This window comes from Struthio camelus, chromosome 3 (genome assembly GCF_040807025.1).
Source record: "Struthio camelus isolate bStrCam1 chromosome 3, bStrCam1.hap1, whole genome shotgun sequence".
NCBI lineage: Eukaryota > Metazoa > Chordata > Aves > Struthioniformes > Struthionidae > Struthio > Struthio camelus.
The window spans coordinates 81999619-82123828 of NC_090944.1; the positions used below are offsets into that span (position 1 = coordinate 81999619).

The following is a 124210-nucleotide window of genomic DNA, read 5'->3' on the forward strand; positions in this document are numbered from 1 at the left end:
GCTTCCCATCCGGGCCAGCTCGGGAAACAGGTCTCTGCGAAATAAGCCTTGCGGTCCGCCGGCGTGTGTCAGGTACACAGCGTGTTTCTGGGGAATTTTACGTTAGCTACGGAACTACTCCGACAGGCGGCCTTCATTTTGCGCTGTGCTCAGGTCACAAGAAGGATAGAGGGAAAAAAAATGCAGGAATCAGTTTAAACTAATCTGACATCACCTCGTCACTGCACGATTACTGCACAGTGTCGCTGGAGGGTGGGAGGAAAGTTGCTGGGGTGCCCTGCTTGAGCACTGCTTTCTGTGATGGGGTGGGATTTTTTTTTTTTTGCGTTATATTCTGAACTTTCAGGAATCCTAATACTTGTCTGAGGATTTCCTTACAGCATTCTCGTAGGCTTTTTTAATGCTTTTAATGCTAATTATACTAAAAAAATTGAACGTTTTTAATGTTCCTCTTTTAACAGAGTTGTGTAAAATCGAACAACTGACAATCACTGTGTGTGGGGGGGTGAAATGATTACAAACAGCTAGGAAAAAGAAAACGTCATTGAAAACCTGGAAAATAATGCTGAAAATGAGAAGGGATAGAGTGTTATGGGAGTTTGCACCTGCATTTATGGCTAAGTACCATCTTGTGTGACTATCAAAGATCTCTTAATAGTGTAGTATTGTTTATAAATAACAAAGTATAATTTTCATCGGTTTTATTAGGTATTGAAATAAGATGCTTATCATCAGAATTAAGGTGGGTTATTTTTAACAGAATTTACTAAAAGCTAATGTAGAACAATGTACACTTTCCCTTTGTAAATTATGTACTAAAATTTCTTTTAAAAGGAGTCTGGATCACAAGATCAGTGACTCAGAAATTAATAAATGCCAAACTGACAGTTTGTATACAGCCTTTACTCTGTCCCAATGTGTGCACACAATGAGGCAGTAATTTTAAGGGGAAAGGTAGTACCTCCATGTCTTCCTACTGCCTGTATCGTAATGCAGAAAATAATCTCATACAGTCAGGTGGGCATTCCTGGGTATTCCTAAACCCTTTGATGCTTAATTTTGCCTCTAGTTTTTATTTTAGCTAATTATTTAAATGTGATTTTATTGGTCTTAAGGGAAAGGGGAAAAATCCGCTTTTACAGACAATTGCAGAGACTACTGTCAATGCTGGAACTCTCACATTTATGCCCCCTTCTGGTCTCTGTGAGTGAACTTTCTCAGGCAGTCACACACCGGAGACTGCAATTTTGCCGTGCTCTGAACCAGGTGCAACACTATAGTTGCATCATCTACCTATTACCAGACAACAGTTTCCAGTCTACCCTCTTGAAACATGAGAATAGTGATGTGTAACTATAAAAACTCTGGCCATGTCAATAATATGTAGTATGAAACATTAGAGAAAAGTAGTATTTCAAGCTACCTATGTGCATACTTAGACTTGTCCTGTGCTTTTTAGGGAGATTTCCAGTCGACTTCTTTCCTGACTTACTGTACAAGAAAAATCCATTGATACTGTCATAGTGAGCCCCCAGGCTTTCAGTGTTCATTCAGTTTATCTTCTGAAGAATGTTTTCCCCTTCTCAAGAAAATTCTCTTTTGGAATCACTTTCTGTATTCAGTACAATTACTGCACAGTTACAGCTATAACTGTGATAACTTCATGTCTTGGGTAAGATCTTCAGCCAAACTCTAGAACTCTCCTGAAAAATAAGAAATGAGTTAAGGTACCTGCCCAGGCCACCTGAACTCTTTCCCCAGTGACTCACAGTAGCCAAACCAATTGCAGTGCTCCAAGCACATGTAGCTGGTATCGAGGGTGAGTGTTTCAGCTGAAACAGCTTGGTAGAGCTGTAATAGAGATTTGCAGCAATCTGGGAAGGCAAATGCAAGGCATTTTAAGCATAAAAGATGAGCTTCTCCACTTGATACTGGTGTGAAAGGAGGGCCAGGGTAGCTTGTAAAATCCGAAATAGCAAATGTCTAAACTACACTTGCATAAGTTATCTGAGCAATAAGGTAAAGGGGTCCTCTTACCAAAGAGATTGTAAGAGGGAGTGGTATATTATCTTTAGGATTACTGATGAGCAAAATCCTAGAATACAGATGATATAATGTGCTGATGTGGAAAATTATCATCAAATTAAATATTGTATATAGGGGTTCATTAACAGCTAGAAAGCTATGCACTTAATATGCTGTCATGGCCAGATAAAAATAACGCAGCTTATATCCTTTCAGTGAAGGAGAGTGAGAACAACATATCCTCCGACAGATATAAATTCAAAGATTGTATTGTTCCTTAAAGACATTCCTGAGGGCTGCTGTAATGCAGATGTCTTCCTTGGTACAAGTCCAGCTATGATCTTCAGGGCAACTGCAGCTTCCTCAGATGTATCCAAATGATCTCAGGCTTAGGATGCTCCCTGCAGTAGGTATGTCCTTTGAGATCCCAAAAGTCTCTTGGCCCTATAATACTCTCTTTGGCCTTACCCCAGCTGCACATGTACAGCCCTGTTACCTGCCACAAGGCAGATAATGGATTCCAAGAGCTCAATCACAAACTCTTTTTGCCACTAAAAGAGTCTACCGCTTAGTGGTAAATTTGCCGCTAAGGAGAGCAAGCAGCACAATGGTCTCAGCAGGGCTGGTCAGCCACCTTGTTTGGGGAATCATGGTTCCAACGTCACAGGCGGTAAGAGATACGTCTCAGCAACCCGTGGATGTATTAAAGTGTAACCATGTTTCTGGAGGTCGCCATCCTGTCACAGCGGCTTCTGAAAACAGCTGTGCGCCTAGTAATGGGACTACATCTTTCTGCAGAAGACTAAGAGCAGCTAAATTCAACATCAAAGGACACATGCAGCCTGTATGGAAGATACAGATAATATCTTCTGTGAGAGAATCCATCCTGGGAGAGATAAGCCTCTTCCAACTGCTCACCACACACATGCTTCATCTCATGATTGTTAGTCGCAGTGAAGGGAATAAGGCGGAGGTGGGAATCTGCTTTTCCAGCTAGGACCTTATCTAGAGCAAATCTGGCAGTTGTCCCATATACACACCAGCTCCCATCCACAGACTTCCCAGACCTCTTCCATCTGGTTCTTCTAATCGTGGAGACTGATCCCCTGCTTCATTCTGTATTCTCTATCCATTTTCTCCCAAGCATGATTTGGGGGCTACTCTATGTTCCATGCGAGATTCCCAGCCTGTCCCACCATACATAGAGGTCTTTCCTCTGGTATCTAGGGGGCCAGGAGAGAAGGAAGGAAGTCATGGAGTTAAAGGAATTCCCAAAGGCCAGCAAGCACAGAGAATAAGCAGACATTGTAAAAACACACAAAAATACTTAATAGTTTTAAATGCAAAAGACATCTTCTGTTGTCAGATGCAAGCAAACTGCATTACTCCCACATAGAGAGGCTGCTGGCAATAAATGAGTTGGCCTATACTTAAAAGCATTCCAGGGATACTTACCCATTGGGAGACCAAAACACAAGAGAAAACATTTACATACAAACTGACTCTTCTTACCAGGACCAGCTCAAATTAGAATGAAGCCTGTCACAGAGCACAGAGAAAAAGCCCACCTTTGTTTGCTAGGAACATGCAGAATTGCGCAAAAGCTTTCAAACCAGTTGTGCCACTGGCTGCCTATTGGCTATGTTCTTGGCATGACTGTTCAGAGAGAGAGAAGAACACAAGCATGGGCCATCCAAAATGAAATCTGGGGTAGCTTGGATGGTTACCAGGCACCTGTGAAATAAATGGTGTTTGGCTCTGCTGGTTCCTAGGAGCTTTAAGACAAGTCAATTTGCCGTAAAGGCACCTGAGAAACTGAAGCACACCAATAGCATCAGGATGCACCCATCTGTGCAATAAACAAACATGAAGGTCACTAACTCTTTCTGCTCTATGACCCTAGGCCGTGAGTCCCCTTTTTAACTTATTAAAAACATCTGTAGTAAGATAATCCTCTGAAAAAACCACAAACATTCTGTGCTATGTTGGAAGACAAACTTTAAAAAGAGATGTTTTTTAGATACGTTTAGTTCCGTGAAACCTCTCTATCTGCTCTTACACCCAGCATTTCTTTATCTTCTTCCCCTCACCTGTGCAAGCCAGTTTGAGTGCCTTGGTTCCCGAGGCCCGCTGCCAATTGCAGGTACCTCCATCTTGTGTAAGTACAGCCGTCTTCATAGATTCTCCAGTACTGTGGATGTTGGTCACAAAGAGCTGGTGTGTGGACTGGCCAGTAAGGGAAGAGGCATGGGAATGCTAACAGCCAAAGCAGACAATCACTTAATTGTTTTAATGTGGTGATTCCAGTAATTTTAAGTACACAGCAGATCTCAGCTCTCTCTCTTTTTCTACACATTCACCCACATCTGAATCCCTTAGCTGTATTTATATACATTTATATGTAAACCCCTCCCTGCTACTGTTTCTGTTTAATGCTTCCCTCCCACCCCCTGAACCCATTAGAATTTTAAAATTCTTTTAATTTAAAAAGCATATGAAACTCTGGTCATCACTGCCTGATCCCATCTGCTTCTGCATATACTTTTCACAAGCAGAAATGTCCTCGTGCACTGAGCATTTCCACAGTTATGTCCCAAAGTACACACTAACCATCTTCTACACCTACACTCACTCCTCTCTGTGCCTCTGTTCTGTTTTTAACTTAATCACTCCCCTTCATTTCATCTCTTTTCCTGCAATCTCAAGCCAGCCTGGTGTGTACCTTCATTTTGTACTTCCATTTCAGAAGTTTACATCTAGGATTTTCTGAAGTCTGCATCCCCCTCTCCGCAGCTCCAGCTCCAGTGGGAGGTGAAAAGGACTCAGGCACATCAGAGTCTCTCAGTGCCAGGGAGCAGCAGGAGTGGGGCTGCTCCATGGGGGAAGAGGATGCTAGAGCCAGGGAGGATGACACCCCACCACAGGGTGCAGTCCCACAGCATCTGAGCAAGGCAAGGAGAGCCAGGGTTGAGGACAATCATGGTTCTGCCAGCACACAAAAGCAAAGTGACGAGTCAGGCCCCAAATCAAGCCAGTCACCAAGTCATGGGCACAGGTCCACAGGCCCTCCTGCAACATCACTCAGTGCAGGAGTGGGTGCCACAGGTCAGGTGGGGGTCCCAGATAGGGCTGGTCAGGGCAAGGAGCGGGTACACTCATGGCCCTGGCACTCGGCTTTTGTGTCAGCCCTGCAGCATCCTGCATATCAGCTGTGCTTGCTCAACAGACTGAACTGAGCACAACACTAGGAGTTGTGACCAGCGATAAATACAGTGTCTCCAAATAGCTTTCTTAAAGTATTGCTGAATGATAATTGGAGCAAAGTATATTAGAAGTAAACAGCATCTTCAGAAGATGCATAATTAGGTTTATCCTGCCCTTGTACAGCCACTAATCCAATAAGTCCATTCATTCCCAGGCTCTCTAACCTCTGGCAGAGAAGGGTGTTTTCCTCCCTTCCACTCACTCTCATAACTTAAGTCACATTTAAGGATAACCCTTAGAAGCTTCTTCTTGTTTCAGCTAATATATTTGGATCTAATGCCCACAGTTAGCTTTGTCTAGACTTTAAATCCCCTTTTGGCAACCTTAGAAATATTTGGTGAGTTATACTTTCTCCTCAGGCTTTGTTTCCTCCTTTTGTTTATTTAAATCTGCTATTACACTGAAACAACATATCAACACAATACATATCTTTCACAATGATCAAATATAGAGAACATAAGATATTGAAAGGTATTATAGAGCAGTCCTAAATCCATCATAGCTCCCAACTCCATCACATAGCATGCTGCCAAAATACTTCTTAAAAAGGTAAGACAGGAAAGAAAACTCAGGATTTTCTTGCCCTAACGAAAATGGCCTGTATGGCCAGCCTACTCTCCTTCATACTTTCCAAATGCTTTTGATAAATCAACCCTGTTCAAAGAATGAAACTGCCCCAGAGCAAAGGAGAAAAAATACACACAGTAAGATTATAAATTTATTTTCTTGCAGAGTAATCAGCAAACACATGTGCCTAATAAAACATTTCAGTAATTCCAAAGCGTTGTCCTGGCTCTTCCACTTTTGGTTATTTGGTCTGTAGCAGTATTCGGAGGTCACCTATTGACCCTTCTCACACCTATTACAAGAATTAGCTCAAAATATTTACCTTAGAGTTCATTGTGACTTGCACAATTGCTGCTAGTGGCTTAATACAGGGTGGCGGAGGTACTGGTTACTGTAGAATAACAATGTTACATACAGCACAGCGTAACAAAGCTGTTCTGAGGCTTACAGTATGGTAGAACACAATAGCACTCAGCCTCTTGAATAAGTTCGGTGTTGGATTCTGCAGTGCATAATTCTGAAAAAAAAGCGTTCCTCACAGTTGAGGTTCAAATGATGCATAAAGCATATAAAATAATATGACTGATTTGGTATCACATCTAAAGGTTTGCAACACTGCACGGCAGGCTTGATGAGGAACTGACAAATGCTATATAACAAGAACAGAAGACTCTGGCAGGCAAACTGCAACAATACAGGTGAATGTTCAACCATGACACTGCTGCTAATGCTAATAAGTACCCCTGACAAAACCTTGGACAGCTGATAGTAGCTTTTAAAAGATGTTGCAAAAAATAGGTTGAAAAAGAAGAAAGCTATCTATGAAAAAGTCCTTTACTTTGGAGTAGTGGTTAAATGGATAGTCCAGTCCTCTGAAATGACCTCCCTCTACAACTAACCTCTACTAACCTTTTTTTTTTTTTTTCCACACAGTCATTTAGGTCTGAAGTGAAATAGATAAAGGAAATAGGACAATATACCTGTGTTTATGCTTATTAAAGTAATATTTGGGACGAGAAGGATTTTTGCAGTTCACCACCACTAGGGATTTCACAGAGGGAAAAGAAGAGCATCACCAGTAGTGATTTAAAAACAAATCTAGAGAACAGATGATTAGTTCATATAAAAGCCATTGATACTGCTTAGTGCATTTTGAGAAAATAAATGTTGGTGATCTTGCAAAGGTTTAATGTTATGTGCTGAAGCCAGGCTGGCTGAGCCTACAAAGTACATTTGCAGACTCACTTTTCATTTTATTTCTTCTTCCAGACCCAATTTTGTAAATAATGTTTGTGCGATATATGTACCTTGACCCAATTATTGTCAGTTTTCCTGACATGAGAGTTTGTAAGAGTGAAATGTGAAAGGAAAAACAGTAAGATGCTTTTTTTCTGAGCTGGGAACATCATCAGTAGGTTGGAGGAAACACAGCATCTCTGAGGCAGGTCAATGACATTACCTGTGAGGTATAGGCAGTTCTTGGCAATGTATTTTTGGAAATGTGGAAGAAGGAGCGTGGAGACAGTGCAATTGGTGGAAGGGCGAAGGAAAGAAAGCATTCCTTGCCGAGCCGGGCCCGCTTACTGGAGGGACCTCAGGAGCGAAGAGATGGTTGTTAAGGTCACTGCCCTCGCTGGGGGATGTTTTCCTCCCTTTCTCCGTCACAGCCCAAGAGGTGGCCGCGCCGCACCGGAGCGTTTGGTTCCCGTTTTCTCAAAACGCAGAGATGCAACTCCCGCAGGCAGCTGCATAGCGCAACGAGACTCGGGCCTGGGCCGCACCCAGGTGCCTCTTTTGGGGAAGTCAGTAGCAGAGTTAAGAAACCGTTATTTCCTTCACTGTCGCTTAGTAAAGCGAAGAGAAAGGCGTCCCAGGCGCACCCGCTCCCCTTTAGCGTCCGTTAGAGCAGGCGGCCGTTACCCGTGCCGGTAACGCGACGCAACGCACCTGCGCCGCCCTGCCAGTACAAACGGCCGCGGGCCGCCCCTCCCCGCCTACTATGGCGAGCCCTGCCCCGCCTGGGCGCGCTCGCCGCCCCTCGGCAATCCTGTCCCTCCTCGCTCGCCGTCGCCGCGCGGCCACAGCCAATCAGCAGTGGCGGCGCCAGGCGCGCGGCGGGAGCCGGCGTGCGGCGGCGGCGCCGGCCATGGAGGACGTGTGTGCCAAGTTCGTGTCGCAGAAGGTCAGCAAGGCCCGCTGGCGGCCCCTGCCCGCCGCCGCGCTGCAGCCGCCCGACATCTTCGCCACCGGCTCCTGGGACAACGAGGTACCGGGCGGGCCGGGGAGCGGCGCCCCGCGCCCGGGGGCGTGGCGCGTCCTTTCCGCCGGGGCGCCGCGCCGCCCCCGCCGCAGCCCCGTTAAGCCTCTGCCGTTTGGAACGGGAGAGCGGGGCCGAGCGGGCTCCTTCGCGGCTGTGAGCGCCGAGAGCGGCGGCGGTGGGGCCGGGCTACGGGGAGGGAGGTCTGTAGGGCTGTAGGATCGCCCAGGCCGGGCGCCAGCGCAGCTCCGGGCCGCTGCGGAGACGGCCCTGCGTGTTAGGGGAGGGCGCAGCCCGAGGGGCTTGCCTCTGCTCTCTCTTACTGATGTTTGCCAGGCTTTGTTTGAAAACGGGCGTCTGCCCAAGTTTGTAGTCGAAGCTCTCTTTCCTAAGAGCTTCTGTATGTGTTTGTTTCTGCTTTATTCTTTTTCCTTAAGACTAGATGGCCTGATTTATTTTTGAAGAGAACTTATTTATTCGATGCAGCTAGTGTGCTGTGAGCGTTTGCTTTTTTTCATGTGGTAACTCCTTGAAGAGAGTGTATCAAATACATACACATATATATATATATAAAATATATATAGAATATATATATATGCACACATCTGTTAAGCCTTTTCTTTTCCCAGGCTGCAGAGAGAAGGCCATGAAATCCAAGCTAACTAAATGTCAAATACCTTTGTAAACACTTTCAAGTGAAAGTGATGGTGTCATTTCTGTACAGGATAACAGGATTTCCATTTGGTCTGTTGGAGATCTTGGAAATGTGGGCCTCAATGGAGAATATCAAGGAGAACCTCAGCTATTATGTGACATCAGGCACAATGGTGATGTTATGGACATGCAGGTAAAATAGCTTTGGTTAGTAGGCGTGTACTCTTATTAAAGGTTTGTCACTCATGAGAACTTAAGTAAGAAAGAGCTGTCAAAATATTGAGATTTAAAAAATGAAGGGGGGAACTAATCAATACAAGTTTGTGCTTTTTATTTTATAGATAGCAATAGTTTAAGCTACTCTAAATTCAAAACGATCATCTCTGTATTGATGTCAACTCATAAACATGCTTCTTATCTCTCTTTAGTTTTTGGATCAAGAGAGAATTGTGGTTGCTTCATCAACAGGAAGTGTAACTGTATTCCGTCATCACCAAAATAATCAGGTAGGTCGCTTGGACTGACTTTAGGTTGCCCTTCTGTGTAATGCAAGTCACTGATCCTGGCATAAGATTTCTCAGAGCTACTAGAGCAGGAAATGTGTATACCAAAATCAAATTTTCTTGATATCTGTTAGGAAGAGCTTCAGTTATATACATATAAGGAAGGAGAAAAAAACACTTTATACACCTATCAAATAAATCAGATTCCAGAGCCAGATAGGTTGGCTATGTATATATTTGTAACCAAAAAATCCATTCACTGAAAATTATAACTTAAGAGATTAGATTCAGTTAGTTATGAAAGAATAATCTGAGGGTGGGGGGGAAAGAGGCCATTAATGAACCTGTGCCTGCTTTATTAGTTTTATGCATTCTTGGACCAAAAAAGTAATTGACTCTTGTTGAATTTCTTCTCACAAATGTGAAGGATGTGTGATGTGTGTGAAGGAAGATACATATTTAAACTCTGTAATTTTATTCATTTGTTCAGGTTATTCATTTTCAGTGATGTATGTGTAGTAATTCTAGTTTATCCACAATGACACCATAAAGAGTAATATCTCTTAATAGTTTGACCTGGTACCTAAAATAAACTGATTTCCTTGTGATCAGAATCTAAATCTGACTTTAGATTTTTGTAAAGGATTAATTAGGGTCTTTTCCCTTTGGCCTGGGGAAAGACAAGTCATGTGAAAAGCACATCACAGTTCATGAACAGATAATTTTGGTTTTCTCTCTTGTCTTAGCTTGTGTAGGAAAAGAGGTTTTGGGGAAGACACGGTAACCAGAAATACCTGGTTACGCTCAGGAGTAGAAGGGAAACTGCAGATCCTCTGATTCCTAGTTGTATAGAAGATTCTCATTCCTGTAGGGTAGTGTGACTTTACTCACAAAGCCAGTAGCTGGTTCCAGTAATCTGGATGCTTCACTCTGTCAGAATCATTACTTACCAGGAGAATTTCATGTCTGGTTACTACTTAGACTTTATCTGCCAACCAGCGGTGGGAGAAAGCTCATTATCATGTGGATCGAGATGCATCTTGTGGTGGTGCAGCATGTACTGGAGTAATCTGCAACAATCCAGAAATTGTCACTGTTGGAGAAGATGGCAGAATAAATCTCTTTAGAGCTGACCAAAAGGATGCAGTGAGAACCATAGGTATGTCAAATATATAGGTATGTCAAATAAGTCTTAAACTAGTTGGGTTTGGAGCTGTGTGGTTTTTTTAGCTTCTCAAAGGGTAACCCAAAAGAGGAAATCTGAGAATTGAAGTAAATATTTCAAGCTGAATGTTTCTGTCAAATTTCAGATATTTTAGACATATTCCTATATTTCTCCAAACTTCAGATGTTTTTAGGTTAATGTTTTAATTGATGGACAAATTTCAAGCTGAAAACTGTCTGTAGGCTTCTGCTTCATGTAGAACTGCTAAATGCTGTGGTGCTTATGTGTATGAAATAGCGTTATATTGCAAAAGGTATCAGTTCCAGAGTTCTTTGTAACTGGGAGTTGGTGATGGTGGTCACTTAGATTTGTTTATGTGTCGGAAGACTAATCTATGTGCCAACCGCATTCAAAAATATCTTTTTACTTTTGCCTGTCTAAAGGGATGCTAAGAACTTAGATTACAGATCCAGAAACCACTCTTTGTACCCTGTTCTACCAGATTCCATGGCTTGTGGTGATTTTCACAGTGGAAAAAGATCCATATTTGCAAGAGTAACAGATTCTTTTGACATATTTCATAGACTTAGTTATTTTTCTTGCCATGATAGTCCCATGGAAATAAAATTCAAGTTTGTAGCAGCTCTTGGGAATGAAATCACTTCTGATTGAAAGTTTGTTTGATGGGCAACAATGCTATGCTCGATAATGGTCTTATCAAGCTGGAACTTTCTCCATGAAACTCCAGTTTGACTCAGCTCCTGTATTTCTCCTCAGGCAAAATCTCACCTCTAGTAGATGAAGGAATTTACACTGATAAGCCAATAAAGGAAGAAGGAACTTTGGGATTTCTAGAGAGAGTTACTTATCTGTGGAAGCATGGCTGTATACATGCACTCACAAGATTAAATCCTATTAATTACATCTATCCCTTTCCTGGGCACAGGGCAGAAGATTTTTATTAGTACGTACCCACAAAACGCAGAGTAACTCCCCCTTTTTGCAGGGGGAAGGGAGGGACTAGCCTAACTACCTGAAAAGGATTATTCTAATCTTAAATTTGTATGTTTATACAGGTATTAATGCAGAGCGTTCTGGTACAGGTTTAATAGTGTTTTGTTGACGCGAAGAAAGAGATGTCCACAAAAATCTGTGTGTAGGTTGTTTTTTGTTTTGTTTGGGAAGGGTCCTCCTGAGCAATTGCTCAGCTGATTACATTTAATTTTAGTAATGTGCAGGATGCAAGTTGTTTTCTTGGTGCTCGTTTGATAGTACAATGTAAAATAGCTATATTGGAAGCAATCCTTAGTACAGACTCCTAATACAATGGCATCTTAACATTCCGCAGAAGCTGAGCTCTCTACATGTTTTGCTAAAACTTTTATGACTCTTTCTGTAGCTAAAATGAATGCCTTTTTTCTGTTGATATATTTACAATCAATCCTAGCAGAAAATGTCTGAAATTAGAGGATGTAAAAGTATTCTGGAGCCATCAATATACTGTGTTGCTAAATAAATTCCTTACTATTCTGTCACGTTAACACTTTTAAAATCCATTAGAACTTTCGTGGTCAATAATCTAACCTTTCTTTCTAAGGGTGGCACACCCTCACACGCCTACTTTTAAAAGTAGGCAGAAAAGATAACTCATAAAGATGTCTGTAGCCTGGAAGCAATGTAACTTTGTCTAAATACCAGGAAAAGTTTGCTTCCTATACAGGGGGGAAAAAAAAAACCTTTTCAGTGTGAACTTTAACAAAGGATCTAAAAATGCTTTAGGTAAAAGTAGACTTAATGATGTGACCCCATCATAATTAAGATGAGAGATATATAAGTAATAAAAAAAAAAAAAAAAAAGAATATGGTATCCATGTCATGCTTTCGTAAGTCCTTGAAAGATTTACCTCAATGCTCTGAAGTGTTGTTTGACATTTGATTGTAAATCACGCTGATCAGAAGTAGTACTGTAGGAAAAGGACCTGATAAAAAGTCTGTACTATTAGTTAGTTACGAAGATTAACAAGCAAAGCAAAATTTTGGTTTGACTTTTAAGAACAGTCACTAGTGGCGTTCCCCCAGGGATGGATACTGGGGCCAGTACTGTTTAACATATTCATTAATGACCTGGGTAATGGGACCAACAGTTCAGCAAGTCCACGGGTGACCCAAAAGTGGGAGGAGTGGCTGAAACATGATGGTTGCCCTGCTATTCAGAAGGGACCTTGACAGGTTGGAGAAATGGGCAGAGGGGAACCTCCTGAAGTTCAGCAGAGGGAAATGCAGGGGTCCTGCACTTGAGGAGCAATGACCCCATGCACCAGTACAGGCTGGGCAAAGAAAGCCAACAGCGTCCTGGGCAGCGTTAGGCAGGCTGTTGCCACAGATCAAGGGAGGTGATCCTTTCCCTCTCTTTCTCAGTGGTGGAAACCACATCTGGAGTGCTGTGTTCAATTCTAGGCTTCCCAGTACAACACAGATATAGATTTACTGGGGCAAGTCCAGCAACAGGCCACAGGGATGTTTAGGGGAGCATCTCTCATGTGAGGAGAGGCTGAGAGAGCTGGGACTGTTCAGCCTGGGGAAGAGAAGGCTTGGGGGAGGGAGTCATCAATGTGTATGAATACCTAATCAATGTGTATAAACCTTATCAGTGTGTATATAAAGACCTAATGGGAAGGTGTAAAAGAAGATGGAGCCATACTCCTTTCAGTGGTATCCTGTGACAGGACAAGAGGCAATAGACAAATTGAAACACAGGAAATCTACTTAAAATAATTTTTTTTGCTCTGGGGGTGATTGAGCACAGAAACAGGTTGCCCGGAGACTCTGGAGTCTCCATCCTTGGGGGATGTTCAAAACTTGACTGAACATGGTCCTGGGCAACCTGTTCTAGCCAGCCGTGCTTGAGCAGGGAGGTTAGCCTAGATGATCTCCAGAGATCCCTTCCAACCCCAGTACTCTAATTTCTCTTCCCCCCCCCCCCCCCCACCATGATTGTATGAGTGGATAATCATACTGCTGATGCTTTTTGGAAAATATGTAAAAGTGTGGTTTTGATGCTTTATGAAGTAAGGACTTCTGTAGACACCTGCTTAATGTTCTTAGGTAGAGTTAACTGTTCTTGCTTTCAAAAGGAGAATTGCATTATGAAAAGTTCCATAGCCTGCTTTATTGTGTCAGTAGATGCAGAGTGTATAAAGACTGCCTCTTACGAAAGCCATAGACTTTAACTAAATGTTTCCTGATCCTAGCAACCATAGGAAGAAGTCTTGCAGAACAGAAAGTAGATTTGTAAGCCCTGGAACTATTCAGTGTAACTTCTTATGGATTTGTGTCTCAGGGCTGTGTGACACAGGAAGCAAGGACTCTTTTTTTTCTCCCCCCCCCCCCAGCAGGGCGCCCCTGCAACACTTAAAGTATCACATGACAACGGGCTGTGTCTGCCCCTGGAAAGGCAGAGAGGTTGTAGCTGTATAAGCAGCTGTAGTCTGTTTTAGAAAACAGTTATTTCCTGACAATTAAGTGGAGGCTAGCATTGAGTGTGTTTACCTGAATTTTTACTTCAGTGGTTTCCTAATCTCTCTTGCAGACAATGCGGACAGCAGCACACTCCATGCAGTGACTTTCCTTCGCACAACTGAGATCTTGACGGTAAACTCAATTGGACAGTTGAAAATATGGGACCTCAGACAGCAAAGAAATGAGCCATCTCAAATATTTTCTTTGTAAGCCCTCTATTTTTTGATATATTTACCAAGAAGCACATGCTACTTATTTAATCTATTGTAATCTCTGGGTAACCTTCTTACCTTATTGACAACAGGATGATAAGTAACTATGATTTTTTTTTAAAAGGCTTTTTAACTTTTTTCAGGTATGTAAACATCAAATTCAGGCTCTGTTTAATGGCTTTTTTTATTAATACATCTTCCTTTCCCCAATCAAATGTACTGTTTGCCCCCCCCCCCAAGCTTGGTGTAAACTTTGACATTCAAAATGTTTTTGAATATTAACTTTGTGTCATAAAGACACAAACGCAGAAGCTTAGAGCTAGATTCCAATCCTGTTGTCAGTGAAATAATTCCCATAGTGTTAACATGCTGTGGATTAGGTACCTGATTTTGGTGGTGACCAGTTTCCCTTTGTTACCCTTAGTTGAAACTGAATTCTTATGTTGAAACTGAAATTACAACATGAAATTCAGAGTAACATTCTTATTGCTGTTGGTATAATGGCTGTATGCAAAGCCTTCTCGTTCCGGTAGAGCTGCCAGATAACGTGTATACCCTTGTATACCGTGCCTGTATCCCATAGGGCACTGAACCTGAGACTTGTCTAGTTGTAGCTTCATGTTACTGTTATACCTCTGAATTCCAGCAGGTGTCACATGGTTCCAATCTGTAGTGACCAGATAAGACAGGCACTTAACTTGCAGTTGGTATGGTTATATTGCTGGTCAAAACCCCTAGGGATTAAGAAGGAGAAAATACAGGCTGAATGGAGAGTTGACGTTATTTCTTTCTTCTCCTGTCAGGACAGGTGACAGAGTTCCACTGCACTGTGTGGACAGGCATCCTAATCAGCAGCACATTGTGGCCACAGGGGGCCAGGATGGGATGCTGAGTATATGGGACATCAGGCAGGGTACGATGCCAGTGTCCCTGCTAAATGCTCATGAAGCAGAAAGTAAGTATCTGGATCTTAAGTGCTGGGCAAAATTTAAATACTATAGGAACAGCAGAGTTATCTTTTGTTATAGCTCCTTAATGTGTCTTCATCCAGTTGGGTTTGGTTTATTGTTTGTCTGTTTGTGAGACCGTTGCCGTCCAAAAGCCAATTCTTCTTGTTCTTCTTGAGCTAAAATTAGTAAGCAGTTTAATGAGTCATCAGATGCATTTAATCAGAATGTGTTTTGTTTTTAGAGCATAGATGTGTTAATAGTGTATTAATAGTCTCAGTGCAAAAATTCATGCTGTAGTATTCTGGCATAGTAAAGCAGGAATGCAGCTACTGACAAGCTTGAAAATGTGAGGTTGAGGAAGGAGACTGAAGATAGTACAGTTCCGTTTCATGCCTCCACCATGCTGAAACAGTTCACTTTCCTGGTACCGTTATATGAACAAGAAGGTAGCGACTCTTTCTGTTCTGGCAATTTATTGATTCAATACTAGAGTTATATTTAGGGAGTACATTGTTTCTTGAGATAAGAACTTTTACTGACTTAACTGTTTTGACAATTGTGGTATTTAGACACAAAATGACTGTTCTGGGAAGGAATGCTTGATGTGTGCAAATTTTAAACTTAATAGTAGGGAAGAAAGCATGAGAAAGCTATTGAGAATGTCTGAATTCAGACAAGCTTTTAACTTCTAACAACTCTCACAGTGTTGAAAGTACAGCAAAATGAGTGATCTGCTTTTTCAGGGGAGGGAAGATTGCAGCAAATAACTGATGGTAGTTCCCCCCTACCCCTTAAGAATGCAAGGTTTTGGTGAGGCCTGGATTCTTGTATGATATAGAATGTACTTACTAGCCACAGTGCAGAGCTGGGTATTTGATGTTTGTGAAATGGTTTTTTTCCTCTTCAGAGCCTGAGGTCTAGATTCATTAATCCGTAAAAGTAAGGAAAACCTGTTTCAACTTCCAACAGAAAGCAGTATTCTTCTTTATTAGAAGCTCTTTTCTCTCACTGGAGCTGATTAGTCTGTCTTCCTTCCCTTTTCCTTAGTGTAACTGGAAGGCATTGGCTATGTAGCTTCTTTCTGCATATGGCCAAGAGTGTGGTTTGTTTGTTTTTAAAATACCTGTAGTAGCGTTATTTTACTGTTATATGTGTGATTCCTTTTTACATGTGCATGAATTGCAGTTTTAGATTCTGTACTTTGCAATACCAGGACCTTGGTGGCCTTTGTGAGGCACCTACTGCACTACTTAGCTGGATAAATGAGCGTGTTTGAAATACCAGGAAGTGAGACGATGGCTTTGTATCTTGACAGCTGTCCCCATTGAAAGAAGCCATCCTAGCTGATACTTGAAAAGTTACCTTTATACTGTCATAAATAAACTTCAGTAGTTTCAGTAGCCTGAAGTAGGCTCATAGTTTTATAGTAACTAAACATATTTGCTGTTGGATTGAATAACCTGTGTAATTGAGGTATCAAACCCCTTTTAGTATCACAGCAGTGTAGAAATCACGAGGAGCATGGTTTGCATGCCAATAAGTATGTGTGTTTTATTGTTGTTAGTGTTTGGGTTTTTTTTTCCTTCTCTTGTTACTTCTAGTGTGGGAAGTTCACTTCCATCCCTCCAACCCAGATCACTTATTTACATGTTCTGAAGACGGATCTCTTTGGCACTGGGATACGTCCACAAGCGTTTCTGAAAAACCATCTTTCCTTCATCAAGGTAAGGATGTTTGAAGTCAGCTTGCATTGAATTTGTCATCTGGCAACTTAGGTAAAGCACTTGATCTTATATTCTCTATTACTAACTCAATACAGAAAACAAAAATCCAACTTCTTTTCTTAGACACGGGTAGGCACTCTAGGACAACTAAGTACTTACGGGGATAAGCAGTGTTTTTTATCTATCCTCACTGTGCTCTGTCTAGTGTGTGAAGGGGCGCATAAAGAATTTCAGGGATAAATTTAGTTCACTTAAATCACATCCGTGCGGACCAGACATGAAAGAGGCCTAAATGACACATTGCTACCTGAATCTCAGAGGGAGATATATAAAATTCGGTAACACCAATATAGTTTATAAGTTAACGGGATAGTGGAATTATGAATTTAATCTTTAGGCAGTTTTTCCAAGTCATAAGTGGAAGATTGTCAGTGAGTGAAACTGTATGCCTTTGTGTCATGGTAGGATTTCAAAGACATGAAACTGATGTAAAAATGCCTTTTTGCTTTCTAATCTCAGACTGCTTAATTGCTTGCAACTTCAGAGGGGAAACTCTGAAGTGGGGGAAGTGGAGAACTTTCAAATATCTTCTGCCTCTGGCCTCAAAGCTGCCATTCAAAGTTGAGTTCTGTACAGGGGAATAATAGTATAACTGAGAGTCAAATCGCACTCTGCATGTTCTCAGGTATACTGCATAACCCCTTAAGTGCACCATTTTAAACCATTGTAAGCTTTATACTGGCTGATAGTTCTCAAACTGCAAAACTTCAGTTTGGATTTGAATTTTTTTGTGGAAAAAGCTTGAAGTCAAATCCAGGTATATCACTTTCTCCAGATTAGGTAGAGAGAAGGTACAGTGGGGAGTAAATGTTATTACAGCAAAGCTGATGCCTCAAATATAGCAAGGCCACTGCGTAAGTGGACTTTGGTTCATAGGTCCATTGCTTTAGTCTTCAGCTAGAAAAACTTGTAGTTGCTCATACTATTTGCTCAATGAGATGGGTTCTTAGTTGTACTGACTTATTTGCCCTCTTAACTGAGGAGAGAGCTGGTAGCAGGCTTCTGTAAACATTTGAAGTACTTGGCTTTTAGCTATTTTGTTGTTGTTTACCAGGAAGACTAGTACATCATTTAGCTAATCTGAAAACTGATTTAAATTTAAAATGCTTTTCCCGTTATGTCTCTCCTTTAGTTGCTATGTTTCTCCAAATTCTGAGACTAAACTAAATTGGAACTAATTTTTTTTCCCTTTCCCTCACTTTCAGGAGGAAGAAGTACTACATATTTTTCCCACAATACCGTTAACCAATCTGTAGTAAGTGCCTGGCTAAGCAACGATCCTACCAAAGACCGCATGGAGATTACCAACTTAATTCCACATCAGACTTTGTCTGTGAACAGTTTAGATATTTTAGGACCATGTCTAGTGTATGGTACTGATGCAGAGGCTATTTATGTTAACAGACACCTTTTTGCATGAAACTACTTCAGTGTCACTCTGAATCACCTTGAACTACTGGGAAACGCATCAGGTTCATGAGGGTTTCCAACTAAACTGTTATGAGCATGTGGGAGAGAGGCCTACAGCTTAGTTCTGCTATTGCAAAAGGAATGCAAGTTACCTCAGACTCTTAAAGTTGCCCCTTATTATTCATGCTCTACCATGGGTAATTAAACCAGCTTTTGTGTAAGCTTGATCTCACTTCTTCCCCGTTGCCTGCTTCATTTTGGCAAGCAGGAAGCTAGCTGTAAGTGCAAGATGTTTGTTCTTAGCTGATGTCCATAATGCACAAGGTGAAGAAAAACTAAACCCCTGATTATTCATGTATATGTAGAGACATTCCACATGTTAAGGCCAAATCATAAGGTTCTTTGATGTTCTTTTTATGTCGGCTGAGAGAGACTGCTTTTTATTTGAGATTTTTATATATATATATTTTTTGGAAGCATAGCTTTTTACGCTGGTGCATGAGAACTGGAAAGGAAACCTGTAAAAGCTGTAAAATATGAAAGGTCCTATAAGACTTTTAGCATTTTAGTAGCATTATTTTGGATTACTACAACTTCATCACGGATACAACGTGTTAAAACTCCATCTGGATAATGTGCCTATAACTCTCTCATCAGAAAAGTGTTTTTATAGCTCAGTGGCCATAAGTGATGGACATGTTGGCTGTTTTAAAATATGTGATGGAGACACATCTGTGACAAAGACCATCTGTGACAAAGACCATGACTGACGCTATCAGTTTTCCATCTAGTCTTGTTTTGCAATCTTTGAAAAATTAATTTTAGGATGACTGCTGTACCTACCTTTTGTTGCAGAGAACCCTTTCTCTTTTTAATAAAGTATTTTGCACAAGAGTACTGGCCTGACTTACTAGATTAGTTTAGTAGATGTGCTTTTTAGTTTGTTGTTGCAGGAGGGTAAATAACCCTAAGAGCTCTCTGGACTGGGTTTGAGAATGGGATTTGGCACTTTGAGGGAAATCTTAGGATCTGGGCAGCAGCAGATGGAGTTATAAGGCTTTAAAAATCACTCGTCAGCGAAACAGCTTTAGAGTATTTCACTCTCGAGGCGGTGAGAAGAGTGTTCTTCATCTTTTCTCACAATGACTTGCCTGATTTGAATTTCCTGTGTGTCTAGCTGAAGAACGTGGGTTGTACCTTAGTTAAGGGGTATTCTTCAGAAAAGAACTTGAGTTGCTAGGAGGCTTACTAGTTTTAAATTTTAGTTTTTAAATTTCCCTATTTGTTTGAAATGGGACACTTTGCTTGAGTAGGGAAGTGATCATTCTTCTTGGGGAACTTATAGATGGGGGTCTGTAAGAAGTCTTTTATTCAGTCGTGTCGGCGATCTTTCCCCTTGGAAAACCGAAGTTTATTGATCAGCATGCTCGCAGCCGTGGTGAGCATCTATTGCAGTCGATAATACCATGCGAGCTCAGCTGTGGTGATTAACCGGGTTTTGAGCTCAGCTTCACTAGACTCCTAGCGCTTGACGAGGCTCCAGGTTGACGAGGTTTTTGTGCCATTAAAAGGAGGAGAGGAAAAAAAAAAAAAAAGCGATGCCTGAAACCTCTTTCCCCCTTGCGGGGGGCTCCGTGTGGAGCAGCTCCCGTTACCGCTACAAGGTAGTGGCGCCGGGCGGGGGAGGGGGCAAACGGCCGTTTACCATGGCGGGGGGGGGGGGGGGGGGACGCACCGCCCTGCCCGCGTGGGGCGCTCGCGGCTGGGCCGCGCCGGCCGCTGCATTCCATACCGGGTTGGGGGGGGGGGGGGCGCAAAGGAGGCTGGGAGCTGCCTATATCCGGGAAACCTTCCGCGGCGGAGGCACCGACAAAATGGCGGCGCCGAACTGAGGGACCCGTGGCGGCGGTGGCGGGAGGGGGGGGCGCTGGCGGAGCGACCGAGGAGCCGCTGCCGGCGGCGTTGAGGGCCGCGGAGGTCGTTGCCGTCGTCGCAGGGGCGTGGCCGAGCGCCCTACGCACACGCCCGGGCCCGGGGCGCTGCTGCTGCTACCGCCGCCGCTGCCTTTTCGCTGCAGGTAGGTCCGGCGTGCCGCGGCGGCGAGGAGAGGGCGCTGGCGGGGCTCGAGAGCGGCTCGGCCAGGGCGTGGGGGCCATAACGGGCCCTTCCCGGGCCCCTCCTGCCGCGGCGGCGGCGGCGGCGGCGGCGGAGCGGCAGAGCCCGGGCCCCTTGCTCCCTGCCGGCAGCGAGCGGGACGCGGCCGGAGGTAGGCGGCGTTGCCTCCCGCCGCCCGGGCCGGGGGTTGTGCGTCTGAAAGCGGCTTCGCGGTCACCGAGGAGCGGCTCCTCCGCGGAGGCGAGGCGGTGTCCGCGCCGCCCGGGCCCCGCGGCTGCGGCTGGGGTGGTGGTGGTGGCGGCGGCGGGCCGGCGGCCGCCGGTTGGGCCGCGGTGCCGCCGCCTCACGAGGGTTTCGCCGCTGCAGTGGTGGTGCTTGATGGTGTTAGTTCCCCCTTATCTCCCCCGGGGAACGCTGAAGGTTCGGAGGAAAGCCGCACTTCAGCAGACCGGATTCAAACGTTTCTTCCAGATGGACGTATACGGTAGCACGTGCATCTCTGCTTTACCTCGGGTCGTGGTCTCGTACTTGCTGTGCAACAAAAATGCAATTAACACAGTGGATAGACTTGAGATACTCATGACTGTTATATCCTGAAAATTCTCACGCCAGTGTTGTACTTCTACTCTGGGTGGTCCTTGACATGTTGGATCCTTCTGTGCTATTAGAATTACCTTAGTACCTGTCTGTGCCAACGCTACTTACGCTTTGGTTTTAAATGGCTGCCCTGTCGGTAGCAATGAAGATTACTCTTACGTGCTCAAGAAATAAGCAATAATAAGAACTGAGAATGCGTTTGTACATAAGAGCTATATCCTATTAAAAGGAGATAGCAGAGTACGAGAATGGAAAGGAGCAGCAGAAGCAAGCGTACAGCGCTCCTTGTGTTCAGCTAGCCTCCAGTCACTTTCAACTCAGAGTCTTCCTTGAATGTATGTAGTCATAATTATTTACAAATTTTCCGTGCCCGGTTTTCTGCTCATCCTATGTAAATTTTTAGTGCTGAAAACATCGTTTGACAAAAGAGCTTTTCAGCCCAACCACCTGTTACCCAAAGAACTGCTTCCTTTGATTCAAGCCAAGCCCCTACAAAGTTAATCTGATGCCTCCCAAGTTCTTGTTTTAAATCTTTTCTAAAAAGAAAGAGTTGATTGAGATCCTGTGTAAGCTAAGTTAATAGAATAGGGATATGGGAGAGGAAATCAAAATAGATTGTTTTTACTTTCAGCTGAATATTGAGCACTGTGTAGTATTTAAATGTATGTTCAAAATTTTTTAATATTAAATGTTACAAAGCTACTAAAAAGCTGTATATTTTCCTTCCCAGAAATGCTTAAAAGGCATTGACAGAGCAGTTGCGTGTTACTGTCGCCTTCTGAAACCGTTAAGTGTTTTCATTCAAACGCCTATTTTTTATTGTCCAGTCTTTTGTGGTACACTCTAAACAGACTGTTTTTTTTCTCCTTACAGTTTGACCTGTAGAAGAAAATAGTTTATCCTTATGTTTTGAAAAGGAAGAAAAAATGATTTAACTGCTTTAGGGAAATGGAGAATGTCACCAGTGGAAGTATTTGCATTAACAAACAGATGCATCAAGGGCATTTAACCATACAGAACTGCAAGGGAGAATACACGGCCGTTCCCTCAGGTTCAGTTAGTGTTTGCTAGTTAGATATACATGATTGAGAAAGGTTACTTACTGATCTGGTCAAAACTTTATTGTTTTAAAATGTGTGTAAATGTCTGTAAGAGGAGATGACTTCACGGTCCCTGAATTTTGAAGTCCTCCAAAGCAAGGTGAGCTATGGTCAATAATACTTGCCGCTTTGTACTTCATTACAGTGGAGGACTGTTTTAATTGGGTTTCTGAGCAATTAAGACTGTAGTTTCACAGACCCATGAAATTGTTAGCCAATACTGCTGCTGAAAGAAATAAACCCCTAGGAAAAAAAATTACTTTTTATCTGGATAGGTTCCCTGGCTTGATTCACTCTATGTGGCCTTACAAACTACTTAATGCTGGCACGGAATAAGTGGACTGGCTGTTTTACACTGGTATAAACCCCTGCTTCTGCTAAAAACTTATGTGAAAGGATGACTTTATTTTCTAAGGCTGGTCAGTCCATATACTGTATGCTGCAGTTGCCAACCAAATAATAGTTACCACATACTTAAAACATCCCTTGTATTAAAATTCTCAAAGCATTTTAAAAAGAAATATAATTATCTCTTTTTTTTTTTTTTTTTTTTACATAAAGAAGTCAGTGTACAAGGTGATTTTTTTTTTTTTTCCCCCCTAGGCCATATGATTGAATTGGTGGTAGACTCTAGGTCTCCTGATTTACAGATTAAGTATCATCTTAATTTGACCTGGAGTTCTCCTGTGGGTGTTATATTTGTTTATCTCAGCTACCTGCAGGGTGATTGTAAAGTGAATTTGGTGAAACACCAAATAAAATTATGGTTAAAACATATAGGTGAAAAACAAGTGTTTTCTCTTGGATTAAAGTCCTGTGGAAAGTGTTAAGAGAAAGAACTTACATATGGACATTTTTTTTACTACTCTCATTTGATACTTGTCTGACACAGGATGGATACTAACTATTTTATCTAGATTACCTGCCAGTGGTGAGCTAGTGATTAGTCCTAATTTTGACTGAATTTGAACAAGTAATCTAAATCACTAAGCCTCTAAGCTATTCAGCCTTATTGTTATGTGCTGTGGGGTGAACTTATGATAATGTTTTGCTTCTCTGGGGGTGGTAATTCTTTTCAGTGTTATTAGTATGTATACTCACACACTTTTGTGTACTCAACACATGTGTTTTTCAAAACAGATGCCTTGAAAAGAAAGGAAACTTCCCTAGCAAAGCTAAATTCCAGTGAAATGTTCTAAACAAAGCTTTCTTTCCTCCCTTTTCTTTGGGGAAAAATGTTTTTAACCAAATATTGTCCATGTTGTTTTAAATTTTGCATGTGTTTAAGTGCTCTTGAAAGTGGCCAGGGTTAAATTACATTTTAATTTATCTCATGGCATGCTTTCTGCAGCGTCTAGACTAGTTACTCCTTTGAGCAAAACTCCACTGCTTATTACTAAATCTCACTTAGGTGCCTGATGGTCTTTTCCTTAGTCAGTGAACATTAAAGAAATGTGTTACTGGACAGCAGAAAAAGTTCTAATATCACTATAAAATGACATTCTTTTAAAGTTTCAGGCTTACCACAGGTCAAAGAAAGCTTGTGGGTGCAGTCCCAGCACTTGAGATTTAGGGAATTCCATTAGAGAAACTGAATTATTTCTTAAGTGATTGGCCAAGGAGAAGGGGGTTAGGTTGCTATACCTTGTGTTCCTTTTTCTCCCTCCTTATTTATGTACTGTCCTTCTAAGCGCTCAAGTTTCACTCATTTATGGGTAGCGTGTTTATTTTATTCATATAATTTGCATGTGGATTAGAGGGTTCTTTTTCCTATTAACTTTTTGTCATATTCTTCCTCAATCACTGAATCAGTAGTAGGTTTATGACACTGCAAATATCATAAAAGTGAAACTTGGATGGAGGGATAGTGGCTTTTCTGTAGACTGTTAAAAGCTTTTTAGGCGCCTGTTCAATTCAGACGTCCAATATGAGAAACACCGTTGTCTACACACTACCTCTTTAAGAGAGAAGTGGTGCTTATAAACATCCAAGTCCTCAAAAAGACTCTTTCAGAAAACCAGGAATGCAAAATTTTAACACTTCTAGAAACAGAAACAAGAAAAAGCGTTTTTGCATTGTTACTTATTATACTGAAGGAACAGTATAAGTTAAGTTTTACCATTCTTTTAATTGCCATTGAAGAAAGGACAATGCTAGAATATGTAATTTTTGTATCTTGCACTGTCTTCCTCTATGGAAATGCAAAAAGTTTTATTTCATGGTACTCTGAAAGAGGCAAGGCTCTAACTTCTTCAGTATTTCATCTTAGTTGCTCTGTCCTTTATCATACCAATTACAGTACAAGCTAGCTGCATGGCACAAATGCTAAGGTTTTATTTTGCTGCAGAGCACAGCGTTGGACCTGATGAGTCAGCCCCTTCAAAACACAAACGTTATTTATTTGTTTTTGGCAGAATGTTCTCTTTCCCTTACCAAATGTCACACTTGTGCTCTCAGTGAATTTGATGCTTGAACGGTTAAACAATTTTATGGTGATGAAGTTTAAGATTAAAATTTTTAAGCTTTCTTTTTTTTTTCTTCGCTCCACCCATCTCCCCTTATGTGAAAAATAACTGAATTATTGACAACTGTGTCATGAAGACTTGAGCTGTGAGACTGTGACAGCTATAGAAAGCTGAGCCCTTAAACAAAATTAAATGGAAAATGTTACAGAAAATCATGAACTTGCATGAGCTTGGCTGGTGTTTGTTTTTTAAATATGTGACTAGTAAGCGGTGGATAAAATTGTTACAAATATATACACTCTGCATTTCTAACTTCCACCTGTTTGTGGAGCTTGATAACAGGTTATTTAGTCTCTGTCCTAGCTAAATGATCCATCAAGGGAAGAGTCAACACCTTCAGCTTTAGAGAGTGGACAGAGAGAATGGGGTGATGGGAGAGAGGCAGCAACCAGCAGAGAGGGAAGGCAAAGAAGCAGTGAACAGGGGCGCGGGGGAAGCACGTGCAGCGTTTCCCATCTGCTCTTGAAGGCTTTGTGTACCACCTTAAGTTCCTCTTTACTCCAGATCCTTTGTAATTTAAGACTGTTCATGCTTGAGGTACCTAAAACGTTGCTTATTAATGGAATGTTAGAAGGCCAATGCAATTTGTAATTTAGGTTGACTGAAGTGCCTTAGCATGTGTTCAGTACCACAGAGGCAATGCTACATGTGAATGTTTGACCACCACCAGTGCTACGTTGTGAATTTTTTCATTACTTTTATGTGTAACAGGATTTTGTTTTGTTTTGTTTCAGAATAGCTATTTTGGGGTGTGAGGAATTTCAGCACTACGGGAACCACAACTTGGCAGTGAATAATAGTCACTGTTTTCACAAGTTCTGAGACTACCAGCTAATCTTTGTTGAATTCTGTGTGCGCAAGTCCTTGGTGAAGGTTGCGTATATACATGTTTTCATGAAGAGAAGTGAGAAGCCAGAAGGTTATAGACAAATGAGGCCTAAGACTTTTCCTGCCAGTAACTACACTGGCAGTAGCCAGCAGATGTTACAGGAAATACGAGAGAGCCTCAGGAATTTGCCTAAACCCTCGGATGCTGCTAAAGCTGATCACAGCATGGGCAAAATGTCAACGTCATCTGAAGATCCTAGACAAGGCCGAAATCCCCCCAAATTTGTAACATACCATAAAGTTTTGCAGGAGATACGAAACTCACTTCTGCCTTTTGCGAACGAAACCACCTCAGCAGTGAAAGGAACATCAGAAGTTAATCGACAAATGCTACAAGATTTACAGGCTGCTGGCTTTGATGAGGTGAAATATTTTATTTTCGAGATTTGTTTTTGTGCTAGCTGTAAACTATTAGTGCACGTTTGGGGTGAGGAACTGATCATAAACTATTTAAACAGCAAACGGTAAGCAGGACGTTTCCTTAAGCAGGACGTTCTTATGTGGTTGGAGTAAGCCGTTTTAATTATTTATATCATTTTTAGACAGATAGAAATGAACTCTTTAGAACGTGAGTTTTGCCTCATATATTCAACAGAATTTTGAATTGTGCTTTGTTAAAATATGTTGTTAAAATATGGCCATTCTGAATTGAAAGGCAGTACCAAATCTATTAGAAAGTAATTTTAATGCACTTCTCACATCTGCAGTTTTGTCTGTCCTTGCATTATGTACACTGTCAGGTAGAGACAAAATAACAGGACACGTAACAAAAACAGGTATTGGGGTATCTTCTCTGAAGTGTATCCTCAACTGAAAAACACGGAGATTATATCTCCTGGAAATCTTGTATACGTGTGCTTGCTCTGGTATTGTTGTCATTATAAGAACGGAAAACTAGATAATTGCACAGTCTGCATTTTGAAATTATTGACTAAACTTATTTCCACTCATTCCCTTTAGTCAGTGGAAGAATCTGAGTTCTATTGATGGAGAATCTGGTTTCCAGGAATTAAAAATTAATATACTTACAGCTCCTGTGTTTCTATTGGGGTGTGCACATCAAACTAAATTACTCCCATTTTCATATATTTTCTGTAAAACTGAGTACAAAAACAGGTTCAAGAAAAGCTAGCAAACCACTAATCTTTCAAAGGAAAAAGGCACCGTACCAGAACAAGGATTGCCCTGTCAGGAGTGCACTGATCGAAGTAATGACCAGCTCAAAAGTTCTGCCTGATGTGATGCTTCAAGGCTTACGGAGAGCTGTACCTCTAATAAGATTGAACTTCTCCAAAGCTATAAACTGGCATTCCCTATATCACATTCCTTTATCAGGTGCTGATAGTGTGTATTTGGGTACGCTATGAAAAGACGATCCAGACCGCGTTTTCATTAAGAATGAAAAGGATTTTATAATGATAAATGATTTTTATAATGATTTGTTGCTGTGTGTGGTGTGTTGCTGAGGGTTTGTTTTCATTTTTGTTTTTTATAGTAGATCAGTTCTCAAATCCATTTTTACAGAATGAGCCGACAGTCACTTGCACAAACTGAAGGGTGGTATGTGGCCAGAGAATAAACTAGAGAAGTATCTTGAGTTAGTAATTTTGGTTGGATGCTTTGTATCTTGAAATCTTTTACTTCTACTATTTGATCTGGGATACAACTGAGAGTTCCCTGGACGCTCCTTTGCAATTATATGGATCACTTTTTTCAGGCAGGGTGTCAGGGTAAGCAGTTTCTGCTGTGTTTTTTAACCCAGAGTTGTGTTTCCACAGTTGTCCATGTTGGACTGGCCTCTGAACACGCAGGGAACAGATACAGCTAAAACAGGAAAGCATTTTTCTTGGAGGGGCTGAGAAAGCAAGTAGGAATAAAATGGGAGTATGTTTTGAGCTGGGATTGTTTGGTTTGTTTTTTTTTTTTTTTTTTTAATGGATCATAGCTGGGGTGCACGTTAGCTACTTAAAATTGGTCAGTCTGTTTCCCACATCCATTGGGTGCGTTCACGATTTAACAGATTAAATAAATATAGAGCTTTTACTTTCACGATCTTTGGTGTACAGCTGGCTTTTTGTAGAGATCAATATGATACCTAATGGTCAGCAAGGCCATTATTTGTTTTAATTTTCTCTGATCTGGATGTACCTATGTGAGCAATGTTTCCTCATCTCAGCTTTAAATGAGATTTCATTGAGGTATTGAAAATGGATTTAAAGTTGTTCAAAGTAGTAAGTTTTTTTGTTTGTTTTGTTTTTTAAGACATCTTAAATAGCTCACAGGAAAACTCTCGCCTGTTGAGCCTCAAGTTTAGTCCTCGTGTATTCTGTGTTAGGTGATACACTTCAAGACATTTAATACTTCGCCACATAGGTGACCAAGGTGGTTTTTATTCTTCAGCCAGAGGAGAAATAAGTCCTTTGATTCTTCCTCAGGTCCTCACCTTAGTGAAGAGAGAAAACTAAGGATAAATTGCAGCTTTATCTTTTAAGTATTGCTGGTTGTATACTTTAAGATTGTATGTACCTTTATGGCTAGGTTAAGGAAACGCATTATTTTTAGGTTTATATATTGCAGACTTATTTTGCTGAAAAGCTATTACATTTGGTTTTGAAACTTTGATTGACAAGTAAATTAAGGATGATAGGTAGAAATGAGTGATGAGTCCTATAAAAGCACATTCAGAGTGGAAATGAAACACTATGGACAACTTAAACCTTCTGTTTGCACAATGATCAAGTAGCATACCGGTACTGAAAACGTAATGCTTTGCAACCAATCCGTCTTGCCTATAGCAATAGAAGTATTGCAGGCATAACCATCTGATGAAGGAGCTATGTGATCAAAAGCTACATTTGCCTTTTCCAACTATGACAGCTGGTCTGTAAACCTTACTGCAAGCTTATTCTATTTTTTGTTTGCTTGTTTTAAGACCCCTTTTCAAGGTTCTGTTTTGCCCACTAAATTCAGTTGTTGTTTTTGAAGGCTGTGTGTAATTATGCGCACTTGTAATGTCAAAAACGTGCACAAGCATGGTGAAATTATGAATGTGGATTTGAATTGGAAACATACTGGCTCCTTCCCTTCTGAGTCCTCCCTGAATTCCCATTGATTTTAGTAGTAGGTAAATCATGTCTTACGTAGGTAACCTGTTCAGACAGTGTGAACTGAAATGATTGCTTTGCCATGACAAAATACAGCTATAACAGATCATGAGAAAGCAGTGTGCTTAATTATAAAGAGTTAGGCTGTGGATTTTTTTCAAACTCTGAGTTAACTGCACAAATCCCATTCAATGTAAGTGGGAGAGCAGTGTCTGACTTTTAACCTCCTCTGAAATTCTGCGTCTCTTGCTTGACTTTGATCTCGTTAAAGTCGATGGGGGGGAAAAAAAGCACTGATCCGTAATACTTTTAACAGGGCTTTTCTCTTTTAAAAAAAAAAAAAAAAAATGGAGGCTAAGTCCGCTCAAAAGTGATGAAATTTCTACCAATGCTGTTGTCTTCATGCACAAGTAGTAATTCTTTGGGAGAAAGTAGTGGAATGTTTGTTGATAAAAGTCATTCTGAGTTGAAGGAAAATGAGCAAAAAAAACAAGCTTTTGTATTTCACATTAGGGTATTTGTCATAAAATAACTTAGGTTGGAAGAGACCTCTGGTCATCATATAAGCTAGCTGTAACCTGAGTTAGGTATATCAGTATCAGTATGCCTGTATGAACAAACTATATAAGAATGGCGAGATGATGCAGAATTTACATCAAAATATGGTGCTTCAGCAAGCTTACCTTTTTTCATGAAGATCCAGACTATTTAAGTGTGTTTGAGGATCTGTTATGGAGAAAAGGTTTTTAGATTATTTTTAAATTCATTGAGAGAAGTTAGTCATGTACCTTGCTAAAATTGTGGAGGGATATTTGGCCAAAACCCCATGATTTTTGCTGTTGTTGCCTTTTTTTGTAACTTTTTTTTGTATATAATTTTCCCTTTAGGATATGGTTGTACAAGCTCTTAGGCAAACTAACAACCGTAGTATAGAAGCAGCAATTGAATTTATTAGTAAAATGAGCTACCAGGATCCGCGTCGGGAACAGATGGTTGCAGCAGCAGCAAGACCTGTTAATGCAGGTATGAAACCACCAGGTAGGTGTATCTAGGGTAATTCAGTAACTCTGAAGTGTTTTCTTACAGGTGGAAAACGTAAAATAGCGAATTCCTCCTTCATGTGCTCACAACAGAAAAGAATGAGATGTTGACTTAGTTTCTTGTCCTTTAAAAATAATATCTAAAGTATGTAATATGTTTCTTCTAAAAGTTAGGTGTATTTGACGGGAGTCTCTCATGGGAACGTGAGTTTTCTGACTGCATGTTTTTTAGTACTGTATCTAAGTATTTTATCTAAAGGATGGCATTCAGCCCTCATTCAGATCTCATTTTGGTCGTTTTGCCCGTAGTTGGTGTGATGCCCATGTTTAATTGTTAATGTCAATTGCCATATAGAAGTTGATGGTGAGCACTGCAGTTCAGACTGGGAAGGCCACGTGAAGTAAATTCTTATTTTAAGGTTTTTTTTTTTTTTTTTGTCTTCACACACTTTCCCATGGAGCTGCACAACGTATATATATGTTGCACCTGGTTCCCGTATTTGTATTTTAGGATGATATCCTATTTCAGGATCTGCTCTGTGATTACTTTTCTGTTTGGTTCTAGATTTTGTTTGTATAGTTTTTAAACTTGATGGTTTTGTGGATTTTAGGAGACGGGTTAGGGCATTAGTAGCAACTGAATTGCGAGTTTGACACTATTACTACTCTGTTAAAACATGTAAACACGTTTTGAATGCATCTTGATGTTTTCTTTTTTATCAGGTCTTAGGAGCATATGTTTAGAATGTACTTTGCAAATGCAGCAGAAATACTGAACTTCTGTTCAGCTAAAGTCAGGTGCTGACTGTTGGTTCTGTAAAGTTACACTTAAATTGGTGATATAGGTATGAGAAAAATGGGTAATCAAGACTAGCAAAGCACAGCATTAATTTTCATTTGGCTTGTGAAATAGGGTTAGCTGGTTAGCTAAATACTAGCTTTCACCCATGATTTTCACTATTACTTGAAAAGTTATGCCAATTGACACTTTTTTTTTTTGAGATACAGTGGCTTTCAGCAGCTGTAGTGCTGCATGTATTTACAGGTATCTCAGAAATAATACTGTTAAAAGCACAAAAAGACTGCATGCGCTATCAATTCCTTGCATAGTATTTTGTTTATGATATGCAAAATAATGTATGTAAAATAAATGTATTGTAGAGTTGGTTCTGTAGGTTTTGCTTTCATACAGTTTTATTTCTTGCCTCCACACAACACTTTTATCCACAAACATATAATTGTTAAAATGAAAGCAACTGACTCACATTTTGCATGTGAAGGATTTGATAAGCTTGCATGAACTGTGTTGTGTAGGGGTTTTAAGTGTGCTGCTTGCTTTTTTCAGAATTTCAGTTAAAATTTTAGTTGAAGAGCAGTTCATCTATTGTAAGTGTTAAACTGGAAGGAATAGCAACTTGACTAAACTTATTTTTCCGTACCGTTATTTTTGTGCATTTGTACTGAAGAGCTTGTTGGACTGTTGCTTGCATGTATAATTAAAGTACATAGTGTGCCTAATAATTTTCCAAATTACTGTTTCTTCTTGATTAAAAATTGCAGGTACATCAGCAATTTAAACAAGTTGCATCTTCAGAAGACTGATTTGTAATGTCTGTAAATTTCCTATAACGTAGTTTCTTTGCATTTGTTTGATCATATAATGTGTACTGTGCGTATTACCATGCCATGCTGTGTATTACCAGATAAAGATGAATCTTTGGTGTAAAATACAGTGGATTGTGCTAAATCTGAAAGTTTCCATCATATTGTTGTAGTAATTAATGCAGAAAAATAAAATACTCAAAGCAGTACATGGAAATAATTTCTAGTAATATTATTGTTACATTTCTTTCTTTATGAAAGGAGGGACGGTGCAGCAATCGGTTCACCGCAGACAGAGCTGGAAAGGTTCTAAGGAGTCCTTGGTTCCTCAGAGACACGGCCCTTCCCTGGGAGATGGTGTGGTCTATCGCTCAGAGAGTCCCAGTTCTCAGCCCGATGTAGGAAGGCCATTATCTGGATCTGGCATAGCAGCATTTGCTCAGGCTCATCCTGGCAACGGACAAAGAGTGAATCCACCACCTCTACCACAGATAAGGAGCGTCACTCCTCCTCCTCCACCTCCCCGAGGACAGACCCCCCCTCCAAGAGGAACAACTCCTCCCCCTCCTTCCTGGGAACCAAACTCGCAAACAAAGCGTTACTCTGGAAGCATGGAATATATGATCTCTCGCATTTCTCCAGTGCCACCAGGAGCGTGGCAGGATGGTTATCCACCTCCGCCGATGAATCCTCCGCCCATAAATTCTTCTGCACAGGCTCAGAGGGGCATGAGTGCTGTCCCCATTGGCAGGCAACCAATAATCATGCAGAGTTCTGCCAACAGCAAATTTAACTTTCCCTCGGGAAGAGCTGGAATGCAAAATGGCAATTGCCAGGCAGAATTCATAGTTCATCAGAATGTTGTGTCTGGAAACTCAGTGAGTCGCCAGCCACCCCCGTACCCAATAAATCCAACTAATAGGCAAAGTCCTACAGCGCTACAGATGCAGGCAGGAGGATCTGCTCCGCCTTCAGTATACACCAACGGAAATCTTCCTCAGACAATGATGGTGCCAAATAGGAGTAGCCACAACATGGAACTCTATAATACAAATGTAGCTGGAATACCTGCATCCTGGTCACAGCCTCCACCTGCACAACCGCAGTCATCACCTGGCAATGGGCATGAAATCCCTACGTGGCAACCCAATGTTCCAGTAAGATCAAATTCATTCAATAACCATCATGGAAATAGGCAGAGTCACTCTAGCAGTTCTCAGCCTTCAGCTACAACGGTAACAGCTATAACACCAGCTCCCATTCAGCAACCAGTAAAAAGTATGCGTGTGTTAAAGCCAGAGCTACAGACTGCTTTAGCACCAACTCACCCTTCCTGGATGCCACAACCAGTGCAAACTGTTCAGACCATTCCATTCTCTGAGAGTCCATCTACAAATATGGCAGTTATGTCACCTGTTGCGGAGGCTCCAAATTACCAGGGTCCCCCACCACCTTACCCAAAACACTTGTTACACCAGAATCCATCTGTCAATCCGTATGAGACAGGGCCCAAGCTCAGCAAAGAGGAGCCACCTGTTTTATCCAAGGAGGAAGAGAGTGACAAGAGTTACGAATGTGTTGATTCAACAGATAAAGAAAAGAAACAAATAACAACGTCACCTGTTCCTGTTAGAAAAAACAAGAAAGATGAAGAACGAAGAGAGTCTCGCATCCAAAGCTACTCCCCTCAGGCGTTTAAGTTCTTCATGGAGCAGCACGTGGAAAATATACTCAAGTCACATCAGCAGCGTTTGCATCGGAAAAAGCAACTAGAGAATGAAATGATGCGGGTAAAATCTTTCTTTCTAAGTCTTTGACTGGAATTGTTTCAGTATTAATTTTAAGAAATATGCATTAATAGTAGAGATTAAATGATACAGATAAACAGAACATTGCAGTATACATGGTATACTTAAAAGTTTAGTTTTCGTTTTTGTGTTTGAAATGCGGCAAATTCTGTGTTGCTTTGATTAAGTACTTCATTGTTGTCTTAAAAATTAATTTTCTTAAGTAAGTCATTGTGTGTCTAAACATAAGCCATCTGACTCATGTATGATAAGGTGGAGGAAAGAAAATCATTGTTTGCATGAATTGAGATTTAGCAACGTGGCTCATAGCTTTCTGTTACGGATTATATTTAATCCTGATTTTTGAGAGCGTTATTTGCAATGTTTTTAATAATCTTCTAAAACAGTGGTAGGCTGGTCAACGCCTTTATACTGTCACCCAAACTGTGGTGCTTGCTTTTACTTTCAGCAGTTTGTTGCTACTAGTGAGTTTGGTTTGGTTTTTGTTTGTTTGTTTTTTGGAAGTTCACAACAAAAAAGTCAGTATTAAAAAGTTACAATTTTTAGAATGGAAGAGACATGGTATCTTTTGCTTAAGTATTTTATAATCCAGGTGGTAGCGATATCTGTTTAAACGAGGTATAATTGAATGAGATGATGAAAAACAGATATCAATAACAACAAGTAACATGAATTTCTTCATGCCCAGGCAAAATCAGTGCTCCGTTCCTGGGATTTCATGTTCTACGAAATCAAATTGAAAGGGTACACATTGGAGCTTATGTATACATGTGTCATTTCAAAAGCGAAACCAGTGAGAAGTAGCAAAACTAAGATTTGGAAAAATGGAGATTTGAGGTGTATTTACAAAACTTTTCTTAATAATTGTAGTTGAAGATTTGAGAGAAATATGATGTACCTTTTAATTGAGTCTGTGGGGAAAAAAATGTGTTTGGCTTATGGCACTTTATTGAAATGCCGGTTTTTAAATGCGTTTTCCTATTCTCTGAAAGTTCTTAATGTAAGCTGTAGTGTTTTACAAGTGTATGCTTAATCACAGCATATGTAAATGTTAGCAAGATTTCTTCCTGGAACTCTTTCTAGATCTTTATTCTTAGTCTTCTTTCTTTCCTTTTCACTTCCACTAACAGCTGATTTAAACTATTAAGGTGTGGGAAGCTTTCCTGAACTCTGTAGCCTCCATCACTGTGTAGGCAAGTAAGATTTTGGAGCAACAGTATTTAAGAATAGCATGATCCCTTTTTAAAGGATTTTGCATGCATACCTGCATCAAAATTGAGCATGAATTTATTTTGATCATTTGAGTACTTAAATGTAAGATTATAATTACTGTTGATTTGCAGACCTCACTTTCCCTTCTTATTGTGTTGATTGTCTTCCATAGTATCCCAAGCATAAGTATTACTGATATGCAGGTGCTGATACAACTGTCCTTGATCCTTTCCTTGTGCGTTTAAAGCAGCCTAGTAAAAATGTATTAGAAATAAATAAATTAAAAAAAAAAAAACACCCACCCAGATTTATGGTATTCGTACTAGATTTAAAGCTGAGGTGTTTGATGATAGGCTGAAGGGTGGAAAATGGAGTATTATGCTGCAGTAAGCCTCTCATTTTTTTTATCAGGGTAAAGGATAGAAATCCAACAGCAGCAAAGTATATTGCAGATCTTCATGAGAAGGAGAAGGGGAAACTAGCTCATTACTTATTTTAAGGAAGTTCGAAAGGATTAAGCAAGTATTGAATCCCCTCATTTCTTCCCTTTGGTTGGAATTTTGAAAGAAGAAAATTATCAGGATGTGTCTGTAGTAGCACTTATATCCGGTATCCTAGGGAAAAGCGTGGAGGTATCTCAAAAATATGTAATTTATATGTGTGAATTTACTTCTGTTACCCTCCTGCCCAAATATTATACTGGATAGCTTTGAAAATATCTTTACCTGAAAGAACAAAGAATTACGCCATAAGACACAGCAAGACTAGAAGGAATCACAATAAGAACAAATGGTGTGACGTGACATAGCAATTCAGTAAGCTCTTTTGTCTGGCATTGAATGGAAATTATTGGAGGTATGAGTGTGAGCATTTATGTGGTTGATAAGGTTGGTTAATCTTTGGTAGATGCTGTAGCTGAGGAGAGTTCTAGGGAAAATACTTCAATGCAAAGGAGAGTGATCAGTTTGGGATGAATATTTATGCTTTAATGAGTGACACAGGAAAAAACTGAAGACTGGGTTGGGAGGAGAAGGTAACAGATTAGGGTACTTGGGCTATTTCTAACAAGTTGTTAGGGTGCAACAGCTAGAGAGAAGGAACTAGAAGGTAAAGCTGTGAGCTTCTTGGAGACTATATTTACATGACTTGCAGTGATTAATTACTGTACTGGGTCTCCCACCTTCCAGTGTTTTGTTGCTACTGAGGTCCCGTTCGCAAGAATAACAGAATGGTTGAGGTTGGAAGGGACCTCCGGAGATCTAGTCCAACGCCCCTGTTCAAGCACAATCACCTGGAGCACGTTACCCAGGATCGTGTCCAGATGGCTTTTGAATATCTCTAGGGAGGGAGACTCCACAACCTCTCTGGGCAAGGTGTGCTGGTGCTTTGTCACCCTCACAGTAAAGAAGTTCTTCCTCATGTTCGGACAGAACTGCCTGTGTTTCAGTTTGCGCAGGTTGCCTTTTATCCTGTCGCTGGGCGACAGGGAAGCGTCTGGCCCCATCTTCTTGACGCTCTCCCTTCAGATACTTACACACATTGATTAGATTCCCCCTGAGCCTTCTCTTGTCCAGGCTGAACAGTCCCAGCTCCTACAGCCTTTCCTCGTATGAGAGAGACTCCAGTCCCTTAATCATTTTAGTAGCCCTTCGCTGGGCTTGCTCCAGTAGTTCTGTGCCTCTCTTGTATTGGCAAGCCCAGCATTGGGCACAGTGCTCGAGATGTGGCCTTGCCAGGGCTGAGTAGAGGGGGAGGATCACTTCTCTCGACCTGCTGGCAACACTCTTCCTAATGCAGCCCAGGATCCCGTCGGCCTTCTTGGCCACAAGGGCACGTTGCTGGACCACAAGGGCACGTTCTTTCCCAGTTTTCTACACGTCAGTGGGGTTTGGTTTGTGTTCAGGTGGGGCTGCACTGAAGCAGGCTTCATGATTCAGGTGGGAGGTAAGCAGCTGACCCACCATTGCCTGAATTTTAACAGGGCGAGGTCTTCAAATGTCTTTGTTTAAAGTTTACAAAAATCCCTCCTTCTGCTTTGAAGTATACCTTAAGCATGTTTATTCCCAGAAAACTTGAGATGCCTTCCACTATATCTTTGTCCTGAAAGAGCAGAGCCCTGGGTAGTGCTACAGTAATCTGTTGTGGAAAACATAACTTTACAAATCTGTTGTCCTCAGTTTGGACTAAGGAGTTGAAACTATTTCCCGTATCCAGTCCTAACTGCTGAAATGTTGGTTTGGGCTAGGAATTTTTCTTTGATTTTTTTTTTTTTTTAAACAAACATTTTGTCTCAGATTTGAGACAACCATCCCCACTTAATCTTATTGAATGGATATTCCTTGTGAAGTTTGTTTGGATAGATAAACATTTTTGTAAACATTTTCCTAATTGCATCTCCTTTGGATCCAGTTTTGCTATGATGCCTGTAAGAAATTTTCTGTGATTTTTTTTTTAAGAGATTTTTTTTGGAATAGGTGATGTATAGTGCCCTGAAAGTATTTAACATTCTGAATGATATCTGTATAACTGATCTTTTATTGTTTGTTTTTTTCTCAGTCAAGCCTGTTATATTTTGTCTCAAGTTATATTTTAAGTTAGGCAAAACAGGAGTCATCTGTTATTAACATATTGTTTATACGAGTTCAGACTAGCGGTTACCTAATCCTGATGATGATTCTGAATACTATACTGTAAATAGTGTCTTCAGCATTAGGAAGACAGAAGTGGCAAGGTTTGATACCACAATAATTGATAAGATGATGTGAAAGAAAGAAATTGGGAAAGCTTCTAGAATAGCGGTTGAATAGAGTGGTTGAAAATGTCCAGGGGAAAATGAAAAGAGAAAATATAGTGTAGGTTGAACTAGAAAATCATATCTGTAGGATGGTGACTTCAAAGCCAAAAGGCACATAAAATAATTGAGGTGCTATAAAAGGAGCATATAAAATTTTGAAAATGCTGACGGAAAGAAAGCGAAAGAAGAAATGAACATAACGTAAGGCTATGTGAGGGTAGTGTCACAGAGAAAAGAACATAAACACATGAAGGAAGGTTCTGCTCGGGTTAAAACTAAAAAGAAGGGATATTTTGATTCCAGGGCCTGAAACTTGCCCAGAAAGATGGCACTGGCATGCTTTAAATGAATTGAAGCCAGCAAAGGTATACTAGAAGGAACCCAGGTTGGAGTATGACAAAAACGCTAAGGGTGGATACTGTAGATAGGGGTTGCCACGCTTTAGCTGATGAGTTACATGTGGCCTGTGAGTATTTTGGCTGTCAGTATATTAGTATTGTTGACCAGAACACCAGGGGTATTTATATTCATTCAAGATAGGGGCGCACACACAGACGGAAGTCAAGAACTGATACTGTGAAGAGGAATGAGCCACTTCAAAGAAGTTGCCCTGTCCGACTTACTGGAACGTAGAATGGAAAGCAGTAAAGAGCGTGGCTGAAGTCCAGCTATATGTGGATTTTATGATAGGAGGGAAGATCAGGTCAGCTTGTGGCAGAAAGTTGGGTGGTGGGAGACGTGTGCTTGGGTTGTGTTTAGCAATGGAAATAGTGCCACAGGTTAAGGTTCTGGTTTGTGTAGGTATACGAGGAAGCACGAGAGAGTCACATACTCGCTCCTTCCTGTAATTGAAATTCTGCTGGCATTGTCGGATGTTTAGTGCTTTTGCTCTAGCTAGTACGGAGCGTGGAAGTCTTTCCTACTGCAGCTCCTTAGTTAGCTGTCAAAAACTTATTGTACCCTCAGCTACATTTCCATAGTTATCATGGAATTAGCAAAGTAAGCTGAATTATTTAGCCAAATCAAAAAGATTTTTGAAGGACTGTGTCCTTTTACTGCAAAGGAAAGCTTGAAAAGCTTTCCCTCCCCCTCCCCCCCTTCAGCAGTGATATGTGGGGAGAGTGGAAAAGCATCAAATATATTTGCTTCTGTTTTTTACCTTGGTTTTCTTGAGTCTTCTGGATTGTTTGTAAAGTCTGATCACATATCTTTAAGAAGGGTTTGGATTCTTCGACAGAAAACTCCTAAATACTACTGATTTAAGTTGGATAAGCATTGAGCAATTGTAAGAATGCAAACTGTTTGACTTCTACCATCTGATTTTTTTTAATATCCGTTTACTAGATGGGCAGATGCAGTGTTGTCTTCCAAGATGGATAAGAGCTCAATTTTAACATAAGCATAATCAGAAAAAAATAATCAGAAAACTTTTCAGGCTTTCTTTTGTTTTTTCCAAGAAGCAGAAAAAGGCAGAATCCTTGACAGGTGGTCTTCAGTTAAGAGAATAAGTGAAAACAATTTTATTTAAAAAAGCTTGCAGGGGAACAGTTTTCACATGTAGTTATAAAATCTTCAGGCCAATACATTCAAATAGTTAGGTAAAGAATCAGTTTAGCAATGACACTGTTAATCCAGGGAATCCATGAAAAACTGAGCATGTAGAGCACTTTATGGTCTAATTTAATGATCCCCAAACCAAGACTGTAGACCGCTGGCTGTCTGAAGCCATAGTAGTCTTTCAAACGGTGTTAAGCTGGAAAATTTACCAACTTCTAAACTGCATGTCTATGCTGGTAATCCACAAAAAAATCTGATGGCTGACTTCTTCCAAACTTTGGGAGCCACTTGACTAATAAGTTGACAATTTAATATGAAAAAGAAGTATCTGAGAGGGAGCAAGTGCTAATGGCCTCCCTCCTGCACCGCAGTCTTGTTGCCTAAGGGGAGGGTAGTTTTCTGCTTTCTCACCCTCTTATCTCCTTGAGAAATATTCCCTTCTCAAGAACCCACTGGTGCATGGCACCTTGTGCATTTTGCTGTTTAAAGTGTCCCTTAGATCACACGTTTTGTTTTGTATCACTCCTATGTGTTTTCATAGAATCCTAATATGTAAATTTAGGAAATAGTTTTTTAAAGTATTTTTCCTCATTTTAGATATAAGTATTTGGTTTACTTTGCCTAAGTCATCTAATTATATGAAGACCGAAAACTAAGAGTACTATTCACTCATCAGATGTAATTGTGTTTGCTGCACAGGTTGGATTGTCACCAGAAGCCCGAGATCAAATGAGGAAAATGTTGTGCCAGAAAGAGTCTAATTACATTCGTCTAAGAAGAGCTAAAATGGACAAGTCAATGTTTGTAAAAATTAAAACCCTGGGAGTTGGGGCATTTGGAGAAGTTTGCCTAGCAAGAAAAGTGGATACTAATGCTTTATATGCAACAAAAACTCTGAGAAAGAAAGATGTATTGCTTAGGAATCAAGTTGCTCACGTTAAAGCTGAGCGGGATATCCTTGCAGAAGCTGATAATGAATGGGTGGTTCGTCTGTACTATTCATTCCAAGATAAGGACAATTTGTACTTTGTAATGGACTACATTCCAGGCGGTGATATGATGAGTCTCTTAATTAGAATGGGTGTCTTTCCAGAAAATCTGGCGCAGTTCTACACAGCAGAACTGACCTGTGCAGTTGAAAGTGTTCATAAAATGGGCTTCATTCACAGAGATATTAAACCTGATAATATTTTGATAGACCGTGATGGTCACATTAAATTGACGGACTTTGGGCTCTGTACAGGTTTTCGATGGACCCATGATTCAAAATACTACCAGAGTGGTAAGAGTTTCGTTCTTATTTTGTTGAAGCATCATTCTTTACCAGGGCTGAAATAATAATTTAGTAGACAAGTGACTGTGACGTTTCTTTTCTGAAGAACAAAGCATCTAGCAATGTATCTGCACGCCGTTCAAATTACAGAAAGCAACGTTTAGTTAGATTTTTCTAAGTGTAGGCCTTGATTCCTTAAGGGAGAAGGAATAAGCTGTGTTGCTCTAAGTTTGTCCCATTAGTGGTTTCTGAAAGTTGAAGAGAGCAAATCTCAGCTGTAGCCAGGTTGTTATGTAGTTGCAGCCCTAGCTCAGTTTTGAAGAGAGGCTTTTAAAGTTTAAAATTTAAGTATTCGTGAAAATCGTGCCTAAGTTCTAAGCGTCTCCTCTTCTTCCTTTCAGTGCAACCTACTGATTTACAAGAAATGTTTCAGTAGGCTTTTAAAAAGCCCACTGTATACTTTTTTTAAAAAAAAAAAAGGTTGAAACAAGCTTGAGCAAAGAAATTTTCATAGTACCGAGTGACAAAATACAGATTTCATAATAACCGATTTGATTTTTTTTTTGCTTTGCAGAAAGAAAAATATACCTTCAAAAACTACTTAAAAATGACTTTTGGCTTTTTTTCTATTAAAATATGATGCCTCTTTAGGCCAGACTATTACATAGTCACTAGACAGGAAGAAGTAGTGTCAACATTATTCAAGAGAAGAGAATAAAACAGAATAATCACAATATGTGGAAGATTTTTAATATGATTGGTTTTTTTTTTATTAGCATCAGTTGATTCTATAATACTTTAAATGTTTCCTCTATTTATATAAGAGCAAGAAAAATCTACATCCTGTATATTCAATGTATTTTGTGTGTGTTGTTTTTTTTTTTTTTTCCAGGAAAAACTAACAAAAGATCAGACCTGATAATTTTTGGCATAATGACGGCAAAGTAACTTTAAAAAAACCCCAGCTTTTGAGGCTTTTATATCATAAGCAAAAAGTTCAAAATTCTGATATTCTAAGATGTTTTTAGTGCTCCTTTTTCTATTTTTGAATATTGAATTCAAATAGGTTCTGCCTTAAAACAAGGACTGTTAACAAATGGAGAAAATTTCGTCTTGGTTAAGAACTAAAGTAATCTTCCTCCTTTTTGGCAACTGTCTCACTCAATTGTAGGTGATCATGCACGTCAAGACAGTATGGATTTCAGCAACGAGTGGGGTGACCCAGCAAACTGCAGATGTGGAGATCGGCTGAAGCCACTCGAACGCAGGGCTGCACGTCAGCATCAGCGCTGTCTGGCCCATTCCCTTGTTGGCACGCCTAATTATATTGCGCCAGAAGTACTGTTACGAACGGGTAAAGAGTTTTTACTTTAATCTCACTGCAAAGTAACTGATATCCAGGTAGTGTGCTTCAGCTTTCTTAAACGAGCACTTTTGCCAAGTATGTGATGTTTGACAAAAAATAAATATTAAGTGATTGTTAATATGGAAGTCTTAAGTACTGAATATAATTCTCTAGCAAAGCCTTTTTATTCTTATAAATAAAAGATTTAAAGTATACTAAGGCTTTGATTACTTGGTTTTGACTTTATTTCAGGTTACACGCAATTGTGTGACTGGTGGAGTGTTGGAGTAATTCTCTTTGAAATGTTAGTGGGGCAGCCTCCTTTCCTGGCACAAACACCCCTGGAAACACAAATGAAGGTAACTTTAAAAATCTCATGTTAACAGTCTGAACAAGCCAAAAAAGCGTGCTTGAAATTTACATAATCTTTCTAATTTGTGATGGAATCGAAGGTGATTTTTTGAGAGTGTTACTATATACGAGTATGTTATAAAGTAACAGGATTACATTACAATATAACACTACTGTGGTAATGCCCTTACTTTGTAAGGGGTCTTTAAGCATCAAGAGCATATCTTTTATCCACTCATACAGTAAATACGCCAACTAATAATCACACTTCAAATCTCAGCCATCCCTTTTTACTTCCTGCATTCATTTCCAGGTCCTCACTATTTTTCTTTTCTTCTTCCAGCATCTGGGTGTTCTTTTCCCACCGTTTGCCTTTCCTGTCCTCCTGCTGTCACCTGCAGAGGATTTCCTTTGGTGAAGTATCTGCTGCTGTTCAACATGCAAAGGTGGAGGAACAGTGGCTGAGAGTGGCTGCCCAGGGTTACTGGTCCCACTCAGAACTGTTGGTCCTTCCCTTTCTGAGCCTCAGCCATTCAAGTCAATCCACCAGGGAAATCTTCTGCAGGTGTCACTTTTGCAAAGCTGTGTTTGGCTTGCAAGATATTAGTTGGCCCATATATAGTGCAATATTGATTTTTTTTTTTTAAGCTTTAAAGCTGTTATCTTTCTAACGCATCAAGCAATTCAAAATGCATTTGCCTTACTCTCTTTTTACGATTGTAAACGGGGTGCCTAGTTTCAGGTTCCAGATACAGGCTTTTATGATGTCTTTGCTGCATTACGGGAGAGGTACTATCTGCCAGACTGCAGCTTAGACCTGGAACGTGGATAAATTTTATCTAGATTTTGTCAAATTCCCAGACAAAATATTCCCTGCCTTTCTGAAAAAGCAGCTTCAAGTTTTCCATCTGTACTGTGGAAACACTCTGTCAAATCATTATATATTTTTATTTTCATTGAGGTTTTTTATTTTTATGAAATAATAAGTAGAATAACACCTCTTTTTGCTTTTAAGGTTATCAACTGGCAAACTGCTCTTCATATTCCACCTCAAGCTAAACTGACTCCAGAGGCCTCCGACCTTATTATTAAACTGTGCCGAGGGCCAGAAGATCGTTTAGGCAAAAATGGTGCAGATGAAATAAAAGCTCATCCATTTTTTAGAACAATTGATTTTTCAAGTGATCTACGGCGGCAGTCTGCTTTCTACATTCCCAAAATTGCTCATCCTACAGACACATCAAACTTTGATCCAGTTGATCCAGATAAATTGTGGAGTGATGATGATAAGGAAGGGAACATAAATGATACGCTTAACGGATGGTACAAAAATGGAAAACATCCGGAACATGCTTTTTATGAGTTCACGTTCCGAAGGTTTTTTGATGACAATGGCTACCCTTACAACAATCCAAAGCCCATTGAATATGAATATGGTAATCCACAAAACTCAGAACAGCAGTCAGACGATGACGACGACGATGATGATGAACAGGCAGGCAGAGGGGTTCAGAATCGTGACCTGGTTTATGTTTAGTAGGGGACTAAAAACAAAAACTAGATAAGACAAACTTATTTTGCAGTTTAATTTTTTGAAAATTCTCTTTTAGTAAGAGAATTGACAGAAGATTGCCAGGGTGAATATATGCACACTTTTTCTTTTTTTTTAAACGCTAAGTCGGTTATGTCTTCCCCCCTGCCCTGTACGTTTTTCCCCAAAATACAGGGAATCCTTTTCAAACATTAATTTATTCCAACATTGTTGATCATTTAATTTAGAAGAGAGTTGATGTTTAGTGGAAAAAAATTATGACCTGAATTTTATTATCAGTACTCTGTACTCTAAGTACTCAAAATAGGAAATAGTGATTTTTTTTTTCCCCCCCTAAGGAGATGCCTGGTATCTATTTGTACATATACTAAGTAACTTTAAAAAACAGATCTTTGTTCCAGAATTTTTTTTAATGACGGTTCTTCCTTGCATTGACCAAATATAAAACCTACTTTACACTAATAAAGCTATCTGATCTATTTCGGGAAAAAAGGCTGCTGTACCCTCCCTTCTCACGATATTCAGCCTAGTTATTTAGAGTGCTGGAAAAACTGAGCCATCTGTCTGATGAAATGTTTCTAGCCACTGCAGTAATGGCATAGTTCTCAGCTTTGGAACAGGAAAGCATCCATCTCGACTACACTATGATTGTAAAGTGATAAAGCGTTAAAACTAGTCTTCTGCTAACTGTGTAATGGAACTTGAAGTTAATAACCCTGCAGCACGTGAGTGGTACTCTTAGAGCAGAAGGAGTTTGCGCTCATGAAGAGCTTGCGCTCTCCTGACATCCGTTCATCAGTTCTGTTATGGGAGGAAAAGAAGCTGTAAGAAAAATTATACCGTACTGTAAAGTCTGTAAAATTCTGCTGTAGTCAGAATTTTTAGTTTGAAAAACAAATTTTAGAATATTCTCCTTTCTTATATGCTTGGGATAGTAATGGGAAAAGATTAAAAATCATGGCTTTTGAGACTGTTGTTGAGGAGACCGGTTTCATTTACTTGGCTTTAACAGTTTCCTCTGTAGTTAACAGAGGAGAAATACCATGCACGGTCAATGTGATCTGTTAGTTTCTCTCATTACGCTTTCAGTACTCTCTTTCACCGCCCAATTCAAAACAGAGCTAGGAACATACAGCTGTGTCTACTCCGTTCTGCGTTACTGCTTTTGTAGTTCTTCACAGCAGGTGAGCAGGCATTCCCTTGGTTTCATGGTGGGAGGATGATGAGCCTCCTGCAGTTATCAGAGGCAGCCCTCTGAGCAACTTCCCTGTTGAGAAGACCAGGAATTACAGATGGAAGACAGAATTCTGTTTCTCTCTCTCTCTCTCTGTCTCTCTTCCACTGTCTCTCTTGCAGCTAGCACAGTGGTAAAGAAAGTGCACTATTTGTAGTTGTTTGTGTCTTTTTAGACATTCCCTTCTTGGAATTGAATTCCAATGACTAATTTTAATAATGTACCTATAAGCATTTTTGCTTTTTTTAAAGTATTATTTTGTGCCACTGCACTGTCAATATAGCTATCTAAACATAATGAAATTGCTATTCATAGCTGTTCTCATAGCAAACAACGGTTTACCAGCTTACTTTTCTCGCCAAGATGGTTTAAGAAATTCATGTATTCTTCCAGCCGTTTATTCCCTTTCTGTGCTTCAATTCAGTGTCTTTGTTGTGCCAGTGCAACTGCCCGTGGTACTATGCTAAATAATAGATCAGTGAAAAAAAATGGTTGGTGTTTAATATTTCGAGTTGTTTTTCTTGTAGCCTGGTTCATTTGAGTGATCATTTCAAATGTGGCCCAAGAAATAGTTTGTAGTGGCATAACTGAGGAGGAAGTGAACTGCAGTAAGGAGAGGTGGGACGGTGGAAACTTCTTAGACAGACTTTGCCACAGGAGAAAACGTTTGTGGAAGTTCACCCCTATACTGTGAAGTGGTTATCATGATGAAAAGACAGTTACTAAAAAAAACACTTTGTTTTCTTAGGTAGTTACTTCCTATGATGAAAATAGATTGTAGCTTAAAAAATGATTCGTGTTTTCTCTGCCTGTCCTACAGTGTTGAAACAGAATAGCTTTTAAGAATTATTTTATTTAGCTTAAATATTATAAAATGGCTGCAGTGTATAACTACTCCATTTTATACATTATGTAAAAAATTATTTTCACTGTAAATAAACATTTCAAAGATTATCCTCCTTCATAGTAAGTATCCCAGTAAAACTGGTCTACTTGTCCTGGAGTAAAGTATAATATATTACTGGTTAAAGGTAATTTAATCAAACTTGCCTTACCTGTGACCATTTGTGAAGTTTGCAGAGAAAATAATGTCAGTTCTTCATTAAATTGTCTGATGAAATTGCATTTTTATCTGAGTATATTTCTCCTTTCCTGCAATATATAATATATTATATTATATTCCTAACATTATAACTGATCTTTTAGCCAGTATGTGTTTTAAGGGGGGGGGGGGGGGAGGGCAGGGGGCAGTCCTCTGGAGGCACCACAGTTTCTACATGAGCTAAAATAATTGCTTTTATTAAAATAAATATTTGAGTATTTTAAACAAGTGTGCAAGTACTGAAAAATATTATTTTTCCATTCTGCAACAAACACAGAAAGAATTCACATGTTTAGAATTCAGTAGATGCTTCTGGCATTTTCTGTTACCTAGTGTTAAAAGTTCCTTGTTTGAACTTTTCCATCTATATGCCGCAGTCTTATATATTTCTTTGCAAAAATGCAGTGTGTTGCAGTTAAAAGTCCTTTTCTGAGTGGAAAAAAAGTTCCATATAAAATGTTGCCCCAGCTCTCCAACATGCTATGCCTTGCTCGTATTTGGAACACTCATAAGTTTCACATTTCACATAGGTATTCAGAGGATATTTAAGCTGCTGCTTAAAACGTGGGTATTTCAGTAGTGAGCTGTCATGGGATAGGTTTGTACTGGCAGTTGAGAAGAGATGCTCATAACCAGCAGCTGTGAGATCCTACAGTAAGTTTTAGTTCAGATTATTTTTGCTTTGTAAAGAATTAAAATAAATTTCTCTTTTATGTGCTCCATGTATTCATGTAACTTGTATTTATAAAATGTTCCGTAATCATGTAACTGTACTGTAAATACTATTCTGATATTTAGTGACATTAAGACCTAGGGCAGGGCCTCTTGCTGTGTCTTTTCTATCTTCAATTTTTAGTAGAATATATAGAATATATGACTAGAGAGTCACTTTGAAACTGACATATCTTCTGCTGTTGCAAAGTGCAAAGCTGTGAGTGGGAATGATTTATTTAGACTCCATTTAATATTATTTAGCTAACAGGCAGTGCAGTGGGTGGATTCTTAGATGTTGCTGCTGTCACCCAAGATACCGTTAGACTTTTTCAGATGTCTTTGGTGTTCCAAATGAGACCTTTAATCTGTTTGCTTTAATTCAACCAAAGCAAAGAGATAATAAATTTGGGTCAATGTTGTAGTAATACGTTTGAGCGCCTTCAGATGCTCTTGATAAAGGCACTATTCAAGTTTACTTATGTTTTATATATATATATAAAAGATATATATATATATTCTGTATGTATGTGTATGTATATATAATGACTTTTTTGTATTATAAACATTCTGCTGAAGAACACTACAATTTTATTAAAAATTTGCCTTAGATGAAGAGAAAGAATTCCAGCATTTTGTGGACAGTCTAGCTGAATCATCTTTGCATATTCCTCAATTTATCAGCTACTGGTAATTAGTGACATTCTTTCTGAGTTTTTATGAAACTGTTTCTGTTTTCTCAAAATCAGTTTCTCTAGCGTGACGTCTGCTGCGATAATAAAAAATACAATGAGTCTTTGTAATAAGCGAAATCAAGTTCTTGTTCTGCTAATCAAATATGAAATGTAAATTTTAATTGCCCAAATGCAGTTGTTTTCCTTCCTTCTCCCTCACCTCCCTCTCTTCCAAGTACCCTTCATACTGCAACAGCTTACTGGTTAACAAAGAACTGGTATATGTTTAATAGCAGAAATGCTACTGTAGTTAGCTATGAACTCATGTTGTTTGTAACCTCTTCTCAAAACTCTACATTTTGATGTTCAGGAGTTGAATTTATTGTTGCTCTTTCCCTTGCCTCTGCTGCCTCTTGCACCAAAATAATTAAAACTTGTTTATTTATTATGCATAGATTATGTATCATGAAGCTATTCCTTTTAGAGATATAGCAAATCCCAGCACTTATGTTCATGGGGAGGAGGGGGAATAGTCTGAGGAAATCTCCGCCTGGAAGTGCACATCTTAAAACTACTGATGTAGATGCAGACTATATTATATCTTAATTCTTCTACCTTGGTTTTGTGCAAAAGCATAGCGCTACTGTTTGTACATTAACAACTGATAAACCAAAGAAAAGTAATCCCTCCAGCACATATGGTTCAGGTGATATGATAAAATAAGCACTGATAATTTTAGAAACACATTGACAGTTTTATCTTACAGCTAAAGCCATGTAGAAATGGTTGCTTTAAATTCAGACATTCATTAGAGGGCCAGGCTAATCAGTTGACAGCTCAAAAACGTTAAACAGATAAATATTATAGGAATAAAAGGGGAAGAACGGAGGTGATAATTAAAAGATTACATAACACTGCAGGTCTTCGGAGTTCACCCTAATGGACTATCATAAACCTGCTATATTGGACCCAACCTTTAGATCCTATTTGTTGCTAAGCAACTGAGTCTATTTAGACAAGTGATGGGTTACTGTTCCATCTGGTGCGCTCTATCCAAGGACAAGCCTTCCAAAGTGGCTTACTGAACCTAAGCACTGTAGTACAGGATGCATTTTCTTTCCCAGAACTTCACCCTTTGTAATAGTTTGAAGATTTGGAGATTGTCACAAAGCACTAAATGTGCAAGCTCTGTGGAAGAAACGTGTACGTGCTTTTCGCTAGACAAAACCCATCCTTGAAAGTACCTTATTGCAACTCCTCTTTGCAGGCTGATCTTAGCTCTCCTACTCAGTCCGCTGGCTATTGCAGTTTGTGTTGGTAATACTTGGTTCCTCACTAGGTGGAATCCTTCCTCCTTGAAGGCATAAACTTATTTTCTGGCCTGTCTGCAGCACTGTGCCATCCTTCCTTCCACCTCCTGCCACTGGGAGTTCATGTGCTATAACACCTTGTCAGGGCAAGTGAGAGGAAAAGCTGAAAAATCATCAGGAAGGCTATCGGTATGGGTTTTGGCTAGATGATTGTTCCCCCTACGTGTAGAATCATACCCTGCTCTCAGACTACATCTGTGGCAACTCAGACTGACTCTCAGCATGATCTTACATTAAAAATATTTTTAAATTAAGTGCTATCTCATAACAATATTTCCACTATAATTAAAAATTTTAAGATGGCCAAATTATTGTGCGTTATTGTACTTCTTCTAATGCCTCTATATCTCCGAGAAGAAATCCAGGCTGTCTTAAAAATAAGTAAAAAAGTAGAAATGGAATGACCCGAAACTGGGAAGTTGACAGAGCTTTGTGAACTGTACAAAGCACTGAACCTGCCTGAAACCTCATGGGAATTTTGCTTGTATCTGAAATACTAATATCAATTTGATTTTTAAGTCAATTCCTAAATGTGAACAAAATCAAGCTAATGAATAACAAGAAAGAGCGGACTCCACACGGTTAACTAAATCAATTTGCATGTACATGACTAGTCCACAGGCTTTCGGATGAAGCTAATGTGTCAGAGGAAACCTCTGATTAAATGACTTTGTTGCTGCTTCATATTTAAGTGCTGAAGGACAGGAAGTCAGGCCGTTCATGTGAAAAACATATTTGTCCCCGGAATCTCAATATCAAACATAGGTCTCTTGGGAGAACTGCGGCTGGGTGGAGCGCAGTGTGGGAAAGCCCAGACGTTGCGCCATGCGGTTGTGCCTGAGCCAGCAGTCTGAAAGGAGAGACAGAAAAAAAAAAAAAAAAAAAGATGGCTATATTGTGCGTGGTGACTCCCGTACCGTGCTGCAGGTCCATACTTTTTAAACTGCTTTTATTTGTAAGTTAAGATGTGCTGCAGGCATTTAGCAGTTATCACGTATGATGCAAAAGGCCACTACCGAGTCAAAGATGATTTATAAAAGACGCTTCCTCCGATTTGTATTTCTCTTGACGAAGTAACGCCAACAGTTCTGGAGACGACGTTTTAACTCTCTGTTCGCTTTCATACCTCCTCTTCGGGGCGGCGTTTTAAAAGTCCTTTCGAAATACATTTTGGGATGTATTTCACTCCTCGGCTTTTACGCGTTCACACAGCGCGGGCAAAGGCTTCAACTGCCGAGCATTTCGTGCCGTTTTGTGGCCGCCCACCTCAGCGGCCCTGCCTGCAGTCGCTTCACAACCGAAAAGCCCGAGCGCCCAGCCCCTGCGAAGCGCCCTCTGCCCCCAACCGCCGCCGCCGCCGCGGCCTTTCAAACGGTCGCGGCGGGGCGAGCCCGCCCCGCCGCGACCGTTTGAAAAGCCGCGGCGGCGCAGGCGCAGTGCTGGATTCGCGCGCCTCAGCGGGGGGATTTGGGCATGAGCGAGCGAGGCAGGAGAGTTCTTCCGCAGCAGCATTGGTGGTTCAGTGGTAGAATTCTCGCCTGCCACGCGGGAGGCCCGGGTTCGATTCCCGGCCAATGCAGCCGCTCCTCTTTTTCTTCTACCTCCCGCCCCAAACACACTCATACTTTTTTTTTTTTTTTTAAACACGACTTCACCGACGTCTATAGTAAGAACGCTAAAGTAGACCAAAAAAAAAAAATCCTCGGACGCCGACATTTCATCAGCCCGGCTCCCCCGCCAGAACCACCTTCCCCGCCGCGGCACCTGGCTGGAAGTGACGCAGCCGGATTTGCCTTCAAACTGGCGGCGGCAGGAGGCGGGCAAAGCGGGGGCGGGGCGGGTCTGCGGCTCGGGCTCGGCCGGAGAAGGAGGAGGAAGAAGAAGAAAAGAGGAGAAGGAGGTGATGGTGGGAGTAGGAGCAGCGGCGGGATCGCGGCCGCGGTAGTGTCTCCTGGCGGACAGGCGGCTGGTGCCTTCCCCCCCCCCCCCCGCCGCTACCGGAGGTCTCGCGCTGCCCAACCGTCCCCGCGCCGCTGGGGGCGGTTGGGGGGCGCTGCCTGCCTGAGGCGCCGGCGCCCCTCTCTCCTCCCACCGCCTGCGGCGCGCCTGTGCCCGGCGCGGCGCGACGAAGGCAGCCTGCCTCGTCGGCCTGGCTCCTGCGCCGGGACGGGGCTAGGGGCGAGAGGGAGGTTGCGCGGGGGGGGGGGTCGTCACTCAGAGCAGAGCCGCGGCCGGGCTCCGGCTGCGCGGTCTCGGCGCGGGGTTTGAAGCGCCGCTGTTTTCTGCCGGCAGGTGCCTGACGCCCGCCCGCGGTCTCCGGCCGGCAGCGGGATGAACCTGGCTGCCGTGTCGCACGGCCCAGAGACCGTCCGCCGCTTTGGAGAACGTGAGTTGCCGCGGGGGTTGGTGTCGTGACCTCCGTGACTCGTTACGCTGTAGTTATCGCTCTTATGTCATAACTGTAACTTCCACGTGCTCGGGGTCACGCAGAGCGTCATCGTGTTCTCCTTAAAACCACTGAAAACTGGCTCTCTGCAGGTGCGTGGCTGCTAATCGTTAGGCTGCTACCATTAGCAAATGAACCTAGATGCGCTGATGTGGTGGGAAGCTAGTGTCTCTTGTATTTTGCTCTGTGTTTCTCACTTCTCCCCTCCCCCCCCCCCGTTTTTCTTAAAGCCATGTAAACTTTCTTTTTGGAAATTAGGCCAGTGATTTCCCCCCTAACAGAGGGAAGCTGTAGGCATCAATTTTGGAAGTCCATTCTGCAGCATACCCTTCCAGGCTTACTAAGTGAGAAGCTCTTTATGTTAATACAGCCTGAAAAAATGCCAGCCCTTGTTAAGCAGCGAGTAAATGATATGATTTTAAGAGGCTTTTGAAAGACACAGTCTTGAAAGTGTCTGCCAACAGCATTTGTCTATCTTACAATCTAATGAATTTTTCCTCTATGTAAACAGAAAACCAAGTATGTTTATGTTCATGGTTGCTGATGTTTTCCTTTCATTACCATTTCTGTTAAATGTAATAAGTAAATGAGAAACAGTTTAATATCCAATAAGCCTGGCAACTGTAATATTTCCGAAGTAGTTAACATAATTGCCTGCTGATAGCAACTATTGCTAGGATTGTATGTTTTAAAGCAGGTTGTTAAACCTGAAAGGGAACTCAGGTGATACAGTCCAATCACAGGCCACTCTTCCATGAGCAAAAACTGGTTCCTGAAAGCTGTTACTTTTGTTTTCTGCATCTCTTCTGATTTGCTGAACTTTTTGAATTTTCATGGTTGCTTTCAGTCTGATATGCAGGCTTTGACATCAAATAATGGAAATGTGTGCAATGCCAAAACTTAGGCTCTGGCATAGTCCAAACATCCAGGTTGTGTGCTGAAGCACGCTTCTGAAATACTTTTCTCTTACCATTCGTGCTCCTCTCTAAATGAGCAGACCAGCTGATGGATCTCTGTAGTAACTGGTAGGCCCCGATCTTAATCTTCCCTCTCAGCATCTGAATATCAATCTTTTGTGTTGTGTGGGATTTATTTGTGAAACAAGATTGAGATCATGCTCAGCTTCAAAATCAGTTTCCAAAATCTTACTGAATGAATGTGAACAAGTTTGGATGCTTGATAGCCTTAAAATGACTTTAAAGAGTTATTATCTGTAAAATACAACGCAAAATTACAATACAAAAATAAGTTCCAAAACTTGATTCTTGAAAGATGTAGGTATCTTGAACTTTTGTTAGGTTTCAACGCATGCTGTTCTTGCCTGTTCAAGGCTCTAGAAGTATTCTAGGTGCTTGGAATAAATAATGAAATGCATTCTGCTACTAGAGATGGGTTTTTGAGACGAGGAATTTGATGAATTTCTATTGCATTTATCTCTGGGAACTATAAATATTCATAGTCAGTGTACTGAACAAAAGCCTTTACTTTGGGGGGGGGGGTAAGTACATGTGTGTCTATAGAGTGTAGACTTACATTTATAAGACAAAATGTCTTGGTTATTTGTGTTCTGCCCTGTTTGGTGTAAACTTCAGAAGCTCATTACTATTTTAGTTGCTGTTAGAATATAGATAACCTCACTGCGTATGATTCATGGAATGGTCATAATTGATAAGGGCTGTCTTGCTGTTTTGACATCCTGTTAGGTGGTAGTTCTAGGTATTTGTAAATACTTTAAAGTAAAAACAGTTACGGAATTCAAGATTAGATTATTTCAGTATTGTTTTTTTAAATTGATTCTGGTCTGGTTTAACGCCGGATTTATACGTACTCATGCCTCTTGCACACATCCCGTCCAGGCTACTCCTAATTCCATATCTCCTGTCTTCGAGGTGCGTCAGCGTCTTCAGTTACATGTGCAGTAAGCCTGTAGCCTAGCATTAGTATATCAGCTCCTAACACTGCCTGTGCACGAGTGGCAGCAGCAGTGGCATGTCCTGACACAAGCAGAGGCAGCAGCTTAATTCTGCCCTGCTTTTTACACAAGAGGCTTGTATTTGGAAGCCACTTTAAACTCTGTTGCTCTTACGACTCAACATGAAGCAATAAATTAAATTATGTTTTGCTAGTTTAAACTAAATTCTCGTGCGTCTTTACTACCCCTTCTGTGTTTGTTCTTTCTTTCCATCCTTCCTGTCTCTCTCTCTCTTTTTTTTTTTTTTTAATGTTTCTCCTAAAAATCACATTTACTCTTTTGTTATGTGGATTACCATGATTCTGGACCCAAGCTTTCCAGGCTTTCTGACCTAGGCTCTTTTGTTTCTTTTCATTCTTGCTATTTTCTCCTTTACAAAAGGAGGTTATTCTTAAAAGCTTTTTCGTATGGATATTTGAACAGACTTGCTTTTCTGCTCGGGCTGCTCAAGAACATTCAGGGTAAAAAGCTATATAGGACTTCTCACTGTGTTTGAAAGTCTAGTTTGGCTTTAGTAACTTGCTATTACTTGATTTTAAAATGTTTATTAGCTTGTTGCTCAACTTGTGATTTCAGCAGGGTTAGTCATCAGTTAGAATTCTCAAGACAGGCAAACAGGTGTATCTGGTAAGATGAGCATGAGTGGGAAAGCTTGCTCCTAAATATAGCAGTAAAAACCTATAGTAATATCTGTCAGCCGTTGCGTGGATCATCACACACACGAACATCTTCAGGCCCTTTTTCCTGAAGTAAAAAAACAACAAAGCTCCAAAGTCAAATTACATCTCCAATGCCTAATTAGTCTGGGATGTGGTAGTCGTTGTAACTGCTGGTCCCATTAAACATATCAACTTGTAGACGACATTGCGCCTGGTTCAGTGAGTCTCTGGCCAGGCTGAGATTATACAGTGTAGGTTCTTACCATAGCGAGATACCAAACTCAACTCCACTTCTGTGTGTCAGTGAAGGTAGGAGGGGTGTGGGCTGTTAGGGTGCACCAAGACTGACTGGAAAGCAGTACAAAATGCTCTTTACTACGTATGTAAAATGTTGTTGCCAAAGTAAAGAGGGTGGAAAAAATTAATTATGTCTGTGTGAAAATTGTGTTACAAGACTGGAATTCTTCTCTGAGAGAAGAGACTAGCGAAGAATGTGATTATAGGCACAGCTGATGATACTGATGCTCTAATTTTCCTTTCATGACCTGTTAATAAGGCCTATCTTCAGTTGTGTTATTGCCAAAGCTTTGCCATTTGGACTGAAATTTTTCACAGTAGCTCTCTGCTTCAGAGTAACTTTGAGCAATGAAGAGGAAGGAAGGAAGGAAGAATAAGAGGATATTGGCTCAAGAATGGATCAGCTGTATATCCAAGAATAGAACTGTTTGAGGAGGGAGGGAAAAGAACAAAAAAGGAAGGGTGGATGGAAGTCTTACAGTGTATTTGTACTTAGCAGTTCCTCTTTACAACAAGGACTTAACATTTAGCAATGGATCACCTGGTATGCAAAGTGTGATTTCTGAAGCCTGTGATAATGTGTCCAGATTTGACCATGACCTGGTCTTGAAGTGTTTTCAATCTTAAGACTGTACTGCGCGTGTGAGTTTAGTACCTCTTACATTCTTTAAATAGTTGATCTGTATCAAGTATGCTTCATCCTAGGGCTTAGCAGTAACTGCTTGTCTGCAATTTTTTCTTATTGTTACTGGGTGCAGGTATTAAAATGAGAACAAGAAGACCTTCTTGCAGGCTTGTTTATCTGGTTATTTTATTTTTGTGCTTGTTCCTAGGAAGCTTGGCGTGAAGCAGGGAAGTTGATGTGTAAGAGAAACTGAAGTAGAGCTGGCACAGATATTGGAGAGGAAGGGGATGGGGAGGTATAAGTAATGGATAAGAACAGAGGACCCGTATGGACAATGACTGGACCAGAAAGAATAAGTCTGCTGCTTCTACCTATTACTGTATTTGTATATGTAATAATTCTGTGCTATTCTAATCTAAACTTTGGATTCTGCTAATGCTGCAAAATGGAAGTGGTCCCATTCCATGATGTCTACTCCCCAAAAAACACTTTGTGGGAGAAATGCCATGATTTGAGCAATAAGTTAAATAAAGTGTGTAGCCACACAGTAGATGTTTAATTCTGGCTTTCCCTTACCTTTCAGTGATATTTTAGCACACTCAATATCTGTCATGTTTCTTTCTTTTTAAGGGTAATAATGAAGGTGGTGGGAAGGGACAAGCAGGGCAACGAAAATGGATATTTAGTGTTTCAAAGAAAAAATACGTAAAACTGGAAAACTGTAAAATCTAACTAATGAAGAATTAGTGTTTTTCACACTCATATACCTGGCATGGTAAGGCAACGCGCAAAGTTAACAAAACTTAACGCATCTGGTGGAAGGACACTTCTTAAAGAGTATGTCATATAGAATGGAGGATGTTGTAGTGCTAGCAATGAAATGTCTGCTCATCTTAGAAACAAGAAGGGCAGAGAATATGCAATTGTGGCTCATGAAAGTACTGTAAATCTGCGTATCTTGTACCTGCTTTCCAATAGAGTCTTCATTGCACAAAAAATTTTATGAAGTGACACATTTCATCTCTAGTAATAGAAAAGCACAGTTCCCTTTCTAGATTGACTGCATTTTTTCTAGAAACTTTTTCTAACCAATTTACTTTCTGCTTCTATATTTTCATAGGCTTAGTGAGGTGATGATCATATGAAAACAGTTGTAAAAATCTGTTCTGTTCCTGGGTTGTGGTATTTTTATTAATATAAATATTCCTTGCCTCCTTCAGCTTCATGTTGAACATGAGCCTTGTTATGATTAGCGAGAATGTAAAGCTGGCCCGTGAATATGCTTTACTGGGAAACTATGATTCTGCAATGGTCTATTACCAGGGAGTTCTTGACCAAATGAATAAATACCTCTACTCTGTCAGAGATACGTATCTACAACAGAAATGGCAACAGGTAAATAATCCTTTTCTGGGACACTTTGAGGGGAAAGTCTTAAACTATCAAAATGTGCTTAGTTCATGGCGACCGGAACAATATCTTCACAGTTCTCTGATAAACAAGTCTATATAGTAATGCTACAGTTTAAGTGTGCATTGAGATTTCTTGCTCTGACACTGGCAAAATAGGCAATGGAACACAGCTCGGGAGGCGGGAGGGCGGGCAGGCAGTGCATAGTCTGTTTTCTCAGTTTCTTGCTGATGAATGCGCCTGTTATGTTACAGTTTTAGGCTGGTGTTATCTTGAATGGTCTTACTTCTCTCTCAGTATTTCAATAGCGTGACTTATAGATCCTTAGCAGAAGCTGAGTTATGGCTACTGTGTTAGTTTAACCATAACACAAAATGGCATTTTTTCACTGCTCTTCAGTCCATTAGGTTGTACTTGCTTAATAAGCAAAAACTACCAGAGCACTCTGTGTCTCTGGTATTAAATCTGTTTGCTCTTTAAATGTACTGAGGAAGACAGAAAAATGTTCTTGATATCTAATGTGCGTTATTCATGTTTAGTGCAGTAGATTAGGCTAGCTCGTGAAATGTTGTGGAATCCAGCCAGAAATCACATAGGCTTTGAAAAGACTGTTACAAACTTATTTGCAATATACTTAATCTACTGTTTATTTTCTTATCAGGTTTGGCAGGAGATAAGTGTGGAAGCTAAGCACGTGAAAGATATAATGAAAACACTAGAGAGTTTTAAGCTAGACAGTACTCCGTTGAAAGCTTCGCAACAAGAATTACCAGCTCATGATGCAGAAGTCTGGTCTTTGCCAGTACCTGCTGAACGTAGGTAAGAGGAAACTTGAAGACTTAAATTTATGTTTATCAGGGCAAAGCGTGCTTCGACTTCAGTCTGCTCATGTGTAGTTTTGATTCTGGAATTTGGGCATACGGTACTTACAAACACCAGCAGTTTGCTACCTATTTACTGTGAAGGAGATGCTGCTTTGAAACATTTTGGGCTTTTGTCTTTTGTAGACTTGACTAATGTCACCGCACTTCATTTTGCACTCTGACTTAAGATAAATTTGTTGCTACATGGAAATTCAGCTTTATTCCTGAATTTCACTCCTCATCAGCTTTACAATGAGTCTTCATTTAGTTGATGTGAAGAGGATAAGGAAGAGCTATCAAAGTAACAGTAAAATCTCTAAGTGTCTACCTTCAGTTTCTTTTGTATCGCAAGTTGCTTCCCTGATCTTCAGAAACTGGTCAGTTACCCTAGCGTAAGCTAAAGGGTGGTGGTGGGAACAAGCAGCTGCAGGCCAGCCTGCCTCTTTCAGAAGCAGCTTTGAATTATGCTGGGTTAGTGCCTGTCAAACCAGGGCTCTGGGATGTGGTTTGACAAGATAGGTGCTGCTGAAAAGAATAGTCCTACTCTCCTCAGTTGCCTGAGTGTTTTTGCTTTCTTCTTTCCTGGCACCGATTAGCTGGTTCGGGATGCTAAGCTGGCCAAAAAAAAACCAAACAAACAAACAAACAAAAAACCTTAACTGTTTTGCAGGCCTAGGTATGTGGTTTTGTTTTGAGTTTTTCTTTTTTTTCCCCCTTCCTTTTTCCTTATGAGTTAGCTGCCTGAGCTGGTTAGCTGGGGGAATCTAACAAACACCAGTGTAGCATGAGGAAGGAAACAGGGGTGATGCAAGACAGACGTGGGACTGTGCCTTTTGGCAGAAAGCAGCTATCAGCAGCTATTAGCAGCTATCAGCTTAGCTGTCAAACTGCTTCTTGAGCCTCTGACAAGTCGTTTCTCATAGACTAATAACCTCAATCTTTAATGAGGGTGATTTGGGCTTTTTTGTTTTGGGGTTTGTGTTTTTGCTGCTTTCTGAAAGAGATGAGGCTTACCTGATCACACTGTCTCTCCATCTAGCTCATATAATAACTTTTGAACGCTGATAGTCAATTTTGGTAAAAACCTAGTAGAAGAATAGGCTCTGGAATGTAAGAATTTCCCAATGTTTTGAAACCTTCTAGAGAAGAGAGAGAAATTTTCCTAAAAAGAGAAAGACTGGAGTGACAGAACTGTGTGTCTGTTCCATTTATTTGCTACCTGGTTAAGTATTGGAATGAGGTAATATGAAAAGCTATGGTGAAAACTCAGGCTATGTGGTGTTGGAATAATCTCTGTAAATTCCTGTTTTGAGAAAGCAGAGCTCACAAATTTAGGAAGGAATTGAATGTGGAAACAGATTGTTCCTATATATTGAGCTTAGGGGTAGAATTCAGAGTGACTAAGTATTGATGGCCTGTTAATAATAAATGTATAGGTAGGCAGATACTCCATTTGGAGACTGGGAAGACTTTAATTTGAAAAGATTTTAAGCACGTGAATCGGCAAGAGTAACAGATTCATATGGGAAAAGAAACAGAGTTCTTGAAATGAAATCTGTTATACCAGTCATGATACTGGTTTATTCATATGCTATGTGTTTATAAAAGTTTGATTCTCAAAGCAACCTAGTAATTTTAATAGAACATCCAAGTATACATTTTATTTTTTATGACTTCTTGTGTGTGGGAGGTCTTTTTGAACTGGAAATTCTGAGAAGAGAATTTTTGGAGACAGGAAACATACTATATGTTTTCCTTTGGAGATCTTAATAGGAGCTCTGGATTGGTTTTCACAAATGCTTTTTATAAGTAAATTATTTTTATTTTAAAGTGAAATGAAGTAATGCACAAAATTATCTCAAACTAGAATCTGAAAGTTTGCAAGTTACATTTAAATGAGCTATTCTTTTATGTAGTTTTGAGCTACTCCAACAATAGAACAATCGGCAATGATGGGAGAGACCAGGTTCTCCTCCCCCTCCCCCCCCACACTTTCACTTTGAAGGAAGTGAAAATAAGCCTGGCATTCATGAGAACTTTTAATTCATTTGGGTGAGAGAGTGAGGACAGTTGTGGTAAGGAGAAAATATGTTGGTTTTTCTGTGTTTTCTAAGCTCCTTTTCTGTGTTTTCTAAGCTCTGTGGTTTCTAAGCTAACCAGGATTACTTTTATTTACATAATAAGCAAAGCTAGGAGCTTGTTTTAAGCAAATAATGAGGCCTGAGCTGGTGGAAAAATGAATTTTCAGTGGCTTTCTGGAAATAAGTCTAGTCTTGTTTGACCTACATAATTCTGTATGGTAACCTGTAATATTGGCGGCACCTTTAATTTCGGTGAGTGAAATATATGCAGATACATATAGATTTTTATCTTGAGCAAAATGACTTTTACGGTTCATAACCAAATGATGTGGTTATATAGTACTCTCCAGTAACTTCACACTGAGGCTTTTTGCGTGTGTTATGACTGATTAGACCTTCGCCAGGACCCAGAAAACGTCTGTCTGCTCCATGCAGTGATTGTAGAGGTCACAATAATCGTATAAGTGCAGCAGTCAGAGGCCCTCACCGCCCATCCTCTCGAAATCCCAACGAAAAAGGGAAGGCAGTCCGCGGCCGGGAAAAGAAAGATCAACAAATGAAAGGAAAGGAGGAGAAGGTAAGCTCGCAAATAACTTAATGAGTTCTTGAGACTTGGATTCTTGCTTAATGTTGAGAATCTGACAAAATTAGATGCCTGTAAGATGTTTCTTCTCTCCAAGTCAGTGCGCAGATATGAATCTTGCTTTGTAAGGTATCTTTGCTTTACGGACGGTATTGATGACTGGAGGGTATAAAATGGATTAATTTAAAAAGTCAATAAAAAACTATCTGGTAGAACTTCCGTAAGACTAGAAGTTAGTTGTCTCTTTTGTAAATGTGGGCTTGTATACTACAGTGTGGAGATAGTTGTTTAAAATTAGAGCTCTGAGTTGCTGAAACCAAGCCTGATGGAGCGAGCTCGTTGTGGGTTCTTGTATTGCTTTTGCATATTTTAGTCTAAGACTGACTCACCTGTTCCAAAGCATGTACTAGAAAACATGTTTTCAGGAATTACTTGATTTTGAAAGGTAGTGGATTTTTTTGTGTTTTTTTTTTTTAAATCTAGTAATAGCTCCAGCGTCTTTTCAGCTTAAAACAAAGACCCAATACAGTTAATGAGGGAGAACTATCTATGATGTAGTCTTTGTAATCAGTGAATATTTTAATTCTTGCCTGTGCCGTAGTTTTCATAGATTTAGTTGATGACCAAAATAAGAGATCATACTGAAGGTTCTAAATTCTGTGTCGTAGTCTTCCAAAATTTGAATAAATCAAATACCGGTGTTAAACAGGGGTTTTGTTAGCGCCTTTGACTTTTTGATGTGATAAGGTGTGGAAATAGTATGCCTGTGGATATAGTATGAACTACCCAGGTGTAAATGGGCACCTATGTAAAACTACTGCTTTTAGTTACTAGGAGCTAAATCATGTTCTTTGTGTGATAATCCTTGGTCACTAAGGATATACACACACAGAGATGGGATAGGGGAACTGTTTTTTTAGAGTCCTTTCAGCTGTGTCTTCCTTACTTGCAATCTACTGCAGAGCTACTCTGCTGTTCCAGTCCATGCTTCTGTTTTTTGTCTTCTTCGTCTTTTGTGGTCTTCCCACAGATCACCTGTGCTCATCCTGTGGATGGAAGCCCCTCCCCCCCCCTTTTTTTTTTGTCCCATATACCAATGTGTATTAGCGATTTAGAGTGGTGCATTCTAATCCAGTTTCCCACAGAATGTTCCCTACCCACGTGGTCACCTTGGGTAGTTCTCGATTCCTCAGGAAGCAGAGGAGAACACCACTAGGCTGGGATAGGTGTATGTAGCTTTGATTACCTACTGAAGCAAAGAAACTGCATCAGTGCAATATGCTGGCTTTGGGGAGAAGGAAATAGGACCAAGGCAGTGTAGAAGCATGGTAAACTGCACAGATACTGCAATGCAACAGTAATTCAGATGCCTCATAATTCTGGTGCTGTTTTGAATTGCCTTCTTCTAGAAACTTAATGCTATTGTGGACCTGATGTACAAATCTATCAGTAACGTAGCTGTTGCTATGTATTGACACTGCTGTGTCTTTCTCATGTAGAACAAATCCACATCTGAGATTTCAGAATCTGAACCAAAGAAATTTGATGGTACTGGGTATGATAAAGATTTAGTAGAAGCTTTGGAAAGAGATATAATTTCTCAAAATCCCAATATTCGATGGTAAGTTTGAATACTGTTAGGTTTTTTTTTGAGTTGTTGCTCCTTTTTACTCTCATACAATCTGACAAAAATCACATATTTTATTACATACCTACCTATAAATATATCTACAGTTTTTACTTTACTCATTAAATAGGCAACTGAACTTGTGTAGCTGAATTTTCTTAGAACTTTGGTCCCCGCCATCGTCCCAGCCGTACAAAGCTTCTCATACTTGTCCAAAAGAATCCTGAAGCCAGTTAATGAAATGCTCTTTTGCTGCATATCAAACTACTGTCTCCCAGTGTCTCTTTGGCACACAAGTATCAAAAACCAAATGAAAGAGAAGTTATGGCAGTATAGGATCCCTTTGAATTGGTTCTGGATGTGCTGTGACCATCAGTATAAGATACAACCACATGTCAGTGCCTTTACGTAAATGTGTTAAGTATTAAACCTTACACAAAGGTGGTTTTGTGTTTAGAACGTTACTGAGCTTAGGTGGTTTTGTGGAGATTAAATGAGCAAAAAATCTCTGGCAAATGAAGAAGGCTTAAAAAACCACTCTCAAATTTGTATGCACATCTGGCATGTATTTCGGTTTAATATGAAATATACTGTTCAGTTTTTGTACTGAGACTTGAAACTAATTCTTCAACGAGGTACGTTTTGTAACCGGAATATTATTTGACGTGTGCTGGTAAGTGGAATGCCCTTAGAGTTCCCCTCGAGAAAATGAGACCAGCATATAGAGTTTCTAAGTGTATTAAATCTTACAACTTTGGGAAAATGAATTCTACAAATTTTTCTTAATTCAACTCTGTTTACTGACCTTCAGTAGATTGTTCTCTTAATGATGAAAGATGCTATTTGAGTTTCTGGAGTAACGACTTCTGAGCATAGCAGAAAGCATCAACTATGGTTAGCGTAAGTTTACCTCAACTTGCCATATCCTGCTTATTCTCCTTCTGTGAATAAGAGCAGTGATGCTTTAATGAAACAATTAATATGTGATGTTTCCTCCTCCCCACCCCCAACACGCACCTGCTTTTGGTGGAGTCTACCAATTGGATGTCAACCATAGTTGCAGGCTTGTCCCACTAGAACTTAAACACACCCACCTCGTTAATCTAAACTGCAAAATAGCCATTACGTAACAGTGCATTTGGTTGCATATTGAATCGAGGTGTGAACTGATTCTTTTGCAGCCTGTTTTAATCTGTCAAACAACTTTTTCTTTTTTTCTTGTCAGGGATGATATTGCTGACCTAGTAGAAGCCAAAAAGCTGCTCAAAGAAGCTGTAGTTTTACCAATGTGGATGCCAGAATTTTTTAAGGGAATTAGAAGACCGTGGAAGGTATGAAAAATCTAATCTTGTGATCATAAATAGGATTCTGAGATTGGCTCTTGGAGGAACAAGAAATTACAAGTGTTCCATGGATTGTATAAATTAAAAAAATTACAGCAGGTTGTAGTAACAAAGCTATTAGCTAAAATAAATACACTATCTTCAGCTACGTTATTGGTATTGCTTCTAGAGAGCAGTAGTACTTAATTACTTAGCTTTGAGTACCTTTTAAAGCAAAAGTTTACATCTAGTATTCTAACAGTATGCTATAAACAAACTGTGAAGTTATCTCTGTTTGGATTCCTGTCCTAAGAGTGGGACCCTCTTCTTTTAACAGGGTGTGCTGATGGTTGGTCCTCCTGGTACTGGAAAGACCCTCCTGGCAAAAGCTGTAGCTACAGAATGCAAGACTACTTTCTTCAATGTTTCTTCTTCCACACTGACCTCAAAATACAGAGGCGAATCTGAGAAACTTGTTCGTCTACTGTTTGAAATGGTGATGGAACTTTCTTAAAGTAGAATTACTTCTGGAATAGTGAAACCTTGCAAACTGTAGGATCTATAGCAAACATAAAAAAGCTCTCCAGGCTGCAAACACTTCAGGACTTCTGATTTGGCCATGTACATCAAACATCTGTTTTGTTAGTAAATAGTTCTTTCAAAACTGAAAAAAGGGTCAACTTTATTTTCAGGGTGGGTTTGTTATATTACAGATGGCTTGCTGTAAGCTGACGAATGCTATAGAATATGCTTGCAGGTAAATCTTCATATAGGGATCTCGCCCAGAAAATGATTAGCTTCTGCTTTGGCTGTGCATGTCATATAAACAGACTTCCGGATGGTATTGAGTGCTTAGTTGGCTTCAGAGCACGTAACACTTTGAATTGACTCAGGGCAGGTAGTTGTTTTTTTTCTTTTTCTGTGTGTGTGTTACTGGGTTCACATGCAGTATTTGTTAGGGTGTCCAGTACTGAAAGGTGGGTGGGGGAGCGGAGTTGCAAATACAGCAGTCAGAAAAGTCAGGAAACTCAGGATTGGTTTTTACAATATGGTTTGACTGCATTAAATGAGTTTAGAATGTACGAGTAATATCATGCCTATCAATGAAAACTGCATGTACACAAGGAGCGAATCACAGTTGCTTTAGGACAGAAACTTTTATTATAGCAGACCTTTTTCTCTTTGACCTCCTTCATGTTTCAGAATGATTAGGGTTACTTTGCAGTTGACCAGTTACTTCAGAAACTGATAGTGATTTTCTTCTTGTAGTTTCTATCCTTCAGTCATACGGTATCCTAGCTTAGCATTGGTCTTAACTTTAACTGAGTTCTTACCCAAACGTTCTGTGATGGGTTTCACAAAATCATACGTGTAAAAGCAGTCGTACACAGTAGAAATAACCTTATTAAATATTTGCCATTGGTTATAGGACTTTGCCAAAACACTATTCTGCTCAAGCGTTACTAACTAATTTAGAGGTGCTCTATATTTGTATAAAATGATCAAAGAGGGGGAAAGTTAGGTATTGTTTGATACTTATGGGCCGATTCATTGGGATAAATGTGTCATTAGTTAGCTCAGTTTAAGTGCAACTAGCCTGCCATTTCTGTTTCTGCTTTATCTTCTGCTTTCTTTAGGCTCGATTTTATGCCCCAACAACTATATTTATTGATGAGATAGACTCTATCTGTAGTCGCAGGGGAACTTCAGAGGAGCATGAAGCTAGCAGGCGTGTGAAAGCAGAACTGCTGGTTCAAATGGATGGTAAGTAACCTGATAACTGGGAAGTTCTGGATTGGAGGAAACTTGAGGAAGGAAGAGAAGATCCAAATTTCATTCATTTTTTAGATGCAGTTCCTTTGAAAGTTTTACTTTAAATTGGGGTAAAAACATATAAATGCACTATTTTAACTGCCAGTGTGGAGGGGAAAAAAATACCAATTATTTAAGTGTCTCTCTGCATCCGAGCCATAACCATATTTTACTCACCTAGAATAATGAAGATTCAGTGGAGAATGCAAGATTTCAAAACTACAGGAGAAAAGAGTATTAGTTGTCCATGTACAGCTGTAGCAGTAAAGACGGCTGCTTCTTCTCCCCTTCTCCCCAAATCTTTCTTTGGCATATCACCTACTTCTTACTTGATTTTGGAGAATTGATTCAAAACAACTGTGACCTGTAGCAATTTAAACTTAAAAGGCAATCATTGTGCTTAACTTCTCCGGGATCTTTTCTTTTTCCCTAAAGATATAAATGAAAAAGAAATACAGAAGTAGCTATGGGAGTTTTCTCTTTAAAATACTGAGTGAACTTATAACAATTCGCTTAATATTTAGCGAAACAACAAAGTTTAGAAGTAGGTAACATTGTGCACAGATGAAACCAGTAGTCTTACAGAGGAGTTGTTTTAATACCCTTTTAGTGAGAGGGGAGAAGGAAAGGACCAACTGAAAAGTGCTAATCTATGGAGTAATTTGTGATAGAATTCCATAAGTCAGAAGATTTGTGTATTTATTTTTGGTTCTCTGATGTCGTTACCCCTTTATGTTTGACTTTGAATAGCAGCAGAGCTGTAATACTGTTCTCATAACTCAAGTATGTGCCTAAGCTAATTTTATTAGTAACAACTATTTGAAGTCCTTTTACTTGAATGCTCATAAGTGGTATTTTACATGCAAATTTTTGGGCAGATTAGGTACAAAGGGTATTCCACAGCCCAATCCTATGACTGTAAGCAAATATAGTAAATGCAGAGGCTAGCAAGCTTAATGAAAGGCAACTCTTTCATATAGCAGTAGTTTCACAGTGCTTTAGAGACTGAGGTATTTTTTTCTGCCCATAACAAGTTACAATTCAATGCACCAAATCTGAACATTCACTCCAACAGCAGTTTGTAAGAATCTACCTGAGAATGTTAAACATTTGGCCTGACTTCAGAAGTAAAGAACTTTGAGAGGAGTAGTGCCATTTTTGCATGGCTATTGATAAAAACTATGTGCTAGGGTGGAGGGGAAGGTGGTTGTTTCGTGGTCTGTTCGCAATCCTCCCCCCCCCCCCCCCCCCCCAAAATGCTGTTATAGGACATTAGCGTGAAATTCAAAACAGTGTTGTGGCAGAAATGTAAACAACCCTGCTGTAAAAGTGTTCCAGCTATAAAAGAGAGGAACTTCCTCACTTTGTGCATCCTATGCCAATGCTCCTAATTAAACTGATTCTCAATTTTTGCTTGCTAGTTGCCACGTGTAGGGAAAACTAAACTAATATCTTAGTGCAATAGAGTAGTTGCTTTAATATAGTAGAACTGTGGCTGTTGTTCTCTCTATGCATACAATTTCACAAAACACAAATTTTATTTCTTCTTTTCTCCAACACAGGTGTTGGAGGGGCTACTGAAAACGATGATCCTTCTAAGATGGTTATGGTACTTGCTGCTACTAATTTTCCTTGGGATATTGATGAAGCCTTGAGACGGAGACTAGAGAAGAGAATTTACATTCCTCTACCATCAGGTATAAACTTTTACAGGGAGAAGGGATTGAAAAGACCAAAATGAAAACTTTTTAAGATCAGGTAACCAAAACTGAATGAATACTGATAATCTTCTTGATGCATGTGTGCAAATACATGTGTGCGTTCAGGATCGTGTTAAATCTAAGTGTTGAACGTTACCTTTGTAACAAGGACAGAATCTTTTCTCACTCTTCTTCCTACCCCTCTTAAATTTGTTTATTTCTCTTTAGAAAGTAGGTTGTATAGACTTAATTTTCTGTTCTTTGATTAGCAAAAGGTAGAGAGGAGCTCCTGAGAATAAATCTGCGAGAGCTGGAATTGGCTGATGATGTTGACCTTGCAAATATAGCTGAGAAAATGGAGGGTTATTCAGGTGCAGACATTACCAATGTATGCAGGTATGTTAACATTGCATCATTTGTAGTACTACTATAACCTCTATAACACTATAAAGTGTTTTTAAAGTAACAAAGTAAACTGACATAGTTAAAGTTGTTGGATAAGAATAGACTGTCATTTATGTATAGCTAAGAGGTGAAATACTGTGTTAATAGTTACCTATATTTCTATTTGATATTTTCATATAATAATGAAGAGCAGCTGTAACATAGTAATCTAATTGAACCATAATGCAGGTGAAACTCCACATTCCTTCATGTAGACCAAATTCCTTGGGTAAGAAGCATCTACAGGATGGTAGAGTTTAACCTCAGTGGAACGACTGCAGCAGCTCTACAGGTTATACGTATGGATGTTCTGATGAAGTAGTAGGAGGTGATAGTGGCAGAGGTCAGAATAACTGAGTAGAAATGTGGAGTGTTGCTCTTTCCTCATGAAGAAAAGGTATACCATATTTGTGTGACAGTACCAAGATCTGTGCGATGAAATTTTTGAAGCAGAATTACTTAACATACTGGCTTTAGTGATGAGGCTGACTTGGGAAGTTTTCTTTTACCTCCTCCTTCTCCTCTTCCCCTAACTACTGTTATTAGAATAGCCCCACAAATGATTGTATATAACCTGGGTTACTAGAATAATCCAGATTAAAAATGCCTTCCCCGCCCCTCCCCTCTCTTCCCTTTCTTTTTCAGTTTTTGACTTTTTTTTTTAACACACTAATATCAGTCGTCTGGTTTTTGTCCAAAAAACTGTATTGTCACAGCTGCAGAGGTGGCAAGCTATGGAACTGGCAGCAAATGAACTCCAAGAACTCAAACTTATTATGGTGCTGCTGTCATATAATCCGTATTCATGTAGCTATGCTTTCAGGTTTTGGAGGTAGCACTAAAAGAGCGGTAATGCAAGGCTGGAGCTCCAGGTTGTGCCAACACAACTGTTGTGGGCCTGTGCTTTGAACCAGGCAAGAGAACTGTTCTGGATTTAAAAAAAAAAAAAAATCTCTCTATTGCTTTTCTCAAACCCAGATCCGTTTCTCACCTCGTTCATAATACAGCCCTGCAAACATTTGTCAGCATAACAGAGGACAGTATGCTGTATTGTAGTGTGCCAATAGAATTTGAGAGCCCTCTTGCCAAATTTGCCACCAAAGGGTCTATGAGCAGGGTCACTTAAGACTGATCTAAGAGTTTGCAGGCTCCCTGCTATTTCCTGAACGAACCTTACCCTTCATCTTTTCAAAATCCTCGAGCTTTATGTTGGCGCAACAGTGTGTAGGAGAAGTGATACACTAGTTGATCTGAAACAGTGCTGCACAGATTTGTAGGTTTAAAGGATGAATTTGTGGTGTTTTGCGTAGGTGTGTGCAGTGCTTTGAAATGACTTTGTGGTAGCAGGTTCACATTATACAGAAAATAGTTTAATTGGCCTGCTACTTTTTGCATTTTAGCTGCAATTTAAGTCTCCTCCAGTCTATTTGCTTTTCCAGATACAACATTTGATATTTGTAATTTTTACTACAGGGGATACAAATACATTTGTTTAAAAATCAGAATACTTGTAACATTTTTAAGTGAATTTCATTTGTATGTACATTGTTGCTTTTTATTTTTTATCATAAGCCTATTTGAGTAAATAAAATATATATATATATTTTTTTTTTTTTTTAATGGATCTTTCAGTTGTGGCTGGCTTAGATGACTGAGGTGGCAGCAACTAGAAATCCAGAAAAGTGGAGTCTGGATGTGTATGACTTGTAACAAATTAGCCTGTGTATTTACAGATTTTAGACAAGACTGTTTAATTTATATTGAGACAAAAAGACATGTGGCCGATTTAAAAGTACTTTTGTATATAATTCAGCAGTATAATATACAAACTTGATAAAGTTTGTAGACCAAATCTATAGAATGTAACAGTACTTGCTAGTGACATAAGCAGAAGTTAGGAAAAAGTAAGCCAAGAACTCTGATTTGCTCAAATTATTCTCCTATCTTAAAGAATTCGAGATGAAATGTTAAGTTTGCTGTGCCAGAGTAAAAACCAGTCAGAGATAACAGTGCAGTTAACACACAAACATGAACAAATAAACAGTCAACACAAACATGAAAAATGACAATGATACTTTAAAAAAAAAAAAAAACCCATACTCAGGAAATGTAAAATATGTCTAAATTGCATGTTAGATATCTATGTAAACTGACTTTGAGTCATTGTTTTGAGCAGAATGTGAAGGTTGAAAGGCCTTTGGAACGGAACTGGCTTTCACTGTGTATTCCAGTAGATGTTTTCCTATTTTTGAATATAGTTTTGGCACTTCTCCAAACACAAACGGTGCATTCTAGAGAGCATTAGCAGTTGATGCTGCAACGACTGTCAGCAAAATGACTTCACTGAAGAAAGTGGCAGCTGTACTTGATTTTGGTAAACTGATGACTTGAGACAAATTAGATGCATGGAACATTTTTTTCTGCAGATTAACATCAGCTTTTACTTCACAAATGCTGATATAACAGCAAAGCATGGTGTCATTTGGCTAAGACAAAGTTTAACAAGGCAGTTCATTTTTTTTATTGTTCTGAAGTGTCTACTTTCAGTTATTGTGTTCTGCTTTTTAATTGCCAAAGATGATTTAGTGAATTTATGATATAGAATATGCTGAAACCCTCTTTGTAAATCATCCTGGAAGTATAAGTTACTTGCACAACTGTCCCTAAAGACATGGGATAAAGGAGAGTGATACAAGTTCCTTTATCAGGAAAATAAAACTCCAAGTTCTTCCCACAGAAAGGCATGTTGGGAAAAACTTCGTTGAGTTACCTCTAGACTCCTCATCTTAATGCCTCCTAGGAAGCAGTCAAGGGGGGTCTGCTTGACAGTAGCTTGACCCTTGATTGGCATAATACCTGAAGTTTGATTTTTTTTTGAAGTGCCACCATCGTCTGAGGTACAGTTCTCCAGCAGGGTTGGCAGCCCCAGATACAGCTGGTGTTAATTAAAAGGCTAGTAAGTGTTAAGCAAATAGCAGAACAGTACTGTAAACTTACATTCTATAGGTGTTGCTATTTTTACAGCTGATCCCTGCCTTTTTTTTTTTTTTTAATTATGCCCAGATTAATAGGTTTTCAGTTTGTCCATGTAGGGAAAAAAGCTTAGCTCATGCTCCATGAGTTTTTAAATGTAAGCATAACACTTGTTTGTGGCCTTTCCCCAGCAGGACTGCTGTTCTGAGTCTCTTTGCTTCTTTGGATTCTCACCTTCTAATAAAATTATGGCTTTATTTTCTGCTATAATATAGCCTGGATTACCCTTCCATCATTTTTCACTGCTAAACCAAATTAGTTGCATTTTCTTACAGTAATAAATTATATAATAGTAAGGTGGTATGAGCTTTAGTCTTTCAGCGTTGTCTTATCCATTTATGAAAGCATTCAGTTCAACTCATCACCTGCTGCTACTTGTATTAGTGTTGGAAATCCAAATTTACAGTCAGTAAGCTTATTACAGCAAAAAAACAATGCTTTTATAGGACACTTAATGCTTACTGAGGCCAGAAGTCTGAGAAGCAGAGGGCATAGTTTAACTCTTTCCTGTGAAAATAGTGTGGAGGGAGGTACTATAGACTCCTCTTTTTCTTTGCAACAGAACACCTCTTTGGACCAGGAAACTTTCCAGCCACTTCTCCTGTACGTAGGAGTAGTGAAAGTATTACTTTACCTTGTTCCTGTTTAAAAATGCCAAGTACAGCAGCTGCATCATAGGCATGGAGTGACCTTAGATAAATCAGTTAATCTTTACCTCATTTGCCCTGCTTGTGTATTTAGTATGATAGCTGTTCAAAGATCCAGTGAGGCTAACGTTAGCAAACTATGGATAGCATGTTAATTGGGGCTGTACATCTACCTAAAGAGATCCTCCCGTGACATTTCACAGTTCTGTATTGTATCCTGTGGAATGCAGCAGCTTAAAACTGCAATGTTGATGTTGAGCTGTTTAACCAGCTGAACCACCATCCTCTACTCAGTAACTTTTTCTTGCGTTTCTCATAGAGATGCATCATTGATGGCTATGAGAAGACGTATTGAAGGCTTGACACCAGAAGAAATAAGAAATCTTTCCCGAGATGAAATGCATATGCCAACAACTATGGAAGACTTTGAAATAGCTTTAAAAAAGGTTTCTAAATCTGTATCTGCTGCGGACATTGAAAAATATGAAAAATGGATAGTTGAGTTTGGATCATGCTGAGATGTCTTATCTTGAAGAAGCCACCTTACGTCTTAAAACAGCTTCAGAAGTAATAAGTAGTGTGTCAGTGCACTGAGTGCTCTTTTTAACTTTTGTAATTAAATTTAAGAGCAACAGATACCTAAATAAATGTTTTTTAAAATGCAAATTCTCTCTAGCTCTTCTTGAACTAGCTCAAAAGTTATTTTTTATCTCTCTTTTTCAAATGTTGAAGTTATTGATGGAATCTGCTTTGATCTTCAAGGTTCTTAAATGCGACTTAAATTTAAATTTTCTAGTAAGTTTTGCATCAGAGGTTTTTTTGTGTAATAACTGCATTTTAACCCCAAAGAAACTAGCCCTGCTAAGTGACTGATGGATGCTGAGAACCAGAAAATGGTAGGAACAAGGTGCAGTTATGCAGATTTGCTAGCTGATCCTAGAGATCTCTAGCCTTAAACTCTTTCTAATCTGTTATTAAAGAGCCTGTACAAAGGTTGAGAGTTAGAACAGCAGCCCTTGCACTGTTCACAGTTACGAGAGTCAACTTAAGGTTTAAGCAAGGTGTAAGATCATCACTGGAAAACGGTATCTATGAAGTAGTACTAAAACTCATCCAGTCAGTATAAACTAGTTGCATGCAGCCAGCTGTGGTGCAGACACATGCTAGAGGTGTAGTCTACTTGTAATTCTGAGAGAAAATGGAAACTTCCTTGGCATTACTTCTGAAATATTTTTTTTCTCTTCCTTATATTGTACTGTAAACTTCAGCCTCCGACCTACCAATCTACAGTTCTGGTTTACACTATGTGTCTTTACTGGCAAGGCTATACTGATAAAAGCAATGTGCATGCTATGTTTGTGCTCAGTTGAGGCCTGCTTATAGTTCTGATTTTACAAGTGATTGATTTACAGTTTAAACTCTCTTTTTGCATTATTTGACAAGTGGAATGTAGAAACAGTTCTCCTGAAGACAACTTGACAGTGACCACATAGGTCATAATTTTAGACTTTACTGAATTTAACTTTACTGGTCATAGTAACCGAGACCTCCATCACTTCTGCCCGTCTCTTTTAAACTACCTATTACATTTCAAAAACGTTTCTTCCTATTAGGTCACCCCAGATCCAGATGGCTGTAGTCCTGTTTACAGCTAAATTCCATGCAACTTCATGAACCAAATAGGTTTAGACTTGTTTCAGCTGGTAGATAGGTGTAATACAAAAGTGGAGCTGCTGAATTCCTGCTAATGTGTCTCTTCAGATGCTGCAAGGCAAATGAAAAGGACAAACGATCATGAAAAGGAAAATGTGCAGTCTAAGTAGAAGGCAAGTGAGTCCCAGCACACAGGTCTACAAATGCCACTGTTAAAGAGTCTTGTTACTGTACTTAAGCTTCACTCCTATGTCATGAGCAGTTGGATATGCTGAAAGAAGAATTTCAGCAGTGACACGGTGACGAGACATTTTAGCAAGGTGCTGAGGTGCAGATATTGTTGAGAGCTCCTGAATACCCCAGTGGACCTGACAAGGGTGAACCCAGGAAGGAAGGAACTTTGGTAGGTGTACAAACATAGAGACTTTAATCTCCGAAAGAGAAAACAAATTAACTTATTCCTTCTCCTTTCAAAAGGACAAAGTTAAGTGCTCGAGTTCATAAAAAGATGCAGCATTTTGAAGTGGGTTCTCTTAATACTTACTTTTTTTTTTTTTTGTCTGTATGTTAGGATGAGTATATATCTATCAGTTGGGCTGCAAGGTGGAATTTCTTCTCGTAATTAAGTGCAAGCAAACCAAAATATTGAACCTGATACCTGACTAAAAAGGGAAACTACAGAAGGTTTAGTCCTTGGAAGCAATCCAGTAAGGGGCTATGTAAGACTGCAAGTGTGACTTATTTTGTGAACTTGTAAGGTAAACATTATAAGGAAGAATTTTGGTTTTCCAGCTCAACCAGCCTTGTTCAGTCTGAATTAACTAAATGAATACCTACCTGTTTAATATTTAATTTGACAGAGGAAAAAAAGTAATAGATGCTGAATTCATAGCTTAGAGGTTCATCTCGTTTTGGCAAGCAGAACATGATGATACCTACCCCCCCTTCAGTGGAGTGCCTCTGTAGGGAGGTGAGAGACAGGCTGAGTTAAGCAATACTGTTTGAAGGGTGGAGAGACACTAAGGGTGAGACAGAAGAGCTGCAGTGAGAACTAGGGTTTATGACAGTAGGACCTATAAATGTCTTTCCTAAGGACCTACTGCCGTCTGACAGAATGATTGCTTGGCTAGCAACTGTATGTAGCCTTGTCAGCTCACGTACCTGGAAAACAGGACCTACTGTGACCAGCACGTGGGAGCAGTTGCCTCTTTCCATTGCGTTATCTCTGATAAGGAGATTTTTAAATCACTTTACAAAATGGTTCAGCCTTGCAGCTCACAGTTGTCCCTGCTCAAGTTAGCAGTCCTCTGAAAGGTGTGAAACTTTTATGACTTGGGAAAACCATACACATGCTAAAAGAGAACACTAGTGTTATGTGTGTGTGTGTGCGTGTGCTTTTTTTTTTTAAAAATACTTCATAGCTCTAGCTCCATAGTGCAGCAATGTTCCATCTGTAAGTACTGTATTCCTGATCAAGATTTGCACTTTTTTTTTTACTTAATTTATTTAATCTGGTAGTGTTTCTTTCCTTATGCTTTGATTTTTTTTTTTTTAATTTTTTTGTGGTAGAAAACAATATAAGAGTAAGAGGATTATTTAGCTCATTGAAATCAGCCACACTGAAGTAGTGCCAATATTTCAGGCTTATAATGCTGTTCAGAACAGCTGAAACAAATAAACGAGCAGTTAAGTCTTGTTGCTGTGCAGGTGCTTGGTTTATAGTTTCATAAGTAAGAATGCAAAGAGCATTTGCTAACAGCTGCTGAATTTCTGTCTGTGTTGCAATCCCTATTATGTTTGTGTAGTAAGGAAGAAGTGTTGTATCTGCCCCTCCACCCTTTTTGCTCTAAAAAAAAAACCTTAAATTTCTGTCTTATACACTTCTATTTAAGCTATGTTAATGAAGAAGCTAGGGTTATGTTCAGAAAGTTTAAAAAAAAAAAAAAAAACTCATTCTCATGTGCTTCATGTGCTAGTGGAGGAGTTACTCTACAACTGTTTGAAGACTTGTTTCAACTGTTCCTCTTGCCTGTGTAGTCTTGCATGTTCATTCCTATGCAGTCTAAATGGCTTCTGGTTTAGCCAGGGATGACAACTACTTCTTTCATGTGTTTTCTTGCACTCAGTTTCATTCTTCATTCAAATGTCCCTATAGCTTTACCATCGCTCATTTCTTAAATTGTTATGTGATCGTTTTGGTAGCTCTCTCCTGCTAGAGTCCTGAAAAGCACTGCTAATGATTCCAGGAACGTTGATCACTGCCACTCATTCCAGATCAGAGAATCTGCCCTACTTGAACTTGTTTCACTGCCCATGCTGGCCTGAAGCACCCAGCCAGTTGGGATGCACCACTTGTGTGCTCCCCTCACCTATGATCCTGCTCCTCTCAGCTGGGTATCTGATAGCGCGTGTAAGGAACCGAAGGCAAAGTACAAATCCACATGGTACTAAAAGGGGGGGGGGGAAAGGAAGTTTAAGGTAGGGTCCTTATTGTCTTCTGTAAGTGTACACCACAGTGCTCTGCCTTATTTTTTTGTTGCATGCAAAGCAGGGGTTCAGAGAAAGCAGCAGGACAGTTCACTGTCTTCCTAATTACAGTATCTGAAGACGTAGAATAGCAGGAGTTACAAATGTTTCTTCCACTTACTGCTGCAGTACTGACAGTTTTACTGAGACAACTCTGAGTAAATGCAGGCTTACAACTGTTCTGTGACAGGAACAAGCACCTGAATATCTTAGGGAAAGATTAGCTGACGTTTAATGAGATTTCTAAGTGGCAAAGTGAAAGGGGCAAAAAAAAAAAAAAAAAAACCCAGCTTTTCCCCCTTACCTTAACAACTTCAGCAAACAGGGACAGTCTGACCACTCAAGTTTCAGCTGTGCTCAGTCTAAGCCTGGGTAGTCAGGTTTCTTTCTCTTCTTATTATAGTCTTTCTTCCTCTGATGAACAAGTTTTGTAAAGAATAACGAAAGCTAAAGACCAGAAACAGCATCATACATCTAACACACTCTGTAAACTGCTGTTCTTGGTAGATGTAGCTGCACACATTAACACAGTCTAATAAACAATTCAAATATTTATTTGAAAATTGTTAACAATACAAAATCAGTATGGGAAGACTGGACCTACTCAGTAATAGTAAGCCAGTATTTCTGTAGGTTTTTTTTTTTTTTGGAGACTTTACATAGTACTGCTGTCATGGATACAAAAAAGCACACGGTAAGCATGCCAATTACAAGTTTACAAGTGCTAATAACTTTTATGAGAGTAAGGGGCCATGAAAGAAAGTTCTGGTATAAAGTGCTTGAAATATAAAACTGTATTTTTAAGCTTTGTTTTGTATATATACACCAAATTCTTTAGCAACACAAGTATTTGGTAGTGATATTTTCCTTGCAAGGCACGCTCAACCCTGTTGGACCTGAAACCAGGTTGGGTAGCTTTGTTTTGGCTTGCAGGCATATGTAATGTCTGTGCTACTCTTGTCCTTTTCTGCAGAATGCTATTTCAAGACTTCACAACACCCTGAATTTCATATCACTATTTAAGATAGCTGAATTAGTCTATCTGTGGGTGCAAAGGCAGCCAGCATCCTGTCCAAGCTGCTGAGAAGTGACTTCACAGAAGTTAAAACAAATGGTAGCCCTCAGGGTGGAAAGCTATTTTATTCTGAGGCTTCTGAAAAGGCTGTATGTTTATGCAGAGGCACAGGGAAGTCAGCTTTGGGCCTCAGCCTCAGTGTCCCTTACCAATTTATCAACTGACTTTGTTTTCTTAGTAGGAAGCAAACAAGATATTAAAATCAAGTGCCAAATTTCAGGTAAACTAAAAATTCATTTAAAAATAAAAATAAAACTCCAAAGTAACAGAGCATTAAGTGCATGCTTTCTCATCTAAATTATTTTTCCTGTCTGGAACATCTGAAGGCAGGCTGATGGTAATCACCGGTACAAAGCTGACTGGATCCAGGAGAAGGATACCTCTGAAAAATAAGATTAGGTAGTGTAAGAAAATATACCAAACTATTATTTGTTCCAAAAACTAGATTAAGTTTGGGGAGTTTAAGTACTTTCTCCAAAAATACCTATTTTCATTAAGACAGAATGAAAACCTGATGGAATCTGGTTCCAACACACATTACCTGTGACTTCAGGCAGTTTCTTTGACCCATTTTCTCCATCTAAAGTATCAGTAGTGTTGGTGCTATGCTCAATTCCATAGTAGTTTAAAATTTTCTGCCATCAGAGCTGCTTTGACAGGCTCTTACACCTATTTTCTATGATTAGTTAAAGCTTCTATTTTGATCAGTTTACTGTAGAACTCGCTTAAGACTTGGAATGAGGTCCTAACTCTCATCTGAGACCAGGTCCTCCACTTAATGAGACCTTCCACTCATTCCTGTCAGTTTAAAAATCAAGAATTAAATCTTTACCACTTCTTACAAGACCACTTTATACAGAAGGCAGAAAAGGACTGGTGAGGAGAAGAAAGTCTTCCAGCATTATAGTTTCTTGGAAAGCTCTGACAAGCCCCATGTTCTCTGATTAGAAAAGAAATTACTGCGGTCTGTTTTCTGTCCTTATTACTGACCTCTGCCATGGATAGTTTCTATCACACACTGTGCTGAACAATTTGATTATCCGGATTAGGATTTTTCTCTTCTAGGTCTACTTAGTTCAGAGGTTCACAAAAGGCAGCATGAAGTTGCTTATTGTTGTGGAAGGGCAGTTGGTACAAACTGGTTCTTCGCTTTTTCCTACTCTAATCAGTTAGTTACCAAAAGTACTCCAAGCTGCCTGTATGCTTTGTGAGGTGGCATGAGGAAGCATGATGAATGTTTTGGTACTAGTTTCCAACCTTCCCAGTTTACCAACCCTCTATTTTCCTTGCTTCATCTGAAGCACTAGGGCCACTCTCGCTCCTTGGGAGGCCACACAAATAAGGCACAGCTGGTCAGTCACATTTGAAGACATCAGCTGTGCCTGTTACGGCTGATGAAGCACTCTTCACTGTCAGTCATTTCTCCTGAAGGAGCATGCATTAGCTCTTCCATTAGCTGCTTAAAAAATGAACAGGCTTCCCCTTTCCAGCACTAAAACTATATACTGATTCCAAGAGGCAGTTACTGATTCATCCTTCCGCTCCTTGTTTTGACAACTTGCATGCTCTGAAAAATACTAGTGCTGCTGGTAGCAGCATACCAACTGAATGAATGAAGCTGTCTGCAGTCAACTTTATGACCTTTTGCTGCCAGTTGTAGCACCAGTTGCTATGTCTTCTAACCTGCCTTTACAGATAGCTCCTACCTGGAGAATTCACATATAATTCCCATTGGCTTTTGCAAAGCCAAATGCAAGGCCCTTCATGACTACTGTGATGACACCACTAGACAGCATGAAGAAATCTAGAATTGCTGTTTAGTGCTAGCTTCTACTCTCCTCTCTGCTCTTCTGTACAACCTTTCTCCAGGTTGGCAGTATTCTAAGCTGGTGCTATGTTAGTGGCTTCTCAAATCATAGCCCTCAGAAGACTTGATGAAATTTGAAGCGCAACAGCCCTAAAAAACTTCCAGTGACAGATTTGCCCCTTTTCCTCTGAAACTTCTATTATGTCATGCGGTCACTTAGAATGGAAAGTTACTGGCAGCCTTTTTACTGGATTGTAGCCACCATCTTCCCACAGAATTAGGCTGCCTCTAAGTTAAAAGATTTCTTAATTAATGTTTTGCCTTTATTGGAGGAAACCAGCGAAAGTTACTCACCTGTGTTCGCACGAAGGGAAAATCACCTTTAAGACTTTCAGAATAAGAGATGCCCCAACAACTCCGACCACAATGACCTCCATCAGATTAAAGAATATAGGGAAAGACCGAAACCAGAATCTGCACAACCCTTTTCTCAAGTCTTCTACCCACTGGCACATCACCTACAAGCAAACAGGAAAGAAAAACAAGATAGGTTACAAAACATAGCAAGTGCAATTTTTGTAGCTATGGGTGAAATGTATTATGTGGTAGTAGAGTGACTTGTGTACGTGCGTGCGTGTGTATATAGGTGCACAAAAGCAAGACAGAATTGATTAGTGACTCAAACATGTTTCCTCATTGAAGTCTGGGACATATGAAAGGTTAATTTTTGCAGAAGTGACTCATCCTGGAAGAGGTACCTGAAAGGAAAGGCCACTTGGGAAATAAACGACACATGAACAGAGCACGTGAGGGCTGTATTTGGCCCAGGTTTAGAGCAGCTGCAATGCCATGGGATCCATGCCTGTCCAGCACAGGCTACAAGGGTAGCATATTCTCTAGCCCATCTGGAACTTTCCCCACACTGTTTTGCCCATTCTGTCTCAGCCTTAGTTTATAATGTGTTTCTTGCAGCTACAAACAGGGGCGTGGATCCTATCCCTACCCCATCTGGAACTGTAACTTCTCAAGCTGCTACTGTGTTTCTTACCGTGCCAGACCAATGGCCCATCTCCCAGAGTGGCAAGCATTTCATATCTCCAACAAAAGTCACGAAAAACTGCTGTAATTTCAAACTGAACAGAACTTAAAACTGTCATAAATACTTAGCTTGATATGATTTAAATATCACAACTTGCTCTCATGAAGTATTTGTGAGGTCAGGCCATGACAGGATTTAGCCAGCCACTCGTTTCCTCTCTGAGTACAAAAGCAATTTCTTACTCTTAAAAGAGTGGTTTAGGAAGTTGTTTTAAAGTTTGCTAGCCCCTATCTGTAAAAGTCTGTTCTTCTTAATGACCTACTACAGGCATTTCTTAGACTTCTGCAGAAATCAGTCACTGTCAGATATCTTACACAATAGAAAATCCTGGGCTTTATTAAATACAAAGCTGCAAAACAGCAGTCTGAGAAGTCACAACATTAGGTTAAGTAGAAATGAGAAGTCTCTCTTCAAGAAATAAGTTACTATATGCTATGTTGCTTTTTCCAAATTATAAATAAAGGCCTGAAGATGAAGTGCTAGGAATTTATGCATGTTTTTACCATCTTCAAGCGGATATTGTGTTTGATCTTTCCATCAGAAAAACCCACTATCTGAATCTTAACAATGCTATTTCTGCTTGTTTTGTCTGTAAACATCCACGAAGGGGAAAATCTAGTATTTGCACTTGTTTCTGTAGACAACACAAGGAACAGTGGGAAGAAAGTCTATTCTCTCAAACTGTAATATTGATTAACATTCTTTTTTTTTCAACAGTATTTTCCTATAATTTTTCCTCCTAGAAATGTCACCAAGTCATATACATTTTCATCCCTGGGGAGAGGTACATGCCAAAAATTAAAAGCAAAACAGAACAAAACAACTACCTTATAAGAAGATGGAGGTTCTATCCTAAGAGGGGTCTCTGGTAACTTGCCAGGTAATGTCTCTTCATCTACTGTCGTTTCTACTTGCTGGATAAGATACTGACTGGTAGTTTGCAGTGGATCTTGAATATCTGAAGAAGAAAAGCTAGATTAAGTGGGTTTTCTTCCTTTTTATTTGACTCACTATTCATGATAATTCAACTAATGCTAACACAGAGTGGAAACAAAAAAAGGAAATGCTGCATTTCTATATTTATGGTAGTTATTGTAAGTTTACAGTGAGAATACAGAAGGCTGACATTTTTATTTGACTTCAGTAGTGAACTCGGTAAGAAGCAGAAGCAGTGTTATGGTGCAGACTTCAGCTATGCCTTTAGTAGTAAATTTCAGCTGTTATCAGATTAAAAAGTGAGAAACTTGACCAAAATTTCTCCTATGAAATCCTTGAGAATTTTTGATTAACCAAACTAAAATAAGACAGAGGCATCCAATAACTTTGCTTGCTTTTAAGGTATTGAAGTTTATTGAATGTAAAACTATTCTCTGGTTTGGAAGTGACCCAGACAGGTATTTCCTCTCTAGTTTTCACTTTCAGTTTCAGGAAAAATGGAGAGTTTTAGAGAAATTTCCATCATAGCACAGAGAAAGAAATTATTCACGTGAGACGTCTAGGTGGCACGTTTACAAGTATCAAGTACTTCAGAGGAGATTAGATTTGTAACCAAAACAAGACAAGTAAAACCTAGAATGTACAAGAGTGTAATTTAGGTATAACAAATACGTTTCTGTTCTTGAAGAAACCGTTACCCTATGTAGAACATGGGAATAACAATATCTTTTTGTCCTTGTAAAGCAATATGTGAACTACGGTTAAAAATAGTATGTAACAGATAAGAGACCTACCTTTTCCTAAGAGGTTGGGAAAGGTAAATAACATATCATTGTCCCTAGGGATGGAATACAGCATGCTTTCTTTCAAAGGGACAGTGTAGTTTGAATGCCTGAGTACTCTCAGCTCCTTTACTAAAATATCTATTTCAGTTACTTCTTCTTGCTGAATCTGCGAGAGATGCAAACATGTTAATATTTGCAAGTTTACTTAAACGTGAAGTTGGCTGGCATAGAAAAACAGTGCATCACAGAAAATTCCAAGCCATTAAGATTTACAGACATATAGACATTACTAACATGAATTTATTATTTTCTGTTTTTACTTAACATGTTTCTACAGACTGTATCACATTAGAACATATGCTGAACAGACTGGTCTCCCTCCCTGCAAAAACAGGTGGCATTCAATCCACAGGCTTTCACCTGCATCTTATACAGCTCGTTATGATCAGGGAGGCATGTTAGGGCAAGGAAAACTCAAGTAGGTGAGTAATAAGGATGTAGGAAAAGGGCACATGCAAATGTTTAGTGTATTGCTGAAACAAGACTAATACTTCTGCTTTTGTAGTAATGTTGCTTTTTCAACATCCCAGAAAAATTCTACTGGGATCGCTCATTGTTCCATTTGGTTTCTTAGGTTAAACTTGTATTCCTTTTCTTTAAAGTTGTATTATTCAAAGCAGGCAGCATTAAAGTATAGTTTCCTCCTCCTCTTCCAAGTGATGCATTGGACACACTTCATTTGATAATCGCTACAAGCATAGCTTATATAGGAAACATTCTGCCCAACTACTAACAACATCAATAACTGCTCTGTAAGGCCAAGAACTAACAGAAATCCAAAGTGTGTGTGACCAAGATTAGAACTACAACATAGAACTGTAACAACAAAACAAGAATGCAGCATGTGATAAAAGTTACAGTCTCAATCGTGCTTTCAGAGAAATAGGCCCTCTCATTTTGGTTTTAATACACACAAGAGCGATGCAATAAAACAGATGACTGTTAGCGTCAGCTGATAACTAGTGACAAAGAAAGTTTCTGATCTAAAGGAACAATTTAACATACAGGCATTAGCTTTCTAGTTGTTCTTACCAGCTCCCTATCAAAACCTGAAAAATGTTTTGTTGTTTAGTTTGATATCTGAAATAATAGAATGCTATTGTATAAGAACTGAACTAAAACGGGACATTTAGGCCTCTAAACTGTGGGATAAACACATCATTAGAAAAGCTTCACATCTCTCAGTGAGATCATCATCTCCATTAACAGAGTCAAACTTGAACATGATGTAGATCTCTAACAAACATTACATGCTGATCATGCAATTAAGGATCAATGGTATTATCAGCATTCTACCATTAAAAAAAACCCAGCAGAGTATAACCCAGCTTCAAAAAAACCAGGCCTCATGCAAGATGTAGATATGCACTTAAAAAAAAAAAAAAGAAAGGAAAAAAAGAAAACCAACATTTTTGCTCGTTGCAGCAGCTATATCTTCCTACTCTTCACTAAACCTCTCGGGTTTAAAAAATAACTATAGCTTTTAGGTGATTTTGAGAACTCAGTGCTACACACTTTCAATCTCAATTACATTGTAACTATGAACAACTAGAATTTCTTTTATTTTTGCTGTTCATCTCAATATGGTCAACATCAAGATTTTTATTCAAATTAATTAATTAGTTTACTTACAAAATATTTACTTGACATAGTCTTTCATAATGAGCCCACCTGCCTTAAGAGTTTGCTGTTGCAACCTGCTCTCCATGCTACATGCTTGTTAGACTGGAGTAAATGACATGGTGAAACCTCAAAACTCAGAATCAGCACACACCCCTCCTAGTAACTTTATGAATTATGTGGTAGATGAGCAAATTGGCATGTGAGCTCAATTCTCCTTCCATAAATGCATGCTTTGAAAGAGCATGCAACAGAATTAACAGTATTCTTGGAAAATGATCCAACTCCTACCTATTAAAATAAGAACAGAAGCACTATGTTTCTAATAAGAGAAATTAAAACCTGAAGACTCTTCACAAAACACCCCAGCTGCTATACAGGTGACTTAGCTTGGTACTGAGCTCCCTCAGTACTGGGCCAGCTAGCATTAGATTATATACATCTTGTTCTCACCACCACTGTATGCATGTAAACATTGTAATCTTCGGTAACTGTTTGCCTCTCCTAAATCCAAAACAAGCAGAGTGTTATTTTTTACCTGATTTCCATCAATTTCTGTCACTTCTTCCTGAATGACAATCAGCTGCACATCAGAACTGGATGCCAAAGGCCACTCATGAACCATGATGCGAACACGGACAGTTCCCAGGCGCTGCTGATCTGGCAAATTATCCAAGCTTCCATTCTCCACTGTTAACACATAATGCCACGGTTTTCAAAGAGAAACCATCCCATCCAGAAAGCAGTACCACACAACCACATTCTCCATGGGGCAAACAGCTGCAACTGTGACATACCGTACAGGTGTCTTTGCACACAGACCTTCTGAGTGGAAAAGTCATTACATTACATTGCAGCTACAAAGGGACAGTAGCATCAAACCGGAGATGCCCTAACAGCTGTACGAAAGTCTGTTCTATGCTGATGTCCTTCACATTTCCAGTAATTGCTATTATAGACAGTAGTAATCTGAGTAACTCTAAGATAAAACAGATTTTTACCAATATATCACTGGATCACAGTCAGAGCAGATCTCATATGATATGACACTGTGGACAACAGCAGCACTAAAGGATCCCCAAAACTAAGGGAGTTTTACAAGCAGTGTTGCACCCTTGACTCTGAGATTTGCATTTGAGCACTCTAAGTGGCACTCTTTGCCACTTTGTTATTACTATATTCTCAATTTAGTTGTCCAAAGGAGTTCATAAGGGTAATGCCACAGCCCAGCCAGCCAGCTGTGTAAACATCTTCATTCACAAAACATCTTTCTTCCTTTCAACACAGAAGACAACAACCTAGAAAACTGTTCTTCTCAAGATATTTGCTTAACCTGAATCACATTTTCCTTCAAGCGATTTTAAAGAAACCTGCTGCTCTGGGTTCCAATGCTTCTAGCTGTAATAGACAGCTCTTACACTAGGCTCAAGATGAGTGACAATTCCCTCATACATGTTTTTTTCTGGGCACTCCCCACCCCCATTGCGTTCACATGTGCCTACGACACCTCAAACGCTCTTCCTAACCCAAAACCTTCAGCTATTTCAACAACCTCATCTTCCACAAGTACACAGACACCTGCCTTTCTACCCTCTTTTTTTTCCTGCATAAACTTAGTATCTTTTTCCTAAATAAATACCGTGCCTCTGCTACAGGCGAGGGCATGCTGGAACTAAAGTGGCTCATGCTGCAGAAGTGCAACAGTGGAGGTCACAGAAATCTATTCAACATGCACATTGCAAGGCACACAAATTGCGACCGAGTTGGCCACTGTTTGTAAGCCACTGGTGCTGTGTGTCGCGCCTACCGCGAAGCCCAAGACACTCAGTGCAGGGAATGTTTGACTTGTGTCTTTCAGTTACATGGCAACACCCCAACATGTTTGTTTGTGTTAAGCTACGGCCTCTTTCTTCATTAAGCTATTCTGCCTTTTTTTTAAAAACATAGACAAATACTTTTGTGCACTATTTAGCAATACCTTCCATTGTGAAAATAAGTGGCGGAAGGAGGGAAAGAGGAACCATTCCCATAGGTCTGAGCCACAGCACTAATCTGGTTGCTGAATGTCTTCTGACTTACAGCAGCAAGTATACATTAAAGGGCTGAAGCCTAAAAGATGCAAAGCAGTGTAAGCTCCCTGTGTCCCAGCCCTCCCCACGTGCCAGGCGACTCAAAATCACTGCGACGTTCAATAGGAGCTGAGGACACTCACCCTTCCAAGAGAGCCTTGAGTGAGGATATAGGTGCCAGGAACAGTGTGACAGCAATGTCAAGACAATACCAATTAGGAAAGCCTGGTCTCTATTCTAATGTTCAAGAGCATGAATGTTTGGCCCAGTTTTGATTTTACATAACAGATATTCAGGTGGATATTTTTCTCTGGTATAAGGGATCAGGGCACAAGTATCTCAATAGTCCTTTAGCATTTTACAAGCATTATCTGAATCTATTGTGAGGACTTAGTATAAATGTCATTTTATAGATAACCGAGGTATTGTTCAGAGAACCCAGTCATAAACATGGAGATGGAGAATTCCAGGTTCCTGGCTCCCGGGTTTGGTTTTCTCATTGTTTCAGACTCACATTCATAATTGTAGTCACTTCAAGCTACACAAGTATGATTTGGGAAATTAACAGGAACAATATTAAGAGTGTTCAGCCTCTCTCAGAATTAGTCGATAAAATCATATCTGTTTTACCTGGAGTCAATTACCTTGTAGGTAAATGACGTTTTGCCATTTTTCTCTATCCTGTGGTGAAAAAAACAAAGATAGGAACAAAAGGAACATAACTATCCCAGACGAAAAGAAATGAATTACTGCCCTCCCACCCCAGAAAAAAATAGTGTCAAATTAATAATTGATCATCCTTTGGAAAGAAGCATTCAAGAGACAAGGTCATGGCTCAGAGAAGCAATTTACAAAAAGCATTAGTACTTCCTAAGTAAACGTCTGATTGTAAAGAAAGGATGATCTCAGAAACCAAGCTAGAAGACTGAGGGTGACTGATCCATCAAGAGATCATTCTACATACAAATCAAAAGTGCATAATAGCCCCTGCTTAATTAATTATACAGTATGCTCTGCATATCTCAAAAATCACAGAGCTCTCTGGTCTTTCAGAAGAAGTGCAGCATTGAATCAGGGGAAAAAACAGCGGTTTCAAAATCATTCTAGGTCATTAACCATTACAGCACACTAGCAAAACTGAAGTATTTCTGCTATAACAGTCTCTCCAGGAGAAACTTTTTTGTCCCAATAAACATAGAAATGAGATAATTAAAAGATCTTCCTAACACTAACTCATATGTCTGCTATTGAAACTCTTTTTGGATATATGCCAGCCAACCTAGGGAGACAGCCTTTAGCAGGGTGGAGTTGCATCCTTCTGTTTACATTGTCTCGCTTGTAGTACAAAACGTTCTTTTGAAAAGATAGGCAGAGCCTGGATTTCAGATTAAATCATGTACATCTAAGCATGTGAATGTGACTTAAGAACAAGGCAGTACATTTTTTCCCCTTCATTTTACTTGCAAATTTCTCCTCATTCAGCAAATGATTTGCTTCTGCGATGCTCAGTTTTGGAGAGTATAAGAACGCGTAATCATTGTCAGATTTGGTGGCTGGATAATAGGGAAGCAAAATACACAAGAAGAAAAATTGAAGAATACTCACAGATTATTGTTTGACATGTTATGTGGGTAACCCCGCTCTTCATAGGAAAATCATTTAGATATACCTGTCCATTAACATAGGTGATATTAAAAATAACCTGAAAGACAGACAAACAGAATGAACGTATGGTTCCTATGCCCCTATGCTACAATTTAGTTTGCAGAGGAACACACTTAATACTGACTGAAGCCAGACAAAATAAAGTGTTCTCATCCACACACAGAGCTTGTTTCACTGTATATTAATTCACTGAATAAATAGAAAGACTTGACAAACCTGTCCTTTGTGAAATTCTCCACTGGTTTTCAACATCAGTACATTGACTCTGATTGTTTCCTGGAAAACGACAATGAAAAGAGATGTAAAGTTTTGTAAGAAAGTGCAGAAACCGCAAGCAACTTTGACACTCTATACTGATAAGAGAGACAGCGTAAGACAATTGAGCATATTCCCATGCTATCTAGCAAACAGAAGGAGGAATATGCTTACTTCTTCCACATAAGTTTTTTGTTTCCCTTTTTTAATAAAGTAGATTGATGAGAAAGAACGACAGCTGCTTCCCCTTAAGCAAAAAGTACTTTTTTAAAATAAAGGTAAAGATAAAAGATAAAAATAAAGCAAAATGCTAAGGAAAAGGTTACACAGGGATATATACTGGAAATAAAGTCTCTCATGCTAGCTGAAACAGAACAGACTTAATACAGGATGAACTCAGATTCTCCACCTCTGTAAAGTACAAAACTATTACCTATAAGTTTGTTAAGTGCTCCAGTTAAATTGCATTTCACTTTGAAGACTTAAGACATAATGGCAGCTTACCCTAAATCAACACTCAGTTTTTTCATCTCAGCAGTAATCCTGATTCTTTTCTTGGTTATCATTCCCAAATTATGCCACGCAGGGCCCCTCCAAACCCACAGCTAACACGGATTTACTTCCTTCTTTCAAACCTTAATTGCTGTAATTTATTGTTTCTTCTATGACTGTTAGAGCAATGTCTTCCCTTTTGTCATTCTGTCCTCTCATTTCATCCTTGTAATTTCAGGGGCTCTTTGGCAGATGGGCCCTTAAATTTCACAAACCTGCCACCTCACAAAACCCATTATACAAAAAAACCTCCTTTGGATGTAGCCAAAAGTACTGATTGCCACACTGCTTTCCTGAGCCCTCTCTTCCAAAACAATGGTAAACGCTCTATTTGCCTTTTGGAAGCCTTAAGGATCCTATTCAGATTTAATTTTCCTTGGGAGGACTCTTCGCCATATTTCCAGCATCTTCTTTAGCTCTATGTGACTTTCACACCTGACAGCTGAAAAGTAAAGAAGTAACTCACGTCTTCATAGAAAGTTGAATTTGCTCAGACTTAAAAAAAAAAAAAAAAAAAAAAATCCACCCCCCCACTCCAAGGTTTCTGGGCTCGCACTTTTAGAAAATACTAAATTCTGTGGGGAAGAAAATACTTGAAATATACAGCACCCAACACAATGTAGTCCCAATTAATGAACAGAGCTCTGAAGTATACCTATAATATAAAAAATTCCTTACAATACTGGCACTGACTAGTTTACACAGGGGTAACTGAAAAACAACATCCAAATCTGATTCAGCAGGAATCAGGCTTCAGCATAGTTTAAAATCAAATATACATAATCTTTTGGTTGGAAATGACTCATCACTGATGTTTCAGCTACATATGTCAAGTCAGCTGCAAAACTCTTTGGCCATTGACACTGAAAAGGCAAATCTCTTCTCAATGCTTCTTCTAGGAAATGGGCGTTTATACTGACTTTTTGTCAAAACTTAAATCCTCGCCATTCAGAGTAAAAGAAAATTATCAGTTCAGTCAAATAACCGGAAGTCTATTACTGAAAATATAAATCAGATTAATAAAAAGATCATAGAATGCAATCCATTCTGTTATCTGTAATTTCTTCAAACCAAATCTATTCTTCTCATGTTTTAAGAATGCTATATATTTTTTAAAACATTCCCCAAATGTTTAGCTCTTTATCTAGCATTCAGAGCTGTACTTCTTTTACAGCCTCACATTGCATAACAGATTACTAAATCTTTGTGTCATGACTTCCTGGGTTTTTCTATCTACTGGGAATTCAAAAGGCCTCAAGGATGGATTTTCCAAGTAGTCTTAGTCTTCCTTCAGTTTTTAGGCTTCAAATGAAATTTGAGTTCCTTTATGCAGAAAACATTTTGGAGATGCTGAGAAAAGATTGCAAAGTAAGTGACTCACTGAAATTACAAGAAAAAGGAAGTGACTGATAGCCAATAACTACTGAAAAGAAGGATAATCCCTCCCCCTCCCTTTTTAAAAAGCAAATGCTGTGTTTGAAAATGAAGGGAAAAAATAGATTTGCTCACTATTGAGCATTAAATGTACAAACTGAACTGTATGTGATGATTTATTTTTTTAAGATCGTTTTCAATTCTATTATGACTTAGCGTCCAAAAGCACAGTCATGAATTTAGGTATACACTTAACTTGTGCCTGAAGGGCATATATGTGTTTAAGAAATTAAAATATTTCAGTGGATCACTTCCATCCTGTCAAAGTTACAGAAAATAGACCATAGCACACAGATAATTAGGCCAGCAGAGCTGATCTAACAGTTTGCTGCTCCTGCCACTAAAAGAGGCAGAATGGCTCCCTCCTCTCCCCCACATCATCCTTCCCTCTCATTTGTCCCAGCAGTCAGGGAGCCAATTTAGCTCATTAAATTGGCAGAAAAGCATTCACTTTATTGCTGATCTATTTTTCCTGTCAGTTCAACAAGCAAAGAAGGGTCAGGCAAGCACCAGACACGGTGCAAGGGAGGGGATGCAAGCATGCAGCTGTGAGGAGGGAAAAGGTCTACTCATTTTGGCAGCCACAAGCAAGACTTCCCATGTTCTGTACTGCCATAATGCCATGTCTGAATTTGTCAGGTTAGAAACATTCGCTCCTGATCAGTCACATGTTCCTGTTTTGCCTCTTCGCTAAGCAGTCTCACAAGACTGTTGCCAACCTTACTAAGAAATACTTCTGATAGAGCTCAAAGTTTTGGTGCTGTCAGATAATCAAGTTTAAATTGTTCTTGCTCCAAATATACTCAGACTGATATAAAAACATCTCAAGGACCCAAAAAATCACTAGGCTGGAAAGGACCTCAGTATATCATCTAGTCCTTCCTCTTGTCCAGAGGCAGAATCAACTATATCTGTTATTCCTGACAGACGTTCATTTAGCTTGTTCTTAAAGCTCTCCAGTGACGTTCAAAAACTTCACACTCCCCTCAACTATTTACTGTACTGCTCAACTATCTTTAATGTTAAAAAGTTTTCCTTAATACCTAACCTTCCTTGCTGCAATTTATGAACAGGTTGTTCATTACTCTTTGGAACACCTTCCTATGCAAAATAAGTGTCATCTTCAACCATTCAGTCTTCCTGATTTTATGTTAATGCTCCCAGCTCACTTAATTCCTCCTTGAAGGTCAGATTCTCACTGCTGTCTTCGCACAGCTTCCCACTGGTCTTTCCTGAAGTGCCGCACCCAAAACTCAACGGGGCTTGCTGTAACCTAAGTGCCACGGCCAATCTTCCTGACCCTACAAGCCCCATACCCAAATCTACATAAGCACAAGATACATACCAAACATACTGAAAAGCAGGGCAGGAGGGCCAGGTGAAAAATGAAGGGGCTATTACACAAGTAGGTCACATGTGGAGCGCAGAATGCCATCCCAGCTGGCTCACTTCCACCCACAGCAGAGGATGTATGATACACATCATTCCCCCTGCTAACACAACCCCACTCGGTACCCTCTTAATATCTGCTCAAGAATAAGTGCTCTAGAGCCATGCGTTGTTAATGCTTGTTACACTGGGTGGAGAACAACCTGGGCAGGCCAACAGGTTTTGTATCATGCTTTCCAGATGCCTGAACTGAAAACCATCTCTTGTTAGAGACTCAGTCATGACCCAAATACCCATTGGAACCATCTCCATCTAACCATCTTTCCACTCTAGAGGTCAAGACTCACAATCTTATGAAACTTCCATTAATTTCAACAGAGAAAATATTTCTATGCTACCAAAATAAATTCTCTACTTAGAAAAAAATAGATTTGCTTTATACATATATCTTACAGCTATATACTTCAGTACTAAGAAAAGTAAATAAGAAACCCTACATGATTTATTTTGTGTATCAAAAATATGTTAAGCCAATCCTATAGTAATGAAATCACTGGGAGCCAGACCTGGGCCCTACGCATTAATCCATACTATTGCACTGCCACGTTCTGGAGAAGCCAGAACTAAGGGTATAAAACTTACTGTTTGTATAGCTTACAATACAGTTTTGAGCATTAACAACATCATCTAAAGGTTCATCTAAATTTCATGCAGCTTTGTAATTTAAGATGTCCTAAATTCATCAATATACACTAAAAATGGCCCCATCATTCTTAATGCTATCCAAGGAAGTAGATTTCTCTCCTGAGTTTTCCTAAGATTTCCCATGCATTTTCCTAGTGCTCTAGTAATGCTCTTTACAGCTGTAATGGCCACAGTACCTGTACAGAGGAGAGCACTTCTACCACAACTTTATGACATTCTGTTCTAGGAAAGCTAGGCAATCGTAACAATAGTGTAGCAATATACTTTCCAGCATTTTTGTGAACTAATGAATTTTTGTGAACCTGAATCAAGAAGTGATGAGCATTTTCTAATCCCTTCTCACTCACCCTGTGCTACAATGGGTCCCAGAAGCCTAAATGGGGCAGTACAACCACGGTAGCAGGAGAAGAGCACGATGGAGAAAAGATGGCAGCAAGGAATACAAAACATCTGACATGATTTAAAAGGGAATATTCACTAATTCTTAAAGACTGCTCCCAAAAATGCCATACAAACAAATCTACAGAAAATGTTTCACCTAATTCTAACCTTTATGAAAAATGCTACACAAGACAAAGCTATTGGGTCTAATCATACAGGAAACTCAAATGGGTCTGTCTACAGAATTGTGGGATGGGAAAACTTTTTCCACAGGCAGCAGGTACCTGATGCAATGCACTGTACAGTTTCTACCAGTACAGCGTTACTGTTAAGTCCTAAACAACTGCATTAGTCACATAAACCCCGTCTACCAATGCAGCCACTACCAGCCAGCCCACTTAAAGCACAGCTGTTCTCTATTGATGCTCTCTGAACAAGGCTTTTTCTACACTAGAAGGCTTGTGGGAAGCGGAGCGGGCAGTACTAGGAACAGATGGCATGATGCCTTACAAGATGGCCAGCTGTACAGAGAACTGGAAGGCAGACAATTCCCTCACAGCAGTTATAGAGGCACAATTGGGATATCCTGTTTGCAATAGGAAAATATGAAGTCCAATGAACGTTGCCAAACAGATAAGAAATAGTCAAAACTAATAGCTATTTCTAAATTTGAAAAGAGATTGTGGGAAAGAGTGTTAAAACAAACAAACAAAAAACCTACCATCCAAAATCATACCACTTGAGTCTTATCTGTCATAGCACTTTCGTGGAAAGCCGGCTCCAAACTGTCTAAGGTTGTGACCTGCGCCCCTCATAATTCTTTAGTCAGACTCGAAATATAGCTGTGTTATAGGATGAGTCTTAACTGTAATCAGGCATAACTAAGTTAAGAAATAATCATGACAGCCATCCTTGACAGGGTTGCAGGAGAATAACCACGGTCCCTCACGTTTTACAAATTTTTAGTACAAAATCTTCTCTAGTAGAGGTTTGGCGTGATTAAACTGCATCACAGCCTTTAGGATAAGATAACAAAATTGAGTATTTGCTTAAGTAACTAAAGCAGAACTAGCCTTGTTAATACATGAATCTAACATAACAATGCTTTTGCTTTACTTTTCTTTCCTGAACAAGTATACTCATATTCCTTCCTTGCTTTGCAATGATTCTTAATAAAACAGTGCTTATCCTTTCCTTTGCCCTAGGTATGGTGCTAGAATTAATCACCTATACTTTCTCTCTATTAAATCATCTCATATTATGAATATTTTATCAGGCGTTTTAAAGGCAAATACTTAGTCTCACAACATCAGGAGATGGTTACATCACACTGCTTTCATTTTATCAAATATACATGGAAAGATGATGTGAAATCTTTCAAGTATAAGGTTCAGAACATGCACCAGGCTGTTCATACACAAACTGACATAAAGCTACTAAAAAAATATTTCAGCATGTCATTATTAACAAGTTTCTTTGCTGACTAAAATATATGTCACCCACTGGCATGTGTATTGAAATGGTTGAGGTAGTGAAGACTACATTTTCTGTTATGAAAGCATCCAACCTACAGAGGTTTCTTGCAGCCAGCAAATAAATAATCTGCAAACAATGTTTTCCAGACAACTAAATTACAAAGAAGTCTGGCAGGTGAGTCAACCATTAAGAAAGAAAACAGTTAAACCTATGTTATCAAGATACAAATGGAGTAAACAAACTTCATAGCACTCAATCCACTGTTCTTTTAGCCAGTTCCTATCAGCACATATTGAAAAAACGCTCTAAAACCCAAAATTTAATTCCTGACCTAGTATCAGAAAAATATGTTATTTTAATGTGAAGGTCAGCTCTCTTGTTGCATCATTCCCTACATTTTTTTTACTTTGCCTAATATTAATCAATCTGTAACCCAGTTTTACATATCCATATTTCACAAGGAGAAAGAAAAACCAAAAGACACATGCTAACGTTAAAAAAAAAAAAAAGCCCCGATTTCAAAACGGCTTATTTAAGAAATGGCAAGCATTGCACAACAACGGAGGCGTATTCACATTCCTGAGCTTAACAAAAGCGTTTCAGACTTACAAAATTACACACACGTTATTCCAGTGTTTCAAGGTTTTTCTCAATCCTTCCATTACAGTTTCTCTGTACCACCATGGCCATTAACTTGGCAGGAAACTTTATTGTCATGTACAAGCATTATAAAATGTGAAGCTATCAGTAGTATTCTGGCAGTATTATGGAATGCACAATCACGGTATCTGGTCAAAGCAAAGCTACAAACGGTGATTTTCTAAGAACAGGCAGCATCAACAAGTCTGCAGTCCCAAACTGTTCTGAGGAAAGATCATGCGCACCCCACTGCCATCCTTCGTTGAGCTTGTGGCTTCTGAAGCCAACTTGACAGCACAGAATTCCTGCTCTGCCCCTTCCCACTGCCGATGCCCTTCCATTCCTACCAGGCTACCATAAATGAGTTCATGTTCAGACATGAGCAATTCTTCTACTCAAAGCTCGCTCGACATACGCTGTTCCTTCTACATCAGAAATGATCCTGTATATACTAAAAGAAGTGCAGAAGGAAACATAAGTTGGATTTTTTTTTGAGATTAAAAAAAAAAATAAAACCATATGTTCTCTTTTTGACTCTTAAGAGCTTTTCTGTGCATTACCCATACCATTATATTATCTTACCTATGACATTACAGAGCTAAAAAGGTGTAGACACTCCCAGACTCGCAAAAACTGAGCTGATAAACCACGTAAAACAGTGCAGCACTATTGGATGATCTCAAACCCACAAACAGCATGGCCATGCGCAAATGACATTTCACCCCAGTTCCTAAGTCAGGCCCTAGTAGCACTCTACAACTGTACCTATCCTATTTCTGACCCCAAGCTGACTTGCACATAACCAGCTCAGGCATCCCTGTACCATGCTCACTCACAATTTCAGATTCAAAGATAGCACAGGCAGATGTGCCTCCACATCTTATATAACTGCCAGCTGTGATAGCTTCTACGCTAAAACCTCAACTTAATAAAGTGTGATAGTTTCTGGTTACAAGGTAAGCAAGAGTATAGATTTACATTCCATTGTTATTTTAAGCGTCTTCTTGGTAAATTCAAGATAGCATTCCCTTTCTCAGAAGGCAGTAAGCAGAGAGCCTGAGTACTTGGACATAGCTTTCTCTGCTCTCTTACACCTTAACGGGGCCTGACTTCAAGTACAGATGTACTTTTGTGGGTGTCCAAAGATCTAGATCGCTGTTCTGAAATCAGAGATCCTGATGCTAAGCCCAGCTCTCTTCAAATGTCCATAAAGAGAAGTGAAAGCCAGGAAGTAAGCCCAGAAATCCTTCTTTGCAGCACAGGATGGGCCAGCGCAGAGCCTGTAACAGTCTTTCTTGGAAAGATTTTATTTAAACAAAAAAAACTTGGGAAAGTCATAATAAATTAATTTGCACAACAAAAATTTTGTATTAGCTGGACAAGTGACTACAAACCCAACAGAGCTCTTTCCTCTTTGTGATTTCACACTTTGGGGTTCATGGTTATCATAATTAGAGGATGTATTCGTCATGATTTAAGTACAGGTATAACAAGTACCCAGTTCTCTTCTGTAATTCGAGAGGTCAAAGCTCACCACTGCCATAGCACATCTTTTTATTCTCACAGAGAACATCTCTAAATAGAACCAAAAAAATTCATTCTGCTCCTTAAAAAGCCAACCCAAATTAATTTAAAACTCATCTTATTAAGATATAGTGTAGGTAGTGAAAGGGGAAAAGAGATAGCATGACGCGTCATAATATACCAATACAGACAAAACCTGTTGTTGGTTTGAGTACAGAAATCACTAGGAGCAGATGTGGCCCTAAGGCTGCATATTTCTATATCACAGAACCATCAAGATGTGGATAGATGCACATATAAAATATAAATTAAATATATCCACATTAGATCGAAAGAACATTAACTTTTTTCCCTCCTCAACCTGTCAGATACTTACTTTAGCATATCAAACCCTACCGTAAACTATTAAAGGAGGAGGTGGAAACATTACACGCATGGTAAACTAGTTTGTGGCAGATGTGTAATTCTGACATGTAATACCTTTTCAACACATTTTACCTGGAAAGGCATTTGAACGAGGCAGCACGAGGACTGTAGGTAGAGGTAAGAGACCTTACGCTACCAAGTGCTGCAGCTGGAAAAACATCCTCATGCTCCACACACAACCCCTTCGGGGCCACCAGCTTCGCCTACTTTTCCCAGCCGCCTCAGTGTCCCTCAGAGGCGATAACCGCCTCCGCCTGCCACTTCAGCCTACGGACACGGCCAGGGCGGCCAGGCCACCGGCGCTGTCGCCGCGCAGGGGAGCCTGCCCTCGGCCACCCCCGGCACCCCGGAAGGGCCCGGCTCGCCCCTCCGGGGGGGGGGACCTGGCCCCGCCGCCCCAACCGCCGCCCCAACCGCCTCAACCGCCCGCCCCAACGGCCGCGCGCGCCCCCGGCCCCTCCCCGCGCCGGGTACCTGGCCGAGCGGCCGCGGGGTGACCGGGCCCAGCAGCCCCGCGGCGAGCGGCAGCAGCAGCGGCAACAACCACCGCCCGCGCCGCCCCAGCGCCGCCTCCATCTTGCGACCCGGGAATTAAAACAAAGTGAAACATCAACAAGCGGCCGCGGCGACAAGAGGCGGAGCCGGCGGCGGGTGCGGGGCGGGGGAAGGGAGGAAGCGAGAGGGAAGGAGGGAGCCGCGGGGGGGGGGGTCTGTGCCCGGCGGCCCCCGCCTCGGCGCCTCCTCCCGCCTCAGCTGAGGGCAAGGAGGCAGCCCCGGGCGGGCGGACCCGGCTTTTCTTTAGAAAGGGCCGCGCTCAGGAAGGGGAGTTTTGCTGTTTTGTCTGCTTCCCCTTCTTAATGGCAAAAGTTGAAGACGGATGTCAACTCTGAAGCGATTTTTTTTTTTTTGAGGGGAGGCAAAAGTGTTGTGACAGGAACGGGCAAATTTGCGGCTTCCCGTGACTGCTCGAGGAAGGCAGGTGGCGTCCAGCCCCAGGCTGCCTGTGACAGGGCGGCCGCAGGCAGCCGGGCTCCCGGTAGACAGAAATACAGAAAGGGATGAAGATGTAAACAGCTGGAGTTCCTCGGTCTAGAGAAGAGAAAGCGGAGGGAAGCTTGGTAACAGCACTCAACAAACACAAAAAGTCTCTGGCACAAAGGAAACAACTTGGACCTCCAGGTCCTTGGTAGATACCGAGATAAATAGCGCTTTCTTTATGCAGTGCGGAAGATTGAGGTTCTCTGTTTGCAAAAACCTTTGTAACGGTAAGGACGGCAAGCGTTTTAACCGCTTGTCTAGGGAGGCTGTAGTGCAACCAGGACAGGGCAAGGAACTACCTGTCCTGCTGAAGCAACCTGTAGCCCAGGTTTAGATCGTTCTGTGACTCGCACTTTGTTGATAGGGAACATACACCGTAAAAAAAGCCCAGAAAGTTAGTGTTTTATATGCTCTGTGCATTCAGGAGACACTGAAATGGTCTAAACATCTGGCACAAGCCAGAAGGCATTGCAAAATGATGCCTCAGAGGGTGATAAAATATCTTGCTACTTTTCTGCCTGAAATATTTCAGACCTGGAGAACTGTTTGGGGCTATTTATTTTGGTGTAGGGAGACAAGTGGGGTAATCTTCAAATAAACTACTTATAAAATGTTGGTGTTGTATGTTGTGCTGGTTTATGTGAAAACCTCATATATTTCATCACTAAATAGTATCAGTCGTTAGTACTATTTTAGAGATTAGAAAAAATTAAGCACAAGTTGGTCAACTAATTTGTCCATAATCACACAAGTCAGTAATGGATGAAGGAATAAAAACACAGGCATCTTAACTTCCACTGCCACCTTTATAACTTTGTTGCTCTTGGAGCTGTCCTAGAGCTTTTTTTCATCCACTGTATATGGTAGATTAAAAGAAATCAGTAAAGGGCCTGTTCAGTGTGCAGTCTCATGAGGCAAAAAACTATCTGGTAAGTCAGCTTTCCAACAATACATTGTATTGAATCTCATAAGGGTCACACAAGCGTCTTCGGGAATAAAATGGCAGCAATAAGAATGCAACCTTTGTTGGTACTTGCAGCCATTTGCATATGCTGGTGGGAGGACATTTAAATTACATACATTCCTAACTGTGCATTGCTCTTCATTCAAATCAGAGATTGGGGATTGTTTCCCAACAGGACTGGTGAATCCTAGATGAGCAGAGCAACTTAAAATACCACAGCGTTTTCAAAATATATGAGAAGCATAATAAATAATGCTATCATGGTATATAAAAATACAGGAAAACAAGGCTCTCCAACTTAAGGATGCAGAATACAACTTCCTACAGGGCAAATCCCGATCCCAGGCCAGCCCTTTATGTTCACAGAACCCATCAAACAAGATAGTGATGAACAGAAAAGTAGGTAAACTTCCTGCCTGGGTATTTTTGCAGTTCGGTAATACAGTAATCTGATCTTGCTGCTACTTAAAGAGAAGGTCCCGCTCTTACCAACCCAAGTGCAACTCTTTGTACTCCCAGCTGTGCACTCCAGCTCCTCCTCCCTTTTCACTTTTACTGTACGGTGAGTCAATTCAGGTCGCTACTCTGTCAGAAAACTAATTCAGCAATAAAAACATAAATGGTTTTGTGACAGTTTAGTGCCTGGAATCAACTCCTTGTGCAAGGAGTACCAGAGCTCGTTCCAGAAAAAAAAGACGATTGTGCAGCCTGATGTGGAAGCTCCTCACGCAGGGGGGACAGGATCACCCACTTTGAAGGCCACGAGCCTCTAGATTCAGCTGTATCACGTACACCCAAGAACGTGCTCTGACCTACATTAAGAGGGCGCGAATGCTGCTTTCTCACCCGCTCTTACAGTGTCACCCCCGATACTACCGGCTGTGTTGTAGCCGTGTGCTCCAGGCGAAAACTGGGGCTATTACTCTCACTGTAACCCGCTAATTATTGCCTTAACCATCGGCGTGAAAGCGGCTTGCCTCGACTCCGCAGCACCAGCACCGCTGGGTGCACAGCGGCACCCGCAGCCTCCCCGTCCGTAGGCTGCCAGAGGAGACCCCCGCCGCCGCCCTCCGCTTTCCCGGCCCCTGGGGCAGGGAGCCCGCTGCAGACCCGTGCCCCCGCTCCCGCTCCCTCCCTCCCTCCCTCCCTCCGCCGCTCGCCCAGGCCGAGGCGCCCGCGGGCCCTTCCGCGGCGCCAGCTCCTCCTCCTCCTCGTCGGGGCGGGGAGGGGAAGGCGGCGGCGGCCATGGCGGTGCTGCTGGAGACCACGCTGGGCGATCTGGTCATCGACCTGTACACGGAGGAGCGGCCCCGCGGTAGGAGGGCGGCGGCGGGAGAGCTGAGGGGCCCCGGGCCGGGTGCGCGGGCGGGTGAAAGCCCCGAGTAAAGCAGCCGCCGGGCCGGGCCCGCTGCCGGCGGTGGTGGAGGAGGGACGGCTGGAGGGCGTGCGGGCTTGACAGGAGGTGCCGGCTTTTAATCCGTTGGCCCTCGGTGTAAAACGCCCGGTTTTTGCTGCCCGCCGTTTGAGAGGCGCTTTGTGTAAACAGGCCGGTGGGCGAGCTGGCCGCTTCCCGCTCCGCCCTTCCGTTAACCGGCGGGCGGCGCGGCGCGGCCGGGGAGCCGGGCGCCTCTCCCGGCCCGGCCCGGCTTGGCTCCTCTCCCGGCCCGGCCCGGCCCGGCCCGGCCCGGCCCGGCCCGGCCCGGCTTGGCTCCTCTCCCGGCCCGGCCCGGCTCTCGGAGCGTCGGGGCCCATAAGCGGTCCCGCTGTTCCCCCCCCCCCCCACCCACCCCTTTCCTTTGGAGAAGGCGAGCACGGTTTTATTCTAAAAGGCGAGTAAATGCAATATGTTCCAAAGCGAAAGGCAGCAGCGACCTTCTGTTTTAGCGGGTTAGAAAGCAGCTGGGGAGAGGAGACGTGCGTTTCAGGTACAACGAGCAGCGATTCGGGCTCTCCGGGTTCCTGGAGGTAGGCTGTAGCAGGGGAAGAAGCGTTACCTTTCCTCACAGCCTCTCTGACCGGTTAATAGCTCGTATGTTGATGAATCGCAACACAGCCCCCTCAAAAAAGTCCTTTGTACACGTTGAATTATATATCTCTTATATCTAGGGTTTTCTTTAATAAACGTCAGTATAATTTCTTGCAGCTTGTCTGAATTTTCTGAAGCTCTGCAAAACCAAATATTACAACTATTGCCTTATTTATAATGTACAGGTGAGTGTTTAAGGTCTGGGAGGTTTTTTTTTTTTTTTGCTTAAATTTGTAAACAGGAAACCAATATCTTGTGTGTTCTCTTTTGCGATAGAGGGATTTTATTATACAAACCGGTGACCCCACGGGAACTGGCCGTGGAGGGGAATCTGTGTTTTGGTGAGTAAAACGTGTTTGTGTTACATAATTGACGGAGAAGTCGTATGGGAGAACAACGCTCCCACTTTAGTTATTTTCAGCTGGTTTTTGGCAGAACTGCTGATAGGAAGTAAAAACGTTGATGCAAAGCTTCTTTAGCTCTTATAACCATATACCTTTATAATTCATATGTGGTCTTTGGTCATCGCAGCTTTTGAGGGGAGCAGTGTGCTATCTCTGACTTTGGAAGTAAAAGTACAAGAAGTTGTGCATTGATTTCTGTTTATTTAAAAATGAGCAAATTACCCTAGGTTTGGTTTTGTAAGGTGAGTGTCGTAGCTGACTGCTCTGTGGAAGGCAAAATCATTCTCAATTGATTACTACCTTTGTTTTTTTGTCACCGAAAGTATTTAATTGTGAGGGAACGGAATACAGAGGCTGTGTTTAAACTCCTCTGTGTGTGAGAGAATAATCCTGTCACCCTAGGAATTTACCTGAGTTCTTTTTATCAAGCGCTGGGGAAGACAGCATACAGAGCTCAGTAGCTCAGCGTGAACACTTTCGTAAGTCTGGTCTGGCAGAGCGTCTTAAGTGCCAAACCTTGAACACGTTGGATCTGTGGTGATCCTGGAAGCAGTCTAATTGTGCTAAAGGCAGGTGCAGGTCTGGGTAAGTAAAGCTGCTAGGCCTGAGCTGTCTCTGCACAAGGGGTAGCTCAAGTTTTTTTTCATGCTCTGTTCTATTACAAGGGTAGTTTTGATCGTCTTCTGAGGCTCATTGGTATGGCAGGTGGGGAAGTATGGTGTTCCAAAACAGTGACAGGGTCTGTTCTGCTACTAGTATGGAGAACGGCAGTACACCTTTTCTACCTGTTCGTTACTGCTGAATTCGACAGAACTGAGATTTCCGTTCTTACCACACAGGAAACTGATATAGGCAAACTTCAGTTTGAATTCTGTCTTCATAGATGCTTACACACGTTTAGTGAAATGATTCAAAATCAACGCTGTTCATTAATTTTGGACAAATGCTGACCATGCCTCTGTTGATGATGGAGTGAGACAAAATGAGTGACATCAGGATCAGGCTTCAAGAATTAAAAACAATTTAACAATTTGTCCTATTCTGTATATCTTAAATTACTGTGTGAAGCCCTGCCCTGTACACATGATGAAATTAGTATGCATAGAGATTTAGTCGTTTTCAGTTACTCTTTGAAGAGACATTTCGCGCGTAAGTTATTTTCCTTCTTTTTTTTACAGTGTAATTTATTTCAACAGAACCTACTCATCAAAATATATATTTGCTTCTTGCCATAGAAAACTTTTCGTTATATGCTGCATTTAAAAACATGCGCACACAAACACGCGCACACAGGAAACCTCTATGAAATGCTTCAGAGGAAATTCTGGTTTTGTTTGTAATATAAGGTGAAGTATACAAATGTACCAATCCATAAAAACGTGCACAAATGCAATATAAATTCCACTTTTGTTCCAGTACCAATGTCAGAAATTTTTAAATGTTTTATTTACTGTTTTATAGCACTTGTGTATCTGTCACTTGTTAAAACTGTTTTGCCTTGTAACATATTTATTATATATATTTTCAGTAAACTATATGGTGATCAAGCTAGATTTTTTGAGGCAGAAAAAGTGCCAAGAATTAAGCACAAGAAAAAGGGAACCGTGTCAATGGTGAACAATGGCAATGATCAGCATGGATCACAGGTCAGCATACAGTGTTGGAAGGCCTTGGTACAAATATGAGTAACTAAAATGGAAACTCCGTAGATGTATAAAAGAGGCATAACAATGACAATGTCATCTCAATAGCGTCATCTTGCGTTGTGTTCAAAGGCATGTACTTACAAAGATGGCCACAGATAAGTAGTTTACCTAGTGTTCCAGGTGCCGATAAGTATTTGATTACAGACATGAAAAAGGTTAGAAAGCTCAGATTAAAACCCTGCCCTAGATTATAAATTCTGCTTGTTGGAATTCTCCCCTCTTTATTTTTTTCCTTTGTTTTTTATTTATGTTAACCCCTTGATGTGATTTGGCTAATCTATAGAATAGGCAGGAAAAGCACCTGTAGTTAAATGGAAATGAACAATAGGGAAATTGTTTTCGTTTTTTTAAAATACGGTAACTAGAGAGTTTTAGGATTATCATCTCAGTGTGGAAACTGAAATCATACCACCGTTTCCTCTGTATGATTCCAAAAAAGCATGCATTGATTGGTACAATGCAAGTTTAGGGTTTTGTCCCTGTACTGCTGCAGAATAATTTTTGCATGCGTTGTTCTGTTGCATCGGGTGCACAAATTCTTTACTGCAGGTGTATTTAAAGCTGCTAGCCTCATAGAATGATGTTATTTCTAAAAGGTTGTTTTAGATGCATTGTCCCTTTATATATTAAAATGCCTCATATGTAGTATCCGTATGTTTGAATTAAAAAAGAGTTTTTTTTCCGTGATCAAAGGGAAGATTTTAAAAAAAGTTACGTTTTCTTCTAGCTGGAGCTTGTAATGTGTGGAAATAATTTTGTTGCTTCTCTGCATTGTACTTATAAAATTGGTTGTTTGGGGTGTTTTTAGGAGGAAGTGATGACATTTGTATTTACGTCTCGGAGTGCAGCTGGCTAGTGTATACAAAGGCATATGGGAATGAATGCATTTCCCAGGAACGTTAGTGCAGCTTCTTTCTTGGAAAATAAAAATTCCGTTAAAGAATTGTGTGAAGTTGTCTTACAAGCGTAACATAGGGTGGTTTGATGTAAACTATACCAAACACTAGCCAGTCTTAGCTGTGTCACAGATAACAAGGAGCGAGATGTTTCCAATCAGATTGTAAAGTGTGGAGATAATGGTTATGTTCTGTTATTCTTGCGCATCTGCTTCTCCATCCCTAATTCATTACCAGGTGTCCTCCGTTCTTAATTTATTGCCAAGTGTTCAGTTGGTGTGAATTTTCATAGCTCCATTGGATTCAAACGTTCAGATAGTATGAATTTTCAAAGCTTCACTGGAAAAATGTCAGCCGCTGTCATTGAGCGGGTCTGAAGAGGAGGTGAAACACCATGTTTGTATTAGGGTACATTTCAGTGACAGTTCAAGGTGAACTAAATCAATGCTACTGGGGTTTTCTCCTCTCTGGCATTATGCTTGCCTCGACCCATTATGGAAGTTAGACTTAACAGCGAATCTGTAGAAAACTTTGGGAGGGAAATACACAGGTGTGGTGATAGACAGGAAGGGAGATCTGAGCTCCTCTGGCAGCTCACAGCTGCCCAAGAGAATAGTAGCCTTGCTCTTTCTGTCCCCTGCCTTTCACCAGCTGTGATGCTTGTCACATCCTTTGCTGGTCTTAATTATAATCTGCCAGGTAGGTGAGATGACTATCTGTTTTCCCCTCTGCTGCTCTAGTTTTCTGCCATATTACTGAGTTAAATCAATTCACAGAAGAGTCCAGTGAGCTTGAGCTTGTGCAAGCCTGTGAGGGACAGTGAAAGAGACTCCCCTCCTCAGGCAGTGGTTGTGAACTGTAGGTTGGCGCAGCCTGTGCTCACAGCTGATGGAAGAAGCCTCATTTTCTCCCACAGAAATCAGGAAGAGCTTTTTTCCCTTTGGTTTCAATGACAGCAGTGTCTCTGCTAAGGTAAAACTCAAGCCCTGAATTTTACCATTAACTCTTCCTGGTTTTGTGTCTTCTTTTGTAGTTTCTTATTACTACAGGGGAAAACCTGGATTACCTTGATGGCGTGCATACAGTATTTGGAGAAGTTACAGAAGGCATGGATGTATTGAAGACAATCAATGAAACCTTTGTGGATAAGGATTTTTTCCCATATCAAGATATCAGGTATGACTGTATTTAACTTCTCTTTTTGAGGAGCATATTATAATTTGACAAATTCATTAATCATCTTAGAAGCTGAATTAATATGTCAATGTGTGTACATACTCTTTTTTCCCCCAGTATTATTGGTAAAATGCTGTATGATTCTATCTCATCGGAACTTGGATCTTCTTCTGAAAGTAACTTTATTTTAGAAGTTTGGTATCAGTTAATATAAATTGTGAGCCTGAATCTGTACGTTTGTGTAAGCCTGTGTGTTCAGATGGACTCTGCATCTTTATAATCTTTCTGACCTATATGCGCTTGCAGGAACAGGGGTGGAATTGTTGTCCAGCCTAAATTATGAGCTAGTATGACGAAAATTATTGGTGTAGCTGTTCTATGCAGTTTTGTTCCATTTTCTGATATGGGGAGTTAGATGAAAGCAAAAAAGGTGAAATTATTACTTCATATTAAACTTCGCTAGATCATGTATTAGTCTAGAAATAGGTATATTAAAATAAGCAACTAATAAAAGCTAGCTTTTTATCTCAGGGAAGCGTTTGTATGCTCCTGTATTGGCTTTCCAGAAGCATCTGTATTAGTATTTACAAGCATGCAATATGTTTGGTCATGTGGGGTGTTACTGAGAATCAGCAGGACTGCTTTACTGTTACTTGGGTAAAGAGAGTTTTGTCTGCGCATGTCTGAAACTGGTCCTAATTCTGCTTTCTATTAGGATAAATCATACAGTAATTTTAGATGATCCCTTTGAAGATCCACCTGGCTTGTCTATTCCTGATCGCTCGCCAGAGCCGACTAAGGAACAGCTAGATGTGAGTGTTTTTGATAGCTTCTTGGAGAAAAGTTGCTTTAAAAAAAAAAAAAAAGCTAAAAAAATAGGTCCTTGTTAATGGCCATCACAGACTTACTCAGAATAAGAGTCCTATCTTTAATTACCTACCAGTCAAATCTGTATTCTAAAAGAACTCTGCGTTTTTAGTGTAGGAGGATAGGCGATACATACCTGTTATGCCAGTTTGAGTTCTGATATGTCAAATGTTGTGTGTTATTTGGGGCTATTACTATTTTTAATCAAATCCAGCTGTTCAGTCTTTGAGGAGAAGGATTGAAAAAAGACTTGGGCGCTCTCCCTTGTTACTGTGGTGGAGTTAGGTTGGAAAGCCGTGTTTTACTGTCATTCAGAATGTTCGCCTTTTGGCATTACTGGGTTTTTTTGTATGCTCTTCTGGAAGACTCCAAAATGGCTTTTGATGTAGAAATATTTGTAAGTAAGGTTGCATTATGGAGATGCTGGTGAGGAGAAAAACTTAACCCTAAAATCTAGCCTAGATGTAGCTGTATAAAAACAAAATTCTTGTTGTAGTGTGCTCTAATTAATATCTGAATCTTATTAGACATAACAGACATTTGCAGTGTTCCTCACTTTCATTTCTTGGAGGAGCTGTCTAGAGTAGAAAGGAGTTGACTCTTGTGGTGACATGTTAAGTATGAGATGGGGTGTAAAAAAACTTAGAATAACTGAATATTAATGAAGTGAAATTGATGGATGCCTGAAACTCGTGATGATGGTGTCTTTTCTTTCTCTTTTAATCTAAGTATAGAAAAATGGAATAGAAACCCACTTTTGCAGAGATACATCTAAACTTTTTTTATGTCTGAGGTGGGAGATAAGTTACAGAAGACAGATTTGGAAACTGAGAGGAAATTTTTGTCCATGACTGACTGTTATATAGTTTTTCCTCAATTTTTTCAGAGTGGCAGAATAGGGGCAGATGAAGAGATTGATGACTTGAAAGGACGGTCTGCAGAGGAAATTGAAGAAGTTCAGGCAGAAAAAGAAGCAAAAACTCGTGCCATTCTTCTGGAAATGGTGAACCTCTCTCTATATTTACCTTTTAGATGTTATTTTTGTGTATTTATATATATTTGCATGTTATATATTAAGTCTAGGAGGATGTGTACTTAAGATGAACATTTATCTTGAACTACTTCAGCTAATGATGTCATGGCTCAGAATCTGTGCTCTTAAATGTCTGTGATACAATGAAAAGAATTAAGCGTGAGCACTTGATCCTTATTGTTAGGAAGTGATTTTGTGATGAAATCAGTGATATTTCATTTTCAGAGGCAGGATTAACCAGTAGGGACCAGTGGAGGCTTTATAAAAACTTGCTAGAAATGCATTCATTTGTAAAACCTAACATATATAACATGCTACTGAATAAAGGTTTAGCACGTGGGGGACAATTGAGCTAACTTTAGACAGTCCTTTTCCCCGTGTGTATATATAGCTACATTGATATTGTATTATTCATATATGTAATGGCTGCCTTCCTTCTGTGGCATTGACTGAATTTAACATTGATTAATGTTATGCTCTTCCTTCTTAGAATGTAATGTTTGGTAACTGCTGGCAGTTTTAAACTCCGCATAGGAACAAAAAGCGAGAATAGGTTTCAGGGCCCACTTAAAAAACCACAACTGTTAGGTTTCTTGAAAGATGAATGAATTCATCACATTTCTGTGGAGTTACCAAATTCAAGAGGATGATGGGTAGCTCTCTGTAAGGAGTAATCCCGGGGTAAGTCCAGAATGTGGCCACAGTGTTGCAGAAGATCTGCATGTGTGGACGCGTGCTTTGCAGCACGAGTTTGACTTCTGAACTTTCTCAGGATAAACATTAAGGTTAGCTGAAAAGAGCGAGTGGTTTATGTGAAACTTCAGTCATTTTCAGTGAGTGTTGCTGGGTAGTATGCAATAGGGAGCAGCGTTATCTAAGCTGGAGAGAATGGAAAAATTAGTGTGCCGTTAATTTTGCTGATAAACTATTTGTTTCACTGCTCTTTTGTCAAAAGAGTAAACGTCTCTTGAAAATATCATGTGGTTAAACTCCTTTTATATACGCTTTCTGGAATCCATTTTCTCACTTGTGTTACTTTGCTTTTTTCCGTTATCAAACTAATGTACGCTACCTTTTGGTTAGCATATTAGCCAAAAGCTTGAGGAAAAATTAGTATCATTTATTCTTTGTTTGGGTTTTATAAAGAAGTGCTCCCGTTTCACAGCAGGCCTGCTATATATTTGCCTTTTCTCCTTGTATGTAGCCTGCTAGTTTGAGGGGGAGAATTTTTATCAGAGAATGGAAACATCAGTTTTATGTCTTGTAAACAAGTATTGTGTCTTAGTAAGCGTGAATGCTTTCTGCCTTCTGTCTATCCCTGAACAATGTTGTGTGACTGTAACTTCTCATCCTTATCAAGGTGGGATAAGCTTAAATTTAGGATAGCTGTTGCCGGAGTTCAGGGAAGCATGAGTTTACCTTGAGTTTAGGTAGACACTGAGGAACAGATGCAGTGCATTTTTATTTTGAGAGAGACAGAAGTATTCAAACTATTATAAAGTGTTTTCCACGATTGTAAAAATTGCTCATGCACGTAAGTTTGATTCATTTAAGTGGCTCTGGAAGTACACTCTAATTTCAGCTTTTATTCTGAAAAAAAAAAAAAAAAAGTCTAAGCTTTACAGCAATTAGAACCGAATATTATTATTACATTATATATTATATATTACTATATATTATATTATTATTAATGTTATTTTACAAACAGGGGAAGTAAGGTAGAGAAGATTTGTGACTTTCCCGAAATCAGTGATGGAATTGCAAATAGCTAATATAGATGCTATAGAAAATACCCTTTTTGTGGCCTTGAAGTGGGAAAAATATTTTGTTACGTTTTCTGCTATTTGTGAAAGGAATGTGTCTAAAGTTATCCAGAAGATATGTTAGCAGTGTGTTAGTGACAGTAAAATGTAGAAAGCTTTATGCAGAAGTGAAACAGTGCCATTTTATGTATGCCACAGGTGGGAGACTTACCAGATGCAGAGGTTAAGCCACCGGAAAACGTGCTGTTTGTTTGCAAACTGAATCCTGTGACCACGGATGAGGACCTAGAAATAATATTTTCGCGATTTGGTCCCATTAAAAGGTAATTATTGTAGCATAAAAAAAGAAAACTTTATTTATTGAAACTGGGCTTGATTCCTATCTATCTGTTTAGGTGTGGCTGCTGAGTAGTATTCTGGTGTCTCTGGAGAATTATTCCACACCTACATGTATTTGCATAGAGGTCACAACAGCCATAATATGAAGGCAGACCTAGCTAGCCCAGTATTGTGTCTGCAGCAGTGGCTGTGAAAGTCTGGGGAAGTATAGGAAAAAGAAAAGCATGTACGGTACTTTCCCCAGTTCCCCCATTCCCTCCCTCTTTTCAGCAGTTTTCAGCTTAGAGACTTCATGAGCTAGGTGTGGTCTCTGGGAATTGCTCTTCCATGAGAATGTGTCTAGTTTTCCCTTGAAGTGATAGAAACTTCAAGTATCCAGAACACTCTTTTTTAAGGTATTCCCCATGCCCGCCACCTCTCTTCGTTTTGTACTTGACTCCTAGTAGTTTCAGTTAATTTCCCCTAATACTGGTATTAAAAGACATGATAGGCAATCCGTTTCTATCCACTTTCCTACACCATTCTATCATATACCCCCAAATCTTTTTTTTCCAGCTAAGGGTACTGGCTTGCATAGTCATGCTTTGTAGACGGTTTTTTCCTAGTTTGTTTCCCTTTTCTCAACCTTTCCCTTGTGTTATGTATTCATCTTGAAATGAGAGGACCAGAACTGTACACAGTATTAAAGGAGTTGTGGATTTAAGTGACGTGGTGATATCCTCTGCTTTGTTCTCAACTCCTATTCTAATTATTCCTGAAACTTTAAATGGCTTTTAACCTCTACTGTTATCAAGAGGATATTTTCATAAAACTTTAGTATGAATTTTAGAATCTTGCTGTTGAATGGTAACTGCCAGCTCAGTCTGTTCTTTCACATGCAGAGTTAGGACTTTTACCCCCCAACTCATCCTGTAGCATTTATCTACCTTGAACATCATTTGCTATTTTACTGCACAGTTTGTCTCCTAGTAGCTTTCTGCAAGTTTTCTTGGTCTTTACCGCCTTTAACAAGATCGTCAGTAAACTCCGCTGGTGACCTCTTTCCTTTCTCAGTGAGAACTGACTATTTACTCTTACTTTGTCTTTCATATGTTTTCTTTATCAATGCAAAGATCTTTCTTATGCCGTGGCTGTTTAGTTTCCCTAAAAGCCTGACTGACCCTCTGAAGGAACTCCAGTTAAGTTTTATATGACAGGACTTCCCAATGCAAAACTGTTTGTACCTGAGTAGGTACAATTTATTCAGGTGCCCACCAACTCTGTTCTGTGTTGAGTTTCTACCAGGTTGTGCAGTAAAGGCAACAGGAATCCAGGCCTTCAGGCTCCCAGGTCCTTCACTAGATTCGTTGGGGGTTTTGGGGGTGGGGGATTTTCCATTTTATTTGCCATCCTCCTGTCCTCTAGTATTTTAAGCAAGAAGTTTTATCGGAGTTGGTAATTCTGTTTCATTCTTGAGTTACCTTAAAAGTTCGAGATTATTTCTGGATGTCCTAGTGATTTGTTTCACTTTTTTTATTTTTCTTTCTTTTTTTTTTGGGGGGGGGGGAGGGGGAGTGTCTGTCAGTTTGTTCCATAAGCTCTTCTACAATTGCTCCAGTTTCAGACAGATCCTCTGAAGAGTCCCTCAAAGAAAGGCTGGGGCACAGGAGTCTCCTAGCTTCTTCCTCAGTGATGGCTAGTGCAAAGAGTTCCTGTAGCTTCTCTGAAAAAGGCTTGTCGTCTTTTTTTATCTTGATCATCAATTGTTTTTTGTATTAAATCCTAATATGTCAGTTGCTCAGTGTACATGAGGAAGGTTAAAGTCTCACATTAATATTGCATTTCCTGCCCTTATTGTCTGTTTGACCTCCTTCAACGTACTGGAGTCATCTTATATGCAGTGTGGTAATACTGAGGCAATCTTGTTGTTCCCATTTTGTCTACTGGTCCGATACTTTAGTATTCTTGTTTTTGCCCAGTGAACTGCCTGATAAGAAGATGAGCGCTAAGGAGGTGCCTGCTAAGAAGAGAAGTTTGTCATGTGATGCCTGTTTAAACTTTCGTGAAGATGATTAAAAAAACAGAATGTGAAGTTTATTTGGGCTTGCGTTAGTGAAATGCAAAGAAATCAATCACAGGCAGTAATGTTGCAAATTAGATTTTGTTTCATTAATCAGAAATTCGCCCCCAGTTCTACAGTCCATGTTAATCGCTTGTGAGTAAGTGTAATTACTTTTCATTCAAGTAATCTCGCATCCATATTTTTTCTGCGCAGAGACAACCTGTGTCATTAAGGGTTTCAGGATCAAGTATTAATTATAATAATACCTTCAAGGTTTGTTTTTCTTTTTCAGCTGTTACTCTCTTGTTTAAGCAATGTTTGCTCTCCTACGTTTTTTGCTCCAAAAGCCTTGACGTTCTCATTTTATGCCGATTTTTCAGCTGTGAAGTGATTCGAGACTGGAAGACTGGTGAATCTCTTTGTTACGCTTTCATTGAGTTTGAAAAGGTACAGTTTTTCTACTTTTTTAAGGATGCTGCGTTTTTTTAGGAATCTAGATTCTGCTTGTAGAAGTTCGTTTGCAGTTTGCATCCATTAGGGAAGAACAGTGAAATCGTCAAGTATGGGATGGTTAATGTTTTCACTTAATGACTTAGTCACAGAAGTTGCAGGCCCTAAATCAGGTGGATGTTTAAGGTCTGACTTTATTTGACCAAGGAAAATAAATATGAACTTAAGTTGTACTGAAATCAGTGGGAGTGAAGCAGGTCCATTTTTTTTCCCAGAGCACATTAGGACTTTTGAACAGCTAAAGAAGGGAATGCTAGGAGAAAAAGGAGGCATGCTCCATAAAGAGGGAATGTAAAATAAGGTAGACAGGACATAGTAATGTAGACATCTATATGGGGCTTATAAATGGTGCGTGCTTTATTAGCATACTACTCTTAGGTTGTGATTGATAGTACAAATTCTCTGGCTAGTACATAGCTTCTTGTTTAGGTCTGCTAGTCTCTAATCTGTGAGGAAAACTGGAAAAAGAGTGAAAGTGTGAGATTACTTTTCATTAACCTACTTGTGGAGCTTTTGTATTGCAGTTATCCTTTTTTCCCTTGTTTCTGTGCATTTGTTTTTCAAATAAACAAATTATAGTTGGATTGGCAAATATTTAAAGCAGTGAAATGAACTGAAGAAATGAAATTTGAAATGCTTATATTGAGACAAGACACAAAGCCTTTTTTTTTTTAAATGGCATAGAGTAAGAACTGCTGTGGTTTAGGCAATTTTAGAAAAACATTTTGTGAAATGTGAGCTTGGAAACTTAAGCCATTCAGCAGTTGAATCTGTGTTTGAGCTCTTTGATGAATACTCCTATGAAATAATAATAACTCAAAATTTTCTGGAAACATCAATATCAGGAGGAAGATTGCGAGAAAGCCTACTTCAAAATGGATAACGTGCTAATAGATGACAGGCGAATACATGTGGATTTTAGCCAGTCTGTTGCAAAGATTAAGTGGAAAGGAAAAGGTAGGTGCACTTGTCATCCTTTGATTCTTTGGCCCTCATAACTTAATAAGCCATGACTTCTAAACTCTTAAGTGTTATGAACAGAAGCAATTATTATGAGCTTACATCAGGTCTTCTTTAGGTGTATAATTTTTCCTGGCAATGTAAAACACCAGAGCAACAAGATTGCTAGCTCTTTGCATTTGTTCCATAAGAAAGAGTAGAAGAGTTTCCTGCTGTTACAATTTCATTACATTACCCTGGACTGCTTTTTTGCCAGATATATTTTTGCCAGTAAATCATTCATTCCTATCTCAATCTTTTAAAGGTGATTTTTTTTAATGTTATTTATTAGCAACATAACTTGGTAGGATATTGTTCATTTCTACCTTCTTTTCATTACTCACTGTATGACAGTTAGATGTATTTAAAAGAAACTGAATATTCAAGCCAGGGATTCTCCTCCCCCCCCTCCCTCCCCACACCATCTGCGGTAGGTCAGGCGCGTTGCTTGGCAGACTATATGCGATGAAATCCAATTCCAGATGTTAGAGGATATTTTGGGAAGAGAAAGGCAGTAGGATAAGTGAGTACATTGTTTATTCGGTTGGTGGGGAAGTCAGGAGAGCACTGGAGCGGGAGAGGAGACTGCGTGTTGCAGTGGTGATATTCTAGTGTGTCCTCACCTAGCAATGCAAGTAGCCCTCAGCAGTCTGCAGACAGTTTCTCCAAGTTTGATACTAGCTGTGGACACTGAAGTGCTAGAGTTTGTCCTGCACTGAGCTGAGCTAACTTTGTGATCTATACCATGCTCTGCGGTGCATCCTATTTTAATTGTATAGATGGAAAAATTTTCTTTATCTTTGGTACCTTAGGCCTATATTGTCATAAATATTGGAGAGTTAACTATATTGTTACTTTGTTGTGCTTATCTGGCACCAAAAAATTATCTAGGGGAAATATTGTTCTTCCTTGTACAGTAAACTAACTGTTCCTCACCTAGCCACTTAGTATTACAGTTTTAACTGTCACCGTTAGAGGGCGGCACATTGTTATGGAATAGCATATGGTATTTTCAAGTGTGCATATGGAAAATGAAATCTATCATGCCTCTCTTTAAATCAAGACATGAAACATTTTTGATAGCTTAAGATTTCACATAGAAAACTGTGATTGTGTCAGAAGTTTCCCTTTGCGCAGCCAAGGGCAAAAATTCATTCAATAATGAAAATAACATTCTGCTACTGTGAATACTTACAGATTAAGTAGGCTGACATAGGATGTGCAGTCAAAATGAGACAAAACCAGTTGTGAAATACTTCCATGAAATCCTGTTTGTGCTTTGTCTCCACTGGCATGAGTGAGGAGAAAGTCATAGCTTGTTTAGTGAGGCTGCCAACAGAGAAAGGCTGAGAGCGATGGCTTGACCTTCCTTCTTCTGCTCTGTCATCCGGATGTTAACGTTGTTTCTGAACGCGAATCTCTTTATGGTTAAGAAGATCCCTTAAATTCATAAGCAAACTTACTGATAGGTATGGTATCTTCATTGCTTTTTGAGTTGGAGTGAATTGCATTTATTTTCCTGTGGACAGGTGGGCAATATACCAAGGATGATTTCAAAGAGTATGAAAAGGAACGTGGCAAGCCTTCAAAATTTGCTCTGAAAGAGAAGGTAAAACCAAAGCAAGAGTATCCTTTTCTGGTCAGAGGCATGTTTTACACCAAGGAGAGTTTATGAAAACAGCCTAGAAAAGACTTCTCATTCTTAAAGCTTGCCTAAGGGATGTGTTTGGGATCTGCTGCAAAAAGTGAAGACAAAATCAGTGACTAAATCCTGCTTTGTGATCCTGCTTTGCCTGTGGTAGGTGTGAGAGAAGAGAAGGCTGTAACTTGTTCTGAGATGCACAGGTTTTTAGAAAGGGGAGCTATGACCTGACTGTCCTGTTTGACAGGACAGAATTCAGTTATTTTAGCACAGCTGAATTTTTCAGTGTGTACGATCTTGTTCTGACTGAAGTATGTACCCAGTAAGTCTGGGTAAACACTGGTTCGGTAGACAGATGTTTGTTTGCTTCATAAACATTTATGTTCTGATATTTTTTGATACTAAGTAACAGGTCTGTCCTTAACCAACACTATCAGTGCCAAGTATGACCTTGTGCTGAATGAGGAAGTAGAAGAATCTGAAGCAAGTCATTCGCACTTGGCTAAAAAACAAAAGAAGAAAAAGCACCACCACTCTGAAGACGAAGAGGATGACAAGAGGACCAAAAAATCTAAGGTACTTGCCTCTTCTTGTGTTAATGATTTAACTTCATACCAGTTTATTGTTCTCCTGGTAAGAGATGTCAGAAAAAACAATCTAATTTGAACTGAGAACCTTGTGTGCAAAGTCCCGCAAAATACAGCAGTTGTAAATGTACAAAAGGCTGATGTCAGTATCTGGTTGTGGAGGAGGTTGCCCAAATCTTCCTGGACTTTCGAAGCTTGGCATGTCTGACTGGCGTTTTGCCCAAACAGCCTGAAGGGGCAATGTAGCCTCTTGTAAAGTAGGAGATCTTCAGCACTTTGAACCTGTTGTTCGCATATTTCCAGTCATAAACCTGGAGTTAATCATATTTCATGAATACAAGGTATTTTTCATTTGCTTGCCAGAACAATGTGTGTCAGCCGTCCCCAGTGTGGAATCAGAAACAGTTTATTTCCGTTATCTGGTTTTTTTGTTTTTTTTTTTTTTTTTTTTTGCTAGCTGTTTTGGAAGTGCTTGTGTAAAATCTGCATGCAGAATTGCTTGCACCTGTATTATTCAAGCATACCGTCTATAGGACTGGAGCTGTGAGGGAGATTATCGGAAGACTGTAGTTTTGTCATTCATTTCTTCCATTGCAGCCTATTAGGTCCAGGTTTGTGAACTTGAGATAGTCAAGGTGTTGATGTTTAATGGAAACGGAATCCCTCCAGTGATAGAGAAGATGCTTAACTACCATTGAAATGTGAGCATTAGGGAGAACCAAGCTAAGCAGGAAAAAAAAAATCCACTATTTTAACAATACAAACCTTGGTTATTGAGAACAAAGCTGTCTTCTGGCAGCTTTGCAGAAGCTGTGATAAGGTTCTAGCTGCACTAACTTGGTGTTAGCTTTGAGTGCTGCTTTCAGCGCTGAATACAGAGAGTATACATGATTCTGTTGTTCCATTTCATCACTTCTTATAGTGATGTTAAAAAGTAACCTTTTCCATGCACGTTAACAACTAATTTTTTTTTCAGTGCCACCAGTGAGCCCTGTTGCTCATTTATGATATAATTCTTTTTGCTGCTCAAAGCACTGTTGTTGCTTGTGTAGTGGTTTGGATGTAAACATTTAGGTGGAAGGAGAGAAGTTAAAATCTGCATCATAGCACCTATGTGCAAGATGTCTGAATTAAGGAGCTTTGAGACTTTCTTCTGTCTTTTTGGTTGCTTGACATTGCAGTTTTTAACATTCTTGCAACAGATACTTCTGGATGTAATCTCTGTTCTTGATGGCTCAGAAATTCCACCTGTGGAACTGGCTGGTCCTGTGTTATCAGCAGAGAACACTTAACGTTATTCAGATGTCTCTACCTCTACAGATGATACAGGAGGTGCTGGCAGCAACAGGCTGTCACCCTCTATGTGCTTTAATCATTACAAGGGGACTGTGAGACACACTGGCAGTGGATTTCATGGTGCGAAAGTATGAAGCCGGAAGATTCCTGGTGCTTTTTCCAGGTTCTGGAGGCGAATGTGTTCTAGTGCTTGTCTATGCAGCCTCTTCTGTGTCTCTGTACATCATTTTACTGTTTAGTCACCTGTTCCTGTTGTGACTTGTGCCTGTCATTTACTGCTGCTGTATTCTGGTATGTTCCTCTTTGCTGCTTTCCTCCCTTGCGTGCCTTTCCACGTTCCAGGGTAAATAGCTTACCCCTTTTTATGCCCAAGATTACAGGTGGAACCTTACTTCTCTTCTTTAATGGCAAGCAGCCCAGCTCCTTCTTGGAGCTGTGAATAGAAATTCCTGGGAAGAATCTTTCTCTGCTTCTGTACTTGAATATTTTCATCAGTTTGTGGCTGCACTATATATTCAGTCTGGTGTAGGGGGCTAGAAAGTGACTCAGGCATGGCCTTTGTTGCTTGTGTTTGTGTGGTGTGGTTTTTTTTGTTTGTTTTTTGGGTTTTTTTTAGATTTATAATTTTGTCAGACTCTGGGGAGCTCTTACGGGAACAGTAGAAGGAGGGGGGCAGGGTATGTTCAGTGCGAATGCTGAAGTCCCCACAAAGCATAACCGAATGGAAACTTTTTGATGAATGGCAGCATTTTTAGCATAGGCCAAGTGTTTTTCCTTAACGCTATTTTGGAAATATTAGAAATATTTGAGGAAAAAAACTTCAAAACAGAACAACCTCCCCAATTGCCAAAGACCACAATGGCCACGCTTCGTACCTGAACTTCCATCCTCACCCATGGCATGGCAGATACTTTTAATTAACAGAGAACGAGGTCTTAAAATGGGAAGTTCTGGGAACTGAAACTGCAGTTGGTACTACCAGCTCCAGCTATGACTGAAGAAAAGGGGGTTTTATTCTCCGAATAGTTTCCATGATGTTGAGTTGTTTTTCTGTTCTCTTGCCTTTTTATTTTTTTTTAAGTTCAGTATATTTTGACTCATCCTTTTCTTAGTCTGACACCAGTTTCCTGACTCTTCAGTCTCTGTGTTGAAGTTTAAGAATTTATTTTTGACTCTTGTGCTGCTTGACTTGATTGCAGAGAGTAGAAGAGCTAGGGTGCTGTAGCTTGTTTTTAGTAGGTAACAGGATGTGGGTCTGGAGCAAGAGGCTGCACTACTGCGTGGGTTTATGAATAGGATTTGGCAGAGTATTTTGAATACCAGTCATGCTTCTCTTTGAGATCTGTATTATGACATTGTTTCCTTTCTAGTTCTCTGTGTTTTTTGGTTCCCTGGATTTTCTTAAGATAACTGGGTTTTTGGAGGAGTACAGCTTTTCCAGAGGATTTTTGTTAGCCGTAGGGTCTTGCTGACTGACTTTCAGTTTTCTGTAGTTAATGGTTTTGGCAAATATATATTGATTCTTCTGTTTTGAAGCTGTTGCTCCTACTGCTCATTGGACACTGTTGTCTTTATAGCGAAGGTTATGTTTGATTAAAACCTCCCTCCTGAAAAGGCTGTTTGTTTGCTCCTTTTAACCTTTAACTAGTGTGTTCAATGTATGTAGAGGTGGCATATTTATTCTACCTGTGTGATGGTGGTACTTCTACGTGATTTACAGCAGTTATGCACCTGCAAGTGCTTTTTGGCAAGTAACTGCTTTTGGCAAAGTCAGCCATGAACTTTCAGAGAACTGTCTTCCCCTCTTCTCTTATTTCCTTCCTCCTGTGTGTTCACCAACACAGTGCTGGATTAGGAACTGGGGTGATCATCTCTTCCTCATTAACTGATAAGAGGCTGTGATCCTGGATTGAAAAATCAGGAACTCGGCATTGAGAGAGATCCTGTTTTCAAGTTGGAATTTTCCTCCTCCTCTTCCAGTGGGAAATAGCAAGTTTCTGACCTAGGGTATAAGAGATTCCATTTCAAAATACTGTTGTTATTTTTAGTAACTTTGAGTGTGTGAAAAGTTGGACCTTTCTCTGTGGCAGTAAGACTTAAATAAGATTTAGATTTTGATGTTGTTTATTTATTTATTTATTTATTTGGAACTAAGATGCAATTCGTTTTGTTAATTTGAACTACTAGATTTCTGCTTCAGACTGTGATCCTGTTAGCTACAGTGACAGCATTTCTGTGGCACTCACAACTTCACACTTGCCTGATATACCTTTACCTTAAGTGCTTCTGTGAAGATCATTGTGCTTAGTTGGCTCCATGCTCGTGTGACCTTTTTTGGGATCCTTTCACACAGTTACCCTTGTCTGTCACACTCAACGCCGGCTGTTTGTCTTTACTTTCACGTCGTCTTTGGCCCGTTCTCTGCCCAGACTTGGGAACGTGGTGGTCTGCTTCTAGTTGGCCAGTTACCTGTCTCCAATGTTGGCTTAGTAGATTTTCAGCTGAGTGCCCTTCCGCTTTTCCCCTGCTGCTCTGTGTTGGGAGGAAACTTCAGTAACAAACGATGTAGAAAGCAGCAGTGCCCCAAGCCCACTGTTTTTTTTTACTGGCCAGTACTTTTGTCTCGTTGTTCCTTTGTACTCCACCACCAGTCTCTCCACTCTGATATTTACTTAGCCCCTGTCGTGAAAGGGGCTTGGAACCTATTTTTTTGTTATAGCGTTTGGAGTTGCAGCTGAGGTTGAGGCTTTTCAGTGCAATAATAACATACTTGGCTTCTAGTAAAATAGTTGCTGTCTGAGATAGAGAAGTGTCTGTGGCATTCTGGAGATGAATGGACAAAGCTCTTAAATGTCAAAAGCATCACTCCTTTTTGATGGATTCATATTCTAAAATCTGTACTGAAAGAGCGTGTGACAGTAAAGTTGTGTAATAAGCGTTTGGCCACCACAAATGAGGGATTAGTGTACTCAGCGGTACAAGAAAATTTTGATTATGTAGATAAAGATCAAATCTGTGATTATTTGTGTGCTTGTGTTGGTCCCAGGTGTGTGTTTGCTTCTCTGACCCTGTAGTATTTGGGTATTATCACTGTAATTCTAAAGGCAGTGTTTGCTTTTTGGAGATCTCTGGGAATCATCATGTTCTCTGCCTTTTTGGAATAAAAAGCAATAAAAGCAAAACCAAAATTTTGCTTGTTTGTACGTTCAATAAAAGTTTCCACTGTACAATTGTGAATACCAGTGCCACAAGTACATATTTAGAAAAATGAATATTGCATCTGAAACTGAGGAAGAAATACTGTATAATTTAATGCAGGCATATTGCATAGTTCATAATGACCTCTATTTGATAGAGTTGTTATTAAAATTCCCCCAAAGATGGTATCTGTCTATTAGAGCATATAGTGATACCAAGCTTTCAAGTGATTGTACCTTCAAAATGAAAGTGTCTGCCAGCTTCTGAGTAGCAAGTTGGACATTTGTCTTTCTGTAGGATTGTGAAGCTCGCTCTTATATTTTGTGTCTATGTAACATCTTAGTTGAAAAATAAAAATAAAATAGTTTTTAGCAGGGCTTAAAAATGTCAGGAGTTCACACGTGTTAAAGCTCAGTGATGTGTACCAAGAAAATAATTTTGAAATCTTTTTTGTTCCTTGACTATCCAGATGAAATGGCAACTTTCATTAATCAATGATCTTTATATTTTTTAGACTGCCATGACGCTGTGGCCATGTGTGGTGTTGGTGTCTCCACATAGTCATTCTAGCATGTACTATATATCATAATCTCGTTCCAATGTGATGTATCACTATCTGAGCTATTAAGCTGTCTTTCCTTCATTTGTTAATACACTGTCTCAATGGCTTTGAACCACCCAGCCGTTGCAATAGGTATACGTTCTACTAACAGCAACATCTCCTTTACTACATAACCTTAATTTATCTCCAGAGTAAACTCCGTACTCTGAGCCATTTAGTCAGAGTCCTTTGTCTTCCCCTTTTGTCTGTAACTGCATATCCATCCCATTCCTTTAACAGGATTCGGATCGAAAACATGAAGGAGAGCGCTGTAGAGAGAAGAAAAAGAGCGAGAAGAAAGACAGGCATCGTAGTCGCAGCCGATCCCAAGAGAGGCATTACGCTTCCAGCAAACATAAAGACAAATACAAAGAAGATTTCCGAGTAAGAGACTGGGATAAAAAGGAAGACAGAAGCAGAAGTCCTAAGAAAACAAAAGAGAGGTCCAAGTACAGCTGAAAGAGGAGGAAAAGACAGAGAGAGGAACTACAACACTGTTTTCTTCCTGCATTTCCAGCGTGCTCTAAAATGAATGTGCAGGTGCTGGATCGAAGCAGTCACGTTTTATTAGCAGTGTGGCCTTATGACTCTGTGAATGCCCAGTATATGACTGTTGGAGTAATACCTGATTCCCAAAAGATCATCTCAATAAAGTATTTCACATTGGTGAAATGGTTTGGGTTTTTGATAAGGGGTGTCGTCTAAAGCTTTTTGGAAATGTAAGCATGCATCATCAAGTGAATTGCCCTTCTCTGCTGAAGAGAGATGCAGGGCATACGTCCTGTCTACAAAGAGATGTTGAGGTTCCCCGTTACATTGTATTTATCTTCTAGCACTTTCAGATGCTGTGGTAAAAAGTGGTGGAAGAATTGGGAGGGGCAGAAATGTGTTGCGCAGGCTCACTCCAAAAAGTGGTTAGATACCATTTGTACACGAAGACTCAAAGTTCTAGTCCTGTCAGCTCAAGTTGCTGGCTCCCGTGCATCAGTGGTTAAAGGCATTGAAGTATTGCTGTGCTGCTTGCAAGGGAGATAAAAGTGCAGCACTGTATTGAATCTGCTGCACTGTATTTGCTCGCCTGTAGCAACTAGTGTATTTGCTCACACTAGTAGCTTAGCAGTGTGGCATTGTTGGAGGATTCCTCTCAAAACTGAGTATCATTTTGGCACAACTGTGATCACTGTAAAGGATCCTGCCTTCACGGTGTCAGGGTTTTCAGCCACATGGTGTCAGGCAGGGCATATGTCCTGTGGCTAAATGAGAAGAAAGTGGTCTCAGGGATGAACAGACCTAGCAGAAAAGTAGAATTTATAACTTCTGTTGTGCTTTTGAAATCCTAGATTGGATTGATGCTCAGGTTTGGTAGCAGAAGTGGCTCAGTTAATAACTCCCCATCTACAAAGGAGTGCAGGTGATATTTATCAGAGCCTGATCTTAATGAGGATCAGTAAGCTCTTAAATATCTAGCCTATTACAAAGACACAAGAGCTAGTCATTTAAACAGTATTTTTCTGTATACGTACATTTAAAAAACACGTATGGCCTGTTTCTCTCCAGAGGGGGAGAGGAGATCTTTTTGTGTTGATATGAAGAGAGGTGAGCCTGAGGAAGAGCAGCATTTGTCTTTCCTTCATCTCCATGAAGCCTGTTACTGCTTGGAGGCAGTCTGGTTTGGTGAATGAATTTAATTTTTCTTCTGTGATGGTGCTTTTGCTGTAATATTTGCTGTAGCATCTAGTTCTGTTGTAGATACGTTTCAGTGAAGTTTTATAGCTTGATACCTGTCATTGAAACTTGATCTGCAGTACACAGACTAAATCTAAAGCAGGGCAGGCAAGAAGAGTCACTACTAAACTACTCTGCCTTGGTGAGCCAGTAGCAGTTCTTGACTTGGCTGGTGCATTTCAATGGACTGTATGTAGAGGTTGAGCTTCTGTAAGATATCTCTTCTGTGGGAAGGCTGGTGCTAAAGGAACAAAAGAAGCTGTTTGCCTGCCGCGTGGCAGAAAACTCTGACCTAGCAGGTCAAGCTAGATGCCTGGAATATTCAGACTGAAAGTGAGCAAGGACACTTCAGGGTATGGTATACAGGAATGCTCTTTTCTGAGACATCTTACCTGTCTTTGGTTTGTTAAAGATAAAGTATATCTGACTAAGAAGCTGCTTTTGGTGAATCTCTCCTTTCTACTTTTTGTATATTCCAGATCGTGGAATTAGAAAACCAGAATTTCTGTAACTGGATCCTGAGGAAATGATTGTAAGCCACTGGGGACTAGCGAAGGCCTGGACATTCCTTGCAGAGTCTGAGCAAGAGTGCAGAGTCCCTCTCCCAGAAGGGAAATAAGCAGGAAACCTGTTCTTGGGAGCATGTCAGGGCGACCTGGGGCTGAGGACAGCTCATTGTTCCCATTGTAAAGGTTTCTGCCTTCGATCCAGGCATAAGACGACTTCTGAAGAACTGTACTAGACCAGGATGTGATGCGTTTGGGGTATTTGGGGTAGTGGTGTTGAGGCAACAGGCTTTCTCTAGCTCTTCCTGCTTTTAGCCTGCTTTGTTAAAGTAGTAAGGTTTGTGCTGTCATATTGTCATCACTTCTTTTCCACAGCATGTTTTTGACATGCAGAAAACATTGACCAAATTTGACAAGGGCATGGAGGTGCTAAAGCTATTAAATTCTTTTGCTGTTAGGAAAATGCAGTCATAGAAGGAGAAGAAATTTCCACCCTGAGAGAAAGCTGGATTTTGCTGAACACCAGAAAATCCTCTTGCTGGAGAGATGATAAAAATTAGTCAACAGCATAAAGAGTTTCTGTTGGAACATCTACCTTCCTAGGCCCCAGCTACCCGCCAAGCACCTGTGATACGTGTGGAACTTCTTGGTGTTTAAAAACAAACGCACACCACATTCCTGGCGAATGTGCTCACTTCTCAGTAGCAGAAATGGCTTCTTTTCTTGCAACCTTTGATTATTGGACTCTGCTTCTCTAAGGGTCTGGTCGAGGAGGCCTTTGGCTAGAAGGCAGCTTGTAGATTTTTGCAAAGTCTTGAATTACAGCATAAAAACTAGATGGAAGTAAATAGTTGCTTTTGCATTGGTGGCCGAACAGTCTTCAGCATAAAGGGTTTAAAAAAAAAAAAAAAAGTACATTCAAAAGGACTCAAATCTCTGATTTTCAGTATGTCTTAGTGTTTTTAAAAATGTATCCAGTATCTTCTGATTGATGAAATTATCTGTTTTATTTTTAAGCAGAAACGTTCAAATATGGATGTTCAAAAACTAGGTGACAGCGTAAAAGCTCCCTATTTGGAGGCAAGTGCTTAATTTTAGGTACTGCTAAATTAGATTGAATTTCTGGGCTACTCTGCTAACACCGTGCAGGAGCTGCAGTTCACCTGGTCCACGTAGGAAGTGCTGAGCATTCCGAGTTAGATGGCATTTACTGCTATGATCATCGGAAGTTATGGTTGTGTATATGTGGTACTTCTGGAAATGACATGTACGAGCTGTATGGTCAGCTGTAACCACAAACATTTCATGCTATTCCTGCCCTAGCAGAGGCGTTAGAACTAAGAGGCCTTTTTATTATCCAGGAGTTGGAGAGCTGAGTTACCTCATTCTACTGAGAGTTCACACTTCCCTACCCTCATTTCCTTTTCATCAGTGCTATCTCCAACCTCAGCTTCAGTATTGACCTTTGGTGCTTGTGGTAGTAAAAACAAACAAACAAAAAAAAACGAAAACCCCCTTCCTCTTTGCTATTAAGAATAACATTGAAAATGTCAGAGCAGAAACTTCAGCTTCTTCACCTCGACTTAGCTGAAACTTGTTTGAAGGGGAATTCTTCATATGCTTTAGACTGTCAATTCAGAGGTTAGAGGCTTAAAGCAGCTCCTTACAATTTTCTATTGGATTCACTTATCTGTAACAACTTAAAAATATGACGTAGGTTTTGTATACTGTTGCAAACCATGGAGAAGAGGAAGACGGAGACCTAATTTTCAGTGATGTATCGTAATTCTTTTATCTTCTGTACCTCTCTGTAGGCTTGAGATAGAGTTAATCAAAACCACGTTATCAACAGGCACTGGTATTAAGGCACTAAAAACAAATGAGAAAGACGAGGGTTTTGCAATAGAAATAGCTCTTTAATTCTGTGGACGTCCTGGAAGTCTGTAGAAGTGGCATAAGAGCTGTATACAAGTGGTTGAGATTCCCGTATGGGTGACGTAGTAGGAGTTTATCCAAAAACATTTGTGATAATCCTGCATTCATTTCAAGCAGTATGCTCTGCCTGCTTGCTGTTGGCCTCATTGCTGATGACTTCCTGTTTTTCGTCTTTCAAAGATAATTAGCGTGTGTATGAAACTGAGCAGGGTTTGTTTGGGTTAGGGATCTGACAGATCACATAAGTTTTCTTCATCAAAATCCTGTTCTGGAGCAGTGACTTGTTATCTTGCGCTTCCTTTGGGGCACGTGCGGAGAGTAGCTCTGCAGAGTCTTGTGCGTTTACACAAGTATGTGCCAGGTACCCCTGGTTCTGAGCTACCAAGAATCTTTACTCTCTGTAGATAAGTCCATACCTGTTTTTTTTTTTTTCACTTGTCCAAAAAAAGAGCCATTTGTAATTTGGACAAGCATTTTTAATTGCACCATTAAGAAGTGATATTCAGAATTTTCAGGAAGTTCAGAAGCATTTCCGAGTCTGTTGTTCTCCTGACCTTTGTGTTCATCTTATCCTCCTTTAGGCTGACGACCTATTATTTAGGATCTAAAACTGCTATGTCATTGACAACGGGATCACAGTTTTTGCTTGGAAACTTCTTAGAGCATGGAAATATCTTCTATTCTATTAATCACCTATTACAAACACAGGGATAGTACAATTGAGTTGAAAAATGTTAACTGCAGTGAGGTTTATGTAAATACTTATTATTGGTTAAAATTTTTATGTAAAACTTTTGCTCCGGTTACTATAAGAACATGCTATTTCTCAGGGATCAAGACAGTATGCTTTTGGTTAAGTTTTATGGCAGCTATGTTAAAAGGCAACAGTAAACCTTTTAAGATTTAGATCTTCCAAGCATATGATAAATCACTGAGGCTGAAAGTTAGTTCCAGGAGACTTCTGAAATTTTAGGCTGAACAGTAGTAAATTTTTGAACTTGAAACTTGTTTGGGACTTTCTGGTTGTGAACGGTACTTTTTATATGAACTTGATGGAAAACACTTGAGTAATAGCAGTATCCTTTTGTATAAAACACAAAGGAAACGTAGGTATTAGGCAAAAACAAGCTGGGTTTCTGCTATGTCACATCTTAAGATGGGATTTTAATTTTCCAAGAAGTAAAAGAACTTGCCATTGGCTGCACTGTTCAAGCAAAGATGACTTAACAACTGCTGTTACCTCCTCCGGAGAGATGCTCCCTAATTCATTGCAAGACTCAAATTCAGAAATTCAGAAGCAGTAATGCAGTAGAGGAAAATATGTGTTTTAGCTGCATTCAGGTTTACATTTGCAGTTTTCTGAGGTGAACACTAACCTATTCTGACGATACAGAGAAGACATCACTAGCTTATGCTTTTTCTGTTCCTTGGTTTTTCCCTGTTCTGTCACCAGATGTAGTGCTCACTGCTATTATATATTTTGGGGGAAAGAGGAAAGGCAGTCTCTTCGTTAAGCCTGTGAAAATACTGCTTTGAAAGATACTGGCTGTTAACAACCTGAATATAGTATAGTCTGTCAGCAACTGATCCAGCAGTCTAACAGCACTGTCAAGTAAGTGGTGTAAATTTTGGGGGTGAACAGCTGCCCCCAGCAAGTGAAAGTTTCTGCTCTCTCCAGCAGGGAGAGAGTTTCACCTTCAGAAAATGTCTTGGCTTTGCCTAATGGGTAAAAATCACATTTAAAATTGGGAGGGTAGCTTCTACAGGAGAGCATGCTTTCTTGCTCTAGTGAGGGCTAAGCAAGAGATTAAATTGTGGGAGTCTGGCATGAAAGTCTGACCCAAGCCTTGCTGAAAGCACTAAGGGGATATACCTGCTCAAGGTCTATAGTGGGAAGGGTCAGTTCGTGGAACTCTTTAAAATACTTATGGCAAAGGTATTTGGTTAAGCACTTGCTTTATCCTAGCTGTCGTCTTCTGGTTAGGAACCACAGAATTTTCACTGCGATACTACAGCCACTATATTTGTTTGATTTTCCCAGCAGGTGAACTTTTTTCAGATCAGGAAGACAGTAATAATGCTTTTCTCTGTTGCTGATGCAATAAATGAATGTTTCCTTTAGCAAAGCAAATAACCCACTGGGGTGTGTAGACCAAAACACCTGTGGTGTTCCACACTGCCAGTTTCAAGCAAATGTTTTTCCATGCTGAAGTCTAGCACAATCAGGCAAGTGCTACTGCACAGAGAACCTACGTAAATAGCGTGCTTGGTCCTCTCCCGTACAGTCTGCAGGAGCACCCACAAACGAGGCTATTTTGCTTTGAGGTTGGTAATAATTCTTTCTGCTGAAAATCTAGTTGTTCCAGAACACAGTAAATTCTCAAATTTAAGCTCAGCACAGGAACATCTCTTAGTGCAGGGGTATTCCCCTTTCCAACTTTATCTGTTTCCCTATTGAACAGAACAATATTATCGAGAAGCAATAAATCTTTGCACTGGAAGAACTCAGTGTGCTTGCAATTGCAAGGAAACACAGCAAAGAAAGGAAGTGTCTATGAAACCACATCCCTGGTCTCTCAAATGTTTATCTGTGCTGGTGAGCAAAAGGGTTAGAGATTTTTGTGTTCTAAAAATGAAATATGATCCTTTATTTTGCATGGTCCTCTGTCTCTTTCTAGTGAGTGCCTAAGTAGAAGGCACTTAACAGATTTTTCAGGAAGAGGGTAAAGGTCTTCCAGGTTGGCTACCATTTGAGTAATGTTGAAATCTTGTACTCGTGCCTTTTGCAATAGATTAATTTAGTCATTTATTACAAAAGAAAGATGACGAGAAAATCAAGTAAGAGAGTTTTGCACTCATTTCTTTTAATAAGCTCTGATTTGTTCTTATTTCTGTAGTAGAGGAGAACATTTCTCTGAAGTCGGAGTAAAAACGATACTATGCAATTTCTTATGCTTTTCTCTGCCTTCCTGGGTTATAAATAACTCAGCAGCTTTCTCTTTCTTTTACAGTAGTACTTCTTAGCGGTGGTCTTGTGATAAAGTATTTGGCATCCTGTAAGTTAGAACTGAGCAAAGAAAATCCTTTTTCTCTGTGT

General features: G+C 40.1%; 5 protein-coding genes and 1 non-coding gene across 17 annotated transcripts; 5 read left to right on the forward strand and 1 right to left on the reverse strand.

Moving 5' to 3' along the window:
- The first annotated feature begins 5680 nt into the window (after positions 1–5680).
- On the forward strand, positions 5681–19204 carry NUP43 (nucleoporin 43). The gene is made up of 8 exons (XM_068938764.1): positions 5681–8122; positions 8838–8960; positions 9196–9273; positions 10252–10429; positions 14025–14160; positions 14970–15121; positions 16718–16840; positions 18106–19204. The coding sequence occupies exons 1-8, from the start codon at positions 7856–7858 to the stop codon at positions 18318–18320; spliced, it is 1272 nt and encodes a 423-aa protein (XP_068794865.1). The 5' UTR covers positions 5681–7855; the 3' UTR covers positions 18321–19204.
- Positions 19205–20123: 919 nt separating this feature from the next.
- LATS1 (large tumor suppressor kinase 1) lies at positions 20124–47348 on the forward strand. Of its 3 annotated transcripts, none has more exons than XM_068938755.1 (8): positions 20124–20387; positions 25382–25898; positions 29527–29677; positions 31543–33071; positions 39352–39934; positions 41097–41279; positions 41523–41629; positions 42637–47348. In XM_068938755.1, exons 2-8 carry the CDS (start codon positions 25542–25544, stop codon positions 43156–43158), a joined length of 3432 nt encoding a protein of 1143 aa, XP_068794856.1. In that variant the 5' UTR covers positions 20124–20387; positions 25382–25541; the 3' UTR covers positions 43159–47348. The 3 variants fall into 3 exon arrangements, with proteins under 3 accessions (XP_068794856.1, XP_068794859.1, XP_068794857.1); XM_068938758.1 differs by having other exon boundaries at positions 20148–20387; positions 29527–29662; XM_068938756.1 differs by lacking the exon at positions 20124–20387 and adding an exon at positions 21995–22222.
- A 2354-nt stretch (positions 47349–49702) lies between these two features.
- On the forward strand, positions 49703–70582 carry KATNA1 (katanin catalytic subunit A1). Of its 9 annotated transcripts, none has more exons than XM_068938767.1 (13): positions 50062–50164; positions 50557–50802; positions 54472–54502; positions 55484–55658; positions 56335–56492; positions 59011–59194; positions 60700–60821; positions 62053–62158; positions 62487–62645; positions 63787–63913; positions 65524–65658; positions 65931–66057; positions 70105–70582. In XM_068938767.1, exons 4-13 carry the CDS (start codon positions 55488–55490, stop codon positions 70301–70303), a joined length of 1488 nt encoding a protein of 495 aa, XP_068794868.1. In that variant the 5' UTR covers positions 50062–50164; positions 50557–50802; positions 54472–54502; positions 55484–55487; the 3' UTR covers positions 70304–70582. The 9 variants fall into 9 exon arrangements, with proteins under 9 accessions (XP_068794869.1, XP_068794868.1, XP_068794867.1 ...); XM_068938766.1 differs by having other exon boundaries at positions 50557–50650; XM_068938770.1 differs by lacking the exon at positions 54472–54502 and adding an exon at positions 54894–55038 and having other exon boundaries at positions 50557–50650.
- On the forward strand, positions 49773–49843 carry TRNAG-GCC (transfer RNA glycine (anticodon GCC)). Its single transcript has one exon. It is a non-coding gene; the product is annotated as a tRNA-Gly (tRNA).
- A 3915-nt stretch (positions 70583–74497) lies between the features above and the next one.
- GINM1 (glycosylated integral membrane protein 1) lies at positions 74498–94749 on the reverse strand. The gene is made up of 8 exons (XM_068938774.1): positions 94336–94749; positions 85297–85356; positions 85021–85117; positions 81885–82036; positions 79676–79832; positions 78773–78903; positions 77201–77364; positions 74498–75421 (listed from the first exon to the last, which is right to left on the reverse strand). The coding sequence occupies exons 1-8, from the start codon at positions 94435–94437 to the stop codon at positions 75313–75315; spliced, it is 972 nt and encodes a 323-aa protein (XP_068794875.1). The 5' UTR covers positions 94438–94749; the 3' UTR covers positions 74498–75312.
- Positions 94750–96846: 2097 nt separating this feature from the next.
- PPIL4 (peptidylprolyl isomerase like 4) lies at positions 96847–117619 on the forward strand. Of its 2 annotated transcripts, XM_068938776.1 has the most exons (13): positions 96847–97178; positions 98007–98074; positions 98166–98230; positions 99822–99939; positions 101929–102071; positions 102787–102883; positions 103825–103941; positions 105933–106057; positions 108495–108561; positions 109470–109581; positions 111153–111249; positions 111703–111841; positions 117188–117619. In XM_068938776.1, exons 1-13 carry the CDS (start codon positions 97109–97111, stop codon positions 117404–117406), a joined length of 1437 nt encoding a protein of 478 aa, XP_068794877.1. In that variant the 5' UTR covers positions 96847–97108; the 3' UTR covers positions 117407–117619. The 2 variants fall into 2 exon arrangements, with proteins under 2 accessions (XP_068794877.1, XP_068794878.1); XM_068938777.1 differs by lacking the exons at positions 96847–97178; positions 98007–98074; positions 98166–98230 and adding an exon at positions 99483–99639.
- The last annotated feature ends 6591 nt before the right edge of the window (positions 117620–124210 follow it).

What these genes read in the sequence shown, in the direction of transcription:
- NUP43 (XM_068938764.1), top strand. Translation starts at nt 7,856, where the DNA reads ATGGCGAGCCCTGCCCCGCCTGGGCGCGCTCGCCGCCCCTCGGCAATC. An exon ending in GGATGCAGTGAGAACCATAG is followed by an intron (nt 10,430 to 14,024) that starts GTATGTCAAATA and finishes TCTCTCTTGCAG; the next exon opens with ACAATGCGGACAGCAGCACA. An exon ending in ACCATCTTTCCTTCATCAAG is followed by an intron (nt 16,841 to 18,105) that starts GTAAGGATGTTT and finishes CCTCACTTTCAG; the next exon opens with GAGGAAGAAGTACTACATAT.
- LATS1 (XM_068938755.1), top strand. Translation starts at nt 25,542, where the DNA reads ATGAAGAGAAGTGAGAAGCCAGAAGGTTATAGACAAATGAGGCCTAAG. An exon ending in TGCAGGTATGAAACCACCAG is followed by an intron (nt 29,678 to 31,542) that starts GTAGGTGTATCT and finishes TCTTTATGAAAG; the next exon opens with GAGGGACGGTGCAGCAATCG. An exon ending in TAGAGAATGAAATGATGCGG is followed by an intron (nt 33,072 to 39,351) that starts GTAAAATCTTTC and finishes TTTGCTGCACAG; the next exon opens with GTTGGATTGTCACCAGAAGC.
- KATNA1 (XM_068938768.1), top strand. Translation starts at nt 55,488, where the DNA reads ATGTTGAACATGAGCCTTGTTATGATTAGCGAGAATGTAAAGCTGGCC. An exon ending in GAATTAGAAGACCGTGGAAG is followed by an intron (nt 62,159 to 62,486) that starts GTATGAAAAATC and finishes TTCTTTTAACAG; the next exon opens with GGTGTGCTGATGGTTGGTCC. An exon ending in ACTGCTGGTTCAAATGGATG is followed by an intron (nt 63,914 to 65,523) that starts GTAAGTAACCTG and finishes TCTCCAACACAG; the next exon opens with GTGTTGGAGGGGCTACTGAA.
- GINM1 (XM_068938774.1), bottom strand. Translation starts at nt 94,437, where the DNA reads ATGGAGGCGGCGCTGGGGCGGCGCGGGCGGTGGTTGTTGCCGCTGCTG. An exon ending in GAGAATTTCACAAAGGACAG is followed by an intron (nt 85,118 to 85,296) that starts GTTTGTCAAGTC and finishes TCTGTCTTTCAG; the next exon opens with GTTATTTTTAATATCACCTA. An exon ending in TCCCAACCTCTTAGGAAAAG is followed by an intron (nt 78,904 to 79,675) that starts GTAGGTCTCTTA and finishes TTTCTTCTTCAG; the next exon opens with ATATTCAAGATCCACTGCAA.
- PPIL4 (XM_068938776.1), top strand. Translation starts at nt 97,109, where the DNA reads ATGGCGGTGCTGCTGGAGACCACGCTGGGCGATCTGGTCATCGACCTG. An exon ending in TTCCCATATCAAGATATCAG is followed by an intron (nt 102,072 to 102,786) that starts GTATGACTGTAT and finishes GCTTTCTATTAG; the next exon opens with GATAAATCATACAGTAATTT. An exon ending in CTTTCATTGAGTTTGAAAAG is followed by an intron (nt 108,562 to 109,469) that starts GTACAGTTTTTC and finishes CATCAATATCAG; the next exon opens with GAGGAAGATTGCGAGAAAGC.